This window comes from Symphalangus syndactylus, chromosome 24 (assembly GCF_028878055.3).
Source record: "Symphalangus syndactylus isolate Jambi chromosome 24, NHGRI_mSymSyn1-v2.1_pri, whole genome shotgun sequence".
NCBI classification, from domain to species: Eukaryota; Metazoa; Chordata; class Mammalia; order Primates; family Hylobatidae; genus Symphalangus; species Symphalangus syndactylus.
The window spans coordinates 27,077,129-27,217,981 of record NC_072446.2 but is presented as its reverse complement, the minus strand read 5'-3'; the positions used below and the strand labels follow the sequence as shown (position 1 = coordinate 27,217,981).

Sequence of the window (140,853 nt, the reverse complement as noted above, 5' to 3'; positions counted from 1 at the left end):
TCTAGGGCAACCTGAATGGGCAAAAGGAAGAGGCACCAAGGAGCCTCATGGGCTGGAGGCATCCCTGCCTGCAGATGCTCTCCCCTGCTAAGCCCCATTCCACCTTCAAGGCATCTTATAAGCAGCATGGGGCCTTACCTGCCAGGACCTCCGTTCTCTCAAAGAGGTTGCTGCCCTGCACAGTGCTGGACATGGACACCTTGTTGGACACATCCTCACTCTCTTCAATGGGTGAGATTCTCTTGGGGATAACCTCATTCTCCTCCAGTTTCTTGGGTTCGGCGGGGACTTGGCTCCCAGACCCTGCCCTCTCAGGGATGTGGTTATCTAGAGGCACCTAGATGGGTGGAAAGGAGAAGAGACACTCAGCATATTTTGGAAGAGACCCAGAGCAGGGGACAGGGACATTCAGCCAGGCAGAGAATTTGGTTCTGCCATATTCAGCTGAACCATATGGTCCTGGAGCAGGAATTGGCAACAACCTCTCCACAATTATGCTGCCAAAATCCTTATCCCCAACTTTTCTAGTAGATCTATCCCAAATGAAAAATGAATGCGACCAAGGGAACAGGGAAGCAGGTGCTCTCCTGCACTGCTGGCCACTGGTTATTCTAGAGCAACCACTCTGGAAGCAATTTGGCAAAACCTTAGACTTCGCTGGCCCTTTAAGGTGGCAGTTTTGCCCTGGAAACGCTACTATAAGGAGCTCTTTAGAGACTACGTGTAAAAGATGCTTTGCTGCAGCTCCTCTGCCGACGAAGCAGCCGTTCTTTTATTCCTTTACTTTCTTAATAAACTTGCTTTCAGTTTACTCTATGGACTCACCCTGAATTCTACCTTGTGCAAGATCCAAGAAACCTCTCCCTTGGGGTCTGGATCAGGACCCCTTTCTGGTAACATCTTTCTGGAGAATCACAGAAAGGATGAGACGGGGGAGACCCCCAAACCAAAGGAATTGGACTGCAGCACTGATTGGAGGACTTTGGATATCACCTTTTGTCAGAACTAAGAGTTATGAATGGCCCTCACCATACTGGCCCTTTCTGACTGAGCCCCTCTCTACCATGGATACAAGAGGCCCTAGTAGTTAAGCAGGAATATCATCACCCTATTCAGCATGAAGAAGTTACAGAAGATGGATCTTTGTCCCTCTGCAACCCTTAGGATTAAGGGTTCTCTTACAAAAGGGAGGGGGAAAATGTCAGGTGTTTGAACCAGAGTGCCTACATCTTGAATAGGGGCTGGGTAAAATAAGGCTGAGACCTGCTGGGCCGCATTCCCAGTAAGTTAAGCATCCTACATAACAGAATGAGATAGGAGGTCTGCACAAGATACAGGTCATAAAGACCTTGCTGATAAAGCAGGTTGCAATAAAGAAGCTGGCCAAAAACCACCAAAACCAGGATGGCAATGAAACTGTTGGCCTCACTGCTCATTATATTGCTAATTATACTACATTAGCATGCTAAGAGACACTCCCATCAGTGCCACGGCAATTTACAAATGCCCTGGCAAAGTCAGCAAGTTACTCTATATGGTCTAAAAAGGGGAGGACTCCCTAGTTCTGGGAATTGCCCACCCCTTTGTTGGAAAACTCATGAATAATCTACCCCTTGCTTAGCATATAATCAAGAAATAACCATAAAAATGGGCAACCAGCACCCAATGCCACTGCTCTACCTATGGAGTAGCCATTCTTTTATTCCTTTACTTTCTTAATAAACTTGTTATCGCTTTGCAAAAATAAAAAAGATGTTTGCTGCAGTGTTATAATTTTAAAATGTTAAGAAATTATAAGCCATTTTTCCATCAATAAAGGGAATCAGGTAAACTATTACACAGCCTATAAAAAGGACAAGAGCATTAAATTATGCAGGGAAATACTCATGACCAGTCTAAGTGAAAAACGTATTTCATAGAATTATATATATACTTTTTTTTTTTTTTTGAAAGGGCGTCTCACTCTGTTGCCCAGGCTGGGGTGCAATGGTGCAATCTCTGCCCACTGCAACCTCTGCCTCCTGGGTTCAAGTGATCCTCCTACCTCAGCCTCCTAATCAAGTAGCCAGGACTACAGGCACACGCCACCATGCCTGGCTAATTTTTTGTATTTTTAGTAGAGATAGAGTTTCACCATGTTGGCCAGGCTGGTCTCGAACTCCTGACCTCAGGTGATCTGCCCGCTTTGGCCTCCCAAAGTGCTGGGATTACAGGCATTAGCCACTGCGCCCAGCCTGTATATATACTTTTATACCAGTGCTAGGAAATAGCTATAAATGTAGAGAAAAGGAGTTGCTGTTGACGGTGACTATCCCTGCAGGGAGGATGGCCTACCAGCAACCTACAAAATGAGGCTGGGGCCAGATTTGTTTGTTTGTTTGTTTGTTTTAACACAGTCTGGCTCTGTCAACCAGGCTGGAGTGCACTGGCACAATCTTGGCTCACTGCAACCTCTGCCTCCTGGACTTAAGCCATTCTCCCACCTCGGCCTCTCAAGTAGCTGGGACTACAGGCACATGCCACCACACCTGGCTAATTTTTGTATTTTTTATGTAGAGACAGGTTTCATCAGGTTGCCCAGGCTGGTCTTGAACTCCTGACCTCAAGCCTCCCAAATTGCGGGATTACAGGCCTGAGCCACCATGCCCAGCCCAGGGCCAGATTTTTAAAAAGCCTTCCCGCATAGTGGGGTAAGACCCCTCACTTATTCTGCGTATGTGGGCTGTATTTTCTGCCTCTCCCAATAGGTCTGCTATAGAGGAGCAAAGTGGAAGAGGCAGAAGCATGTAGCTACTTACCAAGGGATGGATAACTTCAGGGCCGATCATGGAGTCTTCCAAGTCATCTGTAAGGTCAGAATAGCTGTGTGAGTGTGAGGTCCATTACCCCAGGAAAATGACCCCTTCAGCCAGGGCTGGTGGGAGCTTCACCTTACAACCAGCCTCCAAATGCTCAATGTCCAGCAAGTGAGCTTCCCCACCCCTACCTCAGTCATATCACCCGTAAAATGGGGCTTCTCAGACCCACCCCTTGGCTCTTTCACAGGAATGTGTGAGCTGGCAGCTGAGCAGAGGCTTCATCAGCTCTAAAGCCTTGCTCTGCAAAGTGTGGATCTAAAAACCAATAGCAACACCTGAGAGCTGGTTAGAAATGTAGAATTTCAAGGCCAGGCATGGTGGCTCATGCCTGTAATCCCAGCATTTTGGGAGGCCAAGGTGGGCAGATTATTTGTGGTCAGGAGTTATTGGGAGGCCAAGGTGGGCAGATCATTTGTGGTCAGGAGTTATTGGGAGGCCAAGGTGGGCAGATCACTTGAGGTCAGGAGTTTGAGACCAGCCTGGCCAACACAGTGAAACTCTGTCTCTGCTAAAAATACAAAAATTATCCAGGCGTGATGGCAGGCACTGTAATCCCAGCTACTTGGGGGGCTGAGGCAGGAGAATCACTTGAACCTGGTTGGCAGAGGTTGCAGTGAGCCAAGATCGTGCCACTGCACTCCAGACTGGACAACAGAACAAGACTCCGTCTCAAAAAAAAAAAAAAAGTAGAAATGTAGAATTTCAGGGCTGACTGAATCAAAATCTACTTTTTTTTTTTCTTTTGAGACAGAGTCTCTCTCTGTTGCCTGGGCTGGAGTGCAGTGGTGCCATCTCAGCTCACTGCAACCTCCGCCTCCTGGGTTGAAGCAATTCTCCTGCCTCAGCCCCCCGAGTAGCTGGGACTACAGGGGTGTGCCATGACACCCAGCTGATTTTTGTATTTTTAGTAGAGACGGGGTTTCACCATATTGGTTGGCCAGGATGGTCTCGATCTCTTGACCTCGTGAGCCACCCGCCTTGGCCTCCCAAAGTGCTTCAATTATAGGTGTAAGCCACCACGCCCGGCCAAAATCTATATTTTAACAAGATCCCCAGGGAATTAACTTTTGAGAAAGAAAACTCTAACTGCAATATTAAAACATTTCCTGGGTGACTATGTGAGATGATGGATATATTAATTAAACTCCACTGTAGTAACTTTTTACTATCTATATCTATCCCATAACATCATGCTGTATGCACATAATAAAATTTATTTTTTTATTTTTATATTTTTTCAAGACGGAGTCTTGCTCTGTCACCAGGCTGGAGTGCAAGAGGCGCGATCTCAGCTCACTGCAACCTTTGCCTCCCGGGCTCAAGCAATTCTCCTGTCTCAGCCTCCCAAGTAGCTGGGATTACAGGCACTCGACACCACACCTGGCTAATTTTTGTATTTTTAGTAGAGACGGGGTTTCACCGTGTTGGCCAAGCTGGTCTCAAACTCCTGACCTCGTGATTTGCCTGCCTTGGCCTCCCAAAGTGCTGGGATTACAGACATGAGCCACCACGCCCGGCCATAAAATTTATTTTTTTTTTTAAACCAAACACACACGTACTGAGTGCTTGGTAGGTGCCAAAAGCTTTAAGTCAGTTCAGTCCCCACAACACTCATGTACTATCTTTATTATTCCCATTTTACAGATTAGAAAACTGAAGCTCAGTTCACACAGGATGGAGGCTTGAACTCAGGACCATGTGACTCCAAAGCTAAAACTTGCAAAGCTAAAACTTGCAATCATTAACACCTCTCTGCACATAGCGGGCACACTTATTAGCTGTCTGGCCTAGAGGCCTTGGGCCCTTCACCCACCCCCCCCACCGCTGAAGCAGGGACTTGTTCTTGGTTTCCCAACTACATCTCTGCCCACTCATGCCCCCTCCCACCCCATCCCCACTTCTAAGCTGCTACTTTTCCTTTTTTTTTTTGAGACAGGGTCTCACTCTGTCACCCAGGCTGGAGTGCAGTAGCATGATCTTGGCTCACTGCAGCCCCAACTTCCTAGGCTCAAGGGATCCTCCCACCTCAGCCTCTCAAGTAACTGGGACTCCTACAGGTGCATGCCACCATGTCCGGCTAATTTTTGTGTTTTTGTAGAGACAAGTTCTCACCATGTGACCCAGGCTGGAACTTTTCGTTTCAGAAAAAGGAAAACACTTTATAGGTCCTCCTTCCCCACTCCCACCCTGTCCTGCCACCCATCCTACCCCCACCCCACCCCCACCATGCCCTGCAGAAAAGAGAAGAGCCTATGAGGACAGGTTCAGGCTGGAGCTCAGAAAACCCGGATGCCTTCAAAGCAGCAAACAGCTTGTCCCCAGGGGCTCTCAGGGATGGAAAAGGTTAATCCGTTACTTTTGTCTCCCTTTTTTTTGAGAAGGAGGAAGGGCACTCTAGGAAAAGCCCCACAAAAATCCAAGTCTCAAGGCATGGTCACCCTCCTGGCTGGTGAGGCCACCACCTCCTCCAGCTTTGTGCCTATGCCTGCCCAACACACCTTCCATACCCAGATCTCCAGAGCCAGACAGCTCAAAGTCATCAGATTCCTGCCCGGGCCCCACTACATCCTCATCGTCTGGTAGGGCTCCGGAGAAGTATCGGCCTTCTAGGAGGTCCCGGGGGTCGATGACCTCAGTCTCTCGGATCTAAGATAAAGAAAGGAGACACATCAGCCAACATCCCCAGTGCTCCGTGACAGCTGATGCCCGAAAGCTAGTGAAGCGGGCATTCAGAAACTAGAAAGAGACTAGGCCAGGGCCTGGAGACCTGAGTCCTGGATCCCACTCTACCTCTAAGTCGCCGCGTGTCCTTAGGCAAGTCTCTTTCCCATTCTGGGCAAATAAAAATAGTACATGAGGCTGGGCACAGTGGCTCACACCTGTAATCCCAACACTTTGGGAGGCTGAGGCAGGCAGATCACCTGAGGTCAGGAGTTCAAGACCAGCCTGGCCAACATGGTGAAACCCCATCTCTACTAAAAATACAAAAATTAGCTGGGCGTGGTGGCTTATGCCTGTAGTCCCAGCTACTCGGGAGGCTGAGACAGGAGAATTGCTTGAACCCGGGAGGCGGAGGTTGCAATAAGCCAGGATCACGCCGTTGCACTCTAGCCTGAGCTACAGAGTGAGACCCCCGTCTCAAAAAAAAAAAAAAAAAAAAGTAAATGAGGTAATAATCAAATTATTAATATGGCTAGGTATCCTTTACCAAGCACTTGCTATGTGCCGGGCCCTGTTTTAATAACTCTGGAGGCATGTTATTCACTTATTTTTACAGCCGAGGGAGTCATTTTCTTTTGGTGACAGAGCTGGCAGATGGAAGAGCAAGGATTGCACACACAGGGCTGCCTGACTTCAGAGCCAGGAGTCTCCATGCACAGGGCCCTGGGATGCTACACTCCAGGGCTCTGTGATGCAGTGGCAGCTGATTCACACAGGACATGGAGTGGGCTGCTGGGTCTGGTCTTGCTCAGTCCAGGACACTTTGCCCAGCTGAGTCAGTCTGGGCCGGGACAGACAGGGCTGCCTCACGCACACCCTAAGACAGCCTCAGGTCAGGGCGCTGCCCAGACCTGATGACTCAGGAGTGCACTCCTGGATTCAGTCTTGCCTTCCAAACATTTCCCACAGATCTATTCTGCTGCCAGCACCATGCAGACACCGAGAGGCACAATCCCTACCCTCACAGACCATCCACTCCAGTACCCATAAGCGTCACTCAGCCACTACCCTGTGGAGGCACAGCTGATCACGACAGAGTCTCGGGTCCACTCCCACCAAACCACTTGCCAAAGGAAAGTGTCAAAGGTCCTGGGCAGCCCTACAGTACATCAGTTACCCTGCTCCCATTCTGTAGCTCCATGGAGTGGGAACAATGCATGCACCCTCAAGAGCACAGGAAACATTTGGATACCCATCACCCTTCCTCCAGCTTCTGGGCTCAGGCTTCTGTTTGCCCAGAGAACAGCAGCTCTGAGCAAAGTTCATTATTCTACTAATTAATTCAAACATTAAAGTGCCTAGTATTTGCCAGGAGAGTTGGGGTTTTTCATTAAGTTCAATACACCATGCCCCTCCCGCTGCAAGACATTCCCATCTTCTCCAGATGCCATAACTGCAGGAGCTGGGGGTCTGCTTAGAATCATGGAATGCCAGGACCCAAGGAGCTCCTGTCCTCCCATTTCACACAACTTGAATCTGAGCCCAGAACAGGGCAGGGACTTGCCCAAGGTCACACAGAGCGTTTGCTACATAACTCAGGATAGAAAGAGGTCAGGTCTCTGTTTCGGACATCCCAGGCTGTCCTTCACTCAGCTGACTGCCATTGACAAAGGAGGGTGTCTGAGAAGGAACATCTGTCCCTAAGATAAGGTTATTGTCATTGCAGGAGAGGCCCAGGAAAGCTGCTTCAGAGCCGCTCCTGTACTCTCCTCACTGGGCTTCTGGGGAGAGGCAGGTGGAACCTGACCCTCATGCCCCCTCTTCCACCCCCACAGAGGGAGGATGCTGGATTCCTGGAAGGGAGCTGGGTCAGGCTGCAAGGAAGGCAGTGGCCAGGAATCACTCTCTCCCCGGGGAGTGGGGAGAATCTCTGCTGAACACTTGGCACCCGTGGGGGTGGAAAGCCAGAGAGGTTAAGTCCTGGTCAGAGATGACTTCATGACTTGGGAATCAGGAGCTGCTGGGCTGCTGGTGCTGGAATTCAAGCCCCCGCACATAACCCGTGTCTGTGACTTTGGTTTGGCAGAGCAGGAGGAAGGCTCCTCATGGCTGCCCAAGTGCCTATACCTAACGGCAGGGTCCCTGTGCTCCTACCTCCATCTACTGCGGCAAATCCCCCGAGCCCAAGTGACAAGCCTTAACCAAGCACACAGCCTGTCTAGGTCCTTTTAATAGTCCCTTTTTGCAGAGATGGAAACAAGGGCTCAGAAAGGTAAAGTCACTTGTCAAAGGCCACAAAAGCAGGAAGTAGCCACACTGGACCAGAACCCAGGCGTCACTCATCTGGACCTTTAACCACAAACACATAAACACATGCATGAACACATATGTACACAGGGTCACCAGCCTGCCCCAGGCTCCAAGGGAGCCCTGTTAAGTGCGGGGGTCAAATCCAGCCGGGAGAAAGAAAGAATGGTACACTTTGGCCACCTGTTCACCAGGTCAAAGTCCTCAACAGGGGCTGTAGCTCCATCAGGAGACTTGTCTCAGGCTGAGAGACCTTTCCCACCCCTCACTGCCCCCAAGAGCCATGGAAGGTTGTTTATGCATCCAGCCTCTCTTTCAGTACGTGAAAGTGCTAAGAGGTATTTCAAAACAACCCATGGGATTAGCATGCCCATTGGCTGTTAGGAATTACCTCCGTTTTACACTAGAGGAATGAAGGCTATGAGCGAAAGTGGGGCGTGAAGATCTTGCAGCCAAGTCAGCAGCAAAACCAAGGCTGAAACCAAGATTTATTCCCAGTTCAGCCCTCTTTGTGGGCACCTGTTCATCCTTAGCCATTCATTTTTATACTCAGTCTCCAAAAAAGAAACTAGTCTAGTCTAAAGTCACCCCGGGGCTCCGTGGCACGGCCAGGATTTGATCCTATTCCAAAGCTCTGAAAAGATGGAGTCTTCAAAGGCTGCATTTAGATGAGTCCAGGATTTCCCTCCTATAGCAAGTCAAGGGGCTGGGAAGAAACTTCTTCCAGCTCCCAGTGGTGATGGGAGGACACAGGGAATTAAATCTCTCCTTGAGCTCTGGAAGCCCCCTCTCTGCCCTGTTTTGGTCCCTTCTCCACCCATGACCTCTGACAAGAGGGAAGGAAACTCCCAAGTGGGTAAGAGCCATTTAGGACTAGGCCAGCAAGACGGGACCAAGCCCTGTGGGATTGTGGGCAATCACTCTTTTTTGTGTAAAGGTTGGGAAGGCACCGACGCTCCTCCTCTCCTCCACCCTCTTTTCAGATAAAGCCCATTCAGTCTGGGGTGACTTTGAAGAACCAGGCCACCCAGCAGCCAGGCCCAGCCCTGACCAGAGATGGACCCCGCCCTGCTCCTGGCTAAGAATGTGGTCTGTTCTCCTCAGCTCACCCCACCTTTGCCCAGGCATGTGTGTTCGTGTGTGTACACGCACAGGCACCCTCTCTGGGCTCTCAAGTCTCCTTGTATCTTTGTCCCTTTCATGAACACACAACAGAAATTACCAACTAAATAAGACAGTGGTGGCTAGGCACAGTGGCTTAATCCCAACATTTTGGGAGGCAAAGGTGGGAGGATCACTTGAGCCCAAGAGTTTGAGATCGCCGGGGCAACATGGTGAAACCCCATCTCTACAAAAATTAGCCAAATGTGGTTGTGTACGCCTGTGGTCCCAGCTACTCGGGAGGCTGAGGTGGGAGGATCACTTGAGCCCAGGAGGTTGAGGCTGCAGTGAGCTACAATCGTGCCACTGCACTCCAGCCTGGGTGACAGGAAGACCCTGTCTCCCAAAAATAAAAAATAGGGCAGTGGGCCTAGGTCCCCCAGACTCTGCTGGCCCTGTGGCTGGTGGGGATCTGGGATTAGGCCTGGGGGTTTAGAGATCCTAGATTCTTCCCCAGACTGTTGGGGAGAAGGAAGGGAGGGCAAGTGCTCTTTTGTTCTATAGAAACTAACACCTGCCAACAGAAGGTATCTGATTTTATAACCTAGCAAACAGACAAGAAGACAAGGGACTTTGCCAAGGTCATCCAAGCAGCTGGCAGCAGAGATGGACTTAGAACCTAGATCTCCTGGCTCCCAGACTGGAATTATCTTCTCTCCCCTTCCAGGGTGTTGGCTGCCCCTAAGGGCCTCAGCAAATCCACAGGCAGCAGCTGTCATTACAGTTACACTCCCCATCTAGTCTTTTGGCTATAGGCATGAAGCTACGAAAAGGTCCTATCCCAACCCTATCCCCAAATCCTATGGCTTCTATCACCCCACAAAACGCATGAGTGACTAAAAGGAGTATCCACTACATGCCAAGCACCATGCTGGGTACTTTATTTATACAAGTCCATTTAATTGGCAAAACAGCCTTGCAAGGTGCTCTACCCATTTTGCAGATGAGAAAACTGAGGTTCAGCTGAGTACTTATCCAACGTCATGCAACCTGAAAGCAATAGAGCTGGGATTCAAATGCAGATCTTTCTCAAGAACACGTCCCAGCCACAACTAGGCTTCTCACTGCCACCCACTCTTCACTTCTCTCCAGCCTAACCCACCAGTCCACAACACACTAGCTGGGCCAGGGCTCCAGGGCACCCCTACCCCTGCCCCTGCCCGGGAGTAAACAAAGGTGAAAGTGATATCGCTTAAACAAAGGAACAGAAACTTGGCTGGGGCACCCAGGAGGAGTTCAGGGTCAGGGCTTGGATAACTGTGAACTAATGAGAGCCTCCCCCCACCTGGCTCCTCCCCAGGGGAGGTAGGGTCGGGGACACACTTGACCCTTCTTTCAGGAGGCAAGACCAGAAGGGTAATAACTGGGCAAGCCAAATTTAGTGGGGAGAGGGGATGGTGAGTACCTGGGGCTCCAACACCTGGACCCACCAGAATGATTTCTGGCAGGAGACCCCCAGCAGCGTACACTAGTAGTAACTGTTCTTCCCCATCCCACCCACTTCTTAAGGGCCAGACATTCCCCGAAATGGCTAAAACCTGGGGCCCACAACTGTGACTCTACCACCCAGAGTGGTTGTGCATCGAGGCAGATTCACAAGTGTGAGTTCTGCCACTTCCTAACTATATGAGCTTGGGAGTTTATTTCATCTCTGAAATCCTGTTTCTTTTTTTGTGACTAGGGCTGGTAGCACCTTGCAGGGTGATAGGGATTAAGTGGAATGCATTTGTGTGTGCAAGGGACCCAGCACGTGGCCTGGTACACAGCAGGTGATCAATGAACAGTGGCTGTGATTAACCCCCACCTGCCTTCCTCCTGGCCAGTGGGATTAGTGTTCAAAGGATCAGAGGCCTGGGAAAACTTGCAGAGGCAGTTCTATTGCTGGAAGGAAGCTAGCCTGGGGACAGGGAGATGGTGCTTTGCAAACTGTAAAGGAATATAACCTACAATGGGTTATCATTTTGCTTCTGAGCCCAGAGACTTTTCAACAACCAATCAGGTCCCTTCAGACTGTGAAAAAAAAAAGATGCAGAGATAGTCAGAGACCTGCCCAAGGTCACACAGCTTTGACCACCTGTCCTAAGCAGACAAAGGTAAAGACCATTTTTATTTTCCCCGAAGGTGCAAATGACAGTGACCATAAACACCTGAAATTCTACTTGGGGACCTGGGTCCCCAAGGACAAAAAAAAATAAAAATCTAGAAGGTAAAAAGAAACTACACACCAATCCATGGTCTGGTGCTCTGGTGCCTGAATGGTTAAACCAGGTCTGGGGGTGCGGGTGGAGTGAGGGTTCAAATGTCACCTTCAAGGTCGGGTTACTCTGAACACAATCAGGAGAGAGCCAGGCCTGGCGCTGCCAGCAACCAGCTTTTCACCAAGCCCCAGGGCAGCCCATTCCCACAGCAAGAACTCCAGGATCCTAGGGTGCCAGCTAGAAATGGGGGGAGGGTTCAGGAGCCTCTGGACATCTCCCTGCCAGGAGCTGACCCAGCACCCTTGTTACTAACTCCCTGGATGATCATGGACAATTCCCTCCTCTGAGCCTCAGTTTCCCAATCTGTAAAAGACAGGTCTCAAAGAGACAAGCCTCCCTCTGTCCCAGCCCGGTACCCAAGCTGGGCATTGCTCCGATTACCGGTGGAGACAGCCAGGAGGCGGCTGGCTCCCTCAGGGCCTCAGAGACAGAGGTGCATTGAAGCTGGAGCTTGTAATCTAGGCAGCAGATCCAAAATCCCTGCTGGATCCAAGGGCTAGGGAGGCTCTCGGGATGTAAACAAACCTCCCGTGTTCTCAGAGCAGAGTAGAGAGCCCACGCTGCAGCCTTATCTTGGCTGATTAGATCAGCCCCGGGTGCTGGCTTCCTGCCTCTTTCCTCACCACCCCCCAAGGAAGCCATCCTCCAGACCAGGTCAGTCTGTCCCACAGATGGCTCTGGCAGGGCTTCTCCAAGGCAAGGAGTACCCCCACTCTGGGTAGCCAGGCCAGCCATGTGCCACATCTGCCCCCACGCCCAGAGGCTGGAGGGACACCGCCAGTCCCCGCAGGCCTGGCCACTGACTGCTGGGCTTCACCAAGTCACTGTTTCCACAGATACCAGCCTCTCCCTGCCTCCCCTTTCCATTACCCCAGGTGTCACCTGACCAGCAGCCTCTTCTACTGTGCCAGAGAAAACTGGAGCAGCCGAGCTCCCGGGCCAGGAGGACGGGGGAGGGGTGAGATGCAGCCTGAAGGGGTGGGGGCCGCTGAATAGGAAGGTCTGGGCTGAAGGTGGGGGTTGGGGGAAGCAGGAGGCAAGAACAAGGCTGGGAAGTGGGGGAGGGAGGAAGGACGGCTGTAGAAAGGTCAAAGCCAGAAAGAACTGCTGAGATCAGAGTGACCTTTTGGGGAGTACTGCCGCCCCCTGAAAAGGATAAAAAGGTCTAAACCCCAATAACTATAACTCTTAGTTTACATTTTCAACATATGCACAGACACCACCTCCCCAAAGCCAAACTCTGGCCGGGTTAAGAACCCTTGTCTAGGTGCTAATAAAGCCAAAACTTTACAAGTTTGCCAAACAGCGATTATGATCTTTGAGTGCCACAGGTGTTTTATAGAGGACACTGGGGTTCACATCAACAAAGTGCTGTATTAACTGTGTGTGTCCCTGGGTGAGCAGCGGAGCTAGGACGGGGGCTGGAGTTTTCTGTACCTTCTTTTTTTTTTTTTTTTTTTTGAGACGGAGTCTTGCTCTGTCGCCCAGGCTGGAGTGCAGTGGCGCAGTCTCGGCTCACTGCAAGCTCCGCCTCCCGGGTTCACGCCATTCTCCTGCCTCAGCCTCTCCGAGTAGCTGGGACTACAGGCGCCCGCCACCACGCCCGGCTAATTTTTTTTTTTGTATTTTTAGTAGAGACGGGGTTTCACCGTGGTCTCGATCTCCTGACCTCGTGATCCGCCCGCCTCGGCCTCCCAAAGTGCTGGGATTACAAGCGTGAGCCACCGCGCCCGGCCTTCTGTACCTTCTTTTTCAGTCACCCAGCCTTCAGCAGACAGGACCAGAGAGGCCCCAGTGAGGTGCACGAATGCGCCCAAAGGTCACCACTGTGTTAGTTAATGACAAACCAGCCCAAGAAGTCAGGCTTGTTCTTCTAAGGTTAAATGAGACCCCAACTGTTGATATATGTGTTCTCTCTCCTCTCTCTCTAGGGCACCATGCAGTGAAAACATACGAGAAACTGGCTTTTCAGAACACTGTACCTTTTCTGTCCACCAACACCCCACCCCTCAAAGTGCTATTTGCAATCACTCAGCCTCCTTAAGAGTAGAAACTCTGCCCTTCCAGCACAGGAGGGTGACCCCAAGTCCTGGACAGTGTCCAGAGTGGTCCGGTACCCTTGGCAAACCCCCTGCCCCCTCTCCCTCCAGGCTGCAAACTGTTCAGCACGAGGCTCCAGCAAATCCCAGCAGGAGAGGTGGGGCTGCCCAGAACTGGTTCTTGTTTAAACATAAACCCATTCGATAATTTGCAAACAGCCCACTTCTAAGATAAACAAATAGGAGATTTGGACTCCAAAAGCCCCACCCTAGACTTATCCCTTCCCACCTCCCAGCTGTGGGGGTAGATAAGGGGGATAAGGGGGATGGAGAAAGCTTTCCAGGAGACCTGGGCTCAGAATCTTGAGAGATAGGACCCCCTGGCATGAAGGTGGCCTGGGCAAGGAAGGGAACTGTCACTAAGTAACACCTCCTCCCTACCAGGTATGGTACTAGATGCCTTTATTTACAGCCCTGTCATCTCCTTTAAGCTTCCCACACCGGTATCATGATCTTAACAGACCAGGAGGCTGGGGCTCAGAGGTGGAGTAGCATGACTGAGTTCATGTAGCCAGTAAGAGATGGACTTCGCACGTCTGGAGTTAGGTCTGCCTGACACCAAGCCAATGTTTCAATGCTCTCTGGCCAGCCCCAGGAAGCAAAGAGGTGTCATCACAAACATCAGAAAATCCTGGGGTCACACCAAACCTGAACGGTACCAGCTTTTGCTCTATCAAAAAATGCAGGCCAGTTGCAGCCTCAGTTTTGCCTTAAAGAGGAAAAAAGTACTACCTGCCCTGCAGAGGTCTAAAGCCCAATTTTGAGGACTGGCTGCACAATGTACGATGTCAAAGTCCACACGCAGCAAGGGGCTGTGACAGTGCGGGACCTAGTACAAACATTTCCTGTATGTCCCCTCAAGGCCCCGGACACCGAAACAATGACTCCCAAAGGACGAGGCAAAACTCTGAGCGCATTCCAACACCCCCACCACAGAGCTGTCCTATTAGCCAAGAGTTTGAAAGGAAATGGGTGACTCAGGCAGGCTACGCTAGCATGCAGTGACTCACAGCGCTCGGTCCAGCCCCTTACCCCAATTTTAAGCGTTCATTTGGAGATCACACTCGCCCCTCCAGTCCAGGAGGTTGAAGGACAGCTAGGAGCCAACTTCTCCCAACAGGGAGCTGGGGCTGGGAGCCCAGCCTGGCTTCCCCAGCTCCTCATTCAGGCAGGCTCAGCACTCCAAGTCCTTGGAAAAGCCCCCTGTTTCTAGGAGCTGGGGATGGCAGGATCTGAATGTCCCCTCACCCACACTTCTCTTCTGAGACTAGGATTTGTTTAGACTCTTTACCAAGGAGGCCAGGAGAGGGCCCCTCCCCTCATCAATGGGCTCTCCGGGCAGGAAGGACCCTTAGAAGGCAATGGTCCAGCCTCCTTATTTTAGAGCTGGGGACACTGAGACCTAGAGACAGGGCATTGTTTGCTCAAGGTCACCCAGCAACGCAGAAGTAGGACCTAAGGTATCTATCTCCAAACCCAGCAAATTTCCTCATCTGGAATATTCCGAGGACACTCAAACCAGACACCTTGCCCTATCAGTCGGATCTGGTTCTGACCTTAGCAAGCCACTGCCTTGTTCCGAGCATCCATTTCCTGTAAAAATAGAGAAAATAGTACCTTGCAGTACTGGGAGATATTCATACAAGCGATAAATAACATTAATGAACCATTTAGAATAACGTTACATGCACGAATTTATTCATTCATACAAGCATTTCCTGAGTACTAACTAGGGGACAGGTATTTCACAAAAACAAATAGAGCAGAGTTCCTGCCCTTGGTGTGTGGGGGGAGAGAGGGAGGGATTCAGAATTTGGTGGAGTATGTTAATTCCCTCAAGTTAATTCCTTCAAGAGAGAGACCTCTTTTGAATAGTAGGTACTTAAGTTATCAAATTCAAAGATGGAAAGGACTCTGGAGGCCACCCTGTTCAAACCTTTCATTTTAAGGTGGGGGATGTCAGCCCAGCAGGGAAAGAGGCCTCCCCCCAACCTCATGGAACCCTCCAAATCATGGCCTAAATATTTTCCTGGGTGTTTGATAACTCCCTGGGCTTGAGAAGTCCTAAGAGCTCTCACTGTTCACTCAAGGGTCCTAGAAGCCCCTAGGCTTCCACCCCCACCCCCATTCGCATGTAATCAAGAAGAGGACACTGTAGAAGACCAGAAATGTCCTTAAGCTAAAGTACACTTGATAGGTGGGGGACACTTCCCCAGAACTGCCTGGGCCTGGGGCCAAGTCAGTAGGCTGTGCCCCTGGGTAGGAACACCTTTGGGTGGAGGGTACTCCCAAAACAAGGCTGCCTTTAATTGGCCTGAGAGGGAGTGGCAGGAAGGCAGATCAGGGAATGCTCCCAGCTGGACAGGAAGAACTGGTTTAGTATAGCAAGCCCAGCCAAACAGAGGAGAGGACAGCTGGGTACTGAGCCTGGGTTCCCTTCCAAAACATGGGGGCAGTAAGGGGAATGATGGAACAGTTGGGGGAACACCACCCACAATGGGAGGGCTACTAGTCTGAGATCCTGGGGTCCTGGATGCTCTCTGCTAACCCAAAGTAGTACCATTTTACCTCTCACATTTGGAAAGTGGGCATAATAGAATCCCTGTGTGATAGGTCTTTTTGTGAGGATAAAATGCACCAGATCTGTCATATAAAAAGTACTTTATCAATCCTAACTGCTATTAGCAAAGTCCGTCTCCCTGGGCCTCACTTTTCTCTACCTGCAAAAAGAAAAGGACACGCTGGATTATCTCTTCAGTCCAAGCCAACTGTGACTAGGTCTGATTTTTCCAACCACAACCTAGAAAAGAGGGAGGGGATAGGCCAAAGGGGAAGCCCTGTGCCCCAGTTACAGGCAGGACATCTGTGACATTAGCCAGGAAGGGGAGAGCTGAGGTCAGGATGAGACTTGACACCTTTCTCAGGAAGCAGCTGCCCAGGGCTGATGTCTCCTGCAGCTGATGGGTCACCCAGGCAGGACTGACACAGTCCCCTTCCCCCAAACCACATCCTTCAGAATGCCCCCAGGACACAGGTGACTGCTCAGCACTCTGAAGCACCTGCAGGCACAGCAGCCCCTGGAAGGAAACTGGCATGTGACTGGGCACATGGTGACCTCAGCAACCTCCTGGGTCCTTTCCTCTTTTTCCCTGTACTGCCCAGGTGGTATCCCTTCGGATGCTTCCCCAGTTGCTTGACCCCGACACATCCTTCAGGGCCTAGTTTAGAGCACGGCGCTAGAGGCAGAAGGCTTGGGTCCCCAGCCACTAACATTTTAGGCAAGGTAGCCTTTGGTTTAGGTTAAGTCATCACCTCACTCTGGCCTTGTTTCCTTCCACCTCAGAATTCCTTTGCCCTCCAGCCTAAAATCTCAACCTATTCTAAACCCGTCTTGAGTTAGCAACGATGGGACACTTGGAGTAGCACAAAGAGTAGAAGTTAAGCTAAAGCAGAAACTTGAAAGCCTGGCTGCCTAAATTTCAATCTGACCCACCCATTTATTGTGTATTAACTGTGTGACCCTGGGCAAGTTACTTAACCTCTCTAGCCTCAGGACCAGTTTAAGAACAGTACACAGTAAGATTGTTGTTGGAATTAAGCTCCTTGATATACCCATTAGAAAGTTATTAGAGCAATGTCTGGCCCCCCCACAAAGGGGCTAAATGTTTGCAATCATCATGGCATGCCTGGAATCGGGCTGGAAGCATTGCCTAGGGTCTCATTCATTCCTCAAGAAGAGCCTGCAGGCAGAATCAACCTTCCCCTAAGTAAATTCAGAGGAATAGGAGCCCCAAGGCTTTCAAAGAAATTAACAGTAATGGTTAAACTGCAAGGACTCACTCGCTCTGAAAACTGGGGCTAAAGGGCACAAAAAGGGCACAAAGCTCAGGCTGTGGGGGTCAGATTGCCTTCAACAGTAATTCCCATGCCCCCCAACTTTCCAGATGAGATTGCCCCCCTCCTCCTAAGCCGGCTGCGGGGATGGATAGCGCTTCTGCTGGCCCAGGGACAGCTATGACGGAGACCAGTGGACAGTGAGAATGAAAGGTTTCTCTGGGCTGATTGAGGCCTTCTCTCCCCCCACCCCCTTCACCTCACTCACGGTGGATGCTTCAATTTTCTTAGCTGCAATTGAGAAAAAATGAACACACTTCTTGCAGAAAGCAGAGGCTCAGCTCCTGGCTAAGTGTTGAGTCTAAACCACTCCTCTCCTCTGTCCTCGAAAAGAGCAGAGTCCCCAACTTTCTAGAAACCCTAACGCAGTAGCAGTCCCCTCTTGCCCCATTCCCTCAGACCCTTGATGCAGTATTGGGAAGAGATTCAGAAGGGCAGGACTTTGCCCTAAGTCACAAGTCAATGACAGAGCTGGGGCCAGAACTGAGGTCAGGGCTCAGCTCTCCCTGGTGTGTGAAGGAGGGCCTCGCACAACCCTAAAACCCTCCCCCTTTCGACTACACGCAGGCCCCCCGACCCCCAGGGCCATCTCGGATCCTAAAGCTGTCCGCTCTGGGCGCCCAGAGAGCGAGGGGATTCAGCGCTCCAAGCCTGCCCCAGGGTCACCAGGGAAGGGAGGAGGATGTGGGAGTTGAAGAGTTGACACCGGCTTAGTCACTAACGAGCCCGTAGCCCGCGGCGGGGCTGAGGCCAGGGGAGGCGGGAAGAGCAACAGGCGAGGGGCGCACGGCTCGTGAAGCCATCCCGGAGCTGGCCCGTGACCCCAGAGCAAAGTTTCCAACAAAGTTTCCCGGGCCTCGGTGTCCGGTTGGGGGTGGCGTACCCCCTGATCCGCCCCCCCATCCCACGCTCCCACGAACAAAGGAGGCACCGGCCTGCGCTCCCCCCGCCCCGCCCCCCGCCCGGGGACCTCCAGGCACCCACCGACTCGGCGACTCCGCCTACGAAGAGCAGCAGCAGCGCGAACAGACGGGCGGGGGCCATGGCACCACGGACTGGAAAGGGCGTGCAGGCTGCAGCGAGTGGCCCCGGGCGGGCGCGCCACCCATCTTATAGGCGGCCTACCGCCCCGCCCCGGCCCGCCCCCGCCCCACCGCCCGCACCCCGCCCGGAATTCCCCAGTGGAAGCGAGGCCTATGGGGCACTGCGCCCGCCCGCGGAGTTGGAAACCCCAAGAGACCCGCCCTGCCCGAGCCCGCGGGCTCCTAGTCAACCCCTAGTCCTACCCTCCAGGAGCTCCAACCCCTTTATTTGTTTGACCCACTGCCCGGCAGGTCCCCAGAGATCACTGCGCCTAACCCCATTTCATAGTTGGGGAAACTAAGGCCCAGGGGAGGGAAGGACTAGCCTAGGGTGTTGAGTTTAGACCAGCCTTCAAACCGGGTGTTCCCCCCTCTGAAGATACAGAACTTCCCAAATGGGATGTGAACAGTGTTAAGACAGGGGACAGCAAACTATTCTGTAAAGGGCTAAATATTTTAGGTTTTGCGGGCCATACGATCCCTGTGGCAACTATTCAAACTCGAGCGTCGCAGCTAAAAAGCAGCCATAAATACTAAAGGAATGAGCTCAGCTAGGTCCTAATAAAACATTATTTATAGACACCGACATTTGAATTTCATATAATTTTCATGTGTCATGAAATATTATTATTCTTTTGAGTTTTTTCCCAACCATTTAAACATGCAAAAATTGGCCGGGCTCTATGGCTCACGCCTGTAATCCCAGCACTTTGGGAGGCCGAGGAATAGGAGGATCCCTTGAGCCCAGGAATTGGAGACCAGCCTGGGCAACATAACGAGACTCCATCTCCACAAAAAGTTTTTTAAGGAATTAACCAGGCATTGTGGTGCACCCCTGTGGCCTCAGCTACTCTGGAGGCTGAGATGGGAGGACTGCTTGAGCCAGAGAGGTGAAAGCCGCAGTGAGCCATGATGGCTCACTGCACTCCAGCCTGGGTGACTGAGTGAGACCCTGTCTCAAAAATAAATAAATAAATAAATAAATAAATAAATAAATAACATTTTAAAATAAAAATGCAGGCCGGATGCAGTGAGTCATGCCTGTAATCCCAGCACTTTGGGAGGCCGAGGCGGCGGATCGCTTGAGCTCAGGAGTTTGAGTCCAGCCTGGCCAACATGCTGAAACCCCGTCTCTGCAAAATACAAAAATTATTCAGGCATGGTTGCCTGCGCCTGTAATCCCAACTGCTCTGGAGGCTGAGGCAGGAGGATCGTTTGAACCCGAGGGGCGGAGGTTGCAGTGAGCTGAGATCTCCCCACTGCACTCCAGCCTGGGCAACAGAGCAAGGCTCCGTCTCAAAAAAATAAAAAATAAAAATGCAAAAACCATTCCTAGCAGTGGGCTGAACAAAAATAGGCGGTGGGCCTCAGCCACTCTGAGACCACTCTGACGCTGGTCTCAGAGTGGCTGACGTCTGTTCTAAGGGCTTCATCTTCCAGATTTTGAAATTTCTCAAAAGTTTGATCTCTCTGAGAACTGGTCTGCAAGTTTATTTCCGTTCTTAGGTCAGCTTCCACCCTTTATAAGAGAAAGTTGTGTGTCCTCCTTACCCCTCATCCTCCTAACAGTGCATTGGTGGGAGCACGTTGGGGAAAGAAGTGGAGAGGGGTGCTATATGGAGACAGTAAAATTCTCTGGGGCCCCAAGCACAGGTACTGTTGGAATTATTGCAGGGTGTGAAGGTGGGCATCCTATGATGATCGAAGTACAAAAGAAGCCTAACCCTGTCTCTCCCTGACTTATGTATAAATCTTTCTAAGAGTCTTAGAAGTAGGGCGTTTTGGCCTCTGTTGGCATATTATGAATTCATACACTTTGTGCAGTGGAGAATTGGTAGTGACTTCCCTTTTTCCACCCCTTGATTATTATCAAAGAATAAAAGTCTCTTGTGGCAGAGAACCTTGGCAGCAAAGCAAGTTCAGATGCTGACCATGAGGTTTCCACAGATTTAAAGGTAAGCAATGACTTTTGGTGGTTTTTAACATGCTTCCGTAGGATTTGGAACAAAACTGAGAAAATGAAGAAATCTCACGTCAGAATAAGAAATCCTTTTGCAATTTAAATGGTTTGCAATCTTTGCTTTCCACAAAATTGCAGGGGGGCCTAATCTAGTTGTCGGTAGATAGATCATTAACTATAGAATAGATATAACTATGTGATTTTAGTTATCTATTGCCACATTGTTGTAACGAGAGTTCTTCTGTTCCTACCAACTTTTATAAGTTTCTCAGCACTTACAGCCAGTGGTGTGCTGGTAAATGTTTGACAATTGGCTAGGGGAAGCTACCAATGAGATGTCACTGAACATGCAGCTGGGAAGATATATTTCTACCACACAGATACAATAGGTGCAAATAATCTCAAAAGCATGGATAACAGTAAAGTGTAGTGAGATAATTAGTAAGTGATGAGTTTTGAGTATTTATTTCCTTTATGGTTTTGTTTTTGTTTTTGTTTTTTTGAGACGGAGTCTCACTTTGTCACCCAGGCTGGAGCGCAGTGACGCAATCTCGGCTCACTGCAACCTCCGCCTCCCAAGTTCAAGCGATTCTCCTCAGCCTCCTGAGTAGCTGGGACTACAGGTACACACCACCATGCCCGGCTAATTTTTGTATCTTTAGTAGAGACAGGGTTTCACCATGTTCGCCAGGATGGTCTCGATATCCTGACCTCGTGATCCACCCGCCTTGGCCTCCCAAAATGCTGGGATTACAGGCGTGAGCAACTGCACCCGGCCTCCTTTGTTTTTAATATAATTGTATGTTCATATAATTTAATTTTTAGTAATAGTTATGTTTAACAACTGGCTAATGACATAAAAAAAAAAGCAACAACAACAAAAAAAACAGGATCTCTCTCTGTAGCCCAGGCTGGAGTGCAGTGGCAAAATTATGGCTGATTGCAGCCTCGACCTCCCAGGCTCACGAGATCCTCCCACCTCAGCCTCCTGAGTAGTTGGGACTAGACATATGCCACCACGCACAGCTAATTATTATTATTATTATTATTATTATTATTATTATTATTTTGGTAGAGACAGAGTCTTACTATGTTGCCCAGGCTGGGTTTGAATGCCTGGGCTCAAGCAGTCCTCTCAACTTAGCTTCCCAAAGTGCTGAGATTACAGGTGTGAGCCATGGCACCCAGCCGCAAAATTTCTAAAAATTGACTTTCATGAACCACTACAAGATGGCTTTAGCACACCATGGTTTGACAGCTATAAAAAATGAAAAATAGGAATAAAATTATTGCTAAAACTTATTTCATTCTAGCAATATTCGTTGAGGTGTTTGCTTGTTTGTTTGTTTTTGACAAAGTCTCACTCCATCACCCAGGCTGGAGTGCAGTGGCACAATCTCTGCTCACTGCAACCTCAGCCTCCCAAGTTCAAGTGATTCTTGTGCCTCAGCCTCCCGAGTAGCTGGAATTACAGGTGCACATCACCACGCCCAGCTAATTTTAGTATTTTTAGTAGAGATGGGGTTTCGCCACATTGGCCAGGCTTGTCTCAAACTCCTGACTTCAAGTGACCTGCCTGCCTCGGCCTTCCAAAGTGCTGGTATTACAGGCATGAGCCACTATACCTGACCTCATGGAGGTTTTAGTGAGCTAATTGGAGAGAAAAAATTGCCCCAGCCACCTAATTAAGACAGGTATTTCTAAAACAATTTTACTTTTTCTACTTAATAATTATTTATCAAAGTTTGTAGGACTGGTTTAGAGAGTGATGTGATTTGGATGTTTGTCCCCTCCAAATCTCATGTTGAAATGTGATTCCTAATTTTGGAGGTGTGGCCTGGAGGTGATTGGATCCTGGGACAGATCCCTCATGAATAGTTTAGCATTATCCACTTGGTGATAAATGAATTCTCACTCTCAGTTCACACTGGATCTGGTTGTTTAAGAGTCTGGGACCTCCACCTCCCCTGTCTCTTGGTCCTGCTGATGCCATGTGAGATGCCTGCTACCCCGTTACCTTCTGCCATGATTGGAAGTTTCCTGAGCCCCTCGCCAGAAGCAAATGCTGGAGCCATGCTTGTATAGCCTGCAGAACTGTGAGCCAATTAAACCTCTTTTCTTTATAAATTACCCAATCTCATGTATTTATAGTAACGCAAACAGCCTAACACAGCAAGCATATATTTATGTCAAATTGTATACTTTAAATATGTATAGCTTATTTTATGCCAGTTGTACCTTAATGAAGCTGTTTAAATTATTATAGGACTGTTTAAAAGAGTCATCAGTAAGCCTCTGATGCATTAAAAAAACACATTATGATAAAATTTTGCGGTGGAACATGGAGTACAAATTTGAGTTCAAATAGAAAAAGAAATGATGCAAAATGTCTGACTCTTAGAAAAGAGCTTGTTCATGTATTTTTTAAATGGATGATTGTAGGTATCGAATTGCTAGGGCATTTAATTTAACTGGATACATTTAAAAGAGTGATGTAATTGTTTTACATTTAAGTGTATAAATTTACAATATGCCAGAAATTACAACCTTTGCAACTATTTAAACTTTTGATGAAAAATGTTAAGCTATCAACTAAAAATTGTGTCAAGGAGTACATAGTCTTAAAATAATTATTTAGAGAGTACATTAGCAAAAAAACAAAAACAAAAACTGAAAACAGCTCATTTAGAGAGTTAATGGAAGTTCTTCTATAAAACTATCTTAACCTCCTGGAATTAAGGAAATAATTTCCCCTTCCCCAAGCTCTGAGAATCTCTGAAGGGATGCAACATGTTTGAATATAATTATTTGTGGATGTATGGGTCTTTAACCTGGGCTCCATGACTAGGGACAGAGGACACATGGTCAGTACTCCTCTAGGTTATGTGTCTCTGCATACATTATTTTGGCACAAGAAACTTCAGGTTCTTTCTTTATATCCACAAAAAGAGGATGCTTGGGGGATCCTCCTTTTGGGTGATCCTGACCCCCAAAGAGTTAAAAATAATTTGTCCAAAACCTGAGATTCTTTGAAAAGTTTTATTGGGTTCTTCTTTGGCCTCCAAAAAACAAAATGCAGTAGTCAAAGGTTTGTAATACTGAATAGGAGTTCCTAATTTCCTGCATGGGGCTGAGGTACAAAAACCCAAACAACGAAACAAAACCCACAGTGTTTAGAGCCAGAAGTTCTTCATTAAAATCCTGTTTCCAGGACTTGCCAACTGGAGGAAAGTTTGTGAGTCCCTTTGCTCCTCCCTACAATGGAGATAATTCCCTCTTGAACTAATTAGGAGAATGGAATAAGGTGAAGTGGTGAACACATAATACATACTCACCTATGTTGGGTCCAGCACCCTTTCTGTATATTCTAACCTGAGATTGAGTGAGTCCCAGAGATGGCATTGGTCAAACACTTTACATCCTCCCCCTAGCTTCCTTTCAAGCAAAAGGAAATGATCCAGGACATCAACAGGCAGCCCCCTCCCATGGAGCTAAAAAATGAGCTGAGACCCAGCCTATAACAGAGGTGGTGTCCCTCCTCCTTTTCTCAGACTTCCTAGGCCAGAGTTAACCAAGGCTAGCTGCACACCTGGTACATCCAGAGACACCTTAAATGCTACCTTCTCCTGGAAGCCTCCATCCTCTTCTTTTAATTCTCATTTCTTCCTGCCTTGAGGTTTCTAGGACTCTATCTGTCCCACTCTTTGGGCAGGCATCCCTTTCTCACTCATGTTAGTTTTAGGTGAAGAGCACAGTCTTCAAAGTTAGAGAGACCTAGATTGCAATCTTGGTGGTATGGAGCAAGACAGTTTTTCTCTCTGTGCCTCAGTTTTCTCATGTGTCCCCCCATGTAATTTGAGGGTCATTATAGTTCTTAACATCATAAAAATGTTAAGACTACAGTGCTTAGCACAATATGGAGCATCAAAGTGTTATCTATTTTTATAATCAAGAGGGCCTCCCCGTAAGAGCCTTGACTTACTCCCCTCCCCAGCAGCTCCTCACACATGGTTAATAACAGGTAACATATTACTATTTTCAGAACAGAAAAAGGATTGGGCCATAGGGCTCTCTCCCAGGATGGTGCCAACCCTTTCTGGTCTTCCTCAGTTTATGTAAATCTCTCTACAGCTACAGATAATGACAGCTTAGAGTTTCCAGGGGCTGTGGAATGTCCAGCTGCTGCCTTGCATAACCACAGAAACTGAAAACACTAGGCCCAGAAGGGTCCTCTCAAATCATTCAATCCAACAGTACCCACATTGTAAGATAGGCAAACCGAGGCCCACACGGTGAGTCAGCATCCACCACGGGCATTTTGAAGAATTCTAAAAATAACACCTCCAATTACTTTTTCCACTTGCTTTGCTTTATTTTTTCTCATAACATTTCCCTTACCTGCCATCACGTACTTATTCTTTTACTTGTTTATTTTCTGTTTTCTCTGCCACATGTAAGTTTCATGAGGGCAAGAACATTGTCGTGTTCACAAATGCATCCCTTGCACCTTGTCCAGGGTCTGGCAGAGGTTTACATTCAGTAAATACTTGTCGCATGGATAACTGGATGAATGCCATTTGGACATTTTCCCTTAGAGACTCAGATGTAGCAATTCACTCACTTGGTCATTTATCCAAAAAACATCTGATGAATATCTTGTATGTGAGAAGCCTTTCGATAAATCCTGGTGAACAAGACCTGTCCGTGTTCTTAAGCAGCTCCCTGATTAGTGGACAATAGCTGCCAGCTATACAGTAGACTGAGGATCTACTATATGCCAAGCTGTGGGCTGGCAACTTTATATGCATCTTCTCTGTCTTAGCTCAGTTCTTGCAATTGCGAGGAAACATGCCTCACTCAGGACTCCTTAAGCAAAGCCTTAGGAGTTATTAGGAGGACCAGGAGGGCTAAAGGTTAAAACTGAAAGGGAAACATCAAGGACTGAGATGATGCCACAGGCTGGCGACTTATCTCTTACTCTTTAAGTCTGCTTGTTCTTTCTTTAAGAGTGTCTCTTCTTTTTCCTGGATGTGTGCCTCTCTCTCTTTTACTGACTTACTGGTTCTCTCTTCTAGACTAAATTTTGGGAGGGGACCACAAGACTCATTGGCTTGGCCAATGGCCTTCCTTATTCCTTAAGTGAGCACCTGCAGCCCAGACCACTTTTTGGATTACTATTTGGCCTAGAGGGTGAACATTTAGCTTCTCACATACCCTGAGCAGAAGGTATGTTTAATCAGAAGGGAGTGTTGACCATCATCTTCGCTTGCATGCTGTGAAGTAAGTAGTTTTATCTCTATTTTACAGATGAGAAAACAGGCTGAGCAAGGAGAAATGACAACAAAACCGTAACTGTAACAAAGCTGCCCTAACCCACCTGCAAACCTACAATTGAGAAATCCATTGCTGTTGCCCCTGAGATTTGTGGGGTGTTTGTTATGTAGCAAAAGCTGACTGATACAAGATTCAAACTCAGGTTTCTTTGATTCTGTCTGTGTCACCATGCTGTCTCACTGAACTTACAGCCCTGATTCCTGTTCCTGATTCCCAAGTGTCCTGTCCTAAAAGGAGCAGAGATAAATATTGTATTCATCCATTTTCTGATGTTATAACAGAATCCCGCACTGTTGGTGTTCTGAGTACACTGACGTTCCTTGATGCTAGATTTTATATTGTTGATTGACTTGTTTATCATCTCTCCCCTCTACGAGATTATTTTCTCTTTGTTCACTTTATTCATTTATATCCATACCACCTGGATCAGTTTCTGGCACATAATAAATGCTCAATGAGTATTTATCAAGTAGATGATTGAATGAATAAATAATGGTAAAAAGGAAGTGGAAAAAACAACTTTTCATCTTAAAACAAAGCCCTGAGTCCTTTAAGGTCAGAATAAAGAATAATTTCTAGGTAGGGACAGAAAGTTTAGTACATGATGGGGTCAAGAATCAAGGTAAGAAAACTTGAAGGTGTGAGGCTGGGCACAGTGTCTCATGCCTGTAACCCCAGCCCTCTGGGAGGCCACGGAGTGAGGATCACGTGAGCCCTGAAGTTTGAGACCAGCCTGGGCAACATAGTGAGACTCCTTATCTACATAAAATAAAATAAAAATAGCCAGGCCTGATGGTATGCACCTATAGTCCCAGCTGCTCAGGAGGTTGAGGTGGGAGGATTGCTTCAGCCCCGGAGTGTGAGGCTGCAGTGACCTATGATAGCGCCACTGCACTCCAGCCTGGGTGACAGAGCAAGGACCTGTCTCTAAAATAACAACAAAGGCCAGGCACAGTGGCTTACACCTGTAATCCCAACACTTTAGGAGGCTGAGGTGGGCAGATCACCTGAGGTCAGGAGTTCAAAACCAGCCTGACCAACATGGTGAAACCCCGTCTCTACTAACTAAAAATACAAAATTAGCCGGGCGTGGTGGCACGTGCCTTTAAATCCCAGCTAGTCAGGAGGCTGAGGCAGGAGAATCGCTTGAACCCAGGAGGCGGAGGTTGCAGTGAGCCAAGATCACACCATTACACTCTAGACTGAGCAACAAGAGTGAAACTCCGTCTTAAAAATAAAATAAAATAAAACAATAACAATAAAACAGTACAACAATGCAAATAATACAAATAAAAAATTAAAATATAGAATCACAACTATTTACATTGTGTTATATGTTTAGAGATAACTTAAAGAATGTGGGAAGATTGCATAGACTATATGCAAATACTATACCATTTTATATAAAGGATTTGAGCTTCTCTGGGTTTTCATATCTGCCAGGAGTCCTGGAACCAACCACCCATGGATGCTGAGGGATGGCTGTACTCAGAGGTCCTTCCACCCACTGTCATGCCTGGCGTCATCCACCCTGCATAGAGAGAGGGATTGCAGAAAACCCCTGATCATTAGACGCAGAACACAGAAAACCAGTTTCCTGACTCCCTCTGGTGTGAAGGAAAGAACAGGGAGGTTGGGGTGGAAAGTTAGAGTGGAAAGACAGACACCCCAGATGTTTCTTAACTTTTTATTATTCCAGCTGACAAGACACGCCACACCTCAATGTGTACTGAGTGTGAGTCACTTCCTTCTCTAAGCCTCAGTCTCCTTACCTGTAACATGGGGACAATGTTTATACCTACATCCCTGGGGCTGTTGCAACAATAAGATGAGGTCAGGTAGATGAAAGTTGTATGTCACTGTAATGTCCAGTCCCTTTTTTGGGGGGTGGGGGGATAGAGTCTCACTCTGTCACCCAGGCTGGAGTGCAGTGGTGCGATCTCAGCTCACTGCAACCTCTGCCTCGCAGGTTCAAGCAATTCTCCTGCCTCACCCTCCCAAGTAGCAGGGATTACAGGCATGTACCACCACTCCTGGCTAATTTTTGTATTTTTAGTACAGACAGTGTTTCTCCATGTTGGCCAGGCTGGCCGCAAACTCCTGATGGCAGGTGGATCCACCCACCTTAGCCTCCCAAAGTGTTGGAATTACAGGCATGAACCACCCCGCCCGGCCTTCAGTGCACTTTTTGTTACACACTGCGAAGGAAGTGTGTGGAGTCAAACTGGCCTGGGTTGGAGTTCAGCTCTACCACTCACTGGCAGCATGGCTTTGGGTAAATGTCCCTTCTCTGAGCCTCAGGATCTGCATGTGTTCAGTGGGGCTATTAATAGTTCTCAACTCACAAGCTTGTTTTAGAAATTAAATAAGGATTAAATTATATACGTGCCTGTCATACAGTAGATGCTCAGCAAATGTTCCTCCCCAAACACAGACACAAACAGCACTTAAAGCAACCTGGGTAACAAAGGGATTTTCAGTCTGGAGGAGAAAACAGGCAGCTAATGAGCTCTCTCTCCAGTTTCCCTTCTAAGAGAGGAACTCACTGGCCAGAGCCCAGGATGGTCACCGATGTAGAGGACAGGCAGCCAACTCCAAGCCTCCCACGTGGGGTTTCCAAAAAACTGTGAGCACAGAGTTACATAACCTGTCCCTGAGACACGTGTTTCTACTGAAGTGTCTTCATCAAATATTCCCCGAAAGGAAACATGTGAGCAGGGCAGTAGGGCAGCCTAGCGGGGGAGGAAGGGAGAGAGGGAGGGATCTAGAGAACACGAGAGCAGGGGTGAGAGGAGGAAGAGAAGGTATCACATTTAATGTGCTCCTACTATGGGCCAGCCACCAGGCTTGTTTTGTCTGATACATTGTTAGATCCTTGCCATAAATCTGAGATCAGGCATTTCCGTTCCCACATTCCAAAGGAAGAAATAATAACAATCATATTAACATTGCTGATGTTAACATAGTGCCCACTGCATATCAGGTGGTGGAACTAAGCACACATTTGGCCCTCAGGACAGCCCATAACATGGGTACTATTCTGAACTCCACTTTATAGAAGAGGAAACCAACTGAGACTCAGAGACATGAAGTAACTTTCCCAAGGTCACCCAGCAGGACAGCAAGACAGCCGGAGAGCCAGGATTCGAATCTAAGCAGGGCTCTCAAGCCTATAGGCCTATGGGAGAACATTTCCCAAGGGATTTATGGGGGTGGATCCAGAAAGTGACCTTAGTGATTGTCCTTATATGCATGCAGTGGGGCCCCAGTGTGAGAGTGATGAAACAGACCAAGTGACCAGAGGCACTCCCCTCCCCTCTACCCAGAGGACAGTTTGTCCCAGCTTGTGGCTGTTCGTCACTCTGCCTCTGAACTAAAGTTTAACATTTCATTCATAAGTTTGGAACCACAGACTTGGCAGCGTAGGAAGAACCCTCGGAGACCAGCTAGCTATTCAAATCCAACCCCCTCATATTACAGATGGAAAAAACCCTGAAGCGGGAATGTGACTCGCCAAGGTCACAGAGCAGTTTTCTGTTGGATGACGGAGCCGGTTTAGGGTCAACTACAGATCATCTTGTGCTGTAGTTATCAAATGTGGGTGCACCTCTTAATCACTTGGGGAGCTCTTTAAATACACAGATCTCCACACTCTGTTTTGGAAGACTTGGACTTAGGTTTGCAAACAAGGACTGGAAATTTGAATATCCAGTATGTTCCTCAGGTGATTCAGATGGCACAGGGCCACGACAGCATCTGCAAGTCGGAGTCCAATGTCCCTCTTTCATTTGATAGTTTGGGATACTAGGACCCACCAGTGGACTCGCCCAAGGTCACATAGCAAGCCAGTGGGGCTCTAGTTCAGACTGTGTGGTCTGAAGCAGACTGCTTGTGGTCAAATTTGAAAATGGGCCAATGAAGCTAAACAAGGGGGGTTGCCATGATTTTCCCCAGCTCTTGGTTTCCTTCTTGGATCCAAATTAAGACAGAGGATGGTGTGCATTTCCGAAGCTTGGCAAGGCGGGAATCCAATAACTGAACTCCCAAAGGGAAAAGGAAAGGGCAGGAGGTTAGCTTGTACGCCCAGTGGGGTTTTCCCAGAGGTGAGCTCCGGACTCCAGGGATGACATCAGACATTCCAGCCAGCCCTAATGTCGAAAGCTACCTGTGTTTTCTAGTTCAGCAGAATGGGTAGGGAGGGCCCTCCCTATTGGGAGGAGATGGGGTGCAGTGGGCCCAGCTGTGACGTGAAGAGGGCAGAGTCCAGGAAGAGCCACGCATTCCAGCACCTGGAAGGAAGACAGCTGCCCTGGGTATTGTCAACCTCTGCAGCCCTTTTCCTAAGCCTTTCCTCCCATTTCTCCCTAATCCCTCACCCCAGGGCTAACTGAGCAGAGAGATTCACTGCCCCTTTTCCACTTCCTGCTACTCCACCACCTGACTATTTTACTATTTCCCTTCCTTCATTTCCCTCTCCCTCCCTCCCTTGCTCCCTTCTGTCCTGTTCTTTTATTCTAAAATGGCATCTTGGCTGGACACAGCGGCTTATGCCTGTAATCCTAACACTTTGGGAGGCCAAGGTGGGAGGACTGCTTGAGCCCAGGGTTCAGGACCAGCCTGGACAACATAGGGATACCCTGTCTCTACAAAAAAAAAAAAAAAATTAAATGAAAAATCAAAAAAGCCAAGTGTGGGCCAGGTGTGGTGACTCATGCCTATAATCCCAGCACTTTGGGAGGCTGAGGTGGGCAGATCACTTGAGGTCAGGAGTCCAGACCAGCCTGGCCAACATGGTGAAATCCCGTATCTACTAAAAATACAAAAATTAGCTGGGCATGGTGGCACACACCTGTAATCCCAGCTACTCAGGAGGCTGAGACAGGAGAATTGCTTGAACCCACGAGGCGGAGGTTGCAGTGAGCCAAGATCATGCCACTGCAACCCAGCCTGAGTGACAGAGCAAGACTCCGTTTCAAAAAAAGCCAGGTGTGGTGGCACATGCCTGTGGTCTCAGCTATTCGAGAGGCCGAGGCTTGGGCCTGGGAGTTTGAGGGTGCAGTGAGCCGTGATTGCACCACTGCACACCAGCATGAGTGACTGATTGAGACCCTGTTTCAAAGAACCAAACTAAACCAAAACAAATCTAAACTAAAAGGCATATTGATGTTTGGAGTCAGTTGTCCTGAATTTGAATCTCAGCTCTGCTCCCTGTGAGTTCTCTGACCTAGAGAGTCACACCACCTCCCCCGCAGCCTAGTTTCCTCCCCTATAAAAAGGGGACAATAGCTATATTTTCAGATTGTGAGGATTAAACAAGATCATGTAGGCACTTAAGAAACAGATGTTTTCTCAGAAACACTAGATCATGTGCATAATCAGTGAACTAGAGGAATTTGAATACATATTTGTTGAACTGAATTGAGGTGCCTAAAAGAATGGTTGAGCTGGAAAGCACCTAAGAAATCTTTGGGCCTTAATAACTCCCAAACTGGAGTCCAAGTGAACTGTTCAGGGTATTTCCAAATGATAAGGACAATCGCACACTCTCAATAAAGTCTCAAGTTTCTTTACTTTTGTCTGGAATTGTATCAGCTCAAGGTGATAACATGGCTATCACAAGCTGTTCAGAAATTCTGATTGGCAGTTACATGGCTCTTTGATAAGCCTTCTTTTTTTTCTTTTGAGACGGAGTCTCGCTCTGTTGCCCAGGCTGGAGTGCAGTGGCGCGATCTCGGCTCACTGCAAGCTTCGCCTCCCAGGTTCACGCCGTTCTCCTGCCTCAGCCTCCTGAGTAGCTGGGACTACAGGCGCCCGCCACCATGCCCGGCTAATTTTCTGTATTTTTAATAGAGATGGGGTTTCACCGTGTTAGCCAGGATGGTCTTGAACTCCTGACCTTGTGATCTGCCCGCCTCAGCCTCCCAAAGTGCTGGGATTACAGGCATGAGCCACCGCGCCCGGCCTAAGTTTTTTTTTTTTTTTTTTAATGAGAAAATAATTACTGGAAGGTAGATTTAATGATGGAAAACGTTAATCATGTCCAACTCCTCATTTCATAAACAGGGAAGCTGAGGTTTAAAGAAGGAAGTGGCTTGCTGGTCACACTGGGTGGCACAGCTGGCCCTAAAACCCAAATTCTTTTCCTGGAACCAGTTACTTCCTGTCTTTCCACTCCAGAGAGGGGGAACCTAGGATCAATGAAGTTGATGGGTTTTTGTCTGCTGAAGTAGGAATAAGTGAGTTATCGATTTGCTGTTGCTGTCTCTGTTCTTAACTCATTCAGCAAATATTTACTGACTGTCCACTATTCGGATTTGGAAGATAGATAAAACAGTCATGGCAGCAGAGAGGGTCAGGATTTACTCCTAGGTGCGACTTCAGAACCTGTGCTTTTTTCCACTGGACACCCACATTTTAAAACACCCACTACTCTGCCTTCTAATATAGTTCAACTGTGTCTCAGGGCAGGGACTGTCTTATAAGTACACGTGCTAGCCTTCCTGCCACCCAGTAGGTGCGAAATCAATGTTGTAGTGTTGAGGAAACACTTGAATTTTATTTATTTATTTATTTATTTTGAGACGGAGTTTTGCTCTTGTTGCCCAGGCTGGAGTGCAATGGCATGATCTCGGCTCACCGCAACCTCTGCCTCCCGGGTTCAAGCAATTCTCCTGCCTCAGCCTCCCGAGTAGCTAGGACTACAGGCGTGCGCCACCACGCCCGGCTAATTTTGTATTTTTATCAGAGACGGAGGTTTCTCCATGTTGGTCAGGCTGGTCTCGAACTACCGACCTCAGGTAATCCGCCCACCTCAGCCTCCCAAAGTGCTGGGATTACAGGCGTGAGCCACCGCGCCCGACCAACACTTGAATTTTAATCCTTACTTTGCTACTAACTGTGTCGTTGAAACAGTATGTTGCTTTCCTTCTCTGGCCCTTAGCTTAACTATCTGTACAGCGGAAACAGTGGCAAACTCCTACGTGGAGGAGCTTGTAGGTCCACTTCAAGTTATCAGACTCTAACTAGGAGAAAGCACTGAGAATTTAGGCTGAAAATAGCGACACTGTTTATCACCTCATGAATTTCCAAACAGCCATCCCACTTCCCTCTCCCCTAGCCGCCTTCCTTTAAAAAAAAAAAAATTCCCCTTTAGAGGGCGCGCAAGCTCTGCGGCCTTCGTTCCTCACTTCCGTTTGCCTTCACTCTTCCTTCTGCGCATGTGCCCAGTTCGCTATCCGGCTGTTTGCACCTCGTTCAGGCGGTTCAGGCAAAGGTTGCACCCACTACGCCTGCGCAACCTCAGCCCCGCCCCTCCGCTGCTTTCCCCGGAAACGTTTCTTTCCTACGTAGCCGCTCCTGCCGCTGTGGTCGCTGGAGCTTTGCCTCTCTAGGCCGGCAGCGCCTCTCCTCCATGGTCCTGTCTGTCTGCGCTGTTTTGGGAGCCCGCCGGTGAGGCCGGGCCACGCTCAGACACTTCGATCGTCGAGTCTGTCACTGGTGAGTAGACCCCAGGGGAGCTCGTGTACGGGCGGGGACCGCGCAGGCGGAATGGGCTGGATATCCCCTCACTCTGAGAATGGGTCTGTCCGCCCCGCCTTCCCCCTAACTCTTGGAATGGGCTCACCCCTGGGTTCCAGTCCCTCCTCCCGGGCGGGGCGGCGTTGCCATGGCGACGGGCCGCTGGCTGAGGCCCGGCTCGTGTCCCTGCAGGGCATGGCGGGTCAGTTCCGCAGCTACGTGTGGGACCCGCTGCTGATCCTGTCGCAGATCGTCCTCATGCAGACCGTGTATTACGGCTCGCTGGGCCTGTGGCTGGCGCTGGTGGACGGGCTAGTGCGAAGCAGCCCCTCGCTGGACCAGATGTTCGACGCCGAGGTAGGGTCCCCGGACTGGCGCGGGTGGAGTCTTGGCCTCCCCGAGTAGGCTTTGTGGTCCAGCATTACTGTGCTGTAGACCTGGCTGGGTCACCTTCTTGCTTTTTAGCCCTGGGAAAGGGATTTCACCTTTCTGAGCCTCAGCTGCCTCATCCATAAAATGGAATGACAGCAGAGGCTGATTAGTACAAAGAAAAGGGCCTGGATGTTAATACAATAAACACGTCTGTGTTCCAGGCAACTCTGATACATTGCCTTTCTGATACTCTGGGAAAGTGACTTAACTTCTCTGAGCTAGGTTCTCAGGTGCCATACCGGAGAGAGGGGTGGATAAAAGAGCATTCATGCGGGTACAGTGGAAACTGCCTGGACTTCGGGGTCAGACAGGCCTCCGTTTAAGATCCACTTACTAGCTGTGTGACCTGGGGCAAATGTCACCTCTGTGAACTTGTTTTCCTGTCTTCAAAACCATGAGACTAGTTGCAGAGAGGTCGTGGACTGCAATATAAAGAGCATGTGCTTTGGATTCAGAAAAGCAAGGGTTCAGTCTAGGCCTAAACATATAATACTAGCTGTGAGACCTTGGGCAAGTTGCTTCCCCTTTCCGAGCCTTTTCTGAAAAGTGGGCAGGATACTCCTACCATGTTGCCCTCAACAAAATGTTACAAGGCCCAGAGGGGTTTAGGAATAAGAAGGTACTTTGTAAAGTGTAAAGGAGGCCTATAAGTTGTTACATCTAAGAGGCAGCTGTGGTGTGTGGTGATGAGCACAGTTCTTAAAGCCAGGAGACCTGGGATGGAGTCATTGCTCCTGCTACTTGTTCTCTGTGTAGCCCTTGGGCAAGTTATTATCCAAAAAGTGATAAGAATCAAAAGAAGAAGAATGGCTTTGTGAGGTTTTTTAGGGATAATATGAGATTATGTATGTCAAAGACCTTTCTTTGTCAGCTGAAAGTGTGGTGCGGATGTTTGGCATTTGATAGGATTGTGTTGGATAGTGGAGGTTGCACACCCACCGTTTGCCTAGTTGCAGTCTCGTAGGAGGCTCTATCCTCCTGGGAAGAGCTGTGGGAATGCCGGGCTTTGTTGAAGAGCCATATGATGCACACAACCTGAGTTCTAGACTAGGGATCAGCAGACCTTTCTTTTAAGGGTGAAGTAGTAAGGATTTTAGGTCACAATTACTCAGCTCTGCCATTGTAGCACAGAAGCTGCTATAGACAAATACATAAGTGAATAGGTGTGGCTGTGTTTCAATAAAACTTTATGTACAGGAGCAGATACCTGGCCTATGGAGCCATAGTCAGCTGAACGCTGTTCTAGACTTAACTCTTGGTGTTTATTACTTTGGGCAACTTAACTTGTCTGAGCTTTTACGTCCTCCTTTGTAAAATGAAAATAATCCCTTTCCGCCTGCTGTGAGAAACAAATGAAATCCCGTAATGGATGTCTATGAAAGCACCTATTGGAAATAGGCTGCCATACAGATGAAGGGAGGTATTATCTTCTGTGCTCTGGGAAGAATGCTTGTTCCTTAGGAGGCTTGCTGAGATCCTGGGGCTCTGCCAAGTCACTTCTCCAGCATATTTCCATTTGTGATTCCCCCTCAGATCCTGGGCTTTTCCACCCCTCCAGGCCGGCTCTCCATGATGTCCTTCATCCTCAACGCCCTCACCTGGTGAGTATCACTAGTTTTGCTATCCAGCTTTTGGGCTCTTAGTGCTGGGACTAACTTCCTAAGTTTGAACATGAGATAGGCTGGCACTTGTTTCTGGGGAGTGGTGAAGTAAAGTGGGTGACAGAGGCCAGTTCTGGGACTGGCTGTATAATGGGCCTCCTTCCACTGCTATTTTGACTTACCTGGAAAGCTCTTATGTCACTATGTTTGTGCTGCCTGCAAGACAATTTCCATCTCAGATAACTTCCCTGATGTGGAGTGAGCTGAGGAAAGGATTCGACCGAGAGGCAGGAGCACTGGGTTCTGTTCTTGGTTTGTGTGCCATTGGCCAAGTTACTTGCCATGGGCCTCAGGCTCCTCTTTTGTCCATGAGGGGTTGGACTCAGTGATGTCTAAGGTCACACGTAATCATTGCCTGTCTCTTAAGAGGCAGTTTAGCATAGTGATCAAGGTCTCAGGCTCTGGAGGCAGACTCATTTGGCATTGAACCTCAGCTTTACCACTAGTCTAGTGACTTTGGACAAGTTAATCTACCACAGTTGCCTCATCAGTAAAATGGGGCTAGTAATATTACCTACCTCATAGTTGTAAGGATTAAATAGGTTAATTCACAAAAAGGACTTAGAACAATGCCTTGCATGTTATTATTATTCTTGTCCTTACACCGGAGGTTGAAAACTGGTGGGCTGACTTTGACCTAAATTTGTCTTTCAGATAGGTTCTATTTGGCTTACATAGATGTCAGCCCACACATGGTGTTTAAAACATTTTTTTCCTCTTAGTTGAAAATCAGGCTATTTTATATAAAAATCCAGATTTCTGGCTTCTCTTGAATAATGGAAGGACTGATTGATTCCAGGCCAACCTTCTAGCATGATAAGATTTACCTAGATGCAAGTAGCTACTGCCCCCACTTTAGCTAGAACGTGTATGCTTCAGGGTGTCACGATCCCCACCAATTCCTAGGATCCCCTAGTGACAATTGCCATCGATGATCAAGCTCATACTCAGTCAGCTTCACTCTTGACATTACCCGCCAGGTTCTTCTAGGCGTCAATATCATAACCCTTGCTTCACACTTATCTCGTCACTTCTGACCACTGTGCTGCCATCCTAATTGTCTCTACCCTCCTGAATAACCTGAGACCAGGACAACCCAGTGACAACTCACTGCTGTCCTCTCCCCACAGTGCCCTGGGCTTGCTGTACTTCATCCGGCGAGGAAAGCAGTGTCTGGATTTCACTGTCACTGTCCATTTCTTTCACCTCCTGGGCTGCTGGTTCTACAGCTCCCGTTTCCCCTCGGCGCTGACCTGGTGGCTGGTCCAAGCCGTGTGCATTGCACTCATGGCTGTCATCGGGGAGTACCTGTGCATGCGGACGGAGCTCAAGGAGATACCCCTCAACTCAGCCCCTAAATCCAATGTCTAGAATCAGGCCCTTTGGACATCCTGCTGACACTTGGGCCCCTTAACACCTTGGGCTGCTCAGACCCTCCAGATGAGGTCCAGCCCATATCTGAGAGGAACCCTGGAAATGTGAAGTCTCTGTTGGTGTGGGAGAGATAGTGAGGGCCTGTCAAAGAAGGCAGGTAGCAGTCAGCATGACAGCTGCAAGAATGGCCTCTGTCTGCTGAAGCCTTGGTATCTGAGAGGTCAGGAAGGGGACCTCTTTGAGGGTAATAACAGAATTGGAACCATGCCACTCTTGAGCCACAATACTTGTCACCAGCCTGTTGTTTTAAGAGAGAAAAAAAATCAAGGATCTCTGATTGGAGCAAACCACTTCTTTAGTCATCTGTCTTACCTCCCGGGGACAGCTATTACCTTTGCAGTGTTGCCAAATCACAGCAGTTCTGTTGGAGAAACGCTCGGTTTCTGGATCCAGAGCCACAGAAAGAAATGTAGGTGTGAAGTATTAGGCCGCTGTCAGGGAGAGGCTGGCAGATGGAGGCATCAAGCACAAGGAAAATGCACAACCTGTGCCCTGTTATACGCACATTCGTGTGCACCCAAGAACCTATGACTTTCTTCCAGTTCCTTCTACCAGGTCCCCATCCTGCTGCCAGCTCTCAACATAGCAGGCCATAGGACCCAGAGAAGAATCCCAGCGTTGCTCAAAGTCTAACCATCGTAAAGACACTGTCTGTCTTCTAGGAATGACCAGGCACCCAGCTCCCACTGGACTCGTTCTTTTTCCTGCCTTATTTAGAATTCTTTGGCGGGAAGGGTATGATGGGTTCCCAGAGACAAGAAGCCCAACCTTCTGGCCTGGGCTGTGCTGATAGTGCTGAGGGAGATAGGAATTTGCTGCTAAGATTTTTCTTTGGGGTGGAGTTTCCTCTGTGAGGGGTTTGCAGCTGTCTTTCCTGTGTATACAAATACAGTATTTTCCATGGTTCTGCCTGTACTTACTTTGTAATGCCACGGTTGAGATTGAGAAAGATCAGCGCAGCCGGGCAAGGGAACTTTAAAGGATTATTAAGCCACCTTCTCCCTTTCCTGGACCCCAGCGTCATTCCTCCATTTGGTTAAAATACTCAGTGCAGGGAACTCTTACATCCTATCTCCTTCACTTGCAGCGTCCCCTGCTATGCCTCAGGTGAACCACATAATTTTTGGGTTTCTGTTCCTACTTGCTAGTGATTTCTGAACATGTTCAATGGAGCGGCACACAGTCTAGACCCACTTCCGCGTTGAAACCTTCACTGTTCCTCTTTGGTTTCTTCAGAGCTTTCCCAAGACAGCTGTCAGTTTTCAGCTGTCAGTGTTACGGTAACACAAATGAGTTTTGCTATCTCCCTGAGAAGCCCATCTGACCTCCTGGCTCTCAGCCCTACAGAGTAGGGGATTGATGCTGACAGGATGAAGGTTTAGGAGTAAATGCCTGGGAAGACACTGGGAAGGTTCTAGGGTGAGGCACCTCTGTAACTCATGGTACCTTGGCCAAGTTGGAAGGAAGCAGTTTGTTAATGGGGCACAGTACCTGGCTGCAGGGTCTAGGAGGTAAGACCAGCTGGGATGACCTTCCTTGGGTTAATCAGTTTCCCTCTAGACAACACAAACTCTACAGGCATGTGACTAACTTTGAAAGAACACCCATCATGTGGCTGCTGTCACCCTTGACCAGCTGTGGTGGTGGTTACTCCATCTGTGGTTGGAGCACCTTTTTGGGATTCACTTCAAGGTCTTGTGCCTATTTTTCTGCATATCTTCTGTGATGACAAATCTCTGTCCCCTGAGTGTTAATTTGATTTTTAGAAATGGCCAAAAGTCACGTGATCCAAACTTTTTTTCAGTGATGTGGAGACTGAGCTGCATGATAGTTGGGGATCAAAAATATGTGACCTTAATGGGATTTTTATGGTTTCTAAAATAACAATAAAAGCAGTTTTTAGAGTTGAGTTCCAGAGAGGGCAGGACAATGGCAGTGACATGTTTGTCATTTTAATAATAAATAACATCTATTGCGTGCTTAAGAGGTGTCCAGCAGTGTGGGCTGAGTGCTTTATGTCTCTTTTCAAAATCTTTACAAGAACCCTCTGAAGTAAGAAGTAATGTCATCTGTATCTTACAGATGAGGGAGCTGTAAAGAACTTACCCAAGGTGACTTTTTAGGAGCTGGCAGAGCCAGGATTTGGCCTCTAATAGTGATTTTAATAAGCTCATTTTGAAGAGGTCAGTGGTTAGGGATGTATAAGTTCTGACTGGTTAAACAGTCTGGTTAAATAGTCTATCACTTTATAATCATATCTTCTTATCCTGTCATATTTTTTTAAATACCAAGGATGAATAGTACCTTATAAACATTACTAGCTTTCTAAGAAAAGCTGATACGCAGTACATTAAATATAGCCAGAGATTTCCTTCTTTTTTTTTTTTGAGGCAAGGTCTCACTGTCACCCAGGCTGCCATGCACTGGTGTGATCTTGGCTCATTGTAGCCTCAACCTCCCAGGCTCAATGATCCTCCTGCCCTAACCCCCCAAGTAGCTGGGACTATAGGCACATGCCACCACACCCAGCTAATTTTTGTATTTTTATTTTTAATTTTTTAGAGACAGGGCTTTGCCACTTTGCCCAGGCTGGTCTCGAACTCCTGGACTCAAGAGATCCACCTGCTTCGGCCTCCCAAAGTGCTGGGATTTTACAGGTGTGAGCCACCAAGCCCAGCTAGCCTTTTTTTTTTTTTTTTTCTTTTTTTTTGAGACAGAGTTTCACTCCAACTTCATTACCCAGGCTGGAGTGCAGTGGCTCAATCTCAGCTCACTGCAACCTCTGCTTCCTGGGTTCAAGTAATTCTTGTACTTCAGCCTCCCAAGTAGCTGGAATTACAGGTTGCACCATCATGCTTGGCTAATTTTTTGTATTTTTCATAGAGATGGGGTTTCATCATGTTGGCCAGGCTGGTCTCGAACTCTTGGCCTCTCAAGTGATCCACCCGCCTCAGCCTCCCAAAGTGCTGGGATTACAGGCATGAGCTACTGTGCCCAGCGTGGGCCAGAGATTTTCAGATGATCTTAGGAATATGGGAAATCTATTTCCAAACGATAAAGGAAGGTACCTAGATAAGAGAGTACTAGCCCACTACTGAGTTGGCATATCCCTTAACTCTCCAGGTGTCTGAAGTTGACCTCCCTTTTTCCCACCCACCACCTGAACTCGGGCCATTCAGAGAAAAGTGGAGACTCCTACATAGCTGATGCTCAGAATAGTTTATAACCCTTAAAGGAGGACAGGAAAGGAAAAAGGGATGTCTGGCTCAGAGGGTACTTCTAACCCCTCACTCTAGGCAGCCCTGTCCACATCAGTGCCAAATGAGAGCCAGGATGGCAGCCAGCAGACATCAGGGGGTACAATGGGAAGCTCCAGGACTCCCAACATCCTGGAGGGTACACAGCTCAAACAGGCTCCCCTGGACAGGAATCCCCTTGGACTCCTTCCTCAGCGACTCCCAGGTCAGAGCAGCTTCCTTCTGCCAGCCCCAGAAGGCAGTCAGTGCACAGGTGTGGAACACCTCCTTGTACCGGCAGCCCAGGGACCACGGAGTCGCAGAAGCAGGGCCCTGGGGACCTAGGGCAGGAGGAGTAGGGATGGAATCAAGGTACAAGAGAACTCCTCTGTGGAGAGATTAAAAACCACTGTCTTAAGGTTTTCTGTTGTAAAGTAATAAAGGGTGGTAGAAATAGCATTGAGGCAGGAGGGAGTAGAGGGAGCTGAGGGTTTTAATCCCTGCCCTGCCACTACCTGGGCAAGTCACAGTCATAGGAGTCCAATTCTGGAAGGCTTTAGAGAGCTGCAGTGGAGTGCAAAGTCCTGGAATCCCATTACTAGCTGTGAGATCTTGGGTAAGCTATGTTATCTCCCTTACCTAGATTTCCTCATATGTAAAATGAGGGTAATAATGGTACTTATTTCCCTGGGTTTTGTTTTGTTTTGTTTTCTGGTAGGTCAACACTTAATTCTTTAAAATGGAAAAAGTGTTCCCTCCCGGGTTTTATTGTGAAGATGCAATAAGATGTCACGTGTAAAGCACCTAGCCCAGCCCCTGGCACGTAGGAAGTGATCCATAATTCTAGACAATTATTAGGCTACCACCCCCCTATCCATTTTACAGAACAGGAGACATTTTTCTTCTGAGCCTGTGTTTTCAAATGTTGGGGGATAGGCTTGCCAGTCCTCTAGGTACCACTACCAAGTATTGAGCTCCTATCTGGCATGGACTGCAAAGTGATTTATGTGTATTCTTACTCAGTCCAATAAGGTAAGCACCGCTATTTCCCCCATTTTGCAGACAAAGAAACAGAGGATTGGGAGTAAACAACTTTTTCCACATTACAAAGTTGGTAAGAAGCTAGGCCTGTCTGCCTCATCCGCTTTTCAGTTCCAGTTATGTTTATGTGTGATCCAGACAATTGTGAGACAGACAGTCTTAGGGATCTAGATGCCATATTTGCAAAAGGTTGTGAACGTAAACATACATTTGGCTTGTTAACAACCAGCTAGTTCCATAAAGGTGAGTAGTTAGGTAGCTGCTGATAAGTGAGAAATGGAGCCGGGACTGACTGGCCACAGGGCTTTATTATGATGGCCCTGGTGTGGCGTGGGAAAAGGCCAAACATTTGTTCAATGCCCCACAAACTGGCTTCTCCTACATCAAGCTTGATTTGCTTAAAACCCCCTGAAACAGACATTAGTATCACTATTTTATAAACATGAAATAGGTTCAGAGAGGTCATGTGACTTCTAAAAAGTCACTCAATATAAAATCAGACTCAAACACTTCAATTTTTTCCCAGTTAACTGTTAAGCAGCCATTTCTAGGGTGGCTTCCTCCCCAAATTGGTGTTACTGGGCCCAGAGGAGGAGCTTTAGGTTGAAATGGTTAAACAAAGGGAGGGTGGTAGTGGGGAGTCCCCGGTTGTGGAATTGTGGGAGGCAGGTGGCCAGAGGCCTAAGTGCCTGGGCAGGTGGGATGAGGTGGAAGGATGTACTGCTGGGATTCCCTCCCAGGCCTGCCCCTTGCTGCCCTGGCCGTGCTGGGTCCCCTCCTTCGCACACAGCCCTCCCATATATTCGGTGGCGTTCCCAGTGGGCAACTGGGGCCCAACTCCAGCTCTCTGGAGCAAAGTGGAAGTTGCCAGTTTCACTCAGGCCCAACCCAATCCAGCCTCCACTTGGGGCTTCCTGGGCAGGCCCCCACGAAGGCTAGTGCAAGGGGGCTCCCCAGAAAGGGTCAGATTTTTTAGATTTTTTAGTTGGGAGGGCGCTGTCTTGACTGCCCGCTGACAGCGCACTCAGGACAGAAGTTCACGCAAATGTTGATGGAATGGAAGAGTGAGGAGAGATTATTTTCGAAAGTTGATGGGATTGAAAATACCCAGCAAGGGAACCGCAATGGAGACTGTTCAAGAAATGGGCTGGAGTGCCAGCTGGGTGGGAAGACCGCTGGAAGTGGAGGTTACTGGGGTGGAAGTTGCGCGGGAAGTAGCGGGGTGGTGGGGGCAGAGGTAGGCACCGACCTAGGGGAGCTCCAGGAAGATTGCGCTGGGAGCAGGAGCTTGGGAGCACGCAGCAGCCACTATGCGGTGCTAAGCAGTCCCCGTGCTGTGGCTCCGCCCGGGCTGGTCCGCGCGGCTGCTGATGCCCAGTCTTGGTGCCCAGTAATAGTGGGGAGGAGTGTGTGAGTGGGCGGGGTGGGGGGGGGAGTCCATCCAATCGTTCTCCCTCCCTCCCAAACTGGAGATCTATTTTCATCGCTGCCCTGACCCCCAACCCCGGAGAGCTCAGTGCCCCTCAATGGCTCCACTGCTCTCCCGAGGGCGCCCACTCCACGCAGCCTGCCTCTGGGGAATATGGAGGTCTTCGTCCGGAGAAAACTCGGGCTCCCTTGGCTTTGCTCTCCCCAACGGCATGGTTAGGGCCCTGTGACTTCTACCGACAGAGGGTGACCCCGGCCAGAGGGGGTCGACCAGGGCTTGGGGTTGAGGTCTTCGGATTGAGGGTGGACCTGCCATGTCACGCTGGAGCAGTAGAGATGCAGTACCAGCTCCCCCGCCTGATCCGGTGCCTTCTATGATCTGTGACCAAGGCAGGACACATTCGGAGGCCCAGCTGACATCCACATTTTGACACCAGCCACAGTGCAATCAGTTTTTGACAATCAATTTTTGACAATCAGGTCGCAATGCACTCGCATGACCCACAGCGTGCTGGGGCTATTCTGCCTGTCTCCTGATTTCTGAGCAGGCTCTCATTTCGCCGTTTCCCTTTCTTGGGAAAATGGAATGGGGAGCAACCAGGAGCCCTTGCTCCTGCCACTTTCTAGCTGAGTGAGCCTGGACAAGTTACTTTCTGCCTCCGCGCCGCGGTTTCCTCTTGCAAGCTCGCGGGGCGATTGTGAGGCACCTTGCATCCAGAAAGCACACGAGCACCCTGACTTCATAGAGTGCGCCACTCAGGAGACCAGCTCGCGGAGGTGGGGGAGGGGTGCTGCTCGCTGGCTTCTTTGGTTCTAGACTGACCTTAGGGGCCTCGGGGTGAGGGTGGGGGAAGCCTGAAGTCGCGACACAGGCTCCCTCTGCCGAAGGCCTCTCCTTCATCCTTCCCAGCCCCAGACAAACAGGCAGAGTAAGCAGTATTCGTCTTAGGTGCCATATGGAAGATCTTATTTGTAGACTCGTGAATTTCGCCACCCATCCCTCCCCTTCAGCTGATTGCGCGATCTCCACCCTCTGCTGGCACTTCTGGCTCCCGTCCAGGTCACATCAACCTGCCAGCAGAAACTTCGGTGTTAGGCGCTAAGACTGTCCCCAGGGGGCGCTGGTCGTTTGGGGAGCGGGCGCAGGGACAAGGGTGCTGTGGTGTCTGTCTGTGGTAGGTTGGAAATGGCTTTGCTAAAAAGGAAAAGCCTCCCTGTAAGCTAGACCCGGTGGGCACTCACCCCCTTCCTTTCATGGGACTTTCATTCTCCCACGAAAGGGCTGCTGTATTTTCCTCTTTTTGTGCTAAGGAACTTCCTGCTCAGAGTAGTAAATCTCTTTTTTTCCTTTCTTTTTTTTAAGACAGGGTCTTGCTCTCTTGCCCAGGCTGGAGTGCAGTGACGAAGTCACAGCTCACTGCAGCCTCGACTCCTGGGCTTAAGTGATCCTCCGACCTCAGCCTCCTGAGTAGCTGACACTACAAGCGCAAGCCACGACATCTGGCTAATTTTTAAATTTTTTGTAGAGACAGTGTCTCATTATGTTGCCCAGGATGGTCTTGAACTCCTGGTCTCAAGCAGTCTTCCTGCCTCGACCTCCCAAGGTGCTGGGATTACAGGCATGAGCCACCATGCCTAGCCTGTTCAGAGTAAATCTTATTTGAGGCATGAATAAATCAAACATAAATGGAGAGTTGAATTGATCTAAGAGGGAATGGGATGCAGCAAAGCCCTGCTTGACCATCTCCCCCCTCCCACATTTGGAAATCCTTAAACCCACTTATGTAGGCCTCTGACTGTGAGATTCAGAGCCACAGCAGTTTCCACCTCTGCTAAGGCCATCAGGCAGTGAGATGGCTCACTTCAGTGCCCCTCCTTCCACACGTCTCCTAGCTGTATCCTGAGAGGCCTCAACCTAGTCACTACCCTGCTGTATGATGTTGGTCTAAGGCTTCCCCCTCTCTGGACATGAAGGCGGAGCCTCCCAGCACTGCCAGCCACACACCACTCAAGACTCCAGATCCTCAGCCCTGACTCTGGGGCCCAGCTCTGGGCCTGGCTTGGGGCTTGCATCTCACCTAGCCTGGCTGTGTTGTTGTCACACCCACCTTGTATGGATGCCACATAGGCATTTCAAGTGATGCGGAGCAGAAGCGGGTGCAGCGGCGCTTGACCCAACGCAGGGCAGAGGATCTGCACATCACCCTGGGCGCCGGGAGGTGGATTCGTGTGGGCAGCCCCTCAAACCAGATCCACTGGTAGGCTGCATCCAGCTGCTTCATGTGCCCCATGGGAGTTCTATTGTGGTAGTGCTTAATGAAGGTGACTCGGGGGCCATCGGTGAGTGGTTGCCTTCCCTGGGCTCCAGGGTTCAAGCTATCATCCCTTGATGTCCTTGGAACCTCAGGCTCTATATGCTTTTCTTTCTGTGGCATTGCCGCCGATGACGTTTTCGCCTTGTTCCTCATCCCTGACTGCACCTGGGGCTTCCACTCCTTGTACTCTTTTTTCTTAGGGTCCCCTGTGGACTCTAATTTCTTGGACTTGAGTTCCTTCTCAGAGCACCCAATCTCCTGGAACTCTTCATTATTTTGTTTTGCTTTATTGCAGGCACTGTTTTCCCTGGCAGGGAGAGGAAAGGCAGTCAGCACAGCAGGACCGAGGCCCTGGTTCCCGAGACAGTTGCTATGTAGCCAACTCAGGGGAGCCTGTTAAGAAAGCTAGAGGGTCCTGCAAAGAAACTTCTCTACTGCCCAGAGGCCTTGTGCTGGTGTGAGGGGGTGTGATGAGCACTGGCAGAGGGATGTGAGAGATTGGGAAGGTGAGAGCCATGACTAGTAGTTAAGGCCCCTAAGAATGGATATTGTCTACATCATCTGCCACTAGATTAGGGTTCTGTCCTCTGGACTTCAGCTGGGAGGGTGAACAGTCCAGCAGTTTTTCTAAATTGTGCTCCAAGAAACCTTAGGGTTCTGAGGAGGTGTCTCAATGTCACCTCCCCTGACCCACTGGGGGCAGGATGACTCCCCCAGCTCATAACAACACAAGTGGGGCTTGGAAATAGATATTTGAACAGATGTTTCACTGCTTTAATAAAGTTGGAAAACTGTTCAAGACCAGCCTGAGCAACATGGTGAGACTCTGTCTCCATACAAAAAAATGTTTTTTAAGTTGGAAAATGATGGGGCTAGATGATCCTGATCCTTCTAGCTCTATGTTTCCTGAGTGCCTGCAACTAGAGGCCAAATCAGAAAGAGGAGCCCAGAAAGGTGGCCTTGACAGAAATATTAAATACTGAGACTTTCCCAAAGGGTGTCTGTAACAGACTGGGCCCCCTGCAAACCACCAGTGGCAACACCATCCTAGCCAAGGGTGTGGGGAGAGATGAGGCCTTGGGCTGCAGATAATGGCAATACTGTGATGATAATAATGGCTCCTGCTGATTGAATCCTCGCTCTATGCCAGACTCGGGACCCTTACAACTTGGGATCCTTACTATTTCTGTAAAGTAGAAGGCAGTGAAGGAGAGTGGCTTACAGAGCACAGTTGTTGGATTCAGACAAACGGGCTCAGATTCTGCTTCTACCTCTTAGCACCTGTGTGATTTGGGCAAGATATTTAACCTCTCAGAGCCTTAGCTTTCTTATCTGTAAAACTAGGATAATTCTGTCTACCTAACAGGATTGTTGTGAAGAATAAACTAAATGGGAAAATTCTTAAGTGCTTAACACTGTAGGATGGCACTTAGCAGGCACCAATCAATGTTAGCTTTCTTAATACTCTCATGTGACTTATGAGGAAACGGTTTGAACTTGTCTCGGAGGCATGGTAAAAAAATAAATAAATAAAAATAAATTAATAGAGAAACCAAGCCTCAGCAAGATTAATCTTCAGATTTCAGGGGTCAGTCTGCAGGTGACTCTCTGGGTTATATTGACTTGCAGGGGAGGAGGAGGAGGAGTGACCTGTCTGTCTCAGTGCCCCAGGGTGAAGTGAGCGCCACAACTGGATGATTACAACCATTGTTTTGGCCACAGCTCTGATATCAGACAGGAATGGCTTCAAATCCTAGTTCTGCCACTTATCAGTTGAGTTAACTGAATGAGACAAGTCACTTCACCTCTTCAGCCTCAGCTCTCCAGCAATAAAATAGAGTTAATAAATACCTCTCTCACAGAGGCTTTGTGAAAATTAGACTTGTTCTCTAAATTTCCTTAGCACAATGCCTGTTCCCAGAAAGACAGCATTTGGGTCCATTATGGGGGCCAGGCCCCAGCTTACCCAGAGGAGATGCGGAGAATCTTTGGAACACTGAGCAGTGAATGCCAACACCTTTTGGCCAGCTTATGCAGTTCTTGGATCCGGCGGTTCGAGCTCTTGAGTAGCTTCAAGAGCGACAAGTTTTTTAACACCTGCCAGGGTCAAGAAACCAGGTAAATAGAAGCTTCAGCTTTCCTGGACAGCCTCCCTCTCCCCTGCCTGCCTCTGGCTCCGCTCAGCCAAGGGCCGGCCTGCTGGCTCGCCTGGGCCACTCAGCCTGGCAACCAGGGGCAGCACTACATGAATATATGAGCTTCCCCAAGCTGGGGCCAAAACAGGGCGTCTCACCATTCTCAGACGGTTCCGCTCAATTATTTTGCTCACAGGCTGCTCTGTCTCGTCCTGTAGTTTCTCGTCTTGCATCTGAGGGACAGAGGATAAGAGAGAGACATAAACCCAGAGGAATCAGCCAGGTGTGGTGCCTCATGTCTGTAATCCCAGCACTTTGGGAGGCCGAGGTGGGTGGCTCATTTGAAGTCAGGAGTTTGAGATGCCTGGCCAACATGGTGAAACCCTGACTCTACCAAAAAAAAAAAAAAAATACAAAAATTAGCCAGGTGTGGTGGCACGCGCCTGTAGTCCCAGCTACTCAAGAGGGTGAGGCAGGAGAATCACTTGAACCCGGGAGGTGAAGGCTGCAGTCAGTTGAGATCTCGCCACTCCACTCCAGCCTGGGCGACAGAGTGAGGCACTGGAGGAATCCTCCTGAACTCCTCCATGTGCCTCTCCATTTAGTTGAGCATGGTTTGACCAATCCTAGGCTGGGAGTTTTGTCATCTTGGTCTGGGGACAGAACTGGGAGACCATTTTAACTCTCCTGACCTCCCTTCACCCTTCACCTTTCCCTTTTCTCCCATGCTGGAAAGCCCCTGTCCTTGGCATGGTGGATTCTTTGTTAAGGTCCCCTCTAGGGACTCACCCCCAGGGTCTAGTCCCAAGTCTGACCTTGGAAACCCTGCTATTCTTGGGCCTCTTCTTTGCTGATGGACTCATGCTGGGGCAGTGAGACCTCAGAGACGAATGGAGCAACACCAGTGCCAGGCACCCACCCTGTTCCTCTCAGTTCAGCCAGCACTCAGGCTGGGCATCAGATGGTGGTGCTGACTGTGTACCACCTGCAGCTGTGACATCACTGAAATGTGACAGTAGCAGGGCTGGGTCTCCAAGGAGTGTATGTGGCAGAGGTGAGGGGTAGAGGGTGAGAAAGAAATATAGACAATAGGTGACAGACAGCTGCGTGCATTGTCACAACCTCCCTGTGAGGTAAGGGGATTATCCCCTCTTTTTAAATGAGGAAGCCAAGGTTCAAAGAGGTTGAATAATCTACTCAAGGCCACACTAGATCTAGCCCAGCTAGATCATAGTGGGCTGGAAACCTAACCAAGGTCTGATAGTCAACCCATGAAACCCATGAAACCAGGGATTCCCGAACCAAGCTCATCCATTCAGTCATGTTGCCTGTTTTGACTGGGCGCCTGCTACATGCCAGGTGCTTTTTCTTTTCTTTCTCCTCTTTTTTTTTCTCTTTGTTTTTTGAGACAGAGTCTCGCTCTATTGCCAGGCTGGAGTGCAGTGGTGAGATCTTGGCTCCCTGCAACCTCCGCCTCCTGGGTTCAAGTGATTCTCCTGCCTCAGCCTCCCAAGTAGCTGAGACTACAGGCACCCGCCACCACGTCCAGCTAATTTTTGTATTTTTAGTAGAGATGGGGTTTCACCATGTTCGCAAGGATGGTCTCAATCTCTTGACTTCATGATCCGCCCACCTCCGCCTCCCATAGTGCTGGGATTACAGGCGTGAGCCACCACGCCTGGCCTTGCCAGGTGCTTTTTCTAAGTGCTAGAATAACAGAAAATTCTTGCCCTCAAGCTTACATTCTAGTGGAGGGGAAACAGTGTGTGTGCTTGTAAATGTTTAATAATTGGCTCTCTGAAGCAAAATGTATATGTGTTTGTATTATAAATTTTACTGATAGAAATCAACAAATAATAAAATCCTATAATACTCTTTATTGTAACTTCTATTAGTGAGCTGCTTCTTACAGTATGCTTTTCTTGGATTTTGCCTAACCCTTCTATTTATAGCCAACCTATGGTTGTAATGGATAAACAAGTATAATACTAACATTAATGTTGGTATTTTCATTTACACTAAACAGTAAGAAGGTGAAAAAGTGAAACAACAGAGATATTGAAATTTAACTCATTTATCAATGATTTCATTGACCTATTTGCTGAATTAGACCATAGTTTTTGAATACTGGAGGTATATTTCTCAGATTCTTTTTGTTATTTACAATCGAATAGCTATGGACAGGACACTTGCTTATGTTTTCTCTTTTTTTGTTGTTTTTGGGGGGTCTTTTTTCAGATCTATATATGATTTATATATTATATATTTCTACTCTACAGATATACGGATATAAAGAATCCTAAGAACATAGATAATAGTAAAAGGTAGTAAAAAATAGAAAGTGACAAGTTTAAGCATTTTTCACCCTATGCTTTTAATATCACTTATTTAATTGGAAGTTGCTATCAATTACATTTTAATGATGGCCATGCCTAACAACCAGCCTGCAGAATTCCTAGAAGTGTAACAGTAGACTTTTGTGAGCCCTTATGAGTCAGCTCCAGCACACCAATGCTACATCAGATGGAAATAAGTGCCTGGAGAACAGCAACCAGGGTAAAGGGAACAGGGAGGGCAGAGGTAGAGGGTTTGGTATATTAAAAAGGTGGTCTAGGAAAGATTCATCAACAGGATGAGATTTGAGCAGACACCTGAGAGAGAGAGGGAAGAGGAGAATGAATGGTGGTAGGAGAAGATGAGGCAGAGAGGGAGTCGTGGTGTGTTAGGCAGATCACAACAGGCTGTAAAGGGCGCTGGTTACCCTGAATCCCTGGTGCCCGGCTGGCTGCATCAGAGTAGTATGAAGAGCTTGTGAAAAACATTTTTGTGGGCACCACCCCATTCAGCAGGCCAGACAGATAACCAATCAAATGTGGGACCCACTCCACACCATTCCACTTCTAGTGGGGAGAGATGTACATGCACAGGGGGTGGGTGCTTAGCTCTGAATGGAGGGATGAGGGGCCAACCCTAGGCTGTGGGACAGCTTCTCACATATAAATATCCTTTCTTATTAGAGTGAAGGTTAGGTAGTGGGTTAAACTGCTGCTGTTTCACCACAGAAAGCAATGTGGTGATTTGGCAAGGAAGACACAGAGGGTACACCCTCTGTCTCCTGTCTAACCCCATACTCCTTGGCTGCTCTGCCTGCTCAGACATCCCCCTCCTTGCACACAATTTCAGCTCTGATCAACTGGACTTCACTGAACAATGCTGCTCTGAGGCCCTGGTGCCTGGTGGGCTGTATCAGAATCACCTATACTCGCTACTCAACTCCTGAGCTTCGAGGGCTGGGGAATCACTGTGTGCTAGGCACTGAGGGACAGCAACATTATAGACAGAGCATGCCTCTGAGTTCACAGACCAAGGGGATAGGTACCCCAGAAGGCGGACTCCTCAAGGGCAGGGATTTGTGTCCGTTTTATTCATTGATAAGCCACCAGATCCTAGAACAGTGCCTGGTGGACAATGGGTGCCCAAAAAGTATTTTTTGAAAAATGAAATAAATAGCATGATACGGGTAATACTGAGGGTTGTGGGAGCACAGAGGTGGAGCCTCCCAACCCAGCCTGAGGATGTCAGGGAATCTTCCTACAGATGGTGAGGAGGAATGAAGGATGAAGGATGACTAGATGTTGGCCAAGCATAGGGGTATGGGGCGGGTCGGGGGAGGTGGGCAGAGCATTCTCAAAAGAGGGAATTTAAAGAATATGAGTGTGGAATGGAATTATGTTGTACACTGGATGTTGCTGGAATAGAAAGTAGGGGCCAAGAGTGGTGGGGTGAAAACTGGAGAAGTGGGTAAAGAGACCTACCCAATGACACACAGCTGGTAAGCCTTGTGGACTAAATCCAAGACTCTTGAGTGAAAACCTCCACTCTTTTTTTTAAAAAAATGGTATAATAAGATACAGATAACATAAAATTTACCTTCTAACCATTTTTGTTTTTGAGACATAGTTTCACTCTGTCGCCCAGGCTGGAGTGCAGTGGTGCAGTCTTGGCTCACCACAACCTTCACCTCCTGCATTCAAGTGATTCTCGTGCCTCAGCCTCACCAGTAGCGGGGACTACAGGCACACATCACCACGCCCAGCTAATTTTTGTATTATTAGTAGAGATGGGGTTTCACCACGTTGGCCAGGTTGGTTTCAAACTCCTGACCTCAAGTGATCTGCCCACCTCGGCCTCCCAAAGTGCTGGGATTACGGGTATGAGCCATCGCACTCAGCCCTAACCATTTAAAAAAGTAGTTGAGTGACATTAAGTACCTTCTCTTTGTACAACCACCATGGATATCCATCTTTAAACTTTTTTTTATCCTGCGGAATTGGATCTCTGTATTCCATTAAATAATAACTGCCCATTTTACCTCCTCTAGCCCGTGGCAACCATCGTTCTACTTCCTGTCCCTATAAATTTGACTACCCTAGGAACCTCATATAAGTGGACTAATATAATATTTGTCTTTTTTTGTGACTGCCTTATTTCACTTAACATGTCTTCCATATTGTAGCTTGTGTCAGAATTTCCTTCTCTTGGCTGGGCATGGTGGCTCCTGCCTGTAATCCTAGCACTTTGGGAAGCCGAGGCAGGTGGATCACCTGAGGTCAGGAGTTCGAGACCAGCCTGGCCAATACGGTGAAGCCCCGTCTGTACTAAAAGTACCAAAAATAGCCAGGCATGGTGGCGGGCACCTATAATCCCAGCTACTTGGGAGGCTGAGGCGGGAGAATCACTTGAACTTGGCGGGTGGAGGTTGCAGTGAGCCAAGATTGTGCCACTTCACTCCAGCCTGGGCAAAACAGCAACACTCTGTCTCAACAACAACAACAACAACAACAACAATAACAACAAAAAGAATTTCCTTTTCTTTTTAAGGCTGAATAATATTCCATTGTATGTATAGGCCACATTTTCTTTCTCTGTTCATTCATCGATGGACATTTGAGTTTCTTCCGCCTGTTAGCTATTGTGAATAATACTGCTGTGAACAAGGATATACAAACATCTCTTCAAGGCCTTGCTTTCAGCTTTTGTGTATATACCTAGAAGTGGAACTGTGGAACTGCCGAATCATACGGTAATTCCCTTTTTAACGTTTTGAGGAACCACCATATTGTTTTTTGCAGTGGCTATACCATTTTCATCCCTACCAACCATGTACAAGGATTCCAGTTTCCCTATATCCTTGCCAACACTTGGGATTTTCTGTTTCTTTGATAGTAGCCATCTTAATGGGTGGGAGTTCCACTCTTTTGTTTTATTTCCTCTCATAGTTTGTTCTTTGATTTCTTTAGTTAGGTTTACTGGGATATATTTTATATGCAGTAAAATTTACCTTTTTTAGTATATAGTTCTTTAAGTTTTGACAAATGCATACTAGCGTAGAATACCACAGTCAATATATGGAACAGCTTCATAACCCCCCTAAGTTCCCTCAAGCCACCTCTTTGTAGTTAACTCCTCTTCCCACTCCCAGCCCTGGCAACAAACTGATGTGTTTTCAGTCTCTATAGCTTTGCCTTTTCCAAAACACCATATAGGTAGAATCATACGGTATGCAGCCCTTTGAATCTGTATTTCTTTCACTTAAGATTTGCACATGTTGGGTATGTCAATAATTTGGGTTTTTTTCATTGTTAAGTAGTATTTCATTCTATAAATATGCCACGGTTTGTATATGTAATCATTAAAGGACATCTGGGCTAGTTTCTGGTGTTCAGTGATTATGAATAAAGTTACTACATACATTTGTGTACAAGTTTTTGTGGGAATACAAGTTTTTATTTCACCTGGATACATACTTAGGAGTGGGAATACTGGATCATATGGTAATTATGTGTTTAACTTTAGAAGTTACTGCCAGAGTTTTCCAAAGTGGCTGTACCATTTTATATTTCCACCAGCAATATATTCGAGGTCTAGCTGACTCACATTCTTGGCAGTATTTGGTACTATTAGATTTTTATTTGTTTGTTTTGTTTTTAGCCACTCTAGTAGGTATGTCATCATATCTTATAGTAGTGTTAGTTTGCATTTCCCTAATGACTAATAATGTTGAACATATTTTCATGTATTACCATCTGTCTTTTTTGATGAAGTTTTTGTTCAAGTCTTTTGCCCATTTTTAAGTTGTTTCTTTTAAATATAATTGTGTTGAGTGTTCTTCACTAATTCTGGATCCCTTTTATCAGATATATGACTTACCAGTATTTTCCACTAGCCTGTGGTTTATCTTTTCATTTTCTTAACTATCTACTTAAGAACAGATTCTTAATTTTGATGAAGTCCAATCACTTTTTTTTTTTTTTTGAGATGGAGTCTTGCTCTGTCACCCAGGCTGGAGTGCACTGGCATGGTCTTCGCTCACTGCCAGCTCCATCTCCCGGGTTCATGCCATTCTCCTGCCTCAGCCTCCCAAGTAACTGGGATTACAGGCACCTGCCACCATGCCCAGCTAATTTTTTGTATTTTTAGTAGAGACGGGGTTTCACCATGTTAGCCAGGATGGTGTCGATTTCCTGACCTCATGATCCACCTGCCTTGGCCTCCCAAAGTGCTGGGATTATAGGCATGAGCCACCACGCCCAGCCACTATCACTTTTTTAAATGAGCTATGCTTTTGGTGTCATATCTAAGAAATATTTGCCTAACCTGAAGTCACAGAGGCTTACGCCTATATTTTCTTCTATACATTTTATAGTTTTAGTTTTTTAAATTTAGATATTTGACCTATTTTTTAGTTAACTTTTGTATATAGTCTAAGGTATGGATTAAGGTTCTTCTTTTGCTTATAGATATCCAATTATTCCAACAGGATTTTGTTTTGTTTTGTTCAGAGACAGAGTCTCTCCCTGTTGCCCAGGCTAGAGTGCAATGTTGCACTCAGCTCACTGCAACCTCCGCCTCCTGGGTTCAAGCGATTCTCCTGCCTCAGCCTCCCAAGTAGCTAGGATTACAGATGTGTGCCAACACAGCTGGCTAATTTTTATATTTTTAGTAGAAACAGAGTTTCACCATGTTACCAGGCTGGTCTTGAACTCCTGACCTCAAGTGATCCACCTGCCTCAGCCTCCCATGGTGTGAGCCACCATGCCCAGCCCCAATATGATTTTTTGAAAAGACTACCTCTCTCCTTTGAATTTTAAAATCAACTTACTGATTTCTACATAAAATCCTACTAGGATTTTGATTCCCCTTTGGATTCATTGTTCTGAGTCATTCCTTCCTTTTTCTGTGCATTTGCAGTTGAGTTGTTTTCTCAATCTGCCTCCTGCCAATAGAATTTTGGGATGCAAAGACCTCTTTTTACTTTTTAAGATTTTTTACAAATTTGAAATAATTATAGATTCAAAGATGTTGCAAAAATAGAAAGGTCCTGTGTACCTTTCACCCAGTTTCCTCCAGAGGTAACACCGGACAAAGCCAGTACAGTATCAAAAGCAGAAAACGGGCAGTAGTACAATATACAAACCATGTTCAGATTGTACCAGTTTTACATGCACTCATTTGTGTGTTTCATCACCAAAAAGATGTATCTTGTGCTATCTATACCTCTCTCCTCCATCCAGTACCTAATCCCTGGAAACCACTAATTTGTTTTCTGTTTTTTTGTTTTTGTTTTTGTTTTTGAGATGGAGTCTCTCTCTGTTGCCCAGGCTGGAGTGCAGTGGCGTGATCTTGGCTCACTGCAGCCTCTGCCTCCCAGGTTCAAATGATTCTCCTGCCTCAGCCCCCCGAGTAGCGGGGACTACAGGCACGTGCTCCGTGCCTGGCTAATCTTTTGTATTTTTAGTAGAGGTGGGGTTTCACTATGTTAGCCAGGATGGTCTCGATCTCCCAACCTCAGGTGATCCACCCGCCTCAGCCTCCCAAAGTGCTGGGATTACAGGCGTGAGCCACCGCACCCAGCCTGAAACCACTAATTTATTATCTACTCTATAATTGTTGTCATTTCAAGAATAGTATATGAATAAAAGCAAGTGAAGGTATTAAAAATGTTATGTGAGTAGAATCATACAGTGTGTGACCTTTTGAAGCTGGCTTTTTTCACTCAGCATAATGCTCTTGAGATCCAAGTTATTGCATGTATCAATAGTACTTTAAAAATCACAGAAAGTTTCAAAAAAATATACATAGAGGTTTTGTGTAAACTTTGCTCATTTTCCTCCAATGGTTGGGAAAATCTTACATACTTTTGGTATAATATCAGAGCCATGTATAAATTCATATAACCACCATCACAATCATGTACAGAACTGTTCTGTTATCCCAAGGCTTCCTCATGCTGTTCATAGTCACAGTCACCCCTCCTTCCTGTCACCGCAATCCCTGAAAGTCCCACTTCATCTCTGTAATTTTGTCATTTTGAAAATGTTATATACATGGAATCATATAGTATGTAACCTTTCAAGATTGGCTTTTGTACTGGCTTTTCCATATAATGCCCTTTATATCCACTCAAGTTGTATCGGTAGTTTGTCCCTTTTTTGCTGAGTGCTATTACATATAACACAGTTTGGCCATTCACCCATTGAAGAATGTTTGTTTCCAATTTAGGGCTATTATGCAGGTTTTTGTCTCCACACATAATTTTCATTTCTCTGGAATAACCTTCAAGGAGTATGAATGCTGCCAAACAATTTTCCAGAACATCAGCAATGTTCATACATTGATACAGCTACTCCGCGTTTTGACTTGCTTTTGGAATGGTCACTATTTTATTTTAGCTGTTTTAATAGGTGTGTAATGATATCTTACCATAATTTTAATTTGCATTTCCCTAATGGCTATTGATGTTTAATACGTTTTAGGCCAGGCGCAGTGGTTCATGCCTATAATACCAGCACTTTGGGAGACTGAGGCGGGTGGATCACTTGAAGTCAGGAGTTTGAGACCAGCCTGGCCGACATGGTGAAACCCCGTCTCTACTAAAAATACAAAAATTAGCCGGGTGTGGTGGCATGCACCTGTAATCCCAGCTACTTGGGAGGCTGAGGGAGGAGAATGGCTTGAACCCAGGAGGTGGAGGTTGCAGGGAGCCGAGATTGTGCCACTGCACTCTAGCCTGGGCAACAGAGCAAGACTTTGTCTCAAAAACAAACAAACAAACGGACAAACAAACATATTTTAATGTGCTTATCTGCCATCTCTGTATCCTCTTTGGTAAAATATCTGTTCACGTCCTTTGCCCATTTTCTAATTAGACTGTTTGTATGTTTGTTCTAGAAAAATAGTCTTGCTCTGTTGCCCAGGTTAGAGTGCAGTGGCATGATCATAGCTCACTGCAGCCTTGAAATCCTGGACCCAAGTGATCCTACCAAGTAGCTAGGACTACCGGCACTTGCCACCATGCCCAGCTAATTTTTTTCTTTCAAGACAGGGTCTTGCTGTGTTGCCCAGGCTGGTTTTGAATTCTCCTGGCCTCAAGCCATCTTCCCACCTCGGCCTCCAAAGCACTGAGCACAGGTGTGAGCCACTGTGCCCAACCTGTTTGTATTTTTACTTTTGAATTTTGAAAGTTCTTTATATATTCTAGATATGAGTCCTGTGTAAGATGTGTGATTTGCAAATATTTTCTTTCTAAATTTGTATGTCTTTTATTTCCTTTTCTTCCTTTATTGTACTAGCTAAGACTTCCAGCACTACATTGAATAAAAGTGGTGGGAACAGACATTCTTGCCTTATTTTTGATCTTGAGTGGATATATGACATATATAGTATATGTCACTAACAATGGAGTACCAAAATACATGAGGCAAAAACTGGTAGAACTCCAAGGAGAAATAGACAAATCCCATTATAGTTGAAGACTTCAACAACCCTCTTTCAATAATTGATAAATCAAGTAGGCAGAAAATCAGTAAGTATATATTTGATCTGAATACCACCATCAATCAACTTGATCTGCTGGCATTTATAGAGCACTCCATCCAGCAATAATAGAATACACATTCTAATACAATAATAATAGAATACACATTCATATCTAGCTCACGTGGAGTATTCAAGAGATAGTACATTCTGGGCCACGAAACACACTTGAACAAATGTAAAATGATAGAATCATACAAAGTATGTTCTCAAACCACAATGGAACTAAACTAGAAACCAGTAACAGAGAGCTGGAAAATCCCCAAGGTATTTCTAGAATAAACAACACACTAGACTAGTAGGTAACATATGGATCAAAAAAAGTCTCAAGAGAAACTTAAAAATATTTTTAACTAAATTAAAATGAAAAATATAGTTTATCAAATTTGTGGGATGCAGCCAAAGCCATGCTTAGAGGAAAATTTATAGCATTAAATGCCTATATTAGAGAAGAAGAAAGATCTAAAATCAATCTAAGCTTCAGAAAGAAGAAACTGGAGAAAGAAGAGCAATTTAAGCTTAAAGTAAGTAGAAGGAAATAATAAAAATCAAAGCAGAAATCAATGAAATTGAAAGCCAGAAGATGATAGAGAAAATCAGTGAAACCAAAAGCTGTCTCTTTGAATTATCAATAAAATTAACAGATCTCTAGCCAGGTTAACCAATTTTTTTTTTAAAAGAAAGAAGATACAAATTACCAATATTAGAAATTTGTTTGTTTGTTTGTTTGTTTGTTTTTGAGATGGAGTCTCACTCTGTTGCCCAGGCTGGAGTGCAGTGGCATGATCTTGGATCACTGCAAACTCCGCCTCCTGGGTTCAAGTGATTCTCCTGCCTCAGCCTCCCGAGTAGCTGGGATTACAGGCGCATGCTACCACACCCAGCTAATTTTGTACTTTTAGTAGAGACAGGGTTTCACCGTTTTGGCCATGCTGGTTTCAAACACCTGACCTCAGGTGATCCACTCACCTTGGCCTCCTAAAGTATTGAGATTACAGGTGTGAGCCACTGCGTCCAGCCCACATGTATTATTTAGAAATGTGGTGGGATTTTTGGATTAATAGAAGTGTATTTAATCAGGAATACATATAGTCATCATTGCCAGACTTAATATGAAATGTTAAATGTTTGATCCAATTTTTCTTCCTAGATAAGCTTTTCTTTCCTATCCCTACCAGTTTTGAAAACAACACCAGAAAAAGACGGATCCGATTCCACATAGAGCTACTGGATGAGTATTTGATAATGGGTCTGAAATTGGGATAGATATGTGCTAACCTTACACAAGTCCAACAAATTAAGCCAAGCTGTTTGATGAGCCCTCGATGAATCATCATTGGTTAGGTCATTGTGCTGAATAAGTACCCCTGTTTAAACCCAGATTTATGGCCAAATGCTCAGGTTGCAGTTTGTGGAGATATGTCATATTCAGCTGGATTGAGGGTCATGGGCAGAGGGGCCAGGTGTGATGGAGTATACTTTGGGAGAGTCATCTTGGTGACCCAGTGCACAACTGCGCCTCTTGACTCATGTATTATTCAGAAATGTGGTGTTTAATTTCCATATGTTTGGAGATTTACCTATTATCTTTTTGTTATTGATTTCTAGTTTGATTTCATTGTGATCTTAGAACACATGCTGTGTGATTCTGATTTTTAAAAATTCCTTGAGGCTGGGAGCAGTGGTTCATGCCTGTAATCCCAGGTCTCTTGGATGCCGCGGCAGGAGGATCACTTGAGGATAGGAGTTGAAGGCTGCAGTGAGCCATGATCGGCACCACTGCACTCCAGCCTGGGCAATAGAGCAAGATGCTGTCTCTTTAAAAAAAATTTTTTTAGTTGACTTTTATTTTGTGACTTAAGATATGGTCTTGGTGAGTGTTCCATAAGCATTTCAAAAGAATGTGAATCTTGTTATTGTTGTGTGAAGTATTGTCTAAATGTTAATTAGATTCTTTTGGTTGATGGCTTTTTATAAAGTTCTTATACATCCTTGTTGCTTTCCTGTCTAAAGTTTCCTTTTTTTTTTTTTTTTTTTTTGAGACAGAGTCTCGCTCTGTTACCCAGGCTGGAGTGCAGTGGCACAATCTCAGCTCACTGCAGCTTCCACCTCCCAGGTTCAAGCAATTCTCCTACCTCAGCCTCCCGAGTAGCTGGGATTACAGGCGTCTGCCACCACACCCGGCTAATTTTTATATTTAGTAGAGACGGGGTTTCACCATGTTGGCCAGGCTGGTCTTGAACTCCTGACCTCAGGTGATCCACCCGCCTTGGCCTCCCAAAATGTTGGGATTACAGGCGTGAGCCACCACGCCCAGCCTCCTGTCTAGTATTTCTATCAAGTGTTGAGAGAGATGTGTTGAAGTCTCCAACTTTAATAGTGGATGTCTTTTTTCTTCAGTTCTACCAATTTTTGTTTCATAGATTTTGAAGATCTGTTGTTTGGTATGTACACATGTATGATTGCTATGTCTTCTTTGTGATTTGACCCTGTTATTGTTATGCAATGTCTTTTTGTGGCCCTGGTGATTTCCTTTGCTCAGCAGTCTGTTTTATCTGATATTGAAATTGCTAACTCTGCTTTCTTTTAATTAATCTTTGTATGGTATGTCTTTTTTCATCCTTTTATGTTCAGTTCACCTATGTCATATTTGAAGTGAGTTTCTTATAGAGAGCTTATTTTGGGTCATTTTTTTCACACCATTTTGCCAGTCTCAGAGTTATAAATTATATTTATAGACCATCTGCAGTTAATGTAATTATTTGTTAGGGTTTAAGCCTGCCATTTGATTGTTTTCTTTTTTCCCTCTGCTTTTCATTCTTCTCTTGTATTTCTCCACTCTTCCTATGGGTTAAACAGTTTTTAGAATTCCATTTTTATTTATCTGTGGTGAGCTTTTTTTTAAGTGTATCTCTTTGTGTAGGTTTTTTAGTGGCTGCTTTCCATATTTTGTCATACATAACATAATCTATGACCATCTACTGGTATCGACACTTTTGCCACTTCGAGTGAGGGATAGAAGCCTGACCTCTATTTAGGTTCCTTTACCCTTCTCCTTTCATAATGTAATTGTCTTAAATCTCTTCATTACATAAATTGAATCCTCATCAGACAATGTTATAATTTCTGTTTTAGCCATCAAACATAATTTAGAAAATGCAAGTGAAGGATAGCCCATCATATTTACCCATATTTTTATTATTTCCATTGTTCTCTCTTCACTCCTGATGTTTCGAGTTTTCTTTTTCATCATTTCCTTTATGTTTGGAGAACTTCCTTTAGCCATTCTTTTATGGTACAGCAGGTCCTCAAATAATGTTATTTTGTTTAATGTAATTTCTTTGTAATGTTGATGAGAAAAAAAGACAACTGATTCCCAGCCATGGCCACTGTCTGTTTAGAGTTTACACATTCTCCCCATGTCTGTGTGGGTTTTCTCTGCGTACTCCAATTTCCTCCCACATCCCAGAGATGTGCGCATTAGGTTAATTGGTGTAACTAAATTATCTAAATTATCCAAGTATGAGTGAGGGGTTTGTGTGTGTGTGTGTGTGTGCGTGCTCTGTGATGGCATGGCATCCTGTCCAGGGTGCCTTGCACCCTGAGCTGCCAGAATAAGCTTCAGCCACCCAGGACCCTGAAATGGAATAAACAGGTTGGAAATGAAGAATAAGTGAATACAAATTATTGTAAAATAAAAATTTGTAAAGTATATAATAATCATACAAATGCATAACAGTAAATAATTTGGTATAAGAGCACTCAGCCAGCCTGCCATATTTATTATTGTTTTTGAACTTCATGGTGGTAGGAGATACTCCTTTCAATTTTTGCTCTGCAAAGATTTATTCCTTGGTTTAACCCACCACCATGATGACTGCTGTCACTCACTGATTATACTAATCAAGCATGACCTCACTTTAATTACATCACCAACAGGTGAGTAAATAATTACCTTCCTTGTTTTATTAATCTTTCTTAAATGTATGTATAGCTCACATTTATTTTAATGTTTAATACTAGATGTGTCTGGGCATTTATTTAGAAGTGTGGTGTTGTTTTTGTGACCAGAAATATGCTGTACGGACTTACCTTGTTAATATCAATTAGTCTATGATAAACTTGATTTCATTATACATCATTTTGCTTAAAGTTGCAGTTTCCAAGAAACTATTGACGACATTAAGGACTTACTATAGTTCTTCAGTTAACAAATTATGTTAGTTTTTCCTTCATTTGAGAATGTTTTGATCTTCATACCTGAAGGATTTTTTCACTTGGCTTAGCATTCTGGGTTGACAGTTTTTTCTTTTAGTACTTAAACATGTTGTGCCACTTCTTTCTGGCTTTCATGGTTTCTGATGAGAAATCTGCTGCAATTTAAATTGTTGCTTTTTTATTGGTAAGGTTCATTTCTCTGCAACTGCTTTCAAGACTTTAGTTTTCAGAAATTTGTTTATGGTGTGTCTTGTAATGGATTTCTTTGGTTTATCATGCTTGGGGTTTAGTCAGCTTCTTGAGTCTGTGTGTGTCTGTCTTTCATCAAATTTGGGAATATTTCAGCCTTATTTCTTTGAACACTTTTTTAGCTCCACCTTCTTTTTTTCTCTTCACCTAGGACTCCCATGACACAAATGTTAAACCTTTTGTTATAATCTTCCAGGTTCCTGAAGCTTTGTTCTCATTCTCTCTCTCTCTCTTTCGTGTCTCCCTTCCTCTCTCCCTCCCTCACTTCCTTTCTTCCTTCCTTTCTTTTTAATCTAATTTCTCTCTTTTTCAGATTGGGTAATGTCTACTATTTTGCCTTCAAATTCACTGATTCTTTCCTAGGTTGTCTTGTATTAGTCTTCTCAGGCTGCACATAACAAAACCACAGACTGGATGTCTTAAATAATAGACATTTATTTATCCTAGTTCTGGAAGCTGGAAGTCCAAGATCAAGGTGACAGCAAGATAGATTCATTCTGAGTCCTCTTCTCTTGGCTTGTAAGCATCTACCATCTCGTTGTGTGTTCACATGACATCTTTATGTGCACACACAGAGTCTACTGGTGTCTCTCATATAGAGATACTCATCCTACTGGATCAGAGTCCTACCTTTATGACCTCACTTAACCTTATTGCTTCCATAGAGTCCCCATCTCCAAATACACCTACACTGGATTAAGACTTCAACATATGAATGAGGTGAGGGAGGACACCAACATTCTGTCCATTACATATTTCTATTCTTCTATTGAACCCATATGGTGAGTTTTAAACAAATTTTGGCTACTGTATTAGTTTCCAAGGGCTTCTGTATTAAAGGACCACAAACTTTGTGCCTTAAAACAACAGAAATTTATTCTCTAACAATATGGGGGGCCAAAAGTCCAAAATGAAGATATTGGCAGGGTTGGTTCCTTCTGGAAGCTCAGAGGGAGAATCTGCTCCGTGTTCCTCTCCTTGCTTCTGATGGTTGGCAGCAATCTTTTTTGTTACTTGGCTTGTAGACACATCATTCTAATGTCTGCCCCATCTCCATGTGTTCTCCTCTGTGTGTGTCTCTGTGTCTTCATATAGCGTTTTTATAAGGACACCAGTCATTGGATTTAGAGATTATACTAATCCAGTATGACTTCACTTTAATTACATCTGGAAAGACCCTATTTCCAAATAAAGTCACATTCTGAGGTTATTTCTGGGTATCTTTTTTCCTGAGATTTTCTTTTTTTTTTTCAATCATTTAAGAATGTAAGTGCTTGCTTGTTGAAGCATTTTTATAGTCCCTCTTTTAAAATCCTTGTCAGCTAATTCCAACAAACTGTGTTAGGATCTGTTGATTGTGTTTTCTTGTTCAAGTTGAGATTTTCCTGGTTCTTGGCATGGTGAGTTATTTTCACTTACAACCTGGTCATTTTGGATATTATGTTATGAGATTCTGGATCTTATTTACATCTTCTGTTTAACAGGCCTCTGCTGAAACTGGTAGTCCAGCCTTGTTATATGGCCTCCATTGACACCTCCCTGTAGGGAAAAGGGAGGGTTGCTCCATTATTGCTGGGAAGAGGTGGAAATCTAGGCTCCACGGTTGTCCTCCTTTACATTGTGGGGAAAGGAATGGAGCCTTGTTACTACTGGATGGGGATGGCAGTGCAGGTTCTCCACATGGCCTCCATGAATATCATTGAGGTGATGGGGACAGGCACTTAGTTACTGCGGGGCAGTGATGAAAAACCAAGCTTCCCACTCAGCCTCTTCTGATACCACCTAGAGGTGAGTAGGAGGAACGTTTTGTTATCACCAAAGATTAAAGTCTAGGTTTTCCCTCTACCTGTGCTAATGCAGTTTGGGAGGGACTTCCCCCTCTCCCACCCCTGAGATTTTGCTGGAGGCATTCAATATCAAAAGGCTTTTGCAGTCCGGGCACAGTGGCTCACGCCTGTAATCCCAGCATTTTGGGAGGCCGAGGCAGGTAGATCACTTGAGGTCAGGAGTTTGAGACCAGCCTGGCCAAAAAGGTGAAACCCCATCTCTACTAAAAATAGAAAAAATTAACCAAACGTGGTGGCACATGGCTATAGTCCCAGCTACTCGAGAGGCTGAGGCAGGAGGATCACTTGAGGTTAGGAGGCGGAGGTTGCCATGAGCTGAGATTATGCCACTGCACTCCAACCTGCATGACAGAGTGAGACTCCATCTCAAAAAAAAAAAAAAAAAAAGGGAGGATTTGTCTTGCTAGGATGCCCCTTCCCCAGTCCTTTGACAAGAGAGAGAGCAGTCTTTTCATGGGGACATTTTTGTCTGTACCTGTGGCATTTCCAGGTTGTAGGCTTTGGAAAAGGAAAAACCCAGGGACTCACTGCTGTATCATTCCTCCAGTACTGAGATTTCAGGCTGTTCTGCCTTCTTATGCTTGTTTTATATATAATTCCCAGCATTTTAAACATATATAGTGGCAGGGATAGAAAGGAATACATCTCCTCTATCTTGTCCAAAACTAGAAATCCTCTTTTTAAAAATTTTTATTATTTTTTTTGAGATGGAGTCTCGCTCTGTCACCCAGGCTGGAGTGCAGTGGCGCAGTCCCCCCTCAGTGCAACCTCCAGCCCCCAGGTTCAAGAGATTCTTGTGCCTCAGCCTCCCGAGTAGCTAGGATTACAGGTGTGCACCACCACACCCAGCTAATTTTTGTATATTTAGTAGAGGTGAGGTTTCACCATGTTGGCCAGGCTGGTCTTGAACTCCTGACCTCAGGTGATCTGCCCACATTGGCCTCCCCAAGTTCTGGGATTATAGGCATGAGCCACCGTGCCTGGCAGAAATCCTCTTTTTATTTGCACTCTTTTTATCCCTGCAAATCCAAGGTGGAGATGTTTTTGGATACATAATCCTTTTTAAAACTTGTGAGTCGCTTTGAATCTTATTCAATATTACTCTGTTAGACAAAAGACATGCCCACAGATTTCTCTGCAATAAGCCCTTCTCTACTCTAGGCTTCTGCTGAGATGGCTAAGAGACAACAATGAGCTGTCAGATTCCCAGAATCACTATTGTTTTGATTTGGAGGATTTGTGAGACATATCCATAATTTGTTTAGACTTTTAAAATATGACTGAATAGTATTCTGAGGCACTGCCTTAAGTCTTTCTGAGATATTAACAAAAGATTTTACGTTAATATTCTTTTTTTTTTTTTTTGAGACGGGGTCTCTCTGTGTCGCCCAGGCTGGAGTGCAGTGGTGTGATCTCGGCTCGCTGCAACCTCCACCTCCCAGTTTCAAGTGATTCTTCTGCCTCCGCAGTAGCTGGAATTATAGGCATGTGCCACCACGCCCAGCTAATTTTTTGTATTTTTAGTAGAGATGGGCTTTTACCATGTTGGCCAGGCTGGACATTAATATTCTCAGTTTCATATTTGGACCAGGCTTTCCTGGCAGTGCCCTGTGTTTGAGTTTTTCTAGGAAGCCATTTTTAAATTTTTACTATCATCTGCTATTTGGAGAGGATGAGCATTTTCTAAATCATGAAGTCTTAGCTCTTTCATGTTTAACATTCTTTCCTTTTAAAAAGTTCAGGGTTTTTCAACTTGAGCCCTGTTGGTATTTCAGCTAGGGTAATTATTTGATGTGTGTGTGTTTGGTGGGGGGATTGGGGTGGTTTGAGGGGGGTGCCTTATATATTGTAGGATATTTAACAGCATCCTTGGCCTCTGCCAACTAGATGGCAGTAGCAACCTCCCCAGCTTTGACATCTAAAAATGCCTCCAGACATTGCTAAATATCCCTTGGGAGGCAGTATCACTCTCACTGGAGAGCTCTTGCTTTAGTTTATCCCTTTGCTCCTCCCTTTCACTATAGGCAGCAAGAAGAAAGCAGGTGGCGCCTTTAACATTTTGCTTGGAAATTGCTTTACTTAGATCATCAAATTCATTAGGCACATTTTCTGTTTTCCACTTTATTGAAGGCAACAGGGTTGCTAATTTTTGTGTCACAGTGTAGTTTCCAATAGTATTTACTTCACTTTTCTGGGCATGGTGGTTCATGCCTGTAATCCCAGCACTTTGGGAGGCCGAGGCAGGTGGATCACCTGAGGTCAGGAGTTCTGGACCAGCCTAAACAACATGGTGAAACCCTGCCTCTACTAAAAAAAGCCAGGTGTGATGGCATGCACCTGTAATCCCAGCTACTTGGGAGGCTGAGGCAGGAGAATCACCTGAACCTGGGAGGCAGAAGTTGCAGTGAGCTGAGATCAACAAGAGCAACACTCTGTCAAAAACAAAACAAAAAACAACAAAAAAACCCAAAAAACAAAAAAACAGAAAAACAGTATTTACTTCATGTTCCTGCATACCCTCACTGCACCTTATCTAAGGGCTGAGGCTTCTTTAACAGCTTCTTCAAGGCACTTTAGGTTTTTACTACACTCTTCTCAAAGTCCAATTCTAATGCCACTCCTGCATATTAGAGTACTGTTACAGCAGTACTTTACCCAGTACCAAAATCTTTCTTTTCCCCTTTAAAAAATTTTTTTCTTTGTATGTTCCAATGAACAGAATTTTAATATGTTACCTATTGCTGCATAATCAGCTTAAAACAAGAAGTATTTACTATCTCAAAGTGCTTAAGTATCAGGAATCCAGGAGTGGTTTAACTGAGTGGTTCTGCCTATTTCCCATGAGGTTTCAGTCAAACTGCTGGCCAGGGCTGTAATTATCCCAAGATTTTACTAGGGCAATTTTATCAATTTCCATACTCAATCATGTGGTTGCTGGCAGGCCTCAGCCTTCACGAGCTCTTGGCTGGAAGCTTTCTTTCCTTGCCATGTGGGCCTCTCTATAGGGCTGTTGACAAAATGGCAGCTTGCTTCTCCCAGAGTGAATGACCCAAAAAATAGAGTACACACTCAAGACAGAAGCTGCAGTCTTTTTTTTTTTTTTTTTTTTAATTTGAATTTTAGAAGTGACATACCATCATTTCTGGCATATCCTGTGGGTCACATAGGGAAACTAATGGTGGCGGGAGGCAGACAGGTTCCTAGGTGGGAAGGGGTGGGTCCCTGGTGAAACCCCACCTTCAAGCCAGGGGTGACCTGAAGCCTGACAGCCAGGCTGCGAGTTCTGGATGGAGTCCACTACCTGGAATGAGAACTTCCTTGATGCCTTTCGGCCAATCAGATGGTGCTTTTTCCTGACCCAGCCAGATTCATGGACTCGTTGGGACTACCTGCCTGCAGATAGGAGCTACCCACTTCGGGTCTCCTCTCTTCTGAGAGCTGTTTGGTCACCCAATAAAGCTGTTCTCTGCCTTGCTCACCTTCCAGTTGTCTGTGTAACGTCATTCTTCATGGATGCTGGTCAAGAACTCATGACCTCTCAAATGCAGGAGTAAAAGGAGCTGTAACACTTTCCTGGCTGGCTTGCTGAGCTGCAGGTGGGAGCTAAAGGGGCTGTAACATGTTCCTGGCTAGCTCACTGAGGTGCAGGCAGTGACACGCTCCTGAACTGCTGGAGTGAAAAGCGGAGACCCTTCTGGAGGCCCAGACCTCAGGATTCTCCAAGCCAGAGCGCTAACACACTAGTTCTCCTGCCTTCTGCCAGCGCCGGACTCCACCCCCTGAAATACAGCACCCCCACCTCGCTGAGCTGCTGCCGGTGATGAGAAAGAGAGACAAGCTGCGGCCCTTCTGGGGGCCCAGATCTCGGGGCTCCCCGAGGCAGGGCTGTGACATGCTGTAACATCCTCTTTGGGGCTCTGCAGTTCCTGGTGTCTCAGAGCTTTCAGGTGCCACTGCGTTCCCCTGGTCCAGACGCTGGTGCCTACAGCGGAAGTTGCTTGGGGTAGGTCTGGTCCAGCCACAGCCTTGCATGGAGCTGGTGCCTGTGTCAGTGCCTGGAGCTGCTCACGTGGCCGCAGCAGCTTGTGTGCCTGGCTGTGTGCGGTGACTGGACCTCACGCTTGCTCACACACCCCCCACCACTCCATGCCTGGCTTACCCTTGGCAGGCATGGGATCCGGGCTGGTAGCACTAGCCAAGCGCAGCCTGCCAGGTGAGTGGGCAGAACAAGTGCGCACAAGCAAAACTCCAGCAGAGGCACCACCAGCCACAGAGGTTTTGCACTGACAAAGTGACACCCGAAGGATCCCATGACATAACCTTGGTACAGTGTAGGAGAGGACTGCCCAGATATACATAACAGGTGGTAAGGAACATTGCGAGGTGTTTTGGTGGCTGACTGTGGCATTTCAATTTTATTCCATCCAATATGTTTTTCTTTTTTTCTTTTTCCTCTTTTTTTTTAGACAGTCTCGCTCTGTTGCCTAGGCTGGAGTACAATGGCGTGATCTCGGCTCACTGCAACCTCCGCCTCCCAAGTTCAAGTGATTCTCCTGCCTCAGCCTCCCAAGTAGCTGGGATTACAGATGCATGCTACCATGTCCGGCTGATTTTGGTATTTTTAGTAGAGACGGGGTTTCACCATGTTGGCCAGGCTGATCTCGAACTTCTGACCTCAAGTGATCCACCCATCTCAGCCTCCCAAAGTGTTGGAATTACAGGCATGAGCCACTGCACCTGGCCATTTCTTCTTCTCTCTTTTTTCTTCTTCTTTCTTCTTTTTTCTTCCTCTTCGTCGTCCTCCTCCTCTTCTTTCTTCTTCTTCTTCAAGTCTCGCTCTATCACCCAGGCTGGAATGCAGTGGCATGATCTCGGCTCACTGCAACCTCCGCCTCTTGGATTCAAGTGATTCTTGTGCCTCAGCCTCCCAAGTAGCTGGGATTAGAGGCACCCACCACCACGCCCAGCTAATTTTTGTATTTTTAGTAGAGACGGGGTTTCACCATGTTGGCCAGGCTGGTCTTGAACTCCTGACCTTCAGTGATCCACCTGTCTGGGCCTCCCAAAGTGCTGAGATTACAGGCATGAGCCACCACACCCCGCCTATTTTATTATTTTTTTGAGATGGGGTTTCACTCTGTTACCTGGGCTACAGTGCAGTGGTGTGATCTCAGTTCACTGCAGCCTTGACCTCCCAGGCTCAAACGATTTTCTTGCCTCAGCCTCATGAGTAGCTGGGACACAGGCATGCACCACCATGCCTGGCTAATTTTTGTATATTTTGTAGAGATGAAGTTTCTGCCAGTGATCCTGGTCCCAGGACATTTTTATAGCAAGCAGTAAGCAAACTTGTGGGCTCAAGTGATCCTCCCAGCTAGTCTCCCAAAATGCTGAGACTACAGGCATGAGCTGCTGTGCCTGGTTCAACATTTTTTATTTTTTTGAGTCAGGGTCTCGCTCAGTTGCCCAGGCTGGAGTGCGGTGGTGGCATCTCAGCTCACTGCAACCTCCACTTCCCAGGATCAAGTTATCCTCCTACCTCAGGCCTCCAAATAGCTGGGAATACAGGCATGAGCCATCATGCCCAGCTAATTTTTATATTTTTTGTAGAGACGAGGTTTTGCCATGTTGCCCAGGCTGGTCTCAAATTCAAGGTCAAGCGATCCACCTGCCTCAACCTCCCAAAGTGCTAGGATTACAGGCCTGAGCCACTGCACCCAACCATGTATTTTCTAATATCCCTTGGACTTCATCTTTGACTCATGTTTTATTTTGAAGTATTGGGATTGTTTTTCAGTTATCTTTCTGTTATTATTTCTATTTAATTCTGTTATGGTCATACAACATAATTTAAATTCTTCTAAATTTGTCGAGGATTGTTTTTATGGCCCAGAATATGATTAATCTCTCATTGAATGTTGTATGTGCAGCTCAAAAGAATGTTTATTCTGCTGTTGGTGGGTAAAGTGTCATGAATATAATTAGGAGAAATTAATGATAGTGTTAAGGTTTTCTATATCCTTGCTTTTTTTGGTCTACTTATTTTATTGATTATTGAGAGAGAAGAGTTGAATTCTCTAGGTGCAATATAGATTTTTTCTGTTTCTTATTTCCGGTCTACTGGTTTTTACTTCATATATTTTTGAAGCTCTATTGTTAGTATATACACTCTTATGACTGTTAAGTCTTCTTGATGAATTGAACCTTTTATTATTAAATAATACCACTTTTCATCCCTGGTAATAGTCCTTCTTAAATCTACTTTGTCTGATATTAATACTGTCACTCCAACTTGCTTGGTTTCGTGTTTGTATGGTGTATCTTATTCCATTCATTTTTTTGGGGGGGGTTCCAATTCCTCTATACATCCTTTTACTTTTAACCCATATGTTTCTTTATATTTAAAGTGGGTCTTGTGGACAACATATTATTGACTCTTACTTTGCTCCCAATCTGATAATTTGTCTTTTAATTGATTGTCTTTTTACTGATACAGTGGATTAAAATCTATCATCTTGTTATTTGTTTTCTAATCTTGCATCTGTGCTTTTTTTCTTTTTTCTTCCTTGATTTGGATTATGTTTTGAAAAGGAAAACTCCCAATCTCATGGGTGCTGCAAGTAGACAAGATGTATTGCATCTGATTGAAACAGTTTATTATTCATAGCACAACAAAACAGTGTGAACATCAGCATAGTTGTATTGGTTCCCCTGGTCCTACATTCAACAGATGATGCGGTGAGCCCAGATGCATGGTATTCACACAGTGGGTTTGCATTGTAGCTGACGGACCTAGGCCCAGCACTTTTATTTTATTTTATTTTATTATTTGTTTATTTATTTATTTGAGACAGGGTCTCACTGTGTTGCTTAGGCTGGTCTCAAATTCCTGGGCTCAAGTGATCCTCCTACCTCAGCCTCTCAAAGTGCTGGGATTACAAGCATGAGCCACCACGCCTGGTCCCAGGACATTTTTATAGCAAGCAGTAAGCAAGCCTGCCTTGGTCTCAGAAATGATCTCACCTTTCAAAACTCTAGTTCTACTAACAATCCTGAACAAGGACCCAGGTGAAAGAGAGGTCAGGGCCTTGTGATCTTGACATACTCAGCAAGACATATCGGACACAAGTGGCCCAGGGAGGAAGCTTCCCAACATTAGAAAAAATTATTATATGTACTTGTTTTCATGTTCAACAGTCATTTTAAAAAATAAATTTTATTGTATATGTTTAAGGTACACAACATGATGTTATGGGATACATAGAGATAGTAAAGCGTTTACTATAGTGAAGCAAATGAACATATCCATCATCTCACAGTTACCTATTCCAGCATTTTTATGATTCCATTTTCTCTCTATTATTGGCTTGTTACTTACACCTCTCTAAAAACATTTTTTTAGTGGTTGCTATTGAATTTACTATATCTTTAATCAGTCTATCTTCAAATAATGTTATACCACTTCTTATATATCATAAGGACCCTTTAACAGCATATTTCCCATTCCTCCATCTCCTCATTTTTACTGTTGTTATTGTCATACATTTCACTTTTATATATGCTATGAGGCCACAATGCATTGCTTTAGTAAAGCAGTTACCTTTTAAAGTGAGTAAAAATGAGAAACAGTGTCTCTTTTTTTTTTTTTTTTTTTTTTTTGAGACGGAGTCTCACTCTATCGCCCAGGCTGGAGTGCAGTAGCGCAATCTCGGCTCACTGCAAGCTCCACCTCCCGGGTTCACGCCATTCTCCTGCCTCAGCCTCTCTGAGTAGCTGGGACTACAGGCACCTGCCACCATGCCCGGCTAATTTTTTTTGTATTTTTAGTAGAGACAGGGTTTCACCGTGGTCTTGATCTCCTGACCTCGTGATCCGCCTGCCTCGGCCTCCCAAAGTGCTGGGATTACAAGCGTGAGCCACCGCGCCTGGCCAACAGTGTCTCTTATATTTACCTTTATTCTATCCATTTCCAGAGATCATCATTTCTTTATGTAGATCCAAGTTTCTCTCAGGTATCATATTTCTTCTGCTTAGAGAACTTCCACTGCCATTTCTTATACTGCTGGTCCACTGATAATGAATTTTCTCTCTCTTTTTTTTTAATCTGAAAAAGTGTATTTCCTTCATGTTTGAAAGATGTTTTTGCTAGGTATAGAATTCTGGATTGGCAGTTTTTTGTCTTTCAGCATTTTAAAGATATGACTCTATTATTTTCTGGTCATATAATTTCTGATGAGAAGTCTTCTGTAATTCTTTGTTCCTCTGTAGGGAGTGTGCCTTTTTCCTCTAGATGCCTTCAATATTTCCTCTTTATCTTTGGTTTTCAGCAATTTGAATATGATGTATTAGGTTGTGTTTGCTTGTGCTTCTTTGTTGTGTTTGTATATTAGCATTTAATCTTTTCTGGATTCTGTGAGTTTCTTGGCTCTGTGGTTTGATATCTTTCATTATTTTTGGAAAATTATTAGCTATTATATCTACAAATAAATATTGTATCTACATATATATATATACTTTTTCTCTGTTTCTTCTCCTTCTGGGATATGAATCACTTATATGTTAGCGCTTGAATATTTGTTCTGGTTTTTGTTTGTTTGTTTCACTCTTTTCTCTTTCTGTTTCAGTTTGAGTATTCTCTATTGACCTATCTTCAAGTTCACTGGTTACTTCCTCAGCTATGTTGAGTTTACTGATTGATATGGTTTGGTTGTGTCACCACCCAAATCTCATCTTGAATTGTGGTTCCCATAATCCCCATGTGTCATGGGAGAGACCAGGTGGAGATAATTGAATCATGAGGGTGGTTCCCCCATCCTGTTCTCATGATAGTGAGTTAGTTCTCACAAGATCTGATGGTTTTATAAGGGGCTTCCCCCTTCCCCGGGCACTTCTCCTTGCTGCCGCCACATGAAGAAGGACGTGTTTGCTTCCTCTTCCACCATGATTGTAAGTTTCCTGAGGCCTCCCCAGCCCTGTGGAACAGTGGGTCAATTAAACCTCTTTTGTTTGTAAACTACCCAGTCTCAGGTATGTGCTTATAGCCATGTGAGAACAGACTAATACAGTAAATTGGTATTGGTAGAATGAGGTGCTGCTATAAAGATACCTGAAAATGTGGAAGCAGCTTTGGAACTGGGTAACAGATAGAGGTTGGAACAGTTTGGAGGGCTCAGAAGAAGGAAAATGTGGGAAAATGTGGAACTTCCTAAAGTCTTAGAGGGCTCAAAAGACAGGAAAATGTGAGAAGGTTTGGAACTTCCTAGAGACTGTCGAATGGCTTTGACCAAAATGCTAATAGTGATATGGACAATGAAATCTAGGATGAGGTGGTCTCAGATGGAAATGAGGAACTAGTTGGGAACTGGAGGAAAGTTCACTCTTGCAATGCAAAGAGACTGGTGGCATTTTGCCCCTGCCCTAGAGATCTGTGGAACTTTGAACTTGAGAGAGATGATTTAGGGTATTTGGCAGGAGAAATTTCTAAGTGGCAAAGCATTCAAGAGGAAGCAGAGAATAAACATTTGGAAAATTTGCAGACTGATGATATGACAGAAAAGAAAAACCCATTTTTTTCTGGGAGAACTTCAAGCCCCTTACAGAAATTTGCATAAGTAACAAGGAGACAAATGTTAATCACCAAGACAATGGGGAAAATGTCTCCAGGGCATACCGGAGACCTACACAGCAGCCCCTCCCATCATAGGCCCAGAGGCCTAGGAGGGAAAAATGGTTTCCTGGGCCAGGTCCAGCACTCCCTTGCTGTGTGCTGCCTCAGGACTTGGTGCCCTGCATCCCAGCCACTCCAGCCATGGCAAAAAGGGGCCAAGGATAGCTCGGGCTATTGCTTCAGAGGGTGCAAGCCCCAAGCCTTGGCAGCCTCCATGAGGTATTGGGCCAGCAGGTGTGCAGAATGCAAGATTTCAGAACCTAGATTTCAGAGGTTGTATGGAAATGCGTGGATGTCCAGGCAGAAGTCTGCTGCAGGGGCAGAGCCCTCATGGAGAACCTCTGCTAGGGCAGTGCGGAAGGGAAATGTGGGGTCAGATCCTACACACAGAGTCCCCACTGGGGCATTGCTTAGTGGAGCTGTGAGAAGAGGGCCACTGTCCTTCAGACCTCTGAATGGTAGATCCACCGACAGCTTGCACTGAGTGTCTGGAAAAGTTGCAGACACTCAATGCCAGCCATGAAAGCAGCAGGGAGGGGGCCTCTACCCTGCAAAGCCACAGGAGTGGAGCAGCCCAAGGCTGTGGGATCCCACCTCTTGCATCAGTGTGACCTGGATATGAGACCTGGAATCAAAGGATATTATTTTGGAGCTTTCAGGTTTAATGACTGCCCTATTGGATTTCAGACTTGCATGGGGCCTGTAGCCCCTTTGTTTGGGCCAATTTACCCCTTCAATTTCTCCTGTTTAGAATGAGGGTATTTACCCAATGCCTATAACCCCATTATATCTAGGAAGTAATTAACTTGCCTTTGATTTTACAGGCTCTTAGGTGGAAGGGATTTGCCTTGTCTCAGAAGAGACTTTGGACTTGGACTTTTGGGTTAATACTGGAACAAGTTAAGACTTTGGAGGACTGTTGGAAGCACATAATTGTGTTTTGAATTGTGAGGACATGAGATTTGGGAGGGCTGGGGCAAAATTATATGGTTTGACTGTGTCCCCACCCAAATCTCATCTTGAATTGTGGTTCCCATAATCCCCACATGTCATGGGAGGGACCAGGTGAAGACAGTTGAATCATAGGGGTGGTTTCCCCCATCCTGTTCTCATGATAGTGAGTTACTTCTCGTGAGATCTGATGGTTTTATAAGGGGCTTCCCCCTTCGCTCGGCACTTCTTGCTGCCACCATGTGAAGAAGGACGTGTTTGCTTCCCCTTCTGCCATGATTGTAAGTTTCCTGAGGCTTCCCCAGCCCTGTGGAACTGTAAGTTAATTAAACATCTCTCATTTATAAATTACCCAGTCAGATGTGTCCTTGTAGTAGTGTGAGAAAGGGCTAGTATACTGATAAGCCTGTCAACAGCATTCTTCAAATTTGTTATATATATGTGTTTTTTCTTATTTCTAGCATTTCTCTATGTCTCTTTTTTTGTAGTCTTCATATTTCTGCAAAAATTCCCCTTTTGTTCTTTCGTATTGTCTACATTTTCCACAAGAGCCTTTCATATTCACGTATTACTTATAGTTGTCTTAAGTTCTGTGTCAGGTAACTACAGCATCTGCATCTTGCACCTGGTCTTGCTTTCTCTGTCTCTCTCACTTTCTCTTTCTCTCTCTTTTTCTCTCTTTAATATAGAAACAGGGCCTTACGATATTGCCCAGACTGGTCTTCAGACTCCTGGCCTCAAGCATTCCATCTGCCTTGGCATCCCAAAGTGCTGGATTATAGGTATAAGCCACCACACCTGGCCTGCTTTGTCTCTTGACAGTAGGTTTTTTTGGTATTTTAAAATTTGTGTGTGTGTGTGTGTGTTGTAATTTTTGTTTGTTTGTTTTTGAGATAGAGTTTCACTTTTGTCAACCAGACTGGAGTGCAATGGCGCAATCTCAGCTCACTGCAACCTCTGCTTCCCAGGTTCAAGCGATTCTCCTGCCTGAGCCTCCCAAATAGCTGGGATTACAGGCACCCACCACCATGCCCAGCTAATTTTTGTAATTTCAGTGAAGATGGGATTTCACTGTGTTGGCCAGGCTGGTCTCGAACTCCTGATGTCAGGTGATCCATCCACCTCAGCCTCCCCAAGTATTGAGATTACAGGTGTGAGCCACTGTGCCCGGCCTGTGTTGTAATTTTTTATTGAGTTTTGGACACAGCGTTTATAATAGCAAGGACCGAGTTCATTATTATTTATGCCTGGAGATTGTCATATCTCTTCTTCTCTTAGGCCATTAGTGTGGGGGATTCAGTCAGTTTTTTCAGGAGTTGAATTAGGTTTGAGTTTTGTTGTTTCTATGATTACTTCAGTGTCTGTATCTCCTACAAATTCTATGTAGTCATGCTAGCCATACTGGGTCTTTAGTAATTCCATAAAAATTTTGGCCTGGCATGTTGGCTTACACCCATAATCCCAGCACTCTGAGAGGCTGGGGCAGGAGGATCACTTGAGGCCAGGAGTTTGAGACCAGTTTAGACAACATAGCAAGACCCTATCTCTACCAAAAAATGAAATAAAATAAAATTAGCCATGTGTGGTGATGTGCATTTGTAGTCCTAGATACTTGGGAGACTGAAGTGGGAGGATACCTTGAGCTCACTGAGTCATGACTGCACTACTGTGCTTCGGCCTCTGGACAGTGTGAGACCTTGTCTATGAAAAATAAAAACATAAACATTAGCTGAACTCTTCTCACCTACTTGTAAGGAGAGCTTGTCTTTCTCTTGCTACACAACTGAGTGAGTGCCTGCATCCCCTCTCTTCTTGGAGGCTCCTGTCCTTCTTTGGAATGCAGGTTAATTGGTTGCTCTGCAACCTTAGGTCTCTGATAAGTTTGACAAAAGTTGTGATTTTGTAAATTACCCAGCAATTTTTAAAAACTGTTGTTAGTTTGATAATGATGCTCTTCCCAGCTTTCTGCCTCCTAGATGGAAGCCGGAGTCTCAAGCCGTCTACCTTTTCACGGTGCTATTCAACCTTTTGGCCACCTACTCCTGGCCTGCTGCTTGGGTCTTTCTTTTGGGTGATACCCGTCCAGCTTAGCCCCCTGAAATATTTTCTGGTTAGATGTTTCCCCCTCTCCATTCCTTCTTTATGGCAAATATATGGCAAAGAGAAGGGACAGAGGTTCCTGATCTTTATTCATCTTGGGCTCAAAATAATCCATGGAGTTGTGTTCTCAAGGATACATCTGGGCTGGGCACAGTGGCTCATGCCTATAATCCCAGCACTTTGGGAGGCTGAGGTGGGCAGATCATTTGAGGCCAGGAGTTCAAGACCAGCCTGGCCAACAGGGCAAAAACCCGTCTCTACCAAAAATACAAAAATTAGCCAGGCATAGTGGTGTGCACCTGTAATTCCAGCTACTCAGGAGGCTGAGGTGGGAGAATTGCTTGAATACAGGAGGTGGAGGTTGCAGTGAGCCGAGATTGTGCCACTGCACTCCAGCCTGGGCAACAGAGCAAGACTCTGTCAAAAAAAAAAAAAAAAAAAAGGGATACATCTCTGAAAATGGGGACATGACTGGGAGTGAGCTAAGCTCTTAGCCACTATACTCCTGACTTGGCCCTCATTTTCTGTGCTAGAAAATTAGATGAAGTATCTGCTCTATCCATTAATGAAAAATAAGAATCAAAGCAACCCACTGAAATAGTTTTTAGAAGATGAAAACTACAACAGGATAAAAGGGGAACAGGCACAGGATAAAAGGGTTACAAGCACAGTCTCTGGAGGCAGTCTACTTGGGCTTAAATTCCAGGTCCATCACTTACTAGCTATAGGGCCTGGGACAAGTTCCTTCACCTCTCTGTATCTCAATTTCTGTATCTGTAAAGTGGAAACAAGAAGAAGATTAAAAGGGTTAATTTTTGTAAAGCACTTATAATAGTGACTGGCACATAATAAGCTCTGTAGAAGTGTTAACAATTAGGGCTTACTTCCTATAATTTCAGAAATTTGTAGAAGAGAGCAGTTCCCTCCCTTTCTCAGAACCCATTACCATCAAAACAGCTTATGATTACTGAGCATTTCCAAAGTGCCCAAGTCCTATAACTAACCATTTCATATAAATTATCTTATAAGAGGGAGGGATTAATTATTCCTATTTAGTAGGTAAGAGATCAAGGATCAGAGAAGTGTGTACCCAGCTGGCTAGAGGCATCAATAGGTTTACAACCCAAGAGGGTCTGACTGCATTGCCTGTGCTCTTAACCATTGCATTTGTTGCCTCCCACAAACTAGTTTCCATGCTTGTAAACTAGTGGGGAAGTTGCATGCTGTATTTATCTCACAGGGTTGTTTTGAGATCCCAATAATGTTAAGAGAAAGTGCTTTAGGTATTTATACAGAGTGCTGGTCCCCTGACAGGAAAACCTGAATGTGTCAATGATTTGTTCACACTTCCCTCCCTCTGCACATGCCCTTCTCCCTCTTTTCTGCCTGTTGAACTCATGTCTTCAAGACTCGGCTCAGATATCAGCGTCCAGATTTTATTCTAACAGTGGAGGAATTTAGGCAACGCCGCGTGGCGGGGGGGTCGAGGGGGGCACACCAGACCTGTGTTCTGAAATGACAGCTGACTTGCAATGCAGGGAATAGAGTGTAGCCGGGCCAGAATGAGTACAAGAAAACCAGATAGAAGGCTACTGCATTAGGAGCCCAGGCGGGAGGTGGTGGGGCAAACGGAAGGAATGGTGGACTGGAAAGATATTTAGGAAAGAGAATCGACGGGAAATGGAGGTGTATTTTAATATGGGCAGCGAGGGAGAGGGAGGTGGCAAGGATGACTCCTAGTTCCTGGCTTGCTCGCGGATGTTTGTCGAATGAATGATCCAGTGACCCCAAGGCAGAAGTATCTCAGAGAGATGCCCCCACTCCCCTCCACGCACCCGTCACCACGTTGCCTTCGGAGCTCTGACCGTAAGGGGGTGGATGGAAGGGAGGAGGAAGGGAATGGCCACGGAGTCTTGGTCCAGGAGCTGCTAGACTGGACACTTCTAGCACTGGTCTGAGCCAGGAGACGCTGCGAAAAGAGGGCAAACGTTTCTCCTCTCGCAGTTGCCGCCTCGCCCCTCCACCCCCGCCTGGCCAGCAGTGCAGCGCCCCTCTTAGCACCGTGGAGGTGCTGGCTCCTTGCCGGCGTCGGGGGGCGCGGCGCAGCGGCCCACCCCTCCAGCCCTGACCCGCCCGGCCGGCCTGGCGCCCACCCCGCCCAGTGTGCTGGTAGGTTGGGCGGCGGCTCTGTCTAGTCCCAGAGCCAGGAATCGGGGCAGCCGGGCGAGTCCGAGGGCAGGGGTCCTCCGCCGTCTTGCGCCTGCCCTGCTGGGCAGCACCGGGTCAGTGCCCTGCCCCCTCCTGCGGGTCCCAACTCTCTTTCCCATCGTGCGTCCTCTGGAGAAGTGCGCGCGTGTAAGTGTGGCAAGTGTGGCCAAGGGTGCCGGAGGCAGGGTTCGGGTGCGTAGTCGTTGCGTGGGCGCTGCCCAGAAGGCGCAGAGCATCAAGTGTGCGTGGGCAGAGCCGGCGCGGGTGCCCGCCGCGGGTCTGCGCGGGGCGGGGGCGCAGCAAGTGCATCCGAGCGAGCAGAGACGAGCGCACCGGCGTCGGTGGCGAGGGTGGTGCAGAGGAGCCCGGCTGGGCGGAGGGAGGAAGGATGCGTGCGGGTAACTTTTTGACCGCCTTGGAAGTACCAGTAGCCGCGCTCGCAGGGGCTGCCTCCGACCGCCGAGCGAGCTGCGAGAGTGAGTCCGCCGCCGCCCCTCCCCCACTTCCGCCTCCCGCCTCTTCCTCGTTCCCGGCTCCCAGGGCCCGTCGGTCCCCCGGGAGCCCTGGAGGCGCAGCCCCACCCCGGCCGGCGCGGCTCGCTCCCACGCCCCCGCCGCCGCCTCGCTGGAGCGGACGGACTGAGTCAGCCGGGGCGCCAGCGCTGCAGGTAGGGCTCCGGCGGCGGTGGGCGCAGGTGCCGCGGGGGACCGCGGAGGGGACCGGAGCACGAGGGGAACGGCCTTGGGGGAGCGCCCTCCCCCCGTCCTCCGCCGACGCCTCGTGTCCCTTTTTAGGGAATTTTTTCCCTCTTGCTGGCTCCAGTGCGGGTGGGGCTGAGACCGAGAGGGAGTTCTCCATTTCCCTGGCTCCTGCCCGGCCCCTGGCAGCCTCCTGCCCCCAAATCTCTTCACCCCCTCTCCAGTACCTATAGGTCGCGTAAACAACTCCCTTTCTCCAGCTGTGGGCTCCGCGGCCCCCCGGGGGGGCAGCTCCTTCAGTCACGTGAGATCGGTGGGGTTAGGGGGAGGGGAAAAGAGAGGGGTGTCCCGGAGCCCCTGGCCCCCGTCAGCTCCCCCACCTCGGCCTCTCCCTCCCCCTCCTCGCTGCTGAAGCACAGGCTCCAGGGGCCCTGGGTATTTTTAGCGTTGTGACCTGGGCGGCAGCTCTAAGAGCCTTTCCCGGGAATCGGCGTCAGCGCCTAGCTCCTCCGCCGCCGGCCCGCGACCGCACGGTCTCCCCACACTTCCGTGGCCCTGCCTTGCCCACTCAGGTTTGGGTCCCTCTCCACCTCTGTGGCGCCCGTGGAGCTGGCCAGGGTCTGGGATACACTGGGTGCAGATGAGGTGGGGAAGGCAGTCTGCGGAGGATGACGTCTGATCCTCAAGCTAGAAACTCCCTTGCCTCTGGTGATGGGCTCAGAGCAGAACGCCGGGAAGGAGATGAGCGAATGGGAGTGAATGCACCGACCTGGGCTGGCCCATAGCCCCAGGGCTCTGGCCGGGTCTCAGCTTCTCAGCCCTAGCGGTCAGGAGGCCTGCTCTGAACTGGACCCAGAACCCGCCTTTCTAATTGCTCCTCGATGACTAATGGGGAGATAAGTCAGTGAGATGTGTCCCAGGAGGGGGATGCATAAAGAGCTGTTGGAGTTCAAAGGAAAGATGGTCGTCTCCTAAATAGCTCACCTTCACAAGCAGGGTCTTGTATTTGAGGCAGGTAGGTTGATTATGCCATTTTCAGATGGGGAGACTAAGACCAGAAAGGTGATTTCCTTAGGGGCAGAGCCTAGTCTGGAAGTCAGGCCTGTGACTTCAGAGCAAGGGTTTGGGGTGGATGGCACACGCGTGTGTACGTGTATTTGTGTGTGTGGAGAGAAAGGGAGGGGCGCGGGAAGGGTTGCTTTAGCCTTTGTCTGGGTTTTGAAGGATGGGAAGGGGTGAGCTGCAGCACTGGAGGAAGGGAACCCTCCACCCTGAGATCTCTGTCTCTAGCCTATCCTGTCCCTGGCCTTCTGAGGCAAGCAGGGCCAATTAAGGGGAAAAAGTACCTCCTCGATTTGTGCTGAACCAATCACTCCAACCCCTCCCAGGAGGGCATGATACGGAGAGTTGGGCATTGGCTGTGTTCCCTGAATACAGAGTATCTCTCTTGCAGTGCCTGGAACTGGCATCCCCTTTGTGGAGCTAGGGCAAGCCCCGCCTCTGCATGAGACTTGGTTTGTGGGACACACTTGGTTTCAGGGAAGGGGAAAGAGGTCGCCAAGGGCAGAGGTGTCCAGGCGGGAGCCAGGGGCCCCACTGCTGGGATGCTGGCTGCAGTGGGGCACCCCAAGCCCAGGTCCCCCCTGTCTTCTCTTTCGACTTTGCAGCTGTACTTGTTTTGCTCCTCTACCCGCAGGAGCTGACATGGACCCAAATCCTCGCGCCGCCCTGGAGCGCCAGCAGCTCCGCCTTCGGGAGCGGCAAAAATTCTTCGAGGACATTTTACAGCCAGAGACAGAGTTTGTCTTTCCTCTGTCCCACCTGCATCTCGAGTCACAGAGACGTAAGTCCCAAGTCCTGAGAAGAGGGACTGGGGTGGGGTAGGGAGGATGTCCTGTGGGTCCTGAATCTTGTGGCACTCTCTCCCCTCTGGTTTTCTTGGCCCTCTATGCTTCTAACTTGGGACCTGACATGTAACTCTCACTGTCCTGGTGTGCATCTTGGGTCCTCCTGACTTGCCCACTTCTTGATCCGCAGCCCCCATAGGTAGTATCTCATCCATGGAAGTGAATGTGGACACACTGGAGCAAGTAGAACTTATTGACCTTGGGGACCCGGATGGAGCAGATGTGTTCTTGCCTTGCGAAGATCCTCCACCAACCCCCCAGTCATCTGGTATGCGCCTCTGCTTTGGGGACTTCAGTGCCAGTCAGCCAGAGCCGGATGTCAGGCTCTGAAACGAGGCTGCAAGGCTGGGCTGGGGAAGTACACAAGTAAGGGCTGGAAGTGGGTGTTTCTACCAATGAAACAGCTGCCTATTCTGATTTTAGGGAAGTTGACCCTGAGGGAGAACTGGGTTACACATCTCCAATCCAAAATTCTGGGAACGGTCAATCTCTTCTTTAATTTTACATTTGTTATATTAATATAATTAGTCACTATAATTAAAATAATGTAAAATTGTAATTTTTATATTTGGCAACTTAAGTAGTTTTAGTCATTATGATGATATTAATATGTATTGAGTACTTTAGTAGGTTCCAATACTGTACTAAAGTACTTTACATATATTATCTCAATCCTTACAATGTCCTATCAGGGTAGGTGATATAATCCCTATTTTGTAAGCAGGAAATTAGGCTCAGAGAAGTTAAGTCACATTGTAGCCAGAAGGTAGATAAACTGGAATTCATGTCTGTCTGACTCCAAAGCCCATATGCTTAACTTGTAAGATAGATATTCTTTTAATTAAAATTGCTACTATTTATTGATGGCTTACTATGCCAGACATTTTATAAGCATTCTTAGGTTTTATTCCCAAAACCTTTGGGGATGTAGGTATCCCTTTTATTTTGCAGAGGAGGAACAGAGTATTTGAAAGGGAAAGTGACTTGCTCAAAGCCACTCAGCAGCAATAAGTGATGTAGGTGGAACTTGAACTCTTGCCATTGATTGACCTGACTCTAGAACCCAGACATGGTGTAATGACGTGGAAGGAGCTGGCAGTCAGGAGATGGTGATCTTAATCCTGGCTCTTTGCTGGACTGGCAAAGTCACTTTGGACAAGTCTCTGCCCCACTGTGGGCTTTAGTTACTCCTGGCCAGATAATCTTTAAGAGTTCTCTGAAGCCCTGTTTGTGGCCTGACCAGCTTTTCTCTCTGGGCAGGGGTGGACAACCATTTGGAGGAGCTGAGCCTGCCAGTGCCTACATCAGACAGGACCACATCTAGGACCTCCTCCTCCTCCTCCTCTGACTCCTCCACCAACCTGCATAGCCCAAATCCAAGTGATGATGGAGCAGACACACCCTTGGCACAGTCGGATGAAGAGGAGGAAAGGGGTGATGGAGGGGCAGAGCCTGGAGCCTGCAGCTAGCAGTGGGCCCCTGCCTACAGACTGACCACGCTGGCTATTCTCCACATGAGACCGTAGGCCCAGCCAGAGCCTTTTGGGAGAAGACCAGACTCTTTACTTGCAGTAGGCACCAGAGGTGGGAAGGATGGTGGGATTGTGTACCTTTCTAAGAATTAACCCTCTCCTGCTTTACTGCTAATTTTTTCCTGCTGCAACCCTCCCACCAGTTTTTGGCTTACTCCTGAGATAAGATTTGCAAATGAGGAGAAGATGAGGTTGGACAAGATGCCACTGCTTTTCTTAGCACTCTTCCCTCCCCCAAACCATCCTGTAGTCTTCTAATAGAGTCTCTCAAACAAGTGTCTCTAGATGGATGTGAACTCCTTAACTCATCAAGTAAGGTGGTACTCAAGCCATGCTGCCTCCTTACATCCTTTTTGGAACAGAGCACGGTATAAATAATAAACTAATAATAATATGCCAACCATTCCACTTCATTTTTCATATTGCAAAGATATCAAACCCACTATATGTCTTTAGCTCTCTAACCGATCCCATATTCCTATCACTCACTCATTCCATTTATTTAAGAAATATTTATGGAACACCCACGCTAGGCATCTGGAATACAGTTTTGAGCAAGACAGGCTGTACTGTATACCTGCCTTCACAGAGTTTACTGTTTATGGAGGAGAAAATCAAGTAAATACTACAATTCACAGTGTAATAAATAGCATGATGAGGAACTACTCTGGTACCAGAAAATAGGGGCCTGTTAACCTAGTTTGTATGGTCACTGAAGAGCTGTTTTTAGCTGAAGGACGATTGGGAGTTAGCCAGGCACGGCCCATAAGCCAGGCAGAATGAGCAGCTCGTGAAGACTTTAAACCGAGAGAGCATATCTTTGAGGAGCTAAAATACATTGCGTTTGGCTGGATTGTTGGATTTGAGGAAATGAAGGGAGAGTTAAGACTGACAAAGGTCAGGTTGTAAAATCCGTTGAAGCCTGGATCAGGTTTCAGTTTGACAGCTAGTAAAAGATCATGACTTAAGAGATACAGTTATATCCTCATATAGAAGTTAAAAAGTACAGGTCTACATGAAAGCTCCATCGTTACTCAGCACTGGGCTCCTTTTTTGCTCTTTTGCACATGGTTTGCATTCTTAGCAATACCTCATGTCTAAGGTGGCTGTCAAAGCCCCAGCCATCATGACCTTGAGACTGGCAGAAAGCAGGAGAGGAAATGGGGGATGGGCAAAGAAGGCACAGCCAGTCTATTGCCATTTAGGAAGAAAATTTTGGAAGTTCTTTTTTTCCCCCAGATGGAGTCACACTCTGTCGCCCAGGCTGGAGTGCAATGGCACGATCTCGGCACACTGCAACCTCCGCCTCCCAGGTTTAAGCAATTGTCATGTCTCAGCCTCCCAAGTAGCTGGGACTACAGACGCACACCACCATGCCAGGCTAATTTTTGTATTTTTACTAGAGATGGGATTTCACCATATTGGTCAAGCAAGTCTCGAACTCCTGACCTCAGGTGATCCACCCACCTTGGCCTCCCAAAGTGCTGGAATTACAGGCGTGAGCCACTGCACCTGGCCAACCATCCTAGTCTTCCAGCAGAGTCTCTCAAATCAGTGTCTCTAGATAGATGTGAACTCCTTGGCATGTCAAGTGAGGGGGTACTCCAGCCATTCTGGCTCCTTACATCCTTTTTGGAACAGAGGGCTAGTCAACCAGATAGGGAGTTTCAGAAAGGACCAGGTTTGAGAAGAAGGCCATAAATTTGGTTTGGGACATCTCGAGTTTGAGATGTCTTTGAGACATCCAAGAGGATATGTTGAGTAGGCCCTTGCACCCATGCATGTGGAATTTAGATAAGAGGATTGAGCTGGAAAAAGAAAACGATCAGTTCTCAGTGTATAGGTGGTAAGTGAAGCCATGGGTGTGAATGACGGGAGAGAATGCCCAGGGAGAGAATGCTGAATGAAAGAAGAGGTTATAGGACCCAGTCTTAAGGAACATCAACTCATTTCTCACATTCAAAAAAAAAAAAAAATCAGTCCACCTCCCCTCATACATTGAACATCACCCATGGCATCAGTGACCTTCAGCGAAAATCCTAAAAAAATCCTTTTTGTGCCACCCAAGGCTGAGTGACAAGGCTGCAGTCTTCCTATTGTCCCATCCTGCTCTCACCCCTGCAGGAGGCCAGTGTAAGTATCTGTTCCTAAGTGTTTTTCCTAACACTAGTGAGAAACTTGTGGGAACTCCAGGGAAACAGGAGTGTCCACCAGCCATTCCCTGTCTCCAGGAAGCTTGTGGAGTGAATACCTTCTGTGCAAAAGCCTCTAGGTCCAAGTTGAGATCATCCACTGAGCTGGGCCAGGGCCCAGTCCTCTTAACTTTTGGGGTTTTTCTGGGTTGTTTATGACCTTGCTGCACACAGAAGACATAATCTCTGTCCTCTTGTGTCTTCTTCCTTCCATTAGAGTAGCAAGGTTCTACCTCCTGTCTGACTGTGGCAGAGCCATCTCTTGGGCTGTGGCCCATGATCCCAATAGCTTTGCTGTGCAGGGCTTCTCAGCTCCCAGGATCACCCCCACTTCCTTCCATGGTGAATGATGAGAAGCTAGACTGGCTTGGTTGCCGTCAACATGTCAATAAATCTCTTAGTAGCCCAGGCACATAATGCGAGATTGTGGGGAGCCTGCCTTGGGAGAGGGAATTACAGCCCTCTAGAGAAGCAGAATTGTTTCTGAGCCTATGGGGAGCCTTCAGTTTGACTGCTATGAGCCCCAGCCCTGCCTGGAAAAGTCTAGTGTCAGCTGAGACCCCAGGACTACTTCCTAGTTGGGACAATAACCTTTTTTCCTGCCAAACCACAGGGGCTTGGCTGGCCTTCAGAACCACCATCTCCAGCTGACTGTTTTTTGTTTCTTTGGTTTTTTAAAAAAACTTATGGGGTTTTCAAACGTACAACAAATATAGAAAGAAAAATATCCCATGTTCTCATCATACAGCTTAAAAAATAATCAAAATAGTACCAAGATTGTATCATCTATCCACCACATATTTTTAGTGGAAAGACATTTATGATAACTCTTGAAAGAAAAAGTAGATTATAAAACACCAGATTCAATATAGTCACTTTTTAAAAACATGATAATCTTCAGATTCACCATTTGATTATAGTGTTGCATTAAAGTTAAACCATGGTTTATGCCAGCCCAGAGCCTAGCTGTCTGGTTTTTGAGGCCACACAGTGCCTTTGGAGATGGGAGGATGACCTGGAGCCAACTCTAAGTCAAGGAGCCCAGCTGTCAGTCTCCAAGCCACAGCGTGGCTTCTGATATTTGCACGGACTTGTCATAGGGTGGACATCCTGACACACTCTGGAAAGGAGGGACCACAGCTCAGAAAAAGTTTCCTTAGAAGGCTCACACTGTAGCAACCCCAGGACTGCACAGAACTTGACACTGAACAGCATGGCAGAGTAGAGAAAATACAGAACTGTGCTATGATGTCATCTTGTTTGTTCATTCATTCACACATTACTGAGCACCTACTACGTGATAGTCACCTTGCTTAGGCAACAGAAATACTAAGGTGACCATGAGCTCTTCCAGGGGCAGACATAGCCACAGATAATGGAAACAATGTGATGAGGGATGTAGCAGAAGTACACGAAGCCTGTAGACCACTAGAGGAGGAGAAGGTAAGTCTGCACTAGAGGTGGCTGGGTCCTGAATGATGGAGACAGGCAATTTCAAAAGGAAAACACAGAAGTACAAAATAGTCATAATGATGGCAGCTACCTTTAAAAAAGTATTATTTTGAGGTTTGATAGTGTAGACTATAGTCCTAGCTCCATCACTCATTGTAATCTTTATTATCTTAGTTTCTGAACTTCTTACGTACTTAATAATAACACTCAATCAGCCCTCACTTAGGCATTATTATCTACATTTACATATTAGTGCCTAGGTGATAGGGTTGAGTGTTACTATTAAGCACTTGCTACATTCCACATCCTACATGTTCATAATTTCTCAACAACAACCTTGAAAGTAGGTTTCTTCATTATACAAATGAAGAAAAGTGACACTTGGGTTGATCATTCTCATTTGGATAAAAGGCTGGCATAGGGATTTGGACTCCTGTCTTTCTGACATCTAAGCCCATGGCCTTCCTAATAGTTCACATCTAATGGGGCAGAAACACTGGATATAGGCAGAATGAAGGCACAATGAGATAAAGACATCTTTCTGACGTTTCCTTTCTGGAAATGTCTGGTTAGTTGGCGCATATCTTGGGAGACCTGCCTGACACCAAATTGGCTCTTTCTAGAAGTGTGGCCATGAGTTTTACCAAGAGACTGTTCATAAAATCCTTCATGAATGTGTTTCCCATAGGGCAGGTGGAAAAACTAAAGCATGAATTTAACTTTGGAACTCCTAAAACTCAATAAAAAGACAAGCCAGTAAACAAAGGGGTGAGGGTGCAGAAGACTTTAACAGACCTTTCACAAAAAAATAAAAAATTAAAAAATAAATGGCCAATAAGCACATGAACAGATGCTTAACATTTTTAGTTACCAGGGAAATGCAAATTAAAACCACAATGAGCAACCACTACATACATACCCAAGTGGTCAAAACTAAAAAGTACAAAAAATTAGAAACTTCAAATGCTGACCAGGATGTGGAACAATGGAAACTCATAGTTTATGGAAACATAAAATGATACATTTTGGAGAAAGGTCTGACAGTTTCTTATAAAATTAAACATACACATGCTCTCTGACCCAGCAATTCCACTCTTAAATACCTGGCCAAAGGATATGAGAAATATACGTCTACAAAGGAGCTTGCACAGACAGCAGCCTTGTTAATAATAACCAAAAACTTTAAAAATGCCCATCAAGAGTTGAATGGATAAATTAATAATACTACGCAGTAATAAAAAGAATTGTGGATACATGCAAGAACATGGATGATTCTCAAAAACATTCTTCCCGTGAGAAAAAAAAAAGCCTTACACAGTATACATACTATATGATTTCATTTATATTTATTTCTGGAACAGATTAATCTATTGTGGGAAAAAATCAGGGTACTAATTGCCTCTGGAAGGTGGTAGAGGAGCAGGGATTGACTAGGAAAGGGTATTGTTAATTTTCTGGGGTTTTAGGAATGTTCTGTATCATGATAGGAGTTCGGGTTACATAGGTGTGTGCATTTGTCAAAACTCAGTGAATGTGTACTTTGGATTTGTGCATTTCACTGTATGTGAATTTTACATCAAAATGCAATCAAATACTGAACTCTAGTTAATTATATGCATGCTTAACTACTTAAAGGAAAGTGTACTAATGTCTGCAATTTACTCTGAAGTGCACCAAAACACAAGATGGAATGATGGATGTATAGATAAATATGTGGTAAAGTACAAGTATAGTAAAATGTAAATAGTAGAATCTAGGTGGTGGAAAACAGGTTTATTGTAACAGGTGCTCATTCTTTCAATTTTGTTTGAACATTTTCGTAATTAAAGAACCACTTATTTGGGGGTTTTGCAGCAAATGGAGACACTAGAAGCTAAGAGGGGCAGGAGGTTCCTCTTACTTTGGGAAATGCAAATTAAAACGACAATGGTTTTCCCAAAAGTAATTGACCTTTTTCAGTCAATGTTTCCTCAACTATCAAATGGATAAAACGGCAGAGGCGGAGCTTCATATTATTAAGCATTTCCTGGTGGGCGGAAACGCCTTGAACTGGGTGCGGCCTCAAGCTGGTTACTCGCCCTGCCTACTCCCTCTCGTGCCCTCCCAGTACCCCCTTAGACCCACAAGCTCTGAGGGAATCTTCGCGACCTGCGCAGGCGGTCGCTCTGATAACCGCATCCCGGTTTCCGGGACGGCACCGGAAGTCACTTCTCACACGCCTTTCTTATTGGATACCGGCTTTTCATGGGGCCGAGCGCCGCTGGGTAGGCGGAAGTAGCCGCAGGCATGGCGGCTGCTTTGCCGCTTGCTCTGTTCGTCCTGCTGCTCCTGGGGCCCGGCGGCTGGTGCCTTGCAGAACCCCCAAGCGACAGCCTGCGGGAGGAACTTGTCATCACCCCGCTGCCTTCCGGGGACGTAGCCGCCACATTCCAGTTCCGCACGCGCTGGGATTCGGAGCTTCAGCGGGAAGGAGGTGAGGGCGCGAGATCTGACCGGAGAAAGATTTCCGTAGTGCCTGCTGGCTAGCCGGCCGTGGGGTGGAGGCAAACTTTGGGGGCGGGGCCTAATTCCTGGGTGGAGTTCGGGATCCTGGGTGTGGACCCCGACGAGGTGGGAATCGTCACTCACCTGCTCCTGTTTCCCCAGTGTCTCATTACAGGCTCTTTCCCAAAGCCCTGGGGCAGCTGATCTCCAAGTATTCTCTACGGGAGCTGCACCTGTCATTCACACAAGGCTTTTGGAGGACCCGATACTGGGGGCCACCCTTCCTGCAGGCCCCATCGGGTGCAGAGCTCTGGGTCTGGTTCCAAGACACTGTCACTGAGTGAGTGCACACCTTGGGCCCCATTGCAGGCCATGGAGGGAATGTGGCTGGGAAAGTGTTGTCATCCTGCCACTGCTCTTGGGGACAGCATTTCCAGTAGACAGCGATTCCGTGGGGGTAGAGCTGGCATTGGAGGTAAGAAATGTTACCACAGTTGAATAAACTTCCCAATCCTAAAACTTTCAGACCTGAGGTAGCACATGCATATCCCTGGAGAGGCAAATAGCAAACAATTCATGCTTATTTGGAGGTAAGGCAGTAGAAAACTGGCAACTGGATAACCTTTTAAAAGGCATTCATTAATATTTTTTAAATGATAATAAATACCAAGAAGGCCAACCATAACATACATAACTGTGGGTTACAACTGGCCAACAGGATGCTACATCACAGTGTTACAGGAACTGCTTTTGTTTGGGAGGGGGCAGGTCTAGTTACTGTGCCTACTACAAACTGCTATTTCTCAGTGGCTGCTGTGGCTATCCTGTTTTGAATAGAACCTTTCTGTGCAGTGGTTGCAAACATGTCTACATGGGCCACACAGGTAAGAAATGAATAAAGGTATTTTTAAAATTGACAAACACAGGAATGAGAACTATATCTCATTTTCATCTTAATCCCACTATAAGAAATCAATAGTACAAATATGATATAACAAGTTTTAGGGCAATAAAAAGGAGCAGCAGGAATTGTGGCAGGCTAGAGAGTTTGTGCGACATTCTAACGAGAACAGCTCTGCCACTCAGCTTCTATGGTTTGTTGCCATGTGGGAATAGAGGCCTAATGTGGTCAGACTCAAATGTTTCTAAAATTTTTTTGTAGAAACAAGGTCTCACTATATTGCCCAGGCTGGTCTCGAACTCCTGGGTTCAAGCGATGCTCCTGACTCAGCTTCCCAAAGTGTTGGGATTACAGGCAAGAGCCACCACACCTGGCCTCATTTTTCAAGAGATACCAGAAATCTGGAATTTAATGTGAAAATTGGCAGATTCAAATATCAGCAAGTAATTTAAACATTTTTTAAGTGCTGTGCTTTTCAATGTGCATACCAAATGAAGCATGTTTATGGTTTGAGTAGAGCTTTCAGTCTTCAAGGTTGCCATTTTTATTTGAAGCTTAAGGATTAGAGCAGTTGAAAAGCTCTGAACATAGAATTATCAAAAGCCCCTGGACAACACTAAGGAATAAGGAATAAGCAGTGACTCCCCAGCTTGCCAAGACTTTCTCTCTTGCCTCAACTCTGGCTCCCCTACCCTTTCCTGTCTACTCTGCTGTCACTGTCTTCCCTCAGCCTGTAATTTCCTGAAATGTGGAGCAAATGCTTAGAATTCTTTCTAGTGCTTATTAAGTTTTATGCTTTCTCTATTACTGAGAGCAAATCTCTTTTGATATTTCTCCAAGAAAAGAACATTAATTTAATTTGATGTTTTTATGAAATCCTAGAACAGTTGTTTTTCCCATGTTCAGTGAGCTTTTTTGGATATAAGACTTCTCACCATGACAGTAGAACCAGGACTTACCTTTATTCCCAGAGTATACACAGGGTAGTATGCATTATTTTGCCCAGCCCAGCACATTCAAGGAAGATCAGTGAGCTCATTTCAGCTCTGATATATGAGGCACTTTCCATGGTGTCAGGGGAAGTACATAGATGACCCAGACTCGTCCTTGTCCTCAAGTTGCTTATAGCCTAGTTAGGGAGAAAAGGTGGTCAGGACACGATGCTGCTGCCACCTAGCCATCTCCCAGGAAGGACCTAGTAAGATGCTTGGATGGTCAGAACCGTGACTGCACAGAGGAGACTGTGCTTAAGGAGGGCAGGAAAGGCTTCCTGGAGGGGAGGTAAGAACTGGAGCCGGATCATGAAGGTAGGCAGAAAGAAGTGAGCAAAGGCTTGCAAGGAAGGAAGAATCACCTGAGCAGAGACCCATGGGGATGCAGAGATGTCCAAAGGAGAGTGAGGAAGAAGGGACTGAGTAGGATGAGACCCAGCAAATGGGCTGGGTGGGGGCAGCAATGTTCCAGCTCCATCAACTGGCCTGTCTAGTAGTTAAGAATACAGCCTCCTACTACCATAGGTTTAGCAGCCAGCTGTGGACTTTGAAAGAGGGAGCAGAGGTAGCCCCAGGACAGTGAGTGGATTTGTGTCTCTATCCAGTGTGGATAAATCTTGGAAGGAGCTCAGTAATGTCCTCTCAGGGATCTTCTGCGCCTCTCTCAACTTCATCGACTCCACCAACACGGTCACTCCCACTGCCTCCTTCAAACCCCTGGGTCTGGCCAATGGTGAGATAACCCCTACAGCCCTTTCCTTCTTCCTCTTACCTCCTGCCCAAACCTTTGCATCCTTTTCCCTCAGTTTCCTGCTTCCTCAGCCTGGGCTAGATCCTAAGTCCCCTGTGTGTGCAGGCCCCCAATACTGTGCCTTCTCTGCATGCCTTTTCCCAAGGAGAGAAGGGAGTCCCACTCCCAGCTGGGACTGTCCAGACTGTGGTGCTAGAGGTGGTGTTGGGAGCAGGAGGGTCATTCCCATCTCTGGAGTGTGGATCCTGAGGGGTCAGAGCCCAAGGCCCACCCCAGACAGACCTCTGTCTCCCTCAGACACTGATCACTACTTTCTGCGCTATGCTGTGCTGCCACGGGAGGTGGTCTGCACTGAAAACCTCACCCCCTGGAAGAAGCTCTTGCCCTGTAGTTCTAAGGTGAGGCCGCGCAGCCTGGCAGCCGGGGGCGGGGGGGGGGGTGTACAGAGAACCTGCGCCCCATGCCAAGTGCTCCATACAGGGCTTCTCTTATCTCTTTGCGTCTCCTCCAGGCAGGCCTCTCTGTGCTGCTGAAGGCGGATCGCTTGTTCCACACCAGCTACCACTCCCAGGCAGTGCATATTCGCCCTGTTTGCAGAGTAAGTCATGGGGAGTAGAGGAAGCTGCCATCCAGGGGCTCAGAGAAGGTACATGTAAAGCATGTGGTCAGTGTCTGGCTTGGGCTGAGTGAGTACTGAGTGGTAGATGTGATGATGGTTATTCAGGGCATTGGCCAAGCACCAAGAAAACAGTGGTTGCCTAGCAAGCACTGAATAAATATTTGTCATGGAAAATAGTGGTTCAGAACAATAGCTATGCGGGTGCAATTGCTAGCTCAGTCACTTGCCAGCTGGCGTAACCTTGGGTGAATCATTTCATTCCCCTGAGCCTGGTTTCCCACCCTGCCACATGACAATGATAGTAGAATCCACTCCTAGGGTTGTTGTGATAGTTTATCAAACTAATGCACATACAGCTGTCAGCACGGGGTCTGGCATGAGGTCAAGTGCTCAGGAGGGGGTGGTAGCAAATCGATGGATGTGAAGATACATAGATGAGGGATTGAGTCTGAGTAGGAGTCTTTTTTGGGGCTGTGTGGTGAGAGTGATGCCCCCTCACTGCTACCATCTGGCCCTTGTGATAGAATGCACGCTGTACTAGCATCTCCTGGGAGCTGAGGCAGACCCTGTCAGTTGTATTTGATGCCTTCATCACGGGGCAGGGGAAGAAAGGTAAGTTATCTTGGCAACTCATCTGTACCCACCCATGCCAGCCCTGCCTTATCTATGTGGTCTAGGCCTAGGCCTGGCCCCTGCTCAGCCCTGCTCTCTGTTTCTCAGACTGGTCCCTCTTCCGGATGTTCTCCCGAACCCTCACGGAGCCCTGCCCCCTGGCTTCAGAGAGTCGAGTCTATGTGGACATCACCAACTACAACCAGGTAACAAGGCCTCCAGCCACACAAGCAAACACACCCCTGGTCCCCAAGACCAGCCTACCCTCTCTGCTTGCTTCTTAGACCTGCCTTTGTGTCCCCAGGACAATGAGACATTAGAGGTGCACCCACCCCCGACCACTACCTATCAGGATGTCATCCTAGGCACTCGGAAGACCTACGCCATCTATGACTTGCTTGACACCGCCATGATCAACAACTCTCGAAACCTCAACATCCAGCTCAAGTGGAAGAGACCCCCAGAGAATGGTGAGTGGGTGGTTGGTTGGACTGCTGGGTTGCAACGGCTACAGAGAAAAGATTCACAATCCCACGTCTTTGCTGTAAGATGACAGGGTTGTATTTAGACCAGATCTCCAGAGTCATATGCTGCTGACTCTAGCTCTTCCAAGCTCTATGATTTTGGGTAGGTTCCTAAACTCCCCGAGCTTCAGCATCCACATCTGAAAAATGAAGAGTATACATAGTGAATTGGAGGAGAGGATATGAAAAATGGAGTTAGTTCATGCATTTGCTTAATCAACCAAATACTTTTGAATTCATACCAAGTGCCAGGCATAGAGTGTTGAATAAGACAGAGGACACTGCACTCAAGAAATATAATGTCTACTAGCTAGGGCAGGTGTCAGTTAATTAATTTACAGTTGTGTTCAGTTCCCTTACCAAGGGAAAGAGCAGAATATCCTGAGAGGACGTGGTTTAGGTTCGAAGGGGGCACGGTGTTCGTCACATAAGCACTTTATTACTAGCAACTTATTGTCGTCATCGCTTGTTGGCTGGGGAAGACAGGGATGATTCCAGAACCCAGATTGCCCAGTTTCAGTGGCAGGGCTGTTCCCCCATCTACTCACTGGCTTGGGACTCTGAATATGGCCTGGGCAGTTGGGGTGGGGAGTGATTCTTACCTTTGGCGGCTGTTAACTGTTGATATTTCTTTACACAGAGGCCCCCCCAGTGCCCTTCCTGCATGCCCAGCGGTACGTGAGCGGCTATGGGCTGCAGAAGGGGGAGCTGAGCACACTGCTATACAACACCCACCCATACCGGGCCTTCCCGGTGCTGCTGCTGGACACTGTACCCTGGTATCTGCGGCTGTATGTGCACACCCTCACCATCACCTCCAAGGGCAAGGAGAACAAACCAAGTGAGGACCTGAGTCCTGAACCAGGCCCCCAGCCCACCCTCTCATGTCCTCTCCAGGTCCCCAAAACTCTCATTTCCCAGGGTAGTTCCTGAAGTACCTCTGAAAAGCTACACAGGCATAAAGAGTAAGGAATAGTTTCTCAAAACTGGAACGGGAGCCTCACTGTGCCAGGTTCAGAAGTAATTTATAAAACAGCAATCATTAAAACACATAATACTGGTGATTCTTAATAGGACTGTACAAGGACAGTAGCTTCCTTTTTCACTTACTTTTGCCTCTGTTCTGGAGCATTGGGTTTTGTGATGATTCATAGACTCTTTAAGGTAGGGAAAGGGTTTGGCAATGTGGGGCTTTTGAAGCTAGGAAGATAGCAGAGCTGGAGTAGATGGTGTTTTGCTTCTTTGGGAGGGGTAAAGAGGTACAGTTAATTAAATTTTTTTCAATTTTTATTTTTATTAAAATTTATTTTTATTTTCTATTATTTTTCTAAGAAGATAATATTAGTGCCTCCTGTTAGGTGCCAAGCATAGCACTAAAGCACTTGCTTTTCTTTGGTGTAGAGGGAGACTAGTAGTAAAGTAAAAGACCTCTGAGGAAGAGGTTGTACCATATCCCAAACAGCCAAACTTGAAAACCTTTCAGTACTTTAGTTGATCCCTATGTTTTCAAACCTATGGTGAATATTTTCACTTATTTTCAGCATCATTATTTGTACCACCTTCAAAATCTCTATTTCAGACATCCTAACTGCATATTCTGTAGGTTTTTCTGTTATTATTAGTTTAAATCTTCTCCTTTGGAAAATTTCAAACCCAAACCCAAACAGAATAGTGTAATAATCCCTGGTACACACCCTGCAGCATTTTTTTTTTTTTTTTTTTTAAGAGACAGACTGTTGCTGTGTCACCTATGCCGGAGTGCACTGGCATGATCATGGCTCATTGCAGTCTCAGACTGCTGGACTCAAGCAATTGTCCTACCTCAGCTTCACCAGGACTACAGGCATGAACCACCATGCCTTTAATTTTTTCATAGAGGCAGGGTCTTGTTATGTTGCACAGGCTGGTCTCAAACTCCTGGCCTCAAGCGATTCTCCTGCCTCAGTCTCCTAAAGTGCTGGGATTATAGGTGTAAGCCACTGCCTGCTGACGTATCTTAAAGCATATCTTAGACATTGTATCAATTAACCTTTAAATACTTTAAGGATTTTTTAAAATGTAACCGTATCATTACCACTTCTGTTTTCCCCTGTGATGTTAAAAATGCCTTTTTATAATTGGTTTGTTTAAATTGGGATAAACAAGTTTCTCACATTGCATTTGCTTTATACTAAGTTCCTCTCTTGGGTGGGCACAGTGGTGCACACCTGTAACCTTAGCACTTTGGGAGGCCAACACGGAAGGACCACTTGAGTCCAGGAGTTCGAAACCAGCCTGGACAACATCGTGAGACCCCGCTACCTCTACAAAAAAAATTTTTTTTTTTTTTTTGGGACGGAGCCTCACTCTGTCACCCAGGCTGGAGTGCAGTGGCGTGATCTTAGCTCACTGCAACCTCCGCCTCCTGGGTTCAAGCGATTCTCCTGCCTCAGTCTCCCGAGTAGCTGGGACTACAGGTGCGTGCCACCACGCCTGGCTAATTTTTTGTATTTTTAGTAGAGATGGGGTTTCACTGTGTTAGCCAGGATGGTCTCAATCTCCTGACCTCGTGATCTGCCCACCTTGGCCTCCCAAAGTGCTGGGATAAAAAAAAATTGTTTTTAATTAGCTGGGGGTGGTGTTGCACGCCTGTAGTCCCAGCTACTCAAGAGGCTGAGGTGGGAGGATCACTTGAACCCAGGTCAAGGCTATAGTGAGCCATGATCATACTACTGCACTTCAGCATGGTTGACAGTGCGAGACGCTGTCACGAAAAAAAAGGTTTCTTTTTCTTTAAAATTAATATTCTTAGAGCAGTTTTAGGTTTACAGAAAAACTGAGCACAAAGCACAGAGTTCCCGTATACTCCCTGTCTCCACACCCAGAGTGTCCTTTATTATAAACATCTTGTGTTTGGTGTGGTACTCTTCAGTCTCTTCATCTGTAGCAGTGCCCATGCCCCTTTTTTTTTTTTTTTGATGCCATTTATTTGTTGAAGAAACTGGGTCATTTGTTGTATAGAATGTTCCACATTCTGGATTTGTCCTTGTGCTAGTGTTTAACACACCCCTCCATCTCCTTTATTTCTTGTGTATTGGTTGTTAGATTTAGAAACCTGATTAGATTCATGTCCCACATTTTTGGCAAGAAAAATTCCCAGCTGGCTCTGTGAACTTCTTCTTGCGTCACATCAGGCACTTGGTGTCTGGTGCCCCAGTTTTAGTGATGTGAAGATTGATTAGCGGTCTGCAGCACCCCTAACAACCTCTCTTGACCACATCCTGGGATCACTGCCCTGGAAACATCCTCTCCCTTTTCTTAGCCCCTGCTTTCTTCCCTAGCCTGCCTGGCTTCTACGCTCCCAAGCCCATCTTCTAGGCACCCAGATTGAGGCTCCACGGCAAGCAGCAGGGACAGGGGCAGCAGGTAGCCTGACCCCAGGAAAGAGATGTGGGTGACCCTTGCATGTCTCCAGGTTACATCCACTACCAGCCTGCCCAGGACCGGCTGCAACCCCACCTCCTGGAGATGCTGATTCAGCTGCCGGCCAACTCAGTCACCAAGGTTTCCATCCAGTTTGAGCGGGCGCTGCTGAAGTGGACCGAGTACACGCCAGATCCTAACCATGGCTTCTATGTCAGGTGGGCTCCACCCCCACAGGCCACCTCTCATCCCTCTGACCTACCCTCTCCGCTGCTTACCCCTTGGTAGGGGAGCCAGGTGGGAACACGGACCATCTCTCTGCTTCTCTGTAGCCCATCTGTCCTCAGCGCCCTTGTGCCCAGCATGGTAGCAGCCAAGCCAGTGGACTGGGAAGAGAGTCCCCTCTTCAACAGCCTGTAAGTGTGACCACACTCACTGATAACACATCTCAGCTGCCTGCTGGGCCTTAACACAGGTGACCAGGCTCCTGCAGGGGAGGTTAGGGTAGATGTTAAATCTTCCAAAGAGATGTGTAGATTTAATTCAATCCTAATAAAAATCCTGGCAGTCTGTGGAATTTGTGAAGACTTTATAAAATGATTTTAAAGTGCTTCTAGAAGAATACTTTTACTTACAGCCTACATTTACTCCTTGATGCTCTTAAATATTTAATCAAGCACTTATCAAATGCCAAGTGCTTCTGAGAGCACTGGGTGTACAAGATTAAACAAAACAGACTTGGCCCTGGCCTCCGTTTGCTTATAGTCTAGAGGGAAGATTCTGGTCTAGAGAGTAATGGGGTTAGAGGTGGGGTAGGTATTGATTTACTGGGTTATCTAGGAAGGCTTCATTGAGGAGGTGGCATTTAGGCTGAAACCAGGCTAAGAAAGAGGCAACCAAGCAAAGGTGGGGCCCCTTTCCTCCACTTCAACACCAGACTCTCTCTCTCTCTCTCTCTTTCTTTCTTTCTTTTTCTTTCTTTCTTTCTTTCTTTCTTTCTTTCTTTCTTTCTTTCTTTCTTTCTTTCTCTTTCTTTCTTTCTTTCTCTCTCTCTCTCTCTCTCTCTCTCTCTCTTTTTTATTTTACTTTAAGTTCTGGGATACATGTGCAGAACATGCAGGTTTGTTACATAGGTATATATGTGCCATGGTGGTTTGCCGCACCCATCAACCCGTCATCTAGGTTTTAAGCCCCGCATGCATTAGGTATTTGTCCTAATGCTCTCCCTCCCCTTGCCCCCCGCCGGCCGCTCTCCTTTTATCAGGTTTATACATTGAGCTATGCCTTCTGTTGAAAGGTTTTGAGCCTAAGAGAACATTGGAAACACTGTGTTGCATTGCCCAGTACTGCTGGAATGAGGATGGGGTGAGATGGGGAGGAGCAGCCAGTCCTGTCTCACCGCTCCTCCCCTGACCCCAGGTTCCCAGTCTCTGATGGCTCTAACTACTTCGTGCGGCTGTACACGGAGCCGCTGCTGGTGAACCTGCCAACACCGGACTTCAGCATGCCCTACAACGTGATCTGCCTCACGTGCACTGTGGTGGCCGTGTGCTACGGCTCCTTCTACAATCTCCTCACCCGAACCTTCCACATTGAGGAGCCCCGCACGGGCGGCCTGGCCAAGCGGCTGGCCAACCTTATCCGGCGCGCCCGAGGTGTCCCCCCACTCTGATTCTTGCCCTTTCCAGCAGTTGCAGCTGCCATTTCTCTTGGGAGGGGAGCCCAAGGGCTCTGTCTGCCACTTGCTCTCCTCAGAGTTGGCTTTTGAACCAAAGTGCCCTGGACCAGGTCAGGGCCTACAGCTGTGCTGTCCAGTACAGGAACCATGAGCCAAATGTGGCATTTGAATTTGAATTAATTTAAATTAAAAATTCATTTCCTCACCTGTAGTGGCCACCTCTATATTGAGGTGCTCAATAAGCGAAAGTGGTCAGTGGCTGCTGTATTGGACAGCACAGAAAAAGACTTCCATCACTGCAGAAAGGTCAGTTGGCAGCACTGGCCAAGGTGATGGGGTGTGCTGCAGAGTGTGTGTCACTGTGTGGTGGATGGAGTTTACTGTTTGTTGAATAAAAATGGCTGTTTCCTTGGTTCTTTGCCCTTGTCCTTGAGTCCTGGGAAGAGCTGGGGACTGGGGATTGTTTGCTGGGTGCCTGAACAGGACAGGAGGTTCCCTATGCCTGCAACCCCCTCCACAAAAACAAAACCCTACCTCCTCCCACCTGGCTGGAAATATCTTCTGATATGCACCCCCCCTCCCCGTCCTCCCCATCCCCATCTGTGATTCCCAGAACTCCCCGGGTTGTTTGGGAGTGTTTCTGAAAGCATAATCCATGACCATGGAAGTGAATCATCCTACTTCTTGGGGGCATTGAGAGTCAGTCCACATCAGCAAAGGTAGGGTGGAGAAGTGGGAGAGTTCTGGGTGGTGGGTTTCTAACTGTAGTGTGCATCAGAGTCACTGGGGGCACTTGTGAAAATAGTGTAGGTTCCTAGGATCCAGATTCTACCAGTTCAGTTGGTCTGAGTGTGGCCCAGCCTTTGACTCTTTAGCAGGCACCTCAGGAGCTCCTGCTGTGCGCTGTCCTCAGACCACCCCCAGGCTTTGAAGCCAGGCTCATTGGATTGAAGCCCGCCCCGCCCACCTCCCTTGCTGGTTACGTAACCCTGGATTTCTGTAAAACAAGCCTTTAGGCGGTCGCCTCCCACTGCCCTCATCTTCTATCTTTTCCTCTGGCACACTTGGCATCAACTGTGTGTTATTTGCAGTTCCCCCCACCTCCCACCCCACTCAGTTCTCCCATCATAGTGGTTTGGCCTAGAATGCCCTATTCCACCAACCATGCACACCTCTCAACTGCCTGGTTCCCTCTTATAAAACCAGATGAGGCTGGCCGGGCACCGTGGCTCACACCTGTAATCCCAGCACTTTGGGAAGCCAAGGCGGGTGGATCACAAGGTCAAGAAATCGAGACCATCCTGGCCAACATGGTGAAACCCCGTCTCTACTAAAAATACAAAAAAAATTAGCTGGGCATAGTGGCAGGCATCTGTAGTCCCAGCTACTTGGGAGGCTGAGGCAGGAGAATCGCTTGAACACAGGAGGCAGAGGTTGCAGTGAGCCAAGATTGCGCCACTACACTCCAGCCTGGTGACAGAGCGAGACTCTGTCTCAAACACAACACACACACACACACACACACACACACCAGATGAGAAGTTGCTCCCTCCAGGAAGTTTCCCTTGACGTGCCAGGCTCCTGTCCGTGCCCCAGGCCCGCTACTTCCAGATTGCCTTGGACTTACACGTGTTGCTTATCAGCTGACTGCTGTCCTTTCACTTCCACCAGATGGTGTGCTTCCTGGAGGCACAGGTTCTGTCTTTCATTAAGACCTGACCCATCTCAGGACATGTAAGTGCTCAATCAGCAAATGCTAAATGTATTAACTGGGTATAGGCTATTCTGGCTTGGGATCTGGGATGCAAGATAGGGATGGGCAAGGGGCACTCTAGAAGCTCCACATGCGTGAGTGCGGCAGTCTTAACACAGTGGTACTGGTGTCTGTGTAGCCAGCATAGATGGGCTGTGTAGGTTCCTTGAAGGGTTTTAGGAGCCCTCAGCACATGCAGGTGGTGTGTGTGCATATGTAGGAAGGAAAGGCAGTGAGCTAGTCTAGACCATGGGCAAAGGCAATTTGTTCAAGTTGCTTTTACTTGAGTTTACTTCCAAAGCAGTAAAGGAGCAGACTGTAAATGAGACAGGAATGCAGGTGAGTGGATACACAAAACTACGTGGTCTGTGTAGTGTGCCTAGCGTGGGATGCAACATGCATAGCATGGGGTGTCTGCCAAGTCAGAAGAGCACAGAGCTGTGGCCTGGCCCTGTTTTATACCCATAGCCCTGTCAGTACCTAGAAACGACCTCCACTACCATGCCACATGTAACCTACACTCTGGCAGCACCCACATATTTCTAGATCAGACCTCCTCCCTGGATCTTGGATTCATTTACCCAACTGCCTACTTGCTTTCTCCATTTGGATGTCTAAAGACATCTCAGATTGAATATCTCCAAAACTGAGCTTCTGATGTGCTCCACCCCACCCCAGACGTGCCCATCCATAGTCACCTCATCTCTGTAAAAGGTAACTCGTGTCTTTCCAGGCACCCAGGCCAAATACCTTTGAGTCATCCTTGGTTCTCTCTCACATCCTGTTTGCACCCTACCTTCAAAATAAATCCAGAATCCCACCCCTTTTCACCACCTCCACTATTATCAGGTTTTCCCTGGCCATACCCGATTTCAAATTGCTATCCTAGCATGCTAGATTCACCTGGGGAACTGAAAAAATCCTGATGCCCAAGCTTTACCCAAACCAGTTAAATCAGAATTTAAGGTGGGACTCACAGAGTCTCCAAGTGACACCAATGTGTAGCCAAGCTTAAGAACTTGGTCTTATTTTTAAAGTAGTATGAAAACTTACTGTCTCTCCTAAGCATTCTAACAATGGATACTTTTCGGAATAAGATTGTGTAAAACAGAGAACTCACTTTTAACTTTATAACAATTTATGTATTGTTTGTCTTTTTAAAACAAAAGTATATGTTGAGTTTATAATAAAAATAAAAATTTGGGCCGGGCATCATGGCTCATGCCACTCCCGGCGCTTTGGGAAGCCAAGGTGGGTAGATCATTTGACGTCAGGAGTTTGAGACCAGCCTAGCCAACATGGTGAAACCCTGCCTCTACTAAAAATACAAAAATTATCCGGGCGTGGTGGCGGGTGCCTATAGTCCCAGCTACTCGGGAGGCTGAGGCGGGAGAATCGCTTGAACCCGGGAGGTGGAGGTTGCAGTGAGCCGAGATCAGGCCGCTGCACTCCAGCCTGGGCGACAGAGACTCCATCTCTAAATAATAATAATAATAATAATAATATAATAATAATAATTTGATGAAGACTTAATTAAATCAAATAGGCATCTGGGAGGTCTGGCCCCAGGTCTTCCCCCAGACTGAAGGGTGACCACAGGTGAGCCCTTTCAATATCTGGGCCTTGGATTCCCTCTGAGGTGAAAGTGACCGGGTAGCCTGTTGGAGCCAGCCCTGTCCCATAGGCTATGGGTCTCAGGGTCCTCTTTCCCAACAACACCTCAGCTCACTTGAAGTCTTTTCTGAGCTGGTCATGCCCACCAGGCAGATGGCAAGGCAGGGCACGGAAGCTGCTGAGCTCCATGGTGCCAAGGGCTGAGCTCCATGAGCCAGGGCTGGGAGGCTGGAACTTATACCTGCAGAAAAAGAAGAGTCCCTATTCCCATAGGACAAAGGAAATATCTTGTTTTTGATTTCTTGGAAGAGGAAGCACCCTGGGCAAGAGGTATGAGCCAGGATGAAGTGGACTTCTTGTCTGGAGGTGGTGCTACACACCTTGGAGGGGTTCCTGGGAGCTACTGAGAATGTCCCCTAAGTCAGTATTCCTGCCTCATCTGAAATGCCAGTCTTCGGCCTCATCTACTGCACACTTGAATCCATGAGATTTTAGAGTGGTAAGTGACCTTTGGGGTCTCAGTTTTCCTCTCTGTAAAGGGAGTGGGCTGGACAATGAACAGCTGTTCTCCATTCTTTTGTTATTGGTTCCCATCCAGAGCCTCCCAGCTAGTTGTCTCAACATCCCAGGGGAGAAAGCATAGTTCTTTGTCCGTTGGTTTATTTATTCAATTTAGAAATAATGAGTTTATTGTTTTATATGAATAACCATACTTATTTTAAAAGATCAAACTAAACTAAATAGTACAAACAAGTGAAATCTCTCCCCAAAGTCTACTATGGTGCTGTGCAACAGAAATATAATACAAGCCACAAATCAAATTTTAAATTTCCTAGTAGCTTTTTTAAAAAGTAAAAAGAGGGGCCAGGCACAGTGGCTCATGCCTGTAATCCCAGCACTTTGGGAGGCTGAGGTGGGCAGATCACTTGAGCCCAGGGATTTGAGAGCAGCCTGGGCAACATGGCGAAACCCCGTCTCTACTGAAAACAAAAAATTGGCTGGGTGTGCTGGTGTGTGCCTGTAGTTCCAGCTACTTGGGAGGCTGAGGTGGGAGGATCACCTGAGCTCAGGAAGTTGAGGCTAATAGTGGGCTGAGATTGTGCCACTGCACTCCAGCCTGGGTGACAGGGAAGGAGACCCTGTCTCAAAAAAAAAAAAAACCAAAAAAAAAAAAAACAGGTAAAATTAATTTGATGATAGTTTATTTAACTGAGTACGGTATATCTAAAATATTATTTCAATATATCATTAATATGAAATAAAAACTAATGCAATATTTTACTTTTCTTTGTATTAAGTCTTTGAAATCTGGTGTGTACTTTAAACATTTATAGCATATAACAATTAATATTAGCCATACCTCATGTGCTCAATAGTTGCATGTGGTCAGTGGCTACCATATTGGATATTGATGCTCTATCATATAAAGCAACTATCAGTAACTTCAGGATAACCTCATCAACATTTTGTTAGATAGATTAACAAAAATAATTCTACAAAAATGAAGAGTTTGTGGATATTGTTTTCCCTGAATTTTTGCATATTTTCTTTATACTTGAAGGACAATTTTATGGGGTAAAAAATCCTGGGTCATATTTTCTTTTCTCCAGGACAATTGTGGATTTAGCTTCACTGAATTCTGAAAGTGAATGTTGTTATGGTGCAGCCTGAGTGTTTTCTCCCTTAAAGGTGACTTTTTTCCCTACATGAATATCTAAAAATATCATTGCTTATCCTCAAGTTTCAGTAACTTAACAAAATTTGGGTATCATTCTGCATCATTTTTTTTCCACTGGAAAAGGGATGCTTTTACAGGCTGCATGTTTTTTAAAAGGGAAATTTTCTTGTATTGTATCTTTAAATAAGTTTTCTGTTTCAATTGTTGACTTTTCTATTGAAGAGACATTAATTATGTCAGATTATCTTCACTTGTAAGTAGTCGTTAGAACCATGGGTACTGGAGACAGATAATTTGAATTCCAGATTTGCCATTCAATATCAGCATGGCTTTGCACAAGGTATTTAATATCTATGTACTACAGTTTCTATTGGGAGATAATAGTGGAAACTACCTGTTTTTGGAGTCCCCAACACCACACTTAGGTTTAATTCTCTAAAAGGACTCATAGGACTTAAGTTTATACTTGTTATACTTAAGTTTACAGCAAAAAAAATACAGAATAATATTGTCATTATATGTAAGTTTACAGCAAAAACATACAGAAGAAAATTAACAAAGAGAAAATGTGCATAGGATGAAGTCTGGAGGAAACCAGACACAAACTTGCGAGGGTCTCCTTCCTAGAGAGTAGCACAGGATGTGTTTAGTTGCTCCAGCAATGATGCATGACAACACATGCAAAGTGTTGTCAACCAGGGAAGCTTGCCCAGGCCTGGGCATCTCAGCTTTTTGCTGAGGATCGTTCATAGGCATACACTGCCTGCATGACCTACCTCAGTTAACAAAGCTCCAGACCCCCAGAGAAAACGGAGGCATTCACCATAAATCATTGCTGGTGTACACTATGTGGAACAACTGGTACAGTGTGGCCCAAGGCCTCAGGCATGCAAAAAACTTTCACTTTCATCATCCAGAATAGTCTATGAGCTCAGTTCCCAGGAGGAGGCCAAAGATCAGTCCTGAAAACAGACCTTTCCTGGGAATGTATAGGGTTATAACAACCCAGGCCTGCTGAGTTAACCCTTTCCCCAATACTAGGATAGTGTTCATTAACATAGTCAATATGTATCTATATTTAAAATACTTAAATTAATGTCAATAATATCTTACACATGATAAACTAATATTTTAAAAAATAATTTGACTTTTTTTTTGTCTTTCTAGGCTATTGAGATTTATTTATTTATTTATTTAAGATGGAGTCTCTCTCTATCACCCAGGCTGGAGTGCAGTGGTGCAATCTTGGCTCACTGCAACCTCTGCCTCCTGGGTTCAAGTGATTCTCCCACCTCAGCTTCCTGAGTAGCTGGGATGACAGGCATGCGCCACCATGCCTGGCTAATTTTTGTATTTTTAGTAGAGGCGGGGTTTCACCATGTTGACCAGGCTGGTCTCAAACTCCTGACCTCAAGTGATTTACCCACCTCGGCCAACCAAAGTGCTGAGATTACAAGTGTGAGCCACCACGCCTGGCCCAGGCTATTGGTACTTACTATCCCCAACTTTTGTTCTATGCTAGTAATTTGATTTGTAGCTCTGACTTGTTTCTTCCTTGATATTTTCAATTTATTTGCAGTTTTTTTAGTGGTGTTACCTAGATCTTCAATTGATTTCTTTAACACTCATTTTTAAAGGTCTTTTAAATTTTTATTTATTTTAAAATATTTATTTATTTATTTTTAGAAATGAAATCTTGTTATGTTGTCCAGGGTGGTCTTCAACACGTAGCCTCAAGCAATCCTCCCACATTGGCCTCCCAAAGCACTGGGATTACAGGTGTGAATCACTGAACCGCTGAACCCAGCCTAATGTCTTATTTTATTAAAGTTTTTGTTTTTTAAGCTGAAAGCCCTCCTGGAAATTTTTCCTCTTATCAGATTTTCTTCTGAATTCAGTTATCTGTGTCTATTTCTTTTCTCCAATATCCTTTCCTTTTTAATTTTCTTCTTTTTTTCCTTTCTTCCCTCCCTCTCTGCTTTATTTTCTTTCTTCCTTATAGCTGTATGTAGTATGGTGCATAGCTACTCTGTCATTTCCCATCATCTTCCTCATGCTCAGTTTGGACAACTCTGCCCTGTCCTTTTGCTTATTCTAATTGGTGTCAATATATTCTCTTTGGTTTCCTTCTCACCATATCTGAGATCTATTGTTATTTCCATCCCCTATCCCCAAATTGCAGTCTGAAGTTTGCTTCTATACACTTCTGTGGAGCCTAAAATCATGGGGTTGAGGGAAGAAAGGAATGCTATTGGAGATGTCTCTTGACTATGATGGGCAGTCTGGGCTCTGCTCTCTGGAGATTTTCTTTAATTCCTGGAACCACAGTTGGCTTCCTCTAGTGATGGGTTATTCCATTTTTGAGAAAGTTTCCCTGAAGCGTTGGATCAGCCAATCAATTAGAAATTTGAGCCTTGGGGAATGGCAAGCTTTGGTGGGCTTCTTATCTCTGCAGAGACCTTAAGAGCTTGGGTGGTAACAAGGGACTTGAATTTTCTGGGGATTCATCTTGACTTTTTGCATGCAGTTTTCTAACACTCCTCTCCAAAACTCATATTAAAATTTAATCCCTAATGTGGCAGTACTGAGAGGTGGGGTCTTTAAGAGGTGATTGGGTCATGAATGGATTAATCCATTCACAGATAAATGGATTAATGGATTATCATAGGAGTGGGACTGGTGACTTTATAAGAGGAAAACAGACATAATTTAGCATGCTCAGCCCCCTCACCACGTGATATCCTGAACTGCCTCAGGACTCTGCAGAGGGTCCCCACCAGCGAGAAGGCTTTCACCAGGTGCATCCCCTTGACCTTGGACTTCCCAGCCTACGGAACTGTAAGAAATAAATTTGGTTTTTAATAAATTACCCAGTTTCAGGTATTGTGTTAAGACACAGGACAAGAAGGCTACTCAGTTGCAAACAAGAGCCATTTCTTGTGGAAAAGGAAGTATGAGTCAGAGTGGAGCCAAGAACCCAGGCAACAGGACTGAACCTCTGGTAACAGGTGCACAATTCAATTTCAGAATTGCCGGGGCTCAATGATTGCTCTGAACTTCCCCTTTTAAAACAGTAGTGAACATAGTGGTTTCCTGTGCCAGTCTCACCATTGCAGGTTGGGTGCATGTGAGGCAGAAAACATGTCTCTTTAGTTCACAGGTTTTCAGATGGAGAGAAACTGTACCCACAGAACAGACCCCAAGACGCCTCTTTGCAGCTGGACTTGATGTAGATAAGCTCCAGAAATTGGAGCTGAGTTTGATGTCAAAATAGGATGGGGTGTTTGTTTGTTTGTTTGGTTTTTGAGACAAACTCATTCTGTCATCCAGGCTGGAGTGTAGTGGTGTGATCATGGCTCACTGCAGTTTTGACTTTCCAGGCTCAAGCAATCCTCCCACCTCAGCCTCTTGAGTAGCTGGGACTACTACAGGTGTGTGGCACCGTGATTGGCTAATTTTTATTTTTTGTAGAGATAGGGTCTTACTATGTTGCCCAGGCTGGTCTCCAACTCCTGGATGCAAGTGATCTTCCCACCTCAGTCTCCCAAAATGCTGGGATTACAGTCATGAACCACTGCACCTGGCCAAGTTTTTTTGTTTTTTTTTTTAGTGGGAAGTAGGTCAGCGGGGTAGGTGGGGAGGGGTCTTGGAGGAAGTTATTATATTTTACATATAGGAAAATTTTAACTAATCTGTCTCAGTTTAAAAACATGTCTGCAATTGTTCTGGCGCTTGTCCCATTGAGAATTGGAGTCAATCCCCTCTTTGAATCTGGGCTGACCTTGCCAACTCCATCATGATCAGTAGAATGCAGTGGAAGAGATGCTGTGTGATTTCTGAGGCTAGGCCAAAAAAGGCTGTCCTTCCGTCTTGCACTCTTGGGATGCTGGCTCTGGGGGATGCTGATGTCCATGTGAAAAGTCTGACTACCCAGAGGCCACTGCTGAAAAGAACACATGCAGTGGACACTGCCCAACAGTTCCAGCTGAGTTTAGCCTTTTAGTTTAGCCTTTCTGCCAAGGCCCTAGACATGTGATTAAAGCCATCCTGGGTCCTCCAGCCCAGCCCAGCCCAGCCCAGCCCAGCCCAGCTGGGTACCATAGAATGACCTCAGACACAGCCACAAGGAGCAAAAGAATTCCCCAACTAAGCCCTTTCTGAATTCCAGACCTACAGAATCCACATACCTCAGAAAATAGTTGTCATTTTGTGCCACTAAGTATGGATCCTGTTAGGCAACTAACTGGAACAACTGATGAGAATTTTCAGGACTTTTGTATTATTTCCTCTTTCTCCTGCACCTCCTCTGGGACAGAGCAGTTGGGGATAGGACCCATGACGAAACACATCAAGATATTCTATATTTTTCTGTTGCTACTGCTTTTTGAAGTTTATGGAATGAGGTTCTACTGTTTCCCATGGTGGTTTACTGCTGCTGATTTTTTTTTTACCTGTTTTTTTTTCTGCCATCCAATTCAATAGAAACCAGAGAATGAACATTCTATTGTGAAGCTGTCCTGCCATCTGCACTTTACTCAGTGATATGGTTTGGATTTGTGTCGCCACCCAAATCTCATGTCAAATTGTAATCCCCGATATTGGAGGTGGGGCCTGGTGGGAGCTGGTTGGATCATGGGGGCGGATTTCTCCCTTGCGGTTCTCCTGATAGTGAGATCTCATGATATTTGGTTGTTTAAAAGTGTGTGGCACCTCCCCCCTCTCTCTTTCTCCCACTCCTGCCATGTAAGACATGTCTACTTCCCCTTTGCCTTCCACCATGATTGAAAGTTTCTTGAGGCCTCCCCAGGTATGCTACCTGTACAGCTGGCAGAACCGTGAGCCAATTAAACGTCTTCTTTATAAATTACCCAGTCTTGGGTAGTTGTTTTTTTTTTTTTTGAGACAGAGTTTTGCTCTTGTTGCCCAGGCTGGAGTGCAATGGCGCGATTTCGGCTCACCGCAACCTCCGCCTCCCGGGTGCAAGCGATTCTCCTGCCTCAGCCTCCCGAGTAGCTGGGATTACAGGCATGCACCACCACCCCGGCTAGTTTTATATTTTTTTTTAGTAAAGACTGGGTTTCTCCATGTTGATCAGGCTGGTCTTGAACTCCTGACCTCAGGTGATCTGCCTGCCCCGGCCTCCCAAAGTGCTGAGATTACAGGCATGAGGCACTGCGCCTGGCCTTTTTTTCTTTTTTTTTTTGAGACAAAGTTTCGCTCTTGTTGCTCAGGCTGAAGTGTAATGGCGCGATCTCAGCTCACTGCAACCTCTGCCTCCCGGGTTCAAGTGATTCTCTTGCCTCAGCCTCCAGAGTAGCTGGGATTACAGGCATGTGCCACCATTCCCAGCTAATTTTGTATTTTTAGTAGATATGGGGTTTTTCCATGTTGGTCAGGCTGGTCTTGAACCCCTGACCTCAGGTGATCTGCCCTCCTCAGCCTCCCAAAGTGCTGAGATTACAGGCATGAGCCACCACGCCTGGTGTCGGGTAGTTCTTTATAGCAGTGGGAGAACGGACTAATACACCCAGAAGTCTATGTTTTAAATGAAAACTTAATTTTAAATAGTACAAAAATATTTTTAAAATGTTTTATTTTCTTAATCATAAAAAGAACATAAGAGATTAAATAGGTCATATTAAAGAAAGAAAAAGAGCGCTCATGTTCTTACGACACTAATACAGTACCTGTGAACATTTTGTTTCTCTTTCCCCTACATATCATTATTTTTTGTCTGTTGATTGAATTCCCTCCCCTCCCAAAGTTTTTTTTTTTTTTTTAGTTAAGTCAAACCACAAATAAGTATCATTTATGTTAGATGCTGTGCTAGGTGCTGCTGATACAACTGAGAATATGTCAGATACAGCCCCAACCCTTTTTGATTTAGAGTCTAGCTGGTGAGGTCATTTACCAAATACTGATGCATAATCATCCCATAAATACAAATTATAGCATTATAAAGATAAAAAGAGGGTACTCAGAAAGAACTAAAGGGGTACAATTTTATTTTTACAATTATTTTTAAAATTCTCTTAGATTCAGAAAGTACGTGTGCAGTTTTGTTGCACGGGTATATTGCATGATGCTGAGGTTTGGGCTTCTAATGATCCCGTCGCCCAAGCAGTGAACATAGTACCCAACAGGTAGTTTTTCAACCTTTGCTCTCCTCTCTTCCCCATTCTGGAATCCTTAGTGTTTATTGTTCACATCTTTGTGTCCTTGTGGGGATGCAATTTAGACTGAGGCTCAGGGACAGCTTCTGTGAGAAAGTGACCTTTAGGCTGAGCAGAAGGAGCTGGCAGGAGTGTAGAAGGAAGACATTCCAGGTGACAGGAACAGCTCCGAGGTGGGGAAGAGCTCCCAGTGATGGAAGAGGCAGCTTTGTGACCGGAGCTGGTCAGCATGGGAGAGAGTGACATGAGGGACTGAAAGAGGACCTGTGTGGCCATGGTAAGCCCATTGGTGATGAAGCCAGGGGCACCAGGTGGACCTGGGTAAAGGAATACAAATTTCACATTCAAAAGAATCAGAATCTACTGAACGCTTTTAGGTGGGTGGAGACACGATTAGCTTCCCTTCCCTCCCCCATACAGTATTTACTTTCCACTGAGGTGTAATATAATGTATCCAGAAAAGAGTGCATAAATGTATAACCCAGTGAATTTTATAGAACATTTCCAGCATCCTAAAAGCACCCCCTCCACTCTTTCCCCTAGAGTAACCACTATCTTGACTTCCAACTATTTGCCTGTTTTTGTACTTTCTACGTAAACGCGGTCATCCAGCAGGTGCTGTTTTCTATCTGGGTTTTTAACTCAACGTTATGTTTATGATGTTCATCCGTTCATTACATGTAGTTGTAGATCATATTTCCTTTTTTAAAAGATCACACTGACTGTAGCATGAAGAATGAGCAATTTCAAAATTAAGCAAAATATTAAACAGCTAAGAATGGAAATAAAATTCAAGTCAATTTCAAAAAGAAACGCAGGGACAGATTTTGCCAGACACCTGGTACAGATTTTGCCAGACATCTGGTAAATTTTGTTCGTTACTATATCTCCAGAATTTTCCTACCTCTTTCTCCAAATAAAGAGAATATTTAAAAGTTTTCTTTAAAACCCCGATATATAACATTTGCAATGTTCTCTACAGTTTGCAAAGCGTTTTCCTAATGATTTTCTGCTTTGATCCTGCAAAATCTTATGAATGCCAGTACCATTTGCCTTTTACAGAAGAAGAAACTGGCTCAAGAAGGTGAGACATGATGCTTTGCAGCCGAGGAATTGCCTCAGGTGTCACCATCCCCGTCCCTGAGAACTGGAATTCAGGCGGGGGCGAGCTGCTGCCTCTGCAGGCAAACTCGCCTTACACCACGCCGCCAAAGGGTCCAAGCTTGCCAGCTGCGTAACACGACCAGGCCCCGAGCGCTCTGGGCCGGGGGCAGATGCTTTCGGTTTGCAGCTCCCAGGGCAGCGCTGCCCTGGGACGCCCGGTGGATTTTCACGGCTCCCCTGGGTCTGGGATCAGGGCAGCTCCGCCTAAGGGCGCGGCCCAATCTGAAGGTTCGCCGCCCCCGCGTGGTGAGACTTGGGAATGGCAGCTTCTGAAGCTCTCCGCGTGTGGTGCGTTTCTGGGGCTCAGCAGGTGCATCAGTTTCGTGGGACAAAGAAACTGTGGTAGTCTTGCCTCTGCCACAAGATGATGTGGGCTTGGGCCTCAAGATAATGTCGGCATGGCGTCCCATCTTTGGCGTGAGTCCTACCCTTTCCAAGTGCAGTGGTGGCTGATTCAGTGGTGGCTCCCAGGGATATGATAGGCAAGGGGGGTTCGGTCTCTGCTCTCTGAAATTAGTCCTGGGCTCAAGAGAGAGGCGCACGTGAGGCCTGGGGCTCTTCATCCCTGATTTCCCGCTACCCCTCTGGCTTCCTCCATTTCCTACATCCAAGTTAACTCTGAGACCTGTGGTTACCAAGAAGACAGTCGATGTGGGGGAAGGGCAAAACCAAGTACCTATTATAGCTACAAGGAATAAGATAAAGGAATTATTCCATTTCGTATATTGGTATCATGAGCTTCTTGAGAAGCCTTTTGTGTAATTTATTGTAAAAATCACTAAAGACAAAAATCCTTAATTTTAAATGCTACAAAATTTAAGAGCTCGTTTGGGTTGATGCAGGACCCACAGTTCCCTATAGAGCGATCACTGATGAGTGTATGTGAGCCAAACGCACAGGAGCTCATTCTTGAGAGTTCTTAGGAATTCTCCGGAATTATGGGAAGCATATCAACCGCTTCATCGGGGGGGCTCCACTTGGCAATTTACAGGGAGAGTTGGGCAGTTCCCTTCTCAAGGCAAACGGATCTTACAGTAGCGTTTATCCAGATAAATATGAGAGCCATGTGGGACTGGCTGTATGATAATGGGGACATCCTCCCACTGAATATGCCTATTACTCAGGTCATGGTAAATTTGGGGGTTTAGGGGGCCCCTTTTACATGGGTGCCCCCCACAGAATCATACAGCTGTATGAGAAGGCTTCTCAACTTGCCATCCCTCATGGGTCTTACAGATGCCACTCCCTGCTGGGAACCAGAAAAGGTAAAATGGTCTGGGGGTAGGAAAAAAAAAGTTCCTAGGACCAGAACATAAAACCTACAGATTAATAGAATTATGAAATTTAAGATGTTTACACAGGCTTTATGTAAGGTACTTGTAACCCCTTTACCTAAATATCTTATGAAAATGGGTATTGTACAAAAATTAGCCATAGCATGTTTTTAGGTAAAGTTCCAGCAAAGCAACTAAAAAGGGGCCTATATAGCCAATCATTCCCTGCTGCATTTTATGCAAATAATCAGGTCAAGTATATAAGACTAAAATTCACTTTGCACACAAATTAGTCTTACTATAATTTCTCTTTAATAGATAAAAAGGGGCTAGAGAAAGAGAAATTGTTTCAAAGGAAAAGTGTAACACTTGATACTAGATTTCAGCCCTAAATTTTTTTTTGAGTGCAGATTGAATCATGCACTATTTCTTGGCTACAATAATCCTCTAGAGAGTGACAGATTATAATTTTTCTTCGTATCTTTAGTTGGTGCCCCAATGGATGGAATAGATTCCTTTTTTTTTTTTTTTTAGATGGAGTTTCGCTGTTGTTGCCCAGGCTGGAGTGCAGTGGTGCTATCTCGGCTCTCTGCAACCTCCGCCTCCTGAGTTCAAGTGATTCTCCTGCCTCAGCCTCTCGAGTAGCTGGGATTACAGGCACCTGCCACCATGTCCAGCTAATTTTTGTATTTTTAGTAGAGACAGGGTTTCACCATGTTGGCCAGGCTGGTCTTGAACTCCTGACCTCAAATGATCCACCTGCCTCGGCCTCCCGAAGTGCTGGAATTACAGGCGTGAGCCACCGGCCCACAAATACCCTTTGATTGTCAAAACATTAATGTTATTATCTCTCCTTGTTTTACTCTCAAGGAAGCCCAAATCATGGTATTCTGAACACCAGAGATGTCAGTCTCCCTCATTTGTCATCTTACTGGGCTGGATCTGTTTTTCACTGCAGATGCCCTGCTGCTAAAACTATACAAGCACCCTCCCTCCAGGTCCAGTGACTGTCATGGAAGAGGCAGGTGGGTGAGATTGTAAGGGCCAGTTTTGAAGGATAGAGTTAGGTCAAGGTCAGACCCTCCAAATCAAGGAATGGTACAAAGATGCCTAAACAGCTGGTAAAACAAGGGACTTTGTCTTCTAAGCTGTTATGTATCACTTTTGCATCCACCCCAACAATAAACAATTTTCTGCTTCCTTTAGAATTAAAATATTTACTGACAGGATAAAGATACCTTGTGACAAAGCCTCCTGGGTATAATATTCCCAGTTATAAGTTGTAAAGATATATATATATATATATATATATATATATATATATATATATATATTCTTTTTCAGAGCAATGCTTATGTTTTCGTATAGCTAATTGCTATAAGTCTGTACTTAAAACCAAGTTTACAGCAGCTCAATGCATAGGAGTTAAAGACAAGTTAGTTTTTGCCTTTTTGTTTGTTAGCTTTTTACTTAAAATAGTAATAATAATTTTGAAGAGTAATGAATGCCTGTCCATGTCCATTTCCATCTGGCCTGGAACATTTGATTGGCTATAAGCCTTTTTTTTTTTTTTTTTTTTAAGATGGAGTTTTGCTCTTGTCACCTAGGCTGGAGTGCAATGGTGTGATCTTGGCTCACTGCAACCTCCACCTCCTGGGTTCAGGCAATTTTCCTGCCTCAGCCTCCCAAGTAGCTGGGATTACAGGCACCTGCCACCACGCCTGGCTAATTTTTTGTATTTTTAGTAGAGACGGGATTTCACCATGTTGGCCAGGCTGGTCTCGAACTCCTGACCTTACGTGATCCACCCACCTCAGCCTCCCAAAGTGCTGGGATTACAGGCATGAGCCACCTCGCCCAGCCAGCTGTAAGTCTTTTGACTCTTGGTCCCTTATCCATAGGAAATCCCATCGAGGGACCAGGATAGACCAGAGCCAGGCAGCCATGGCATCCCCAAAACACTATGGGACATAATGAAGATTTGCTGGCCATTGATGTTGCCTCTGGCAATTCTTGGCCAGAAGTGGAAGAATGTAAACCAAAAATAAAATTCTAAGCTCCCCTCATCCCCCACCGCCCCCACCACAACCATCTAAATGAGCTTCCTTCTTGGCCAGGGCACTCTTAAAATTTAACCTGAAAGACTGATTCAGGCCGTGACAGGAAGTGGGGGTCGGGCATGCCTCGTTATACTCTCCAGTGTTAACGTCAACAGAGACCTTAAGCCTAATAAGAAGCATGTACAATCTACTCTCTCTGAAGCCTGCTGCCTGGAAGCCCCATCCCCCCACTACAGTTGTCCCACCTTTCTGGACCAAACCAATGTATTTCTTAAATGTACTTGATTAAAGTCTCCTGTCTTGCTGTATCCCAACCACGCTGGGCACACATTCTCAGGATCTCCTGAGGGCTGTGTCATGGGCCATGTTACTCATATTTGGCTCAGAATAAATCTCTTCAAATTATTTACAGAATTGAACTCTTTCAATGGACATGGGGGAGCACCTGTTGGAGACACAGCATCTCATCCCCCAGACCTGCTGAATCAGAATCTGCATTTCAAGAAGATCCCCAGGCAGTTCGCAGGCATATGCACACTTATGTTGACAAAAAGAGTCCAACTCTGTCAAATATTTGAAGAGATCTATTCTGAGCCAAATATGAGTGACACAGCCCCAAGAGACCCTGAGAACATGTGCCCAAAGTGGTCAGGCTGTAGCTTGGCTTTATACATTTTAGGGAGACATAAGACATCAATCAATACAAGTAAGATTACATTGGTTTGGTCCAGGAAAGTGGGACAACTGGAAGCATGGGGTGGGGGCGCTTCCAGGTCATAGGTGGATTCAAGTATTTTCTGATTGGTAATTGGTTGGGAGTTTATTTAAAGACCTGGAATCCACAGAAGGCATAGAAGGGAGTGTCTTGTTTAAGATAAGGGGTCATAGAGACCAAGGTTCCTATTATGCAGATGAAGCCTCTAGGTAGCAGGCTTCAGAGACAATAGATGGTAAATGTTTCTTATCAGACTTAAAAAAGTGCCAGACTCTTAGTTAATTCTCACCTGAATCAGGCAAACAACCTGGAAAGGGAAAGGGATTCTCTACAGAATGTAGATTTTCCCCACAAGAGACAGTTTTGCAGGGCTATTTCAAAAATATGTCAAAGAAATATATTTTAGGGTAAAATACTTTGATTTCTTTGAGGGCCTGCTCTCTGACATGTGGTACTATGCCAGAGTGAGGCTGGAATTTGGTATCCTATTGTTAATCTGTTTTGTTAGTCTTAAGATCTCTGTTTTAATGTTACTGCTGGTCACTTGTGCCTGAATCTCAAAGGGAGGTGAGTGCAATGCGGCGTGTCCAATCCCCCCTTCCCATCATGGCCTGAACTAGTTTTCCAGGTTTCTTTGGAATCTCCTTGGCTGAGACGGGGGCTCCATTCCATCGATTGGGGGATTTAGAATTTTATTTTGGGTTTACAACAGTAAGCAAAATGCTTTCCTGAGTTCTGAGAGTCATTCTAGTGAGTTGTCCAACTTGAGGGGGGATTGTGGAACACTGAAATTTATATAACCAATCAGTCAGAAGTGTGAGTGACTCCTGGAATTTGCAGCTTGTATCTGAAGTGAGAGCAGAGTCTTGTGGGACTGAGCCCTTTACCTGTGAGGTCTGTTCCGTAAACCAAAAATAAAATTCTAAGCCCCCCACCCATCTGAATGGACCCCTCCCCTTGGCCAAAGGCATTCCAAGGTTAACCTGTAAAACTAGTTTAGGCCATGATGGAAAGAGGGAGTTGGACATTAACACTAACATAGACCTTAAGCTGATAAGAAGCATTTACAACCTATTCTCTCTGAAGCCTGCTACGTGGAGGCTTCATCTGCATGATGAAACCTTGGTCTCTACAACCCCTTACCTAACCCAGACATTCCTTTCTACTGATTCCAGATCTTTAGATAATAACCAATTGCCAATCAAAAAATCTTTGAATCCACCTGCGATCTGGAAGCCCCTCCCATCTTTCTGAACCCAACCATTGTACATCTTACATGTATTGATTGATGCCTTATGTCCCCCTAAAATGTATAAAATCAAGTTGCAGGCCGACCACCTTGGGCACACGTCATCAGGACCTCCCCTGAGACTGTGTCACAGGCACGTCCTTAACTTTGGCAAAATAAACTCCAAAATTGAGACTTGTTTCAGATACTTTTGGTTTACAGTGCTAACTCAGGAGTGTCAGAAGTGAATTAATTTGTGAACACCTAGTTGGTGTTGGAGAATTTGTTGGTGTTGGAAAAGATACTGTTACTGGAAAGAGGTCCCAATCCAAACCCCAAAAGAGGGTTCTTAGACCTCATGCAAGAAAGAATTCAGGGTGAGTCCATAGAGTAAAGTGAAAGCAAGTTTATTAAGAAAGTAAAGGAATAAAAGAGTGGCTGCTCCATGGGCAGAACAGCCCCGAGGGCTGCTGGTTTGCTATTTTTATCATTATTTCTTGATTATTTGCCAAACAAGGGGTGGATTATTCATGAGTTTTCCGGGAAAGGGGTAAGCAGTTCCTGGAATTGAGGGTTCTTCCCCTTCTTAGATCATATAGGGTAACTTCTTGACATTACAATGGCATTTGTAAAGTGTCATGGTGCCAGTGGGAGTGTCTTTTAGCATGCTAATGCATTATAATTAGGATATCATGAGCAGTGAGGACAACTAGAGGTCACTTTTGTTGCCATCTTGGTTTTGGTGGGTTTTGGCTGGCTTTTTTACTGTAACCTATTTTATCAGCAAGGTCTTTGTGGCCTGTACCTTGTAACAACCTCCTATCTCACTCTGTGACTTAGAATGCCTAACCTCCTGGGAAGGCAGCCCAGCAGGTCTCAGCCTTATTTTACCCAGCTCCTAATCAAGATGGAGTCTCTCTGATTCAAATGCCTCTGACAATACCACGTATTTGGTGTTAGGAAAAAACTCTCCAGACTCACTCATCCCTGTTCTGTGGTGGCTAAGGGGAGGCCCAGGAACAGGGGAGAAATGAGTTTGGGTAGTTCTTCCCCAAGACCCTTACCAGTTATCTGCATTTTAAGAATTCTCTCGCTGGGTGCGTTGGCTCACAGCTGTAATCCCAGCACTTTGGGAGGCCAAAGCAGGTGGATCAACTGAGGTCAGGAGTTTGAGACCAGCCTGGCCAACATGGTGAAACTCCGTCTCTACTAATAATACAAAAATTAGCCAGGCGTAGTGGTGCATGCCTGTAATCCCAGCTACCTGGGAGACTGAGGCAGGAGAATCGCTTGAACCCAGGAGGTGGAGGTTGCAGTGAGCCAAGATCGTGCCATTGCACTCCAGCCTGGGTGACATAAGTGAAACTCCATCTCCAAAAAAAAAAAAAAAGGAATTCCCTATAGAAGCCAGATTCTTCAATGATTGAGTTGTGGCTTAATGGTAACTTGTCCTGGCTCCAGCACTTACTAGCTGTGTGATCTTGAGTAAGTTACTTATTCTTAAGTTTCCTCATCTGTGCAGTGGGGATGCCTGCCACACAGATTCTTTGCTCATTTTTTACTAAAATGTCTTATTCTCAAAGACTTTGTCTACATACCTCCTTCCTCCAAGTAAAAAAATCCAATATGAAATCATTATTTTATTTTCCCCTTCTAAGAATTAATCAGAAGGATCTGGAACAACTTAACTGCCTGAGGCACCTGTAGACAGAGAGCAAGAAACTTGTTCTGTATTCTGAGAGTTTGCTGGAGGTTTGCTCGAGGGTGTGCTTCTCCCAGGCTGTCAGGATGTTAGTAATAACTCCAGGCCCTTACTCTCCTATGTCTCAACTATTATCCTCTCGAGATCTTTGAGTGTCTTCAGGCTGGTGAATCGCATAGCATGAGAGTGCTGCATGTTAGAGCTAGATTCCTAATAAGGAGGTGTCCCATGGTCAAATACACATTTTTCTAAGGAACTTAATTATCCTCATTCTATTCAATGACTGCAGCACCCCCCACTACCAGTGAGCATCAGGAGATTAATTCATTTTACAAATATTTGCCAAGTACCTACAAGGCATCGCTCTCCAGGAGCCTCACTTCCTGTGGCTTTGCTGAGTTTCTAAGGTCTCTCTGGCTTTGTGGTTCTGGGGTTGAACCACATGTGAGGTGAGGGTTGGGCATGGTGGCACCATCCTGGGCAACAGAGCAAGACTCCATCTCTTAAAAGACATCTAGGGTGAGGGAGGAGTAGGTGAACTGAGGTCTTCTGCTGAGTCCTTGGGCTACTTTCTAAATTACACATTCTGATTGCCCTCTGCTCCTGCAGTGCCCACAGCCTTCCTCCCTCCTTCCATCTTCATAGGCTGAGGCCACGCCAGGGAAATCCTTCCAGAAGGAAGGTGAAGGAAGTGATGGGGGTTGGAGGGAGAGGCCCTGCGAGCCTGCAATACCTGCAACTGGAAGGAATTGTAATCGCCCAATGGGTTCACCTTGCCCACTGCCTAGACAGAGCTGATTTATCAAGACAGGGGAATTGCAATGGAGAAAGAGTAATTCATGCAGAGCCAGCTGTGTGGGAGACTGGAGTTTTATTATTACTCAAATCAGTCTCCCCAAGCATCCCAGGACTGGAATTTTTAAAGATAATTTGGCAGGTAGGGGCTTGGGAAGTAGAGAGTGCTGACTGGTCAGGTTGGAGATGAAATCACAGGGGAATTGAAGTGAGGTTTTCTTGCTGTCTTCTGTTCCTGGGTGGGATGGCAGAACTGGTTGAGCCAGATTACTGGTCTGGGTGGTGTCAGCTGGTCCATCAAGTGCAGGGTCTGCAAAATATATCAAGCACTGACCTTAGGTTTTACAATAGTGATGTTATCACCAGGAGCAATTTGGGGAGGTTCAAACTCTTGCAGCCAGAGGCTGCATGATTCCTAAACTGTAATTTCTAATTTTGTAGCTAATTAAGGCAGACTGGTCCCCAGGTAAGAAGGAGGTATTTTTTGGAAAGGGCTAGTGTCAATTTTGTTTCAGTCAAACCATAAACTAAATTCCTTTCTAAGGTTAGTTCTGCCTACACCCAGGAATGAACAAGGACAGCTTAAAGGGTAGAAGGCAGATAGAGTTGGTGAGGTCTGATCTCTTTCAGTGTCATAATTTCCTCAGTTATAATTTTCACAGAGGCAGTTTCAGAATCATGCCATAAGTCCTCCCCACTCCCCAAGTACCTGGCTTGTGCCGATCCCTTAGTCCACTTTTCTACCCTCTTCTCTTCAGTCCCAATCCAACTGTGCTACAAAGCTCATATCCAGGGCCAACCCATGAGAAACTTCTCTCGATCCCCTAGTTGGAAAAATTCATTCCCTCTTCTGACCTCCCATGTAGAGACCATTTATAGCATGTTAGAACTCGATTCCTAATAAGGAGGTGCCCGATGATCAAATACACTTTTTTCCAGGGAACTTAATTATCCTCATTCTATTCAATGACTGCAGCATCATCCCCACCATCAATGAGCATGAGCAGATTAATTCATTCGACGAATACTTGCCAAGTACCTACAAGGCATCGTTCTCCATGAGCACATAGCTGTAAACAAAACACAGCAGCAAAGGACCCTACCCTCTAGGGGAGGCAGGCAATAGAAAAATAAGGAGATAATATGCGAATCATGACAAGCATTTTGAAGACAAAGTAGTGGAAGGGGATAAGGAGTAATGGGGGTAAAAGAGGTGCTGCTCTTTTATGTAGACTGGTCAAAGAGCAGAACCTGTAGAAAGTAAGTGAGCATCATGACCAGCTGTGAGAGGAGCAATGCAGGAAGAAGACGTGGTTAGTGCAAAGGCCCCAGGAAGACTGTGCCTGATGTGTTTGAGCAGCAGCGATGAGGCCAGTGTGGCTGGCGCTGAGTGGGTGGGGTGGGGGAGTGGAAGATAATACAGTCAGAGAGGCTATGGAGGAAAGCCTTGTAGGACTGTGTAAAAACTTAGGCTTTGTAAAAGAGATGGGAAACCACAGGAACATCATGATCTGATTCAAATTGTCACAGGATCCCTCTGGCTGCGGTGTGGAGAGTGGCCTGTAGGAGACAAAGGGTGGAGACAGAGGGCCAGTGAGTAGGCTACTGCACCAGTCCAGGCAAACACTGAAGGCCTGTGTATATGTGTTGTTGCCTTGGTCTGTCTCAGGTCTCCTGAATAGTAAGAATGCTTTTCTCTGTCGAAGATGATTCTGTTCTTTACATAAGTAATTAAATGTCTTTCCTTTGTTGTTTCCTGATACCTAAATGCAGTAATATATGCTCATGATAGAAAACTTGGAAAATAAAGAAAAGCATTAAACAAGTAAAGATTTCCAACTCCTACAACTCAAAGAAAACAGATAAATCATTCTACTTTAGAGGTCTAAATGTACAGGAACTCATTGATTTGCTCATCAAAAGGTGAAGAGGGAAGAGTAGCAGCCCCAGGTAGAGCTACCCAGCGGTCAAGGCTGCCCTCAGGAACCACAGCCTTCCCTTTCCTAATGATTTCTACTCTGTGGCACCCACTCTTCCCTCCTCAGGGCTCTGGTGTTACCCTCCTTCTGGGTGTCCATCAAATCTGCTGTCAGCAAAAGATCCAGCTCATTCATCCAGCCCCAAGAGACAGGGCTTCACCTCAGGACAAGGGTGAGATGAATGAAGTCTTGGACACAGAATTTAAGAAGTCAAAAAACTCAGCCATCAAGATAAATCATATTCAAATGCAATGGTGTAAAAAGTTAAAATTAATTTTAAAAATCCATGAACAAAATATAAACATTTAAAATAAAGACAGGGTCCAACCTTGCACCTGCACAGTCCTGCCTTGCCCTCCGCACCCTAACCCAGCCCCGCTCAGCCCAAGAGCTTTGGATCTGAATACGAGTCGTTCCAGACTTCAAGGTCAAGTTAAAGTGTTAATCATCTACCAGAATGCGATTTCTAGCTTCAAAAAGAAAACCAAGAAAACAACTTCCACATCAATGCAAAGGTTTCCTCATTTCACCAGGTTTTTTTTTTCCCCTCTGTTTACTTGATGGTTTACTAAAGAGGTGAAGAAGTCTGTGGCTGAACACATTGAATAATTGCAGAGACTTAAATTCTTAAATATTCAGCAAGATATTTTACCATTTTTTTTTTTTAGATGAAGTCTCACTCTGTTGCCCAGGCTGTAGTGCAGTAGCGTGATCTCGGCTCACTGCAACCTCCGCCTCCCAGGTTCAAGCAATTCTCCTGCCTCAGCCTCCCAAGTAGCTGGGACTACAGACATATGCCACCACACCTGGTTAATTTTTGTATTTTTAGTAGAGGCAGGGTTTCTCCACGTTGGTCAGGCTGGTCTCGAACTCCTGACCTCAGGTGATCCACCCACCTCGGCCTCCCAAAGTGTTGGGATTACAGGTGTGAGTCACCACGCTTGGCCATGTCAGTTGTTTCTGCTGCTTGCTGTGTAGACTGCTGTGATGACCATCCTCTTATTGACCCTCCTGTGTCTCTGGAGCCCCGCCACCTGCCTTCTACCTGGAGCCTTCCTTCCCAGGTCCTTCTTCAACACCAGCTCCAGGATCTGCAAGACCTTTGGATATGGCCACTGCAGAAGGAAGGAGAACCACTTCCTGGAGAAGCAGGAGTGAGCCAGGATCTGCCACAGGAGACAGCCAGGACCCCAGGGCGTGGGGTAAGGCGAGGAGCAGGTCCGGAGGGAAGATCTGAGGCAAAGAGGTAGAGTTCACAGGTCCTACACCCCTCGCACCTACACAGTGTTCCTTTTCTGATGCTGAGGCTCTCGCTGCCTTCCGAGGAGAAAGTGGCAATGTGTCCTGTGAAACCACAGACTTAACACATCTTCCAAAAGCCAGCTTGGCAGGAGGTCACTGCTAGAAGCACCTCTGAAATAATCTGAGCCGTCTTACCTTTTCCCCTTTTTCAGATGGGAACACTGAGGCAGCCACCCTGCAGAGTGAGTCTGCAGTGCTCCTGAGCCACCACCCCCCAGGCTTGGCAAACTCACTGCCTTCTTGTCTGTCACCTTGACTGCAGGGAGGACCATAGGTGCTCATTTCTGGGAGGGTCTAGGATCTGCCAGCTGCACAGTGTCCCAAGTCAAGGGCTTCAGCAATGACAATGAACAAATTCTTTTCTCTTTGCAGAGAGCCTGTCACCTGTGCTGCCTTGAGATGCTGACGTCCGAGGATGCGCCAGACAGGGCCTGTGGCTGCTTTCTGAAATAGTGCAGCACCTTCTCTGCTTCCTCCTCAACCCTCTCCTTCACAGCAGAACCCAGGCTCCTTCCTCTCCCCACGGGCTTGTTTCAGCACTGTATTTGATAAACTGAGCACCACAAGAATACGAACCACATTCCTTTGTTTTTTCATCATGTTATACCCAGCACTTAGCACAGTGCCTGGCACAAAGGAGACAGTCTGTAAATATTTGCATAATGAATGAATACACGAGGGCACGAGCACATCTCCTTTGCCCAGGACAGATGACAGGCTGAGGGTTTGAATCCAGGACTCTCTCACCCTAGCTCTCATTCTCACTGCATCCTCACCTTCATCCTCTACCCCCCACCCCCTCGCCGGGTTCTTTGGGGATGGCAGGGGTGGAGTTTCTGGCATCCAGTTCTGAGCATCAGCTCTGCCAAGTAGTGGTGGCGGGGGGGTTTTCATGAAAGAATCCCCCTCGCTGGCTGTGATGTTGGACATTTTTCCTTGTCTGTGTAGTTTCAGGCTTTGTCTCTCTGGCCTTATACAATATTTAAAAACATTCATTTTCCAGTTAAACAAACTGGATTGGATCCTGTTGTTTGCAACTAAGAACCTTAATATTGGGTGATCTTCCCAATATTTTGCAGAACAGCAGCATCACCACTTTTCTTGGCTTCAGACTGGGCCCTACCAGTTGTAAGAAGAAAACCCATTACAACACCTACCTCTTAATGGCCACTGTAAGCTACACAAAAACCTGGGTGATGTTTCAACATTAAAGCCTTTTTTTTTTTTTTTTTTTTTCACTTTTGGGCCAGGTCAGATTCAGGGGTAGGTTGTTCTCCTGGACTCTCTGAAGGAGAAGGGAAGGAGCATGAGGGTCAATTGTCTGCTTATCCAAGAAATCCCCTTCCCTGAAGTTGTGTGTGTGTGTATGTGTCTGTGTATCTGTGTGTGTGTGTTGTGGGGTGGTGGTGGTGGTTTGTTATTTCAGTTACAGCAATAACAACTACCCATTTAGTGGACACCGGCCACGTACCAGGCTCCATGCTTAGCCTTTTACACGCATTATTTCATTTAATTCCAAAGAATCCTGTGAAGGAGGGTGCATTATTGTCCCCAGTTTACAGAGGGGGATATGGAGGCATGGTGATGTCACGTAACTGCCATATTGTTTTCCTGGGGCAACTAGAACAAAGGACTACAGACTGACTGGTTTAAACAACTGCAATTTACCCTCTTAAATTCTGGAGGCCAGAAGTGTGAGATCAGGGTGTCCACAGGGCTGCGTTCCCTCTGAAGAAGCTGGGGAAAGATCTGTTCCAGGCCCCTCTCCTGGCTTCTGGAAACTCCTTGACTTGTGGTCGCATAAATCCAATCTTCACATAGTGTTCTCCCATCTGTCCCCTTTTTAAGGACACCAGTCGTATTGGATTAGGGCCCACACTGATGACCTCATCTTAACTTGATTACCTCTGTAAAGAGCCCATCTCCAAATAAGGTCACATTTGGAGGGACCTGGGGGTTACGACTCCAAGTAGCTTTTTTGGGAGGACAGAGTTCAACCCATAACAGCTGATGAATGGCAGAACCCAGGCATATGTGACAGACCCAAAGGCTTTGTCCTTTGGGAGGAAGATTGTGTAAATTAAGAGCCCAGACTTTCCAGCCAGGCTATAAGAGTCCTAATTCTGGGTTTGTCTTAATTTGGGAATTTGGGGATCTAAGAAGCAGCTTATTAGGTAAGGTGGGCATGGGGGTGAGAAAGGGTGAGGCATCAAGCCCCCCATCATTGTTTGTGACTGAGCTTAATTCCATTGGGAATGCTGGGAGCAGGGCCAGACAATTCCTCACAGCAGCTATCACCCCCTTTCCCTAGGAGAGCAAGTGTTTATGCACCAATGGAGCTATTCAGGCACCAGTCTCCATATGGACTGAGGGTTTCCGGCTGATCTGGGCCTGGGCCCTCCTTGTGTGGCTTCCAAGGAAGCCCTGAGGCAAAGAGATGCAGACACTAGCATTTGGAAATCAGCCGGCAGCACCGAAGGAGTCATGTCCGGGGTAAGGGTAGGGCACATATCTTCTGCCACACTCTGTATGTGGCTTTGAACAAGTGATTTAACTTGTATGTGTACTCTGTACCTGTCTTCTCCCTGTTTGGGGTTATTGTGAAGCTAAGTGAATTAACACATGCTGAGCCCTTGGACCATGTAATGACTGCAACTTAAACATTAACTATGATTATTATTGACTAAATGATACTGCCCCCTACTGGAAAATGAGTGACCCGGACATCACTTAGAAACACTAGTGCTGGACGGCATTTGGGAGGGAATCTGAACCAAATTCCTCATTTCACAGATGAGGAATTCAGACCTAACAAAGGGAAGTATCTTGCCCAATGTCACCCAGCTAACATATATGATCATTATAACAGACAACCCAGGCAGCCTCATTCACTCTCGTGTGTGTATATATGTATATAATTATATACATATATAAAACAGACATGTATATAACATATATGTATATAATATATGTATTTTATATATTTACACATATTATTTCTATTAATATATAATTACATATACACATGTGTGTATATGCACATATGTATATATAATTACATACATATGCATATAATATATATTATACATACACATACACATGTATATAATTATATACATATATGTGCATATATACACACACGTATGTATAACTAGTGTTTGTAAGTGATATCCGGGCCACTCATTTTTCAGTAGGGAATAATATATACATATATGTGCACATATATACATAATATATGTGTTTTTAGAGACTGGGTCTTGCCCTGTCACTCAGGCTGGAATGCAGTGGTGCAATCATTGCTCATTGTAACCTTGAACTCCTGGCCTCAAGCAATCCTCCTGTCTCAGCTTCCCCAGTAGCTGGAACTACAGGTATGTGCCACCATGCTCAGCTAATTTTTTAACTTTTTGTAGAAACAGCTCTCTCCATGCTGCTCAGGCTGGTTTGGAACTCCTGGCCTCGAGCAATCCTCTGGCCTCGGCCTCCCAAAGTGCTGGGATTACAGGCATGAGCCACCAGGCCTCACTCCCAAATATTAAGCACCTGTTTTGTGATAGGCACCAGGAAAACAATAATGACCAAAGCGGTAGCCTCCAAATTTGTTTGATCCCTCACACCACCCATATCAGTAAAAGGTTTTTTTTTTTGTTTGTTTGTTTGTTTGTTTTGCTTTGGAGACAGAGGACTGACTCTGTCACCTAGGCTGGAGTGCAGTGGCGTGATCTCAGCTCACTGCAACCTCCGTCTCCCAGGTTCAAGCAATTCTCCTGTCCAGCCTCCCGAGTAGCTGGGATTACAGGCGTTTGCCTGGCTAATTTTTGTATTTTTAGTAGAGACGGGGTTTCACCACGTTGGCCAGGCTGGTCTCGAACTCCTGACCCCAAGTAATCTTCCCGCCTTGGCCTCCCAAAGTTTTGGGATTACAGGCATGAGCCACTGTGCCCAGCCCAGTAAAAGGTTTTTGAGCGTGCAGTTCCCGTATTTATAAGTATATGCATATTGTTGTACTAATATGTACATTATAAGTATTCAATAATATAAATTTTAATAAAGTATAGGCTAGAAATGAATATAATGGAGTTTCTAAATATTTTCTTTCTGTACCACAGTGCACCCCACTTAGGAGTTGGCTGGACCAGAACAGGGGAGGCAGAGGAATAGTTTCAGCAGCACAAACACTGCGGGAGCCCAGGTGGAGGCCCTTAATCTCACCTGAAGAGGTCAAGGCTGGCGTCGCAGAGGAGGCAGCGCTCATCCTGGATTTTGAAAGATGAAATGAATTTTATCAGGTAGAAAGAGGAAAACATAAGCTTTTGGGCATGGCAAGGATGTGGACATTAGAAAAAGGATTCTAATTTCCTTTACCTCCCACCTCTCTGAAAGGAGTATTTGTATTGGTTTCCAAGTAGCTGTTCTGCATCATAGGAGACCCCAACTTATTCCTCAAAGTTCACCCAACCCTGAATATAGGTGAACCTGGAGTGCCCTCCGTGGGTAGAAGGGGAAGAGGAGTTACCTAGGAGAGATGGGAGAACCACCTCATTTGCATGAGAGTCATGCCCTTCTCCCCTGTAGCCTGAGTTTCCTGCTTCCCTCTGCTCCACCCAGCTCATCAGGAGAGAGCCCACTACCTTTCTTACCTCTAAGAAACAGACCCATGGGGGAGTGGCATAGGTGTGTGCATGTTGGGATGGGAGAGGGATTTGGTGCTGGAAGAAGAAAAGTTGGGAAAGGCTTCTGAATAATGAAAACCCAGAATTTCATAGAAGTTAGCTCATTAATCAGCCTTAGCTTTCATACTTTCTCCAATGGGAAGCTCACCTCCTCTTGGCAGCAGGTTCCAGCTGACAGCACTCATTATTAGAAGAGCACTCTTGTTTCCCATTAAACTAGTGTATGGGCCAGGCATGGTGGTTCATGCCTATAATCCCAGCAGTGAGGCAGGTGGATTGCTTGAACCCAGGAGTTCAAGAACAGCCTGGGCAACATGTTGAAACACTATCTCTACAAAAAATACAAAAATCAGCTGGGCGTGGTGGCATGTACCTGTAGTCCCAGCTACTCAGAGGCTGAGGTAGGAGGATCACCTGATTCTGGGAGGTGAAGATTGCAGTGAGCCGTGATTGTGCCACTGTACTCCAGCGTGAGCGACAGAGTAAAATCCTGTCTCAAAAAAAGAAAAAAAAGAAACAAATATGTGTCCCCTTTGCCCCTGGCCCTGCATTTCCACATGGGTCCTGACTACTCTCAAGAAGCCCACTAACCAGGTCAGCTGTCTTTGTACTAAGACAGTTCTGCAGAGATTGAGAAATGGTAATCAAAGTACTTCCACCTCCCACAAAGTGTATTTTTGGTTCTTGTGCAACGTTTTGCTAAGTCCTCTCCATGAGCTTTCAGACTCTTAGGATTCATAGTTAAGAGAATCTCTCTTTTTAAATCTCCCTACGATTTCTGCAGAGGCTGCCAGATGGTAGCCCCCCTTGTGAGGTGCCCCTCACTGGGGATGGGGAGAGAGGCAACTGTAGGAAGAGGAGGGTGCTCAGTAGGGTAAGAGCTCCTGAGTCACCCCCCTGCCTTGCCTCCCCCAGTTAAGCAAGAGCTGTGGCAATGGTAATTCAGAAATAGAAAAGAGGATGGCTGAGAGGAGGGGGTAGGAGGTAGGTGGTGGGCAGGGGTCCAAGGCTTATGAAGGTATTTCTGAGGATGCACCACTCTTCAAGTTCATTATTAGACCTCCCAGCTGCAAGGCATCATGGGAGCAATCTGTTTGGAATCCAGTGGGTTCCCAGCCAAAGATAGGTGCTCTCCAGCTCCTCCAGGTGGAGCCCCTTTGACAATGCATTCACACACCTGCCTCCAAGAAGATGGGGGCTGGAGGGACCTTTGGAGAGCAAAATCTAACTGCCTCGCTGCAGATGAGAAAACTGAGGCATAGAGTGCTGGAATAGCAGGGATTGTTAAACAAGTGAGGACGTAGACTCGGCGTTAGATAGAGCTAGTTCTCATTCACTGCCTTGTGGTCTTGCATATGTTTCTCAACTTCTCTGAACTTCAGTTTTCTTATTGATAAAATATGGATGGTGACAATACCTGTCAATATCTCCAGCCAGAGACCACTAGGAATACCCCTCTTCCTAGCTGAACCAGAAGTCGAACAACGTGCGTTTATTACTCACTAAGGTTAAGGAGAATACAGACCTGGGTGATCACACAGTGACATCTCATCAAGGGGATGTTAGAAAGGACTTCTAGGACTCAGGCTTGTGTTAGTTGATTTGGGGGACGGTTTAAAGAAGCAGGCTTTGCATCAGATACTGTCAGGAAGTGCAGCAGTTCTATGACTCGGTATCTTAATAAATCTTAGCTGTAAGAAGGGATGACTGGATGGAGGTTAGAGCTGTAAGAAGAGCAGCAGTTGGTAAAGAAGCAGCCGATGTTCATATTAGCCAGGGGAGAGGGCTGCTTGATTATTTTTGTGGCTTGCTCATGTTTTGTCTGTGTTCAAACATGATTACAGCTTAGGCAGTTTTGGTTTTGATCTGTCATGGGCAGAGCATGGCCTTGTCTGACATTGATGTTTTGCAAAGTTGTTCATGTTCAGCAGGAGAACATCAAGGCCCAGCTGAGTGTCAGGACAGCTCCTGGAAGTCAGGTCTGCTCTTTTTTCTTTTTTCTTCTCTCTCTCTCTTTCTTTCAAGACAGGGTCTTGCTCTGTCACCCAGGCTGGAGTGCAATGGCGTGATCTCGACTCACTGTCACCTCCACCTCCTGGCTTCAAGCGATTCTCATGCCTTAGTCTCCCGAGTAGCTGGGATTACAGGTGCATGCCACCACGCCTGGCTAATTTTTGTATTTTTAGTAGAGATGGGGTTTTACCATGTTGGCCAGACTGATCTCAACCTTCTGACCTCAGGTTCAGGTGATCTGCCTGCTTTGGGCTCCCAAAGTGCTGGGATTACAGGCGTGAGTCAGCCTCTGCTTTTTTTCTCATGTTGATCTCATAGAATCATAGTGATAATTAAATGCTATGATATTTGTGAAATTCCTTGTACAAGTATCTGGCAGAATAACTTCTCGATAAATAGTGCTTGGATGATAAAAGTAATTGTAATAATATTCATTAGTAATAATAATGAATAAGTTTATAATGGAAAAGAGCTTGGTACTTATTTATTTATTTATATTTTATTTATTTATTTATTTTTTGAGACGGAGTCTCGCTCTGTTGCCCAGGCTGGAATACAGTGGCTGGATCTCGGCTCACTGCAAGCTCTGCCTCCCAGGTTCATGCCATTCTCCTGCCTCAGCCTCCTGAGTAGCTGGGACTACAGGTGCCCGCCACCACACCCGGCTAATTTTTTGTATTTTTAGTAGAGACAGGGTTTCACCATGTTAGCCAGGATGGTCTCGATCTCCTGACCTCATGATCCGCCCGCCTCAGCCTCCTGAAGTGCTGGGATTACAGGCGCGAGCCAAGGAGCTTGGTACTAATTAGAGGGGTTAGGCTTTAGTGGCTATTACTATGTGACTATTTAGTAGATACTACTGTGTGACCATAAGCAAGTCACTTCACTTTTCTGAGCCAGTTTCCTTCCCTGTAAAATATGGGAAAAAGCTTGATGTGGTGGCTCACGCCTGTAATCCCAGCACTTTGGGAGGCCGAGGTGGGTGGATCCCTGGAGGCCAGGAGTTCCAGACCAGCATGACCAACATAGAAAAACCCCATCTCTGCGGGATATCTAGGCAAAGATGTTGAGTAGACACTGATTTATCCATGCACTCATTCAGCACACGTTTCTTAGAAAGGGTATTTGGTGATTGAAAGTGCAGACCAGACTCCATGGATTCAAATCTGACTCCGCCAGTTTACTGGTTGTGTGGGCAAGTCGCTTCACTTCTCTGTCATTATTGATGCATCTGTAAAATGCGGTTGGTAATAACAGCTCCTGCCTCTTTGGTTGTTACTGAGGGAGGGGAGGTTAATACATGTATAGACTTTGGAATAGTGCCTGCACTCAGGAAGGACTCAATAGCCACGCTATGGTTGAGTGCCGACTGTATGTGCTGGGCACTGTTCTAGGTGCTGGGTCACAGGAGTGAAGGCAGCACACAAGCTCCCCACCCTCCTGGAGCTGACATTTCAGCTGGAGAGAATAATAATTGAGTGAGATAAGTTTCAGGTGGTGATAACTACTATGAAGAAAAGAATTCAGGGAGGGAGGGATAGCATTGGGAAAAATACCTAATGTAAATGACGGGTTGATGGGTGCAGTGGGCCAGCAGGGCCCATGTATACCTAAGTAATGAGCCTGCACGTTGTGCACATGTACCCTAGAACTTAAAGTATAATTTAAAAAAAGAAAGAAAATAACCCAGAGTACAGGGTGAAGAGGGGCCAGTTTAGGCAGGATGGCTCTGAGTGGAGTGAAGGAAGGAGCCGTGTAGGCCTCTGGTGGATGCAGAAGAAAGAATGAATGCATGGCCGGGCGCGGTGGCTCACGCCTGTAATCCCAGCACTTTGGGAGGCCGAGGCGGGCGGATCACGAGGTCAGGAGATCGAGACCATCCTGGCTAACACGGTGAAACCCCGTCTCTACTAAAAATACAAAAAATTAGCCGGGCGAGGTGGCGGGCGCTTGTAATCCCAGCTACTCGGGAGGCTGAGGCAGGAGAATGGCGTGAACCCCAGGGGGCGGAGCCTGCAGTGAGCCGAGATCGCGCCACTGCACTCCAGCCTGGGCGACAGTGAGACTCCTTCTCAAAAAAAAAAAAAAAAAAAAAAAAGAACGAATGCAAAAGTCCTAAGGCAGGAACAAACTCCTCCTGCATGACAGAAAAAGATAGGCAGGGGCTTGATCACAGCCATGACAAGGTATTTAGATTGTAATTCCCGGTACAGTGAAAACCACAGAAGGGCTTGGAGCACGAAAATAACGTGATCCGATTTATTTTTTAAAAGGTCACCAGCTGCCATGAAGAGAACGTAACACACCAACAATGGAGAGAGGTCTGGAATGGGCAGAGATCTGAGATTTTTCACTCAGTTGGAAAATGGTACAGCAGGAGTGGCTGACATGGCCCAGGGGTTGTATGTAGAATCACAATGATAGGAAAAGGGCAGTTCTGCTCTTGCCTTACCGCGTGATCCTGGAGAGTGTCACCTGTCCCTCAGGTTCTCGTTTACAACAGAAGGTGGCGCCAGGTGTGATAATTCAAGCATCCCTTTTAACACTCATGTAATCATGTAATGCTGCCAATAAACACTGCCCCAAGGATCTGTTTTACAGTTATGCTCCTTAGAAGCGTTTATGAAGCATTTCACACGAATTCTTCTAGTACTTGCTATGAATGCAGCCTGCCCCTGCAGGGCCTGTGCTATGCTGCCTGAACTTGGGATGCCAATTCAGCCACTGTTTTCTCCTCTGTAAGGTGGGGATGACAAAATCTGCTCTGCCCACTTCTCAGGAATGCATGAAGTATGACATTAGAGAAACCCTGGCAAAGAGGTTTTCTTTTTGAGAGGGTGGCATGGAGAAGGGGTTTCTTTCTTTTTTTTTTTTTTTTTTTTAGTTATTTTACATCAGGGACTTTTTTTTTTTTTTTTTTTTTTTGAGTCAAGAGTCTCGCTCCATCACTCAGGCTGGAGTGCAGTAGCGTGATCATAGTTCACTGCATCCTCGACCTCCTGGGCTCAAGCATCCTCCCACCTCAGCCTCCTGAGTAGCTGGAACTACTGGCACACGTCACCGTGGCTGGCTAATTTTAAAAAACTTTTTGGAGAGACAAGTTATGTTGCTCAGGCTGGTCTCGAACTCCTGGGCTCAAGCGATCCTCCACCTTGGCCCCTTGCCTGATTCTTTTGGAACTTTCTTCCTTGTGTGTAAATTTAGGTGTGTTACCTAAATTATTACTATTTGATTTTTCAGGTTTAAGACTTACCACTATGGAAAACGAGGACTTGGCTTTCTTTTCCATCTGCCTCCATGACTTTTACAAACCCTTTCTATAACTCATCCTCCCAGTGGAGTTATACTATAATGTTAATCAGATCAATATTCGATATTCAGGTTTAAATCCAGGTTCCCATTCCTGGACTTTTCCCCATACCTGTTGAGACGACACTACATACGGCTTTCTTCAAAAACTAGAAGCATCTGGGAAATGGAGAATTCTAGCGTTGCTTCTCCTTCTTAGGGAGATGGTGTTATGGATAACAGAGAATTAATAGCACAAGCTTTGGTTTCAGAGGAACTAGAGTGTAATTCCTGGCTTTGCTGGTCCTGGCTGCAAGACTCAAGCCAATTGCTTTCTCTGCCAACTTTGATTTCTTCACCTATAAAGAGGTGTGAAGTTGTGGCTGGGCATGGTGGCTCACGTCTGTAATCCTAGAACTTTGGGAGGTCAAGCTGGGTGGATCACCTAAGGTCAGGAGTTTGAGACCAGCCTGATGAATACAGTGAAACCCCATCTCTACTAAAAAAAATACAAAAATTAGCCAGGTGTGGTGGTGTGCACCTGTAGTCCCAGCTATTTGGGAGGCTGAGACAGGAGAATTGCTTGAACCCCAGCCTGGGTGACAGAACAGAACAAGACTCTGTCTCAAAAAACAAAACAAAACAAAACAAAACAAAGAGGTGTGAGGTTGCATGTAAGCTTCTTAGGTACGTGCCTGAAACAGAGTAAATAATCAATTAAAATGAGCTCTTATATTCCACCCCCATCCTGCAAAGGAAATAACTTTTATTGAGAGATTACTCAGTCAGCACATAATACCGCCTTATTTCTTCTTCCACCACACTCCCTCCATTTTCCCATGCTACAGAGGAAAACAGGGCATTCAGAGTGACTCAGCGACCTGCTGAGGTCACACAGCAATAAGAGTAGGGGAGCAGTGCTGTGCACCTGTAATCCCAGCTACTCAGGAAGCTGAGGTGGGAAGATTCCTTGAGCCCGGGAGGCAGAGGTTGCAGTGAGCTGAGATTGCGCTACTGCACTCCAGCCTGGGTGACAGAGCAAGATCCTGTCTCACAAAGGAAAAAGAACAGTAGGGGCAGGATTCCCACTGAGGATCTGCTCATCTGACTTCTGGAACAAAGAAGTGGACGATAAAAGAAGTGGAGCTCAAGGCCCCTGCCTTATGGCCCAGAAACTCTTTCTTGGACTGGGCTGGGGACTGGCATGTCCTAGCTGGCTGGACCTCACAGGGCACACATGGGAGAGACTCAGCATCTGGAAACTAGGGTGTTACTCCCTACTCCTCTTACCTTGAGCTAGCTCTCCAGTGGGTTTCGAGCTTCAGTGCACAATACATACATGATCTGAAAAGCCTCAAGCTGCAAATCTGGTTTAAAGAGGTCCTGTGTGAGTTGTGTCTCCAGAAACTTGGCAGAAATGAAGTCTTTCTGGAGGAATCTACCTTTGAGTCTCAAAGAATTCCCACAAGATAAAGTTCTAAGGCACCTGAGCTCACAGTCAAAAATTACAAAATAAAAGGGGAGCAAGGCCTGGTGAGAGTCAACTGAAATGACAGAGAATGCAACAAAACCCACACAGCCTAAGATTTCCAAGGATAGAAAAACAAGCATATCAAACAAGTATGTTAAATATATTGTTCAGGGATGAACACATATGTGGTTAAACTGTAAAGCAAAGAACTGATAAGCATAAATTTTAAGTTGTTTTGCTCTAAGGGGGAAGGAAAGAGAAATGACATTATAGGAACACAGAAAGATTCACAGATCATATTAATATCCTGACAGCAAGTGCTCATACATCCACCACCCACATTAATTTCACAAGTGTTTGCTCTGTTGTTATTCTTTGTATTTTCAACATGTCTTATAAATATTATTTTGCTGTCTACGGTTTCATAAACACAATAAAAATATAGCTTGGGGCTGGTTCATTCTGATTGCTTGCATGCATGAGTCCACCTTCCCCCTAACCATCAGACTTCTTATGTTGGGTAAATATATGGTTGCACAATTTTTTCCTCCTTTTTCTAAGCTGGGTGGAGAATGTCTTCCCCACGTTTCCAGTAATTTCAGATGTTGCTTTCTCTGCCCATAGTTTCCTTAGGCAGAGGGAATAAATCCCCCTGCTGGCTGCCTAGAACACTTTTTTAAAAACCAATCTCTTATCAGAACTGCCTGTTTCCTCGTCCGTCTCCCCTACTGGGCCACTGGGCCTCAAGCGATCCTCCCGCCTCAGCCTCCCAAACTGCTGGGATTACAGTCATAAGCCAGTGCACCCAGTCCCAGATTTTGTTTTTCTAATACCGTTCCACTAGTTCTATTAATAGCTAAAATGTAAACACTGAAAACTCATTTGAAACTAAAGAGGGGAAAAGCAAGTAAAAGAGGTTTTTAAAAATTAAACTATCATGGAAACTGGTTTACCCACAATTTTGGTCCATAGCCTGCATTGGATTACCTATTGGGGAAAACATAGTTTAGCCATGTAAACAGGTTCCAATTTGTCAAAAATAGAATTTAGATTCAACCATCTTTTGTAAACTGGTAAGTTTGTGTTGCTGTCTCATGGCTAGAGTTCCAAGGTAAAAAAGATAGGGCCTTTGTGCATGTACCCATGTGTTTTGTTTTTTTTTTTTTTTTTTTTTTGAGATGGAGTCTCGCTCTGTCACCCAGGCTGCAGTACAGTGGCACAATCTTGGCTCACTGCAAGCTCCACCTCCTGGGTTCACGCCATTCTCCTGCCTCAGCCTCCTGAGTAGCTGGGACTACAGGCGCCCGCCACCACACCTGGCTAATTTTTTTGTATTTTTAGTAGAGACGGGGTTTCACCGTGTTAGCCAGGATGGTCTAAATCTCCTGACCTCATAATCTGCCCTCCTCGGCCTCCCAAAGTGCCGGGATTACAGGCGTGAGCCACCATGCCCGGCCACATGTACCCATGTGTTTAACTGAAGGTTCTTACCTAGGTGAACAGGCTATTAAAATGGTTAACAAAGAAATAACTTGAAATGATGACTAGTTTTGTCTAATATCTCAGTTCTCATAGTCATCTAGATAAACTCCTAAAAATAAATACAGTAAATATAAATGGGATAAATGCTTGAAGGTAAACTTTTTGTTTAGTTTAAAAATCTGACAATTATTTAAAATTGGACAATTATTTAAAATTGGACATAGATGTCATTGGACATCTGGGTGATGTCCAATTAAGAAAGGGTTATGATATGGGGAAACATTTCTAAGAATTGTGGAGTTGTTCTCATCTATAAAATGCTTCTGTCTAAGTACAAAGCCCTAGTTGATAACTCTTTCTTTCAACTTTAATGTCAGCTCCTGTAATTATTTTTTCCCTTCAGTTCTAATCACTGTTGTGGCCTGATGCTAAAACATTTTATTTCAAAGGTCTAGAAAATCAATGATTTTCTCCAGGATAACTTGATTCTGTACTCAGACTCAGTTCAGCATTGCTTGCATCCCAGTTTTTTGCTAAAATTTAAGGTTACTAAGAATAAAAATTCTAGCTAATATATAATCGCTTTTTTTTTTCAGAGCAGGTGTGGAAGTTTATTTTTAAAGGTTTTTAAACAGTAAAGAAAGGAAAACACACTTGGAAGAGCCCCGAGTGGGCACCAAGGTCAAGTGCCTATAATTTTGTATATAAAAAATGTGCCAAAGATGATGTTCCTTTTTCTCCCCCAAGATGGAGTCTTGCTCTGTCATGCAGTCTGGAGTGGAGAGGCATGATCTCGGCTCACTGCAACCTCCACCTCCCAGGTTCAAGAGATTCTCCTGTCTCAGCCTCCTGAGTAACTGGGATTACAGGTGCCCACCACCACGCCTGGCTAATTTTTGTATTTTTAGTAAAGATGAGGTTTCACCATGTTGGCCACGCTGGTCTCGAATTCCTTACCTTGTGATCCACCTGCCTCGGCCTCCTAAAGTGCTGGGATTACAGGTGTGAGCCACCAAGCCCAACCAGATGTGTCTTTTTTTAAAAAAGGAATTATAAGAAAGACATAAAATATGTTCTTTTTTGAAAAAAATAAATGTCTAATTCAGAGGTTATTTAAAGGTTATTTATAAAACAAGATAGGAACCAGTAAGTAGGAGAGAGAGATGTGAAGAAAGTTATGAATATGAAGGTGAATTTTTGGTAAAAATGTTATAAAGAAAGGAGAATAATTTTGTATGAGAAAGGATCTTGTATGGCAAATTTTTGTCCTAAAGTGAAATGACTGGTTAAAAAAGAGAAAGTATTAGGCAAATCAGAAAGTCCAAGTTGCAAATGGTCTGTGTAAGTCATGATAATGTTCATGAAAGGGAGTTTATGAAAGGAATTTTGTACATGATTATGTTGGCTATAATTAAAGGGAAATTATTTATGATAGTCTCTCTAATAATTGAGCTTTAATATTAAAAGTACAATACTGCAAAACTAAAAAGTATTGGTTAAAAGAAGCTTTTCTTAAAATATTAATTTGCTCTTAATAATATTAAAAGAGGTTTTGACTTTTAATTCCATAACCTGTTTATTTTTGAAAACTTCTCAGATTTATACCTCAGAGGTTCAACTTTTGCTGTGTCTTGCTGCTTTCAACTTTTTCTTCCCTTTCAGCCTGAGTTGATAACTTTTTTCCTCAACTTTTTCATAAGCTCCTGTAACTTTTTTTACTCCAGGTCTAAATGCTATTACGGCCTGGTGCTAAAATATTTTATTTTGAAGGCCTAGAAAAGCAATGTTTTTATCCAGGATAATTTCATTCTGTAACTCTTGGCTTTTCTTGAGATGTCTGAATTGTTCCATGTAACCAGGAAACTTCTAGTTTCTAGTTTCCTCTATAATATAACTTATGTTCATAACCCTGGCCATGTTCTTCCTGTGTCTGATTAATTCAAATACCCTTTGCATTAGGTTTGACTTCCAGGTTATCTAAATGGGTTTCCCATAAGGAAAAGCAATCACACTACAGAAGGTTTTTCTTTGCCTTTTGGTGACTGGCCTAAGAAATAAAGATTTTACTTTTTTTTTTTTTGAGACAGAGTCTTGCTCTGTCACCCAGGCTAGAGTGTAGTGGCATGATCTTGGCTCACTGTAGCCTCCACCCACTAAGTTCAAGTGATTCTCCTGCCTCAGCCTCACGAGTAGCTGGGATTACAAGCTTGCGCCACCACGCCTGGCTAATTTTTGTATTTTTAGTAGAGATGAGGTTTCACCATGTTGGCCAGGCTGGTCTCGAACTCCTGAACTCAGGTGGTCCGCCTGCCTCGGCCTCCCAAAGTGCTGAGATTACAGGCGTGAGCCACCGCGCCTGGCTGATTTTAAATTTTTATTAAGATAATTCTTATGACGGAAAAACGAAGCAGGCAAGAAAAGGAAAAAAGAAGAGAATTCCTGTGTTGTCTTTATTAGGTTTTTCATTACTTAGGAAAACTGAGCTTTACAAGGGATAAGGTTTTTATACCCATGTAACTTTTTTGTTGCTGCTTTTGCTTTTACAGTCTTTTAATTATCACTCTTTGGTTAAATGAACGACTATATTTCACAATGACCTGTGATTCTGTTTTGATCAAATGTTTTGAGGCTTTAACATCTTTAATAAATGTCCTCAAAATCAAAATCCTAAATTAAGTCTCTGACTTAAGACTTATTACTGGGGACTTGTCAAAGCTATACACATTAATTTTTGCAAGGTTTTACAGCTTCTGATCAGGCTATGAACTCTAGTATCACCACCTCCATTCCCATTAAAAGGGTCCTTATCAGGTGCTGTTAGCTACTTTGTGCTTTTAAGTTACAGGGCTTTGACTCCTGAGTACAAATATCTCATTTAAAGAAGGCACCAACTTCTGCCGATATCTGACACCAAACTCACGTTAACCAAAGCCTTGCTTTCAGACTCAGGAGAAGGTGACAATCAAAGTAAACTGCTTTCATAAGACACAGGGCCAGGACTGTATTCAAAGATTCACTTGATAATTTTGCCTCTATCTGAATCCTTGATAGTAAATAATTTAAATATTTAGCTACCTGTGAGCTTCCTTTTTCTGTCATTCTCAGAACTAGGCAACACTTATGACCTTTGTATTTGAAACGTTGCTAATTCTTTATGTTTTGTTTTATCTCCAGAATTTGAAAACTATTCAATCCCACTAGGTAGATCTGTTTTCCACCGCCAACAGACTGCTGCTAAAGCTATCCAATATCAAGCACCATGCCTCTAGGCCCGGGGACCATTGCAGAAGAGGTGAGCGTCTGAGATTGTAAGAGGCAGTTTCAAGGGATAAAATTAATTCAGATGCTCCAAACCAAAGACAGGCACAAGGATGCCTAAATAGGGAATGGCTCAATACATAACACTTATAGATAAGTCGATTTCGTAATCTTGCATTTTGGCTTAGGTTTTTTTGCTCTTACCTTGTTTAAAAGGTTTTAAGGGTTAATGAATGCCTGCCCACCTCCATTTCCATCTGGCCTAGAATGTTTAATTGACTATAAGTTGTTGGACTCAAGCATCTTAGCCATTGGGGACCCACTGAGGGACGTGATGGACTGGGCTGCTATTAACTAATCCAGAATCCAAAATAGAGATCATAAGACAGACAGAATGGACTCTGTGGCAATAAAGTACCAAATTATAAACAGGACCAAAGGCCATGCCAAGCAAAGGTTAAGTCACACCCCTTCACACTTCAAGAATAAGCTATATTCTACCTGCTGCAAGATTTTTCTTTTTTTTCTAGTAGTAGAACAAGCACTAGCCTTGAGATTGGCAATACTAAAACAATTAGAGCTCATCTAATTCATAGACACTAACTGACCCCCTCTTCCATAACTACAGCTTTGATTGGACAAGAGACTGACTTCAATAACTTTCTCCTGATAAGAAAACCACTGACCACGGGATGGTTCTGGCTGGTTTACAGAGATTACGCACTTGCATGCCTCTGTGTCCTGAAAAGACCTTTCAATATGTAGGGCCTGACTGTAATACATTTAAATGTTGTCTCCATCTCAGAGTGAACCTGGGTCTTATATTACATGCATGTTTGTTCAATACGCATGTGTCAAGAGCACCTTCATGAATGTTCATGGTCTTCCTGTAACCTGTTGAATATGTATGTTTAGCCAAGCTGTTCAGCATAAAGCTCCTACCCCACCCCCTCCTCTTTCAAAGTGTCTATTTCCCATCTTTGCCAGAGACATGCTTCCAGCCTGCGAGATGACCACCTGCCAGGCTGTAACCCTTTACAAAAAATAAAGTTTCCTCTCCTTTTCTAAATTTCTAAATTGCGTGTGTGTGTGTGTGTTTAGGTAACACTGTGCAGTCTATCTCTTTCCCTATGTGAAGCACAAGAACTTTATTGTCATTGTGTTTACTTGTCACTTTATAAGATGACAAGCTCCTAGAGGGTGGCGCCTCTGTTTGGCAGTGTATGGGTATGCAGTAGGTACTCACAAACGCTGGTTAGACACCTGCAGCCTTGTACTAAGGACCAGGCTTGGCAAACGTCAGTGTTTGAGGGAGTCTGATTTGAGAGTCTAGAAGTTGAGAATCATGGCAGGAGATGGACTCTGCTATTCAGCTACTGTGAATCAACCTTAGTCCCTGTTCTTGGGGGAGACCACAGGCCAATGGAAAAAACAGAGATGTAACTGTAATTGCTGGTAGCGTTATGAGTAACTCTGTTGGGTAGGCCATTTGGTAGGAGGCAGAGAGCTGGAGGCAAGGCCTGTGTACTTGCAGAGAACATTGTTAGCAGGACTGGCCTAAGGGCACCTTTCTCCATTCATCAGAAAGGATCAAAGCTGCTGCTAGCAGAGGAAAAGGGAGCTGGGCCAGCCCTGGCTGTAACCCTTTACAAGAAATAAAGCTGTGAGAGAACCTGTGGAATCATTTTCAGCTCAGAACACAGAGCACTATTTTTACTCTCTCTTATGGGTGGAATTGTGTCCCCTCAAATTCATATGTTGAAATCCAGTACCTTGGAATGTGGCCTTATTTGGAGATAGAGTCTAAATAAGCAATCAAGTTGAAATGAGGTTATAGGGTGATCCCTAATCAAATATAACTGATGCACTCAGAGAGACTATCTTATTTTATGTATTTTTAAAAATTTTTTTAATTTAAATCATTTTTGGAGAGCAGGGGTTTTTTTGTTACATGAATAAGTTATTTGGTGGTAATTTCTGAGATTTTTGGAGCACCCATCACCCGAGCAGTGTACACTGTACCCAATGTGTAGTCTTTTATCCCTCACCTCCTTGCCCCTTCCCCCCAAGTCCCTGAGTCCATTATATCATTCTTATACCTTTGTATTATCTTAGCTTAGCTCCCACTTATAAGTAAGAACATACGATATTTGGTTTTCCATTCCTAAATTACTTCACTTAGAATAATAGTCTCTAACTCCATCCAGGTTGCTGCAAATGCCATTATTTTGTTCCTTTTTATGGCTGAGTCATATTACATTGCGTATATATACCACATATTTTCTTTATCCACTCATTGGTCAATGGGCATTTAGGCTGGTTCCATACTTTCGCAATTGCTAGTTGTGCTGCCTTAAACGTGTGTGTCCAAGTGTCTCAGAAAAAGAGAAAATTTAAAGAGACACACATAGAGGCAGAAAATTGTGGGAAGATGAAGGCAGAAATCGGGGTGATGCTCCTACAAGCTAAGGAACAGCAAGGATTGCCAGAGAAACTTCCAGAAGCTAAGGGAGGGGCATGGAACAGATTCTTCATCACAGCCCTCAGGAGTCACCCATCCTGCTGACACTCTAATCTTGGACTTCTGACCCCTCAAACTGTGAGAGAATAAATTTCTGTTGTCTAAGCCACCCAGTTGGTGGTATTTTGTTACAGAAATACTAGGATTGCTTTGCAAAATATTCTCTCTTAATCTATGTTGAGCTAATGAGGCAAGAAATATCTTCATGTTGTAAATAAAAAAAACTGAGGCTTAGAGAGGTTAAATAACTTGCCCAGGGTCTCAGAACTAGGAAGTGACAGAATTGGGACTCAAACGATGTCTTCTTGACTCCAAATCTCAGGCACTTACCAGTTCTTATGGGATGGGTAGTAGGGGCAATTTGACAAATAATGAAACTACTTTTTTGTTTCTTCTTCACGTCTGTTACAGATTGATTTCTGTGGGTTAACCTCAGTAATTTACAGCCTATTCTAATTCTGTATAGTCTCCCCACAGGTCCAACAGGGTTATAAAGAACCTCACCAACAATCTTCGCCTGCTGCAGTTACCTATTGCTGCATGGCAGCAAAGCATCCTAAAGCTGGTGTAAAATAGCAATCATTTCATTAGACTCATGGATTCTATGGGTCAGAATTTTAAACAGGACACAAACATGAGAATGGTTCATTTCTGTTCCATGATGCCTCAGGCCTCAGCTAGGGAGACTCAAACAGCTGGGGTGACTCGATGACTGGGAGCTGGATCAGCTGGTGCCTTCTTCATTCACATGGCTAGCACCTGGGATGGGATGACTGAAAGCCTGGGCTCAGCTGGGATTGCTAACCGTAGCGCCTACATGTGGCCTCTCTATGTGCCTTGGGCTTCCTTATGACAAGGCAGTCTCAGGATAGTCAGGCTTCTTCCATGGCAGCTCAGGGCTCCAAGAGCTAGTGTTTCAGTTAAAAGGGTAGAAACTGCACCATCATTTATGATCTAGCCTTGGAAACCATATAGCATTACATCTACTAGACTTTCTTGGTTGAAGCAATCACAGACCTACTCAGAGTCAAGGAAT

The 140,853-nt window shown here is 45.8% G+C and overlaps 5 protein-coding genes and 1 long non-coding RNA gene across 25 annotated transcripts in view; 3 read left to right on the top strand and 3 right to left on the bottom strand.

Annotated features, from left to right (window-relative positions):
- Positions 1–18,322, bottom strand: part of SDC4 (syndecan 4) — a 23,273-nt gene extending 4,951 nt beyond the window's left edge. Inside the window, exons 1-4 of one of the 2 annotated variants that reach the window (XM_055265010.2) lie at positions 18,223–18,322; positions 5,366–5,504; positions 2,799–2,845; positions 139–337 (exon numbers count right to left, since the gene is read on the bottom strand). In XM_055265010.2, the coding sequence (XP_055120985.1) occupies positions 139–337; positions 2,799–2,845; positions 5,366–5,504; positions 18,223–18,282 (445 nt within the window). In that variant the 5' untranslated portion in view covers positions 18,283–18,322. Of the gene's footprint in view, positions 1–138; positions 338–2,798; positions 2,846–5,356; positions 5,505–18,222 lie in introns of both variants that reach the window. The other variant, XM_055265009.2, reaches the window with a different exon arrangement.
- A 14,615-nt stretch (positions 18,323–32,937) lies between these two features.
- On the top strand, positions 32,938–74,374 carry SYS1 (SYS1 golgi trafficking protein). 3 transcript variants are annotated; one of them, XM_055265007.2, is made up of 4 exons: positions 32,938–33,111; positions 33,325–33,489; positions 35,098–35,165; positions 36,356–37,564. In XM_055265007.2, the coding sequence occupies exons 2-4, from the start codon at positions 33,328–33,330 to the stop codon at positions 36,594–36,596; spliced, it is 471 nt and encodes a 156-aa protein (XP_055120982.1). In that variant the 5' UTR covers positions 32,938–33,111; positions 33,325–33,327; the 3' UTR covers positions 36,597–37,564. The 3 variants fall into 3 exon arrangements, with proteins under 3 accessions (XP_055120982.1, XP_055120983.2, XP_055120981.2); XM_055265008.2 differs by lacking the exons at positions 32,938–33,111; positions 36,356–37,564 and adding an exon at positions 74,312–74,374 and having other exon boundaries at positions 33,145–33,489; XM_055265006.2 differs by lacking the exon at positions 32,938–33,111 and having other exon boundaries at positions 33,186–33,489.
- On the bottom strand, positions 43,304–47,854 carry TP53TG5 (TP53 target 5). 2 transcript variants are annotated; one of them, XM_063633555.1, is made up of 5 exons: positions 47,734–47,854; positions 46,973–47,047; positions 46,646–46,776; positions 44,473–44,986; positions 43,304–43,435 (listed from the first exon to the last, which is right to left on the bottom strand). In XM_063633555.1, the coding sequence occupies exons 2-5, from the start codon at positions 47,045–47,047 to the stop codon at positions 43,331–43,333; spliced, it is 825 nt and encodes a 274-aa protein (XP_063489625.1). In that variant the 5' UTR covers positions 47,734–47,854; the 3' UTR covers positions 43,304–43,330. The 2 variants fall into 2 exon arrangements, with proteins under 2 accessions (XP_063489625.1, XP_055120980.2); XM_055265005.2 differs by having other exon boundaries at positions 47,630–47,809.
- DBNDD2 (dysbindin domain containing 2) lies at positions 74,347–82,467 on the top strand. Of its 8 annotated transcripts, none has more exons than XM_055265021.2 (4): positions 74,347–74,404; positions 80,325–80,471; positions 80,666–80,803; positions 81,796–82,467. In XM_055265021.2, exons 2-4 carry the CDS (start codon positions 80,333–80,335, stop codon positions 82,002–82,004), a joined length of 486 nt encoding a protein of 161 aa, XP_055120996.1. In that variant the 5' UTR covers positions 74,347–74,404; positions 80,325–80,332; the 3' UTR covers positions 82,005–82,467. The 8 variants fall into 8 exon arrangements, with proteins under 8 accessions (XP_055120996.1, XP_055120993.1, XP_055120995.1 ...); XM_055265018.2 differs by lacking the exon at positions 74,347–74,404 and adding an exon at positions 74,429–74,443; XM_055265020.2 differs by lacking the exon at positions 74,347–74,404 and adding an exon at positions 77,949–78,004.
- Positions 77,147–79,742, bottom strand: LOC134735848 (uncharacterized). 2 transcript variants are annotated; one of them, XR_010119388.1, is made up of 2 exons: positions 79,613–79,742; positions 77,147–77,691 (listed from the first exon to the last, which is right to left on the bottom strand). It is a non-coding gene; the product is annotated as an uncharacterized lncRNA (long non-coding RNA). The 2 variants fall into 2 exon arrangements; XR_010119387.1 differs by lacking the exon at positions 79,613–79,742 and adding an exon at positions 78,856–78,919.
- A 5,290-nt stretch (positions 82,468–87,757) lies between the features above and the next one.
- PIGT (phosphatidylinositol glycan anchor biosynthesis class T) lies at positions 87,758–138,373 on the top strand. Of its 8 annotated transcripts, none has more exons than XR_010119381.1 (16): positions 87,943–88,184; positions 88,358–88,535; positions 90,694–90,821; positions 91,137–91,237; positions 91,351–91,437; positions 91,983–92,070; positions 92,179–92,276; positions 92,375–92,540; positions 93,235–93,435; positions 96,049–96,214; positions 96,329–96,412; positions 99,346–99,408; positions 120,874–123,610; positions 125,221–125,400; positions 137,213–137,330; positions 137,925–138,373. XR_010119381.1 is itself a non-coding variant. In XM_063633551.1 (13 exons), the coding sequence occupies exons 1-13, from the start codon at positions 87,998–88,000 to the stop codon at positions 104,518–104,520; spliced, it is 1,662 nt and encodes a 553-aa protein (XP_063489621.1). In that variant the 5' UTR covers positions 87,943–87,997; the 3' UTR covers positions 104,521–104,570. The 8 variants fall into 8 exon arrangements, 5 of the variants coding, with proteins under 5 accessions (XP_055120970.2, XP_063489621.1, XP_055120973.2 ...); XR_010119382.1 differs by lacking the exon at positions 120,874–123,610 and adding an exon at positions 101,351–101,540; XR_010119383.1 differs by lacking the exons at positions 120,874–123,610; positions 125,221–125,400; positions 137,213–137,330; positions 137,925–138,373 and adding exons at positions 101,351–101,540; positions 104,406–104,570.
- The last annotated feature ends 2,480 nt before the right edge of the window (positions 138,374–140,853 follow it).

What these genes read in the sequence shown, in the direction of transcription:
- PIGT (XM_055264995.2), top strand. Translation starts at nt 87,998, where the DNA reads ATGGCGGCTGCTTTGCCGCTTGCTCTGTTCGTCCTGCTGCTCCTGGGG. An exon ending in CACGGGGCAGGGGAAGAAAG is followed by an intron (nt 92,071 to 92,178) that starts GTAAGTTATCTT and finishes TCTGTTTCTCAG; the next exon opens with ACTGGTCCCTCTTCCGGATG. An exon ending in GGGCAAGGAGAACAAACCAA is followed by an intron (nt 93,436 to 96,048) that starts GTGAGGACCTGA and finishes GCATGTCTCCAG; the next exon opens with GTTACATCCACTACCAGCCT.
- TP53TG5 (XM_055265005.2), bottom strand. Translation starts at nt 47,677, where the DNA reads ATGAGTCCATCAGCAAAGAAGAGGCCCAAGAATAGCAGGGTTTCCAAG. An exon ending in AGCGGAACCGTCTGAGAATG is followed by an intron (nt 46,777 to 46,972) that starts GTGAGACGCCCT and finishes TGACCCTGGCAG; the next exon opens with GTGTTAAAAAACTTGTCGCT. An exon ending in ATTCTCCGCATCTCCTCTGG is followed by an intron (nt 44,987 to 46,645) that starts GTAAGCTGGGGC and finishes TCTCCCTGCCAG; the next exon opens with GGAAAACAGTGCCTGCAATA.
- DBNDD2 (XM_055265012.2), top strand. Translation starts at nt 78,319, where the DNA reads ATGCGTGCGGGTAACTTTTTGACCGCCTTGGAAGTACCAGTAGCCGCG. An exon ending in CCGCCGAGCGAGCTGCGAGA is followed by an intron (nt 78,407 to 80,324) that starts GTGAGTCCGCCG and finishes CTCTACCCGCAG; the next exon opens with GAGCTGACATGGACCCAAAT. An exon ending in ACCAACCCCCCAGTCATCTG is followed by an intron (nt 80,804 to 81,795) that starts GTATGCGCCTCT and finishes CTCTCTGGGCAG; the next exon opens with GGGTGGACAACCATTTGGAG.
- SYS1 (XM_055265006.2), top strand. Translation starts at nt 33,229, where the DNA reads ATGGGCTCACCCCTGGGTTCCAGTCCCTCCTCCCGGGCGGGGCGGCGT. An exon ending in ACCAGATGTTCGACGCCGAG is followed by an intron (nt 33,490 to 35,097) that starts GTAGGGTCCCCG and finishes ATTCCCCCTCAG; the next exon opens with ATCCTGGGCTTTTCCACCCC. An exon ending in ATCCTCAACGCCCTCACCTG is followed by an intron (nt 35,166 to 36,355) that starts GTGAGTATCACT and finishes CTCTCCCCACAG; the next exon opens with TGCCCTGGGCTTGCTGTACT.